The sequence below is a fragment of the Camellia sinensis genome, chromosome 13 (assembly GCF_055761805.1).
Source record: "Camellia sinensis isolate YWXY chromosome 13, ASM5576180v1, whole genome shotgun sequence".
Lineage (NCBI taxonomy): Eukaryota > Viridiplantae > Streptophyta > Magnoliopsida > Ericales > Theaceae > Camellia > Camellia sinensis.
Window position 1 is genome coordinate 96128027 of NC_138973.1, and position 144179 is coordinate 96272205.

Sequence of the window (144179 nt, forward strand, 5' to 3'; positions counted from 1 at the left end):
ACGCAGGTAATGGAATTAAACATGCGGTCTACGCAATCAAAACATGCGGTCTACGCAGGTAATGGAATTAAACATGCGGTCTACGCAATCAAAACATGCGGTCTACGCAGGTAATGGAATTAAACATGCGGTCTACGCAATCAAAACATGCGGTCTACGCAGGTAATGGAATTAAACATGCGGTCTACGCAATCAAAGGAACGTACTATTACACAGCATAATCGAAACAATTTGCGGGGCTCACAAAGCATGAAAAGGATACGGGGCGGGACATTCTTCGCATGCATCGAGCGTCGCTTGCAGAAGTTGTGGCCTGAGGTCAACTCAAAGGTTCACGTTTCAAAGGTGTGATTTCCCGTATTGTGAGGGCGTCCGACAACGCGGCTGACCCGAACAAAGATACGGAAGGTGCGTTAACCGCAAGGGGAGTTTCATCGGTATCAATTCTGATACTTGGCTACCCTGCCATTCTACGTTTTATTTCCCTTTTTACTAGTAGTTTAAGCACATTGCACTGCCTCAGGCAGGTTTATTTTCTTTCTCAAAATTCATACACTTTGCAAAACATGTGATGGGGAATGAAACTAATCGTTTTATTCAAAAGGTGTTGCATTTGTGGATCTTCTGTGCATCGCATCGCAGGGTTTCACACCGCAATGTGAATGAAATTGAACTCATTTTGGAAAGTTGCCATCGTAATAATCAGGTAGTGAACCGACTTACAACTCGATAAGCAAAACAAAGCTATGACACAACCAAACAAGTGTGAATACAACTCGATAAACGAACCGAGAGCTACAAGAGAGCGAAATACAACTCGATAAGCAAATGTTCAAAACTCGGTAAGCAGACGGGCGTGACTTCGCAAGAGTTTATCGCCGGGGGGGATTTGGAGGTGGTGAAGTTCCCCAATTCTTAGCCTAAACAGCTCAGGAAACCAGGGAGGAAGCCCACCGGCAAGGTGTAGGAACCACACCGGCTGCAAGGAGTGGCTACCGGCCGCATGTCTGTTTTGTCAGCAAACTGAAATGGCCGGTCGGCATATTTTTATGCCGGTCGGCATATATTTCTGGCCGGTCGGCACTAAACGAGGGGAACCACCAGAATGTTGACACCTGTCCCCCCACTCAACCTTATCTCCTACAAAAGATCTCAGCTTCGTAGTTTTCCTCATTTTCACACTAATTTGCTCCAATGGAAGAGTTTCTTGCTCAAAATCTCACAGCTTGGATTGCTAGCTTGGATGGCTCGAAAAAGGTGAATTTCCGGGGTTTCGGCATAAATGCACTATTCACTCTGGGTCGTACCCCGTTGCATCTCCCGTTTCTTCACGCCGCGGCAAGATTTTGGAATCCGGTGACACATGTCTTTAGCTTCGCCGGGCAAGAGATGTGTCCTACCTTTGAAGATTTCCGAGCCTTAATGGAGTCCGAGCGCGACGAGGAGCTCCTACCCCAACTTAATTTTGGCCATGTCCAATCCTTAGGGCGCATGTGTGGACTCAGCATGCGCGATGCTCGGTCTTTGACGGGCGATGGGATGTTAGACATTCCAAGTTTGGCCAATCGATTTTCTGATGCTGGTAATCGCAGCAACCATCACTGGCAAGGCTTCCGGCGACATGCCCTCTGCTTGTGCATGCTGTCTCATTTCCTGTTCATTTCGGGCTCTGGAGGGGCTAGTGTCCGGCTGATTGAGGTTGCCCAAGGCTTGAGAGAGGGCAAGAGCTGTATCGCCATGGTTCTGGCCGAGACACTAATGGGCTTAGACGCCTTTTACCGTCATGAGACGACTAGGTTGGCAGGGAGTCCACTACTGCTACAGGTAATATTTCCCACCCAATCTCGCATTTCTGTATTGCTCACATCACTCGGCCCTCGAGCTCAGTCTTTTCTCACAAAACCCCATTCTCACTTTTCTCTCCTCGTACATCTCTCTATTCTTTAAATCTCTCATTTTTCAATCCCTCCCCAGGTGTGGTTGATGGATAAATTGCAGGTTGTGGACTCCTGCCCAGCATATTCAGCTCGCGGCTACTTCTTCCGGCATCGTCTAGTTAATGCCTTGGATGAGGAATGGTGGTTCGCTTGGATGTGCCACTTGTCCGCAGACCGTATTGCTTGGCGGTGCCCTTGGTTGAACCTTCCGGCAATGAGTTACAACATGCCTCGACAGACTGGAATTCAACTGGTTGGTTTCACTCATTGTGTATTCTATTTCCCATTTCAGATTCGACGCCAATTTGGCCATGATCAGACCTGCCCACCAGAGGGGATAGAGTATCCTGCTACATTCCCAGCCCGGGGTGCGCAGCTTGCCTGGCAGGCCACTGCGTGGAGGATGAGAGAACTCCTGGCCCCCACTCCTACTTTCAGTTGCACTTTATCTGACGAGTTCATAGATTGGCTCAATGAAGAAGCACAGATCGGGCCCAGCTTGGCATCAGAGGCTTCGACCAGCTCTGGGAGGGGGCACAGGAACACCTGATTTGACCATGCCCTAGATTTATTGCTTTATTAGTACTTTCAAGTTTTCTTTCCTGAATGTAATAAAAGAAGCAACTTCAATTGTTTGTAAGAGCAGGAGAACTTTGTTTTGAAATCAATGAAATTGAAAGTTCTGGTACTAAGAATTTTCCACTTTGGTCCGAAAATGGTCGAAGTTGTAAAAAGATTATTTGAACGAAGTCAGCTTATATTAAAACTTTTCAAAAACATTTTTGATGTGGATCAGAACTGGACACGCCTGAGATCTGTCGCTTGAGATGCACAACCCCAGATTCCTGCAACTGGAAAGTTGCCCCTAGTCTGAAGAGCCTCGTAGCACTGCATAGCAACGGAAAGTTGCCCCTAGTCTGAGTGGCACTGCACCGGAGATTCCAACGAATGCTGATGGACTAAAGATGGCTGAGATGATCAAATGGACAAAGTTGATTGGGGAAGTGTTATGGCTGAACTTCAGGATGAAGCTGCCTACGTATCCCAAACATGGGAATCAAGCCTTACGTAGTTCCGGTTTAGGTTCGCTCGAGTATTTTCACTCTCCTTTTGCGCTCTAACTTTTGCCAAGGCCGCCCTTTGCGGGTTTTCAACCTTGCGAGCTCAGTTTTTATATTTTCTGATTTTTTGTGCTCTAACTTTTGCCTAGGTCGCCCTTTCGGGTTTTCGGCCTAGCGAGCCTCTCAAGGGTAGTATTTCTTCAACTTGTCCATATTGATCGGTTGAGAGAATTCTAAGCCATCTAAGTCCATCAGAACCACAGCTCCGCCTGACCAGATAGCTTTGATGATGTAGGGACCAGTCCAATTGGGTCTGAACTTGCCCCTCGGGTCGTGGATGGGAGCTCGGTTATCTTTGAGTACCAAATCCCCTTCCTTTAGATTTCTGGACTTAACCTTCTTGTTAAAAGCCCGAGCAATCCTGCGCTGATAACTCTGAACGTGGTACAGTGCTTTCAGTCTTCTTTCATCAAAGAGCATTAGTTCCTCGAACCTGCTCTGCTGCCAATCTGCCTCAGCTATCTGACATTCGGCCAATACCCGTAAAGACGGAACTTCAATTTCAATAGGTAGAACAGCCTCCATTCCATAAACTAACGAATACGGAGTTGCTCCGGTAGAAGTTCTAATCGAAGTTCTGTAGCCCCACAGAGCAAACGGCAACTTATCTGGCCAATCTCGATAGGTCTCCACCATTTTCCGCAATATATGTTTGATGTTCTTGTTGGCGGCCTCAACTGCTCCATTGGTTTGCGGCCGATACGTAGATGACTTATGAAAAGCCACGTTATACTTTTCCAACAAGTCGACCACTTCTTTCTTAAAGTGGGATCCATTATCCGAGATGATCTCATTTGGCACCCCGTAGCGACAAATGATGTTGTTCCTGATGAAATTTGCGACGTGCGACGCCTTCAACACCGCGTATGATTGGGCCTCGACCCACTTTGTGAAATAATCTATTGCTACCAGGATATACTCATGTCCGTTCGATCCCTTCGGGGTAACAGCTCCGATTACATCGATTCCCCACACGGAAAACGGCCATGGGGAAGTCATGTTGTACAACTTGGATGGTGGGATATTCATACGGTTTGCATGGATCTGGCATTTGTGGCATCGCCGAACAAAGCCGATACAATCCTCTTCCATGGTCGACCAGTAATAGCCCTGTCTAAGGATCTTTCTGGCCAACATTACTCCATTCATGTGTGCACCGCACTCTCCTCCATGGATGGCCTCCATTAGGCGCTTCGACTCTTCAGCTTCTACACAGAGCTTATGCATTCCCAGATGACCTCTTTTGTACAGCTTACCTCCGCAGATGATGAACTGAATAGCCATTCTTCTAATGGCCCTTTTATCCTTGGCGCTTGCCCCTATCGGATACGTCTCCTTTTCCAAGAAGTTCCAAATATCGTAATACCAGGGGTTGTCGTCTTGGGCCTCATCTATGGCGGAAACTGACTCGTATGCTGGCGCAAACTTCTGATCAATGATGACTGGACGCATCCGGACTCCCGACGGGATGTCTATCATGGAAGATAGAGTTGCTAACGAATCTGCAAACCTGTTGTTCTCTCTTACGAGGTGGGTGAAATTTAGTTTTTCGAACCGAGGAATTAACAAATCCAAGGTTTGGTGGTAAATTATCATCCTTTCCTCCTTGACCTTCCAGTCTCCTTTTGCTTGAGATACAACAAGATTTGAGTCCCCAATGACGTCCAAATGTCTTTCCCCTAGCTCTAGGGCTGCTTCCAGACCAGCAATACATGCCTCATACTCTGCCTCATTGTTCGAGACTCTGAACTGGAGCTTGAATGCCAAAGGGATACGGGAATCGTCAGGCGCTATCAGCAACACCCCTATCCCATACCCATACTGGTTTGACGCTCCGTCAAAGTACATCGTCCAAGTTTCATCCTCGATATGCAGAATCGCTTCATCTGGGAATAGGTACTCAACCGCTTCATCCCCCTCAACCGGATGGTCGGCAAGGAACTCCGCTACCGCTCTCCCTTTCACCGACTTGCGTGTTACATACTTCAAGTCAAATTCGGAAAGCAATAGCAACCAACGAGCTAGCCTACCTGTAAGTGCTGGTTTCTCGAAAAGATATTTGATGGGATCCAAACGTGAAACCAACATTACAGAGTGAGCTAACAGGTAGTGCCGCAGCTTCCGGGTAGCCCATACCAAGGCCAAACAAGCCTTCTCCAGTGGTGTATAGCGGGTCTCGTAATCCAGCATCTTCTTGCTCAGATAGTAGATAGCCCTTTCCACTTTGTCTTCTGACTCCTGTGCGAGCATGCAGCCCATGGTGGTCTCAGTTACCGAAAGATACAATATCAGCGGTCTCCCCGGTTCTGGCGGTGACAATACAGGCGGGTTCTGTAGATACTCTTTGATCTGCTCAAAAGCTGCTTGACATCGGCCGTCCCATTGGAATTTCTTTCCTTTCTTCAGGAGGCCAAAAAGTGGTTCACAAGTCAAGGTTAGTTTAGAGATAAACCGCCTTATGAATTGCACTTTACCTAGAAAGCCTCGCACCTCCTTTTCAGTCCTTGGTGGTGGCATTTCTAAGATGGCCTTGATTTTGGAAGGGTCGACCTCGATGCCCCTTTGCGTTATCAGAAACCCTAGCATCTTTCCCGCTGTAACACCAAAAGTACACTTCTGGGGATTTAGCCGCAGCCGAAATTCTCTTATCCTTTGAAAAAACTTTTGTAAGGCGGTGTAGTGGCCCTCTCTTTCTTTGGACTTGACAATCATGTCGTCCACATACACCTCGACCTCTTTATGGATCATATCATGCAATATCGTAGTTGCTGCCCGCTGATAGGTAGCTCCCGCGTTTTTCAGCCCAAATGGCATCACTCGATAACAATATGTACCCCACGGGGTAGTGAATGCAGTCTTCTCCCGGTCCTCGGGCGCCATTACTATCTGATTATAGCCTGAGAAACCATCCATAAACGAAAGCAAGGCATGTCCTGCCGTGAAATCTACCAGTTCATCGATGTGGGGCAAGGGAAAGTCGTCCTTCGGACTGGCCCTGTTCAAGTCTCTGAAGTCTACACAGACCCGAATTTTGCCATCTTTCTTTGGCACCGGAACAATGTTGGCCAACCAAGTCGGATACTCAGACACCAACAGGAAGCCTGCGTCAATCTGCTTGGTGACCTCTTCCTTGATCTTAATGGCCCAATCAGGGCGGAGCCTCCTGAGCTTCTGTTTGACAGGTCGGGCCTCGGGATCAAGAGGGATCCGGTGCTGTACAATCTCAGGATCGATTCCAGGCATGTCTTCGTAGGACCACGCGAAAACATCTTTGAAATCTTTTAACAAAGCGACTAAGCGCTCGCGTTCCTCAGAAGACAACGTGGACCCGATCTGGACCAGCCGCGGGTCCTTCTCAGTACCAACATTCACAGTAGTGATTTCATCCATTAAAGGTTTAACAAATCTTTCCTGCTCTTGATCAATTAACCGTTGCAAAACCGGAGGAATTTCTTCCTCGTCGTTTTCATCAAAATTTTGAAAATCCTGATTTAAGCAATAAATCAAAGGCACAGAAAAATACTCCGAAACCACATCCACGTCGTTCTCATTAAATACTTCCGAGCCGTCGGATTCTTCCGTTACAACAGACTCAAAAGAAAATGAAAAAGACGATCTAGACAGGACTGTGGTATCCGGGTTATCACCCCCGAGAATACCGGACTCAGACTCAGTTGAGCTGGAATCTGATTCCGACGTACAAGATTCAGTAGAATCAGATTCCGGCTCACTACCTGACCCAGTGCTGCTTGATAGAAAGCCTTCTTCATATTGCCAGATGAGAGAAGGTGCGATGGATGCATCCAAAATAGCTGATGGTAGGCCCGCAGCCGCTTCATTCCCAATCACACATACCGAGGAGCTATCCCCCAAGCGCCTCTGTTCGATCGGAGGATCTGACAGCAGACACGCCAGCGCTGCCCCCATTTCATTTTCAGCGTCCTCGGACTGTACCTCCTCACTTTGCTCGGCCTCAGCCGATAGATCTGCCTGCCCTTCGGCGATGTCATCCTCAGGTAACTGTAAATCAAAGAAAATTTCAAATCCCGGTACGCGCTTCATCTCCGCATTGAGCCACAGCTCCGGGAAGCCACAAAACGGAAAGTCCTCCCCCTCCCGGACGAAACGTCCGTTCAGGGTCCCCCGAATGGGCTGGTGCATCAAGTCAAAGGGCTTCCCCATCTGTTCGCCCTGGCCCTTCTGGCCATTTCCTTTCCTTTCCTTATCCAATCCTCTTTGGTGGGTAGGTAGCCCAAACCAAAGATATGGGGGTTATGTGGCACTTCGGTCGATGCTGCGGCACCTTTCCTACCGCTCTTGCCTAATCCCATCCCGGGGATGTGCTGGAGTTTGTTCATGAGATAAACTGCTTGGGCACTGACATACACCCCTTCGTTAGCTGCCATGATGTTCTGTACAACCCGAGCCTCGGCCAAGGTAAAACCTGATATGAACACATCTTCTATACCATGCTCAATTTCTAGAACAGGCGTAGACACCTCTGGTGGTGGATGAATTGATGAGTTTCCAAAAACAATGGCTACTCCCTTCCCATAGGGGTATTTCACCACTTGATGTAAGGTAGAGGAGACCGCCTTTACCTGATGCAGCCACGGCCGTCCCAAAAGCAAGTTGAACGTTGCAGGAACCTCCAAGACATGGAAATCTATCTCGTGCTGTCCGGGCCCAACCTTTGTTTGAATCTTAACTGTCCCCATTACCTCCCGGCTTGTGTTATCATACGCCCGAATCACCTGGGCCGTTGGTATAAAATCCGCGACTTTCAAACCAATCGCATAAGCTGTCCTTGCCGGGCAGACATTGATAGCGGATCCCGTGTCGACAAGTACCACAGGTATCCATTTATCTCTGCACTCGACAGAGATGTAGAGCGGCTTGTTATGGTTCGCACCCTCGGGTGGCAGCTCTTTGTCAGAAAAACTCAATGCTCGGGAATTTCCTCCTGAAAAGACTAATCCCACCAGCTGCTCGGGCGTGGTGTCTATGGACAGCTTGGCCTTGTCCATGGCTGTAAGGACAGCTTGTCTATGTACTCGAGAAGCCATAAGCAGTCCCCAGATGGAGATGTCTGCTTGTATCTTTTTCAATTGTCTCAATACGGCCTCATCTTCGAGTTGCTTCTCCTTTTGTTTCTCTGCTTCATTATCTTTCCCAGACGCTTCCGGCTGATCTAGGTGTGGAGGCTTGAAATATCGTCCACTCCTAGTCATGTGATCGACTTCGCCGATATACCAGGTATCATCTGGTTGGTTACCTTTCCAATCCTCGTCCGTGTGGGCAAGACATAGATCGTCGTCTTCCCACCACATACCATCTGCGACTGACAAGCATCTGTCTGGTTCTGGCACAGCCGTCCCGATACTCACAGTACCTTTTATCCCTATGTTCACAGCATCCTCCATTTCCCTACTTGCGGCGGTTTCGACCCCTACGTGGCCTTTTGCTTTTCTGATCCTCTCAGAATCCTCGAATCTTTCTTGTTCTGACTGTGTCAATGCAGTAGATTGCTCACTGATCCCTGTACTTAAAATGCTCCATTCCCGAGCGAAACTCTCGACACCGGCACTCTCCGGCGATGTATTCTGCTTTTCGACACTCCCGGGCGTTGTTGACATTCCTGCCCCTGCCGGGCCTTGTTCTGACTGGAACTCCCCTATTACATCCGGCTGATCGTCTAACCACCCCGTGGCCTCTGCTGATTCTTCATTATCATACCAGTTGATGGCTGAGTCTTGGTCATCATGAAATTGGGACTTGACAACATCCTTTTCCACGGCTGTCAAATCATCGATTCCCTGTCCTGAATTGTCCCCTCGGATTACACACAGCTCTCCCCCGACTGGAAATTCGACATTTGGTCTATTCCGGCCCACCGGTGAAATGTAGTCATTCGGACTGTAAGCATTCCCAACATCATTCTCAGGCTCCACGGACCCTGGTTTGACAACCCCTTTCCTGTTCTCGATGGTCACCACCACTGGCTTGGGTTGGGTTATGGAGATGTCTGTCATGCACAAATTGGTGCAATCGGGGAGGAAAACTTTAGGTTTAGGCAGGTGGGAGGGTGTGATGTAGATACTGGGATCGTAGGATGCGACCCCAGTGTAGATGAAGTTGACTCTTTTGGGTGGTGGAACTTGGTTATGTGCGGGGAGAGGATTTGTGGTAACATTAGGTTTCTCAGGGGGGAGAATCACCCCATTATCAATGAGATCTTGAATCTCATGACGTAAACGAAAGCACAGGTCAGTGTCATGACCATGCTGCTGGTGGAACGCACAATATTTGGCTGGGTTGTGGGTGGCGGGTAGTCTTTCAGGTAAGGGCCGCGGCTCTAGGGGCTTCAGATGCCCTTTTCTGATCAAAACCCCCAAAGCTTTGGACAGGGGCATATAAAGTGGAGCGAAGGTTCTGGTGTTTCTGGGAGGGTATTTGGCTGTTTGCGAATTGCTTCCGGACGCGCCGGAGAATGGTGTGGCTGCTATATTTCTCGGGGAAGGGTTAGTGGTGACCATACTCACTTCGGAGGTCCTGGCAGTCGCAGCGCCACTCGGGCCTGCATTAGTACTACGATTGAAACTTCTGCGGGGTTGATCCCGATCATTATCAATCCAACCTTGTCTCAAGGCGTCCTCGATCTGCACCCCCATTTCATGCAAATCAGCAAAGGTGGGAAAGGGGACTACAATCATCTTTTGCATTAGCTTCGGCTGAAGATTACGCACAATCATCCGAATCTGGTCTTTGTCTGTGGGTCTCAAGGTCATCATTGAAGCCTTAGCCCGCCATCTAGTTACAAACTCTGAGAAGCTTTCCTTGGGTTCTTGCCTCGTTGTCTCGAGATCCCGGGTCGTGATCTCGATTTGTGTGTTATACGAGTACTGTAGGATGAAGGCCTCAGCCATCTCGTCCCAGTTTCTCTTGACGTCGTCCCCCAACTTGGCATACCATGCGGACGCCACACCTGACAAGGTCCGGCCGAATAAAGATAGTTTCTGCAATCTGGTGAGGCCCATTGGCCTTAGGACGTCTGAAAATAGTCGCAGGTGTACCATGGGATCCTCAGACCCGTCAAAACGATCAATTTGGGGCATCTTAAATCAATCTGGCAGCGTCACGGCTGTGTCGATGTACCCATCTCCAATGTCCGGAATGGACTTCGCACCTTGAGATTTCTTGAATAGCTTTTCAAGCTTGTGCATTTTTAACGTCATGGGGTCTATCTCAGACTCAAAGGGAGAATCCGATACATTAATGGGAGTGGTTGCCTTGGATTGTTGAGGCGGAATCGGGGGTGGAGCCGGCCCCGTCGGGATGTCTGTATCTTCTTGGACATTCCGGGCGTTTGGTGTCTCTTCGGGTATCGGAACCCTTAATGGAGGAGGGATTTGCTGCGAAGGTGATGCCCCAGTTTGCTGTTGCAATCTCCCAATTAAATCCGCTTGCTCACTCATAACTGTAGCCTGTTGCCTGGCAAATTCTACCTGTCGGGCAGCATCTTGCTGCATCATTTTCATGCTTTCCTGAAGTTGGCGCACCATCTCCTCTAAGCTAGCCATACTGTTCTGCTCTGGTTGAATTGCTGGTATGCGTTCCCTCTCTGTGGGTGAAACGGGATCCTGATCCCTACTGTACACAGGTGGGGTAGACGAAGCCCTTTGTTCCGACTGCTGAACCGATATCCTCTGCCTAGTTGCTTTCCGTTTAGTAACCGGGGGTAGAGAATGGTACACTGGTTGTCCTTCTATCAGATCCTCAGATCGATGGAGCCGGCGACCTCTGATCCAGAGTGCTTGGGGAATGTCTACTGGGTTAGACGCAATGATGCTAAACTACCTAGCAAAAAGATAAATAAAGCAATAAATAAACCGACAACCGGACAGCACAACAGCATAAAATAAACAAATAATATACAGTTGGATTTTCAAAACACATAGTCGATAAGCCGAGCACACGGTTCCCCGATACCGATCACTGTTCTCAAAATCTCTATTCCCAATACTGAACCCTGATACCCGCAGATAACCGATTCTCTTAAAACTGATACTGATGCCCTCAGGCCTGATGCCCAAACTTACAAACTGATGTGTTCATTTCCCTGCAGAAATACATCTTGAAAGCACATAGCAAGTAAAGAGAGCCAAAACACCCCTATGTTGGGGTAGGGTTTCCCTGTCCTATTTTGTCAGGAGCTAGGGTTTCACTACGCACGCAGCGGTTTCAAACAACTTAGCATCGGGTAAGCAACCTGTCCTAGCTTGGGAATGGTCACTATGGTTCGGAATATGCACTAGGTCGAATGGTCAAAAAGGGTGCCCCGGTAAAACCGGGGTTTGTGTTCCCATACTGTCAGAGCCCATAGCCGGTCAGCCTTATGGACATGCCTTGACAAGACAAGCCTCCGGCAAACCGTTCAGGAATGGCAGATGGCAAACACTGTGTTCCTAGGCGCACCAATGCACATGCAATGCAAAGAAACACATAAGCGAAATCAAAACAGGATATCACGAGTTCGAGTCAAGCTCTCCAAATTCCCCAGCGGAGTCGCCAGAAACTGTAACAGCGCCCGCGTGGGACCTCGTGCTACTACAGTTCGGACTCGATTTTTGTCACGGTTCTTAATCTGAACCAAAGAGTCCAAGTCTGGCAAATCGTTTTGAGAAACAGATTTTTGAAAAAGTAGTGCCAAACATGGACTGCTTTGCCAGATACAGAGTCGCCACCTAAATATTTTTTTATGGAAAATTTAGGAAACCCTGACTCGGTGCCGAAGGCCACATGTCCGTCATCACCGGAGTTGTCTCGGCTCGGGAGCTTGGGTACGATCGGGGAAGGTCAGCTATGAGCGCCCCCTTTCGCCCGGTCCGAAGACCGGCCTCTACTAACCGTGATATCCAATTTTGAAAACGTTATGTGTTCTTAAACCGGTTATTAGCCTAGAATTACTATGTTGTGCGCGCAGCAAACAAGTATAGACCAAATCGCCCAAATTAGAACAAAACATTTCATGTTTGTTTTGAAAATGGTTTGCTACTCGCAAGTAGGCTAAAATGCAGATTTTGCCACCCTCAAGTGGGCTTTTAAAAAAGATGATTTTGCCACTATCTAGTGGGCTTAAAAAATATAGTTTTAACGCATTATCCCAATTTAAGCAGTTTGACCTCCACCCACAGGCATTCAAGCAATTTATCTCATGTAAACACTTAGCCGCATGGCAAGCATACTATTATGGCAACATTCACGCGCATGTTGGATGCTAAAGCATAACCACTTACATTGTACTCCGTGCCAAAACAATAAACTAGTTAGCAAATGTGCGTGTCCTAGTTCATGTTATTTTGCCTAATGCAACACATACAAGGTGCAATTCTAGTTAGGCTCGGTTAACCTAGATATGGCATACGATATGCAACCAACTAATTCATGTATTCAATTTTGGAATTTGAAAATACGAATGCGGTTAGCATGATGTACCGAGCCCGGTGCATGTTAACAGATGCATGAATGCACGCATGCATATCATAAGGTATGCTAATTTCAAAAATGCCCTAATCTACCATCGTAAGCTGGTAAATAAAAGGGAAGAAAGAAATGGGGATTGGAAGACATACACACACTCACCCACACTTATTACATGTTTACCCTCACTCAGAGGGTTCGAATTAATATTACAGTCCCAAAATAATGAACAAATAAAATTATTACAAAATTTCCTAATTAATTAAAAAAAGAAGCAAAAGAATGAAGAGGGTGGCCACAGCCTCTGCCTCGGGGCGCGCGGATGATGCATGCTCGAATCCGTCCTGCCCGGAAAACCCGTACTATACTCTTGTCGCCTCTGTTTGTACTGCCTTGTCTTTCTGAAAATTTCCAAAGTACTGGAACAAGCTCTCTGCATCCTGCAGAGCACCACCGGCCAGACAGAATTGCCACCGGCACTTCAAAATTCTCATCGGCACTTTATCGGATTCATCAGCACTCCAGATAGTGCCGGTCGGCACTAAATTCTGCCGGTCGGCAGAAACTTCCTGCAGAAGACAATCTGGCAGCAAACAGAGAACAGACAGTGCATATCATGGAGTTTTTGGACACATGTAAGCATGGTCCTACTTCTTATCATATTTTGAACTCAAAGAAGCATGACTTTCAATCCTTGAACCCTCAATGGTACATGGTGGGTCAAAGGATCGAATTTGCCATTTGATATGAAAATGCATGCAACAAACAACATGAAAACCGGGGCCTTATCAAGTAGGAGTCAAAGGTCCCGATGACCGGGGATCAAGGCACATTACATCACTTGAAGTATGAATGGTCCTTGACTCCCGCACTTGGTTTGACACCCCAAACCAAGTAAATGCAATGCATGTTATGCTCACAAGCCTCAAATGTAACATGCCACCAAGATGGAAAACACAACAAGCAATATGCAACTATCATGACAAAATGTATGATACCAAGCACACAAGATACAAACATGATGCAAACATGGAGCAAATTGACCATGGAATTGATGTGCTACAAAACTTAATGGAACAAATATGCAACAAACATGGAGCAAGCATGCAAGAGGGCTTGAAGTGGCAAAGGGGCAGGCCCTCACCCTTCTCAAAACAGTGGCCAAAAGCGCTTAAAATGATAGAAAATCAACTCATGTTAACAAGCAAACTTATGGTCCCAAAGCTAAGGCACTAAAGGAGACAACTTACCCCCACCAACATGGCCATTCATGGCATGATTAAAACAAGTAAAAACAGAATTTATGCATGCAAGATAGGACCCCAAAAAAACTCCTAATATGGCAACTAAAATAAACCCCATGAAACAAATACACCAAGGCTCATTCTTAGGCATAGGAAGACACAACCTCAAGATATGGAAAAGACCATGCATGCACCCATGTAGGCATGATTTTCGGACTAAAATGGCATGGCAAACAACCTCCACTCATCAAAGTAGACCAACCAAAGCACTTATGACTCATATACTTGAGGGCTCACAAGCCAAAATACATAGCAACCATAACAAATATGCCAAACATGACCAAGTTGATAACCAACAGATTTTTAGCATGGAAAAACAATGCTAAATGCTTCATATAACCAATCCAACACATACAAAAATCATGGCCTAATCATGGGATGTATTTCTAAGCAAGATGGAGCAATACAAAGCAAGTATTACAAGCATACAAGAGGGCCCAAATCCGACCAAAAACAGAGGTTATGTCAGACCTAAGATGCCTAAAAAAGTACTGAAATGAAGCCAAGAAACAACAAGCACACATGCTATCCTTTTGAGCCCAAAAAGCAAGGAAACAAAACCATAAAGGGAGAGGGGTGTCCCTCCCCTATGCAAGACTTCAAACCAACTTTTTTGACACTAAAATACACTGATTTTTGGTGATCAAAAGATCAAAATGCTGAAGTGAACAAAACCTTATCAAAATGGCACCAAAATAGGCCAAACAAGGCCTATGAGGGTGAGTTTGCAATCTAACCACAAAGTGACCTTAATGAAAGTGTTAGAGCAGGAAAATATGAGCCTTTTTTATGTTATACACAAGAGCCAAAACAATAAACAAAATAGGTAGAAAATCAATGCAAGTTTGGGGAATAAAAGGGAAGATGCTCACCCTTGAAGAACCCTTGAAGAACAAATGGCCTAACCTCCTTCTTTGGATCAAAACCAGTCCAAAACTCAAGAAACAACTCCCCCAAGTCCCTCAATCTCGGACTAAGGTGTAATGGTGTGTGTAATGGTGCAAAACTAAGGTAAAACACACCTTTTGGCCCAAGAAACACACACAAGAAGGGAGAGGGAGAGAGGTATAGAGATAATATGTATCTATATCTCTCAAGACTGATTTTTGCTTCTGTTTTTCTAACCTAGAACCAAGAGGAAAGCCTCTCTCTTATAAGGATCCCTCTTGCAAAGCTTATTCAACAAGCTTGGCTAGAGGGAAATCCCTTCATACACGTGTATGGAGGGGAAAGGAGTTGGTGCCAGCTATCACAGCTGGCACAAAATATCTCCATAAAGTGGAGGAACAGTGGTCGGCTGCCCAAAAAAGCTATTCCGGCAAAAAACAGTGCCGACCGGCAACATATTATGCCGACCGGCAATAAAGTGTGCCGACCGGCAAACAAAATTGCCGATGGAAGAAAAAGACCAGCCGGTGGCCTCCAGCCACTGCCGGTGGTGTATGGGGATGTCTCACAAGGCATTCCCTGCCCCTCTAAGGCAAAACAAAAGTGTTCGGTGCAAAACCAGACACTAAACAGTCAAGTTCGGGGATCCTGAGGTAAGGCGCGCGTGCCGAGACCTCCGGGAACTCCAAACGAACACAATCATGGAAGATCACCGCGTGTTCAAACAGTGACATCCAAGTCTTGAGGACGGTCAAAAATGGGGTGTCTACAACAAGTCAGTTCAGACACTCAGGATAGCTTGTTTACTAAGTTAAGTGAAGTGATTCTTGCATACCTTTCTCAATCCATTGTTCTCGTATTTATACCTGTTCCTTTTGATCCTCGGGGCCAGGGCCTACTTTCTAATCATTGTCCTTTCTCTTATTCGGCTCTAAGGATCTACACTTATTCGGCACATGTATTATATTCGGCTTCCCATTCTCGTAGGATACAGCCAATTAACATCAGTCTTCTAAAGTACGCACCTTCTAATTTTGCCATTATTCGGCTCCCACAATTGCCCCCTGAACTCCCTATTGACGGTAGTTAATCGGCGTATTTGGCCTTGAATTGGAAAAGTCAAAATAGGTCAGGCGGCTTCGCGTACCCCGATACAGATGTCAGAATGCGCACACCTTTTCGGTCATCATTACACTTCCCGCCTTATTCGTGCGTCTCGCATTTATTGCGATTTGAAATTTCAGTCCTTTCGAGTGCACATTTTGTCGAGTATTCGAGACTCTTGGACCGCCAGCGGGTATCCCTTCTCTGACTTGTATTTTCTGTAATTCTGTAATTCTTCTCCGTCTATCCTTGCCCCGTTTACTCCTCGTAAGTCTTTTTCTCTCTTCTTTGCAATCCTATTTTCTGTTTGTCATTTTGATTTCGGTGGAACCTTGAATCCCCGCAAAAATGGCTAAACACTTGAAAGACCTCCTTTCTGAGGGTCGTATTTCTAGATTCCGGCGACACTTTTCCATTCCTGACAATGTCCACTTATCTCTTGTAACGAACAGTACTCTTGATATGGAGAGGGAGGATCAAAATACGATCGTCTTCCCTCTCTTATCCATAGCGGAGGGCAGAGTCCGTTTTCCCCTACATCCATTGCTTAGGGCCGTCCTTCGCTATTGGAGTCTGATTCCTTCTCAACCCAATGTAAATTTCTTTCGAATCATCATGGAGGTGATAGAGTTGAACTGACGCCTTAGGATCAACTTTGGCATTTCGGCGATTCGGCACTGCTACGCTTTGGCCAAATCTTCCGGTTGGTTAGGGCAATACTTTCTCAGGGCCAAGGACACTGACCATCACTTGATAACCATGCTTGCCAGTTCTGGTAAGAGAGTTGACGACGTAATGGTCAATGTCCGAGGTAATTGGCAGTTCAGTGAAGGCGAAGACCGCCTAGACCCTATTCCCAGACGGAAGGGTGATCCAGGTTGCCATGTAACGCCTCGTGTTTGTTGATCTGCCTTTTATTCGGCTTTTTTCCTTTAATCACCCCTTGTTCTTTGCAGGTAACAGATTGAAGAAGATTCTTCCCTCAACCGATGACACAGTCCTTGAGGAAATTAAATCTGTACTCAGATACTTTGGCCGTCCAAACGTACAAAAGCAAGGGAGAGTTGCTCACATACTCCTCCGATACAAACCTACTTATACTACATTCTCGGCTGCGGACGACATTCCAGTTCCATCCGGCGATCAACACCTTTTGGCTCTTCTCTTTCCCAACTTCAAGAGTCTTAGGCAAATTGGCCTCGAAGATTCGGATTCGGGGGAAGACGCGGAGCCGGTGGTAGAGGTAGTTGCCGAACCAACCAGAGACGTCACGGAGGAGGCCGAAGAGGTCGACGAGGCGATACGCTCAGCGCTCGAGGCTGCCAGACTCAACCAGCCTTCACCGTCCACTTCGGGTCGGGCAGAGTTTTCTTCTGGAGATATTTTTACAAATTTGGGAGGCCTACCCGGTAATTTTTCTGAAGGTACAGTTAGGGAAAGCCTTACGCAGATGGCGCGAAAGAAAAATGCTGAGCGAATGGCTGCTCGAAAAAAGGCCGAGGCGGCCCATTCTGAGCCCACCTTGATTAAAATTTTCGTACCCGTTATTGAAGAGACGGCTCAGGTTGCTGCGGCCGAAGTGGGGAAAGAGGTTGAACAACAGGTCATTGACGAATGGCTGATTCCGGAGGAGCGGGGCAAAAAGCGTAGTTCCGAGGGAGAGGCTAGGTTGGAGATTAACCCTGCTTCCAAACGGCCTCGTTTAGAAGAGTCGGGCGTGGTTGCTCCTTTTATTGTTCGGCCGAAGATCAAAGATACGTCGATCTCTTCTGATGCTTCAGCCATTGAGGATCTAGCCGTGGTATTGAGCCTGGCGGCTTCAATTTCCTTGCCGGCTGACAACGCAACCTTTCGCGCCGTGCTGGATGTTATGGCCATAGCCCTATCTGCGCAGTCGGCGCTCCTGGTAAGCGACCATCTCAAATTCTCTTGAATTTGATTTCATTAAGGTAGCTGACGATCCCAACTTGTTTTGCAGACGGTTGGCAGGATCGCGGACCTAGGCCGCCGCCTGCATCATGCCCCTGGCAGGATTGATCATTTGCAAACGAAGGTGGTCGGTCAAAAGAGTAAGGCCGAGTTTGAAGTGATGAGAGCCGCAATGGAGAGTGCGTGGGCTGAAACAGAGGAGGAGAGGGCTCGCTCAGCTGAACAGCTCTGCTCTGACACTGAGAGCAGGGTAAATGCGAGCGAAGAATCGCTCAAGTTAGCCAAGGAGGCGTTTGCCGAGGTGGAGGTTCAGTTAGAGGTGCTCAAGGCGGCCAAGGAAAAAGCCGATTCTGAGGCTTCTGCGGCATTTGAGGCAGGAAAAAGCGCCGCCTACACAGAATATGTAGATGAAGTCCCCAAATTTGAGAATTGGGGGTTCAAACATGGGTGGCTCAAAGCCCTTGCTGCAGATGGGGTTACATTGGCCTTGCCAATTCCCTACGAGCAAGTAGACGTTGAGCCACTTGAATCTGACCCCAATGATTGATCTGGGAGACATTTCAATTTTATTAAGTATTTTTAATTCCAATGTAAGTTATTATTCCGTAGACTTTTGTTGGTTCAAGGTAGTTTTCATGTATAAATTGGTTACTATTTGCGCTCAATTTATTAATGAAAATTTCCTTGTTATTTCCCCACCACTTGTACACAGTTTGTGAAGTTATGTTAATGAAGAATGTTTTGCCTTTAACTACTTTGGATAAAATCATTGCTGTGTTTGAGCTTTCAGAGATTGAATATCTTACGACAATATTGATTTATCACTCTATAGACACCCCATTTTTGACCGCTCTTAAGACTCAGATGTCACCAACTGGGCGCTCGGTGATGTTGCATGTTGTGCTCGTTCTGAAGTTGCGGAGTCTCGGCTGCGAGCCTTGCCTCCGGACTTCGGAGCTCTTTTGTGCTTTGCCTCGGTTTGTGAACCAGGTCCTGTTTTCTCTTTTTTCTCTTCTCGAAGGGAGGGAGAGGTCTCGTAGATCATCTCGCAATGGCCATAGGCTACGTTTCGTGGTCGTAGGCCATTTTTTCCATTTGGAGCCCGGTTTTCGGTTTTCGGAGCCGTCGGCTGTGTGCCTCGGTTCGGGACCGCTTAACTACCTCCGTTTGCTCTAGTTTTTGGCACACATCCTATTTCCTCCCTTTAAAGGAACACTGTGGCCCTGGAGACCACCTTCGTGGTCATACGCCACTTCTGGTGCCTAACAGCCTATTTTCGGGGCCCCGAACCGCGCGTTTTGGCCCCCGAAACTTCGTTTTGCATCCGTTTTGGTCCATTTTTGGTAAAGACCTTATTTTCATTGTTAGGGAGGTGGTAGGATAGTGTCCGGACACCTCTTCCCCTGAAAAGCCAGTTTTCTCATTTCCTCTCTCCAAAAGCCGGTTTTTCTGACAGAAAGTTGGTTTTTCTCACTTTTGAGCCACATTTTCTGGCTTTTCATACCACCATTGTGTTGTGCTCATCTGGGAGGCCACCAATATGGGTAGGCCGGCCGGAAATTCATCTTGACCCTTTTGAACCTTGCTTAAAAGCTAGCTTTTCTCTCTCGTGGGTCACTTTTTCTGGTGTTTCTCCACACAGCTGTATTCTACTCATCTGGGAGGCCACCTTTCTGGGTAGGCCGACCAGCAATTTTTGTTGACCCTTTTGACCCCTGGTTGGCCGACCAGGGGGGGTGGCCAGCCGGCGACTTGAACTGGCCGGCCTGCTTCTTGTTTTTTGCTTTTTCTAAGTGTAATCCAGCTGTGCCAACTGGAAGCCATTTGGTGCATCCTCCATACACGTGTATGGAGGATAGTTAAAGGAGAGGCTTGGCTTCATATCAGCTGGTTGGACAAAATTCCTTAAGGCTTGTAACCTCCCTCCTCCATTGTCACTATTCTAACCTCCAAAACCCTCATTTTCCTGGTCCATTTGCACTACAACCCTTAGCACCACACCTCCATCATCCATTCCAGCACCTTGGAAGTCATTTGCAGAGGTTGAAAGCTCACCAACTTGGTCCAAAAGCTGCTGGAGGTCAGCTCTTCAAGGGTAAGTGTCTATTTCCCTTAAACTTGCATTTTTTTGCTTCATTACTTAGCTTCACTTGAAAGTATTTTTGGGCTTTGTCATAAACTAGAAAGTGCCATATTTTGAGCTCCTCTTCAACTTTGTTTAAGGGCACTTTGCTGTTTGAGGTCATCTACTTCCCCTTACCCTCTATCTCTCTTTTAGGGCTATTTTTGCATCATACTTTAGCCTTACTTGTGAACATTTTTGAGATTTTCTATGAACTAGAAAAAGCCTTTTTTTAACCTCCTCTTTAAGTTTTCTTAAGTTCACTTTTCTGTTTGGAGTCATCTCCTTCCTTGCATGCTTCATTCCTTCATATTTTGGGCTATGCATTAGAGCATTTGCATTGGAATTTCTTTGGCCTCTTAGCCGCTGAAATCTAGGGAATTTTCAATGGATTTGATGAGGTTTTGAGCTTTGAAATCATAGAGGGGTGACCCTCTCACCCCTCATTTTCTTTACTAGCATCATTGGCTTTCCAAAGGGGCTCTATTTTGCATGCATCGAAGTCATGTTTCAGGCCTCATTCTGTGAGTTTTGGGGTCTTCCTTGGCTCTGTCAAAGGCCCTTTTGTCCATATTTTATACCTACAATGCATGTGTAGAGCAATCCCATCCAAGGCTCTTCAAAGGAGCCTTTCTTTGCATGTTTCCTAAACTGATTTCAGGGCCTATTTTGTGAGTTTTAGTATTGTCATATTTAATTTCCAAAGTTGGTTTTGCCATGCTAAGTGTCTATCTTATATGTGCTTAACAACCCCTTACAAGGCCCTCCAAAGAAGCCCCTCATTTTTGCATGCATTGGCTGCATTTCAGTGATTATTTAGGCATATTTTGGCATGTTTTATTCATTGTTTTTGGCTAGTTTGATGAGTTCTCATTTGCTTCATACACATGCCATGTAAACCATGCTTGCTAGCCAATGTTGCATGCTATTTTAGTCCATCATGTTGGCATCTTTTGGCCATGCTCTAAACTAGAAATGTACATGTTTTGGGACTGCCTTGGCTCTGTCTTTTGACTTCATGATCAAATAATGCTTGCTTTGTATACTTGTGGTTCAATACATGTGCCTAGTTTTGAGATTCGGGGCTTATTCCATGCATCGAGTGCCATATTTCCATGTTTTGGGACCATTTAGCATCATGTTTCAGCGTTGGAAATTACATGTTTGTATGCCATCTTTCATCCCTTGCCATGCTTTGGTAGAGTGGTATTTTATGCCTTAGGTTTGGTCCTCGGTATGCGTGCACGCATTTCGGTTGTCTCTTTTCCACCTCATGGCTACTGATGTGAGTGTGGCTGAGGTCCACGCATGATTGGTGTAAGTCCATTATGCATTGCGTATGCCTTTTCAATTCATAGCATTGCGTATGATAGGTTGCGTGTTAGAGCTTTGTGTATGCCTTATTACATCGAGCATTGTGTATGTCATTTCATAGCATTGCGTATGCTAGGTTGTATGTTAGTTGCATTGTGTATGCCATCTCATTTGCATTGTGTTTGGGATAGGAGTTAGCCTGAGCACGGGAAACGAGGGACGTTTCGTACTCCGAGTGACGGAACATGTCTCAATTCCCTGTCGCCGACACTCTGGATTACCCATGATGGAGTTTAGGTCTTGTTGTGTTTTCATGTGCATTCATCTCATATTGAGTCGTGCAATTCGGCTCCTCGACCATCAGGCATCGATATGCGTGATTGGTGGCACGAGGACTGAGGACTACACCCCCTGAAAAGTAGTCATGCATACATATGTGAAATACTTTGCCATGCCCCTTCGTTGCTCTCTGTTGCAGTAAATCAGAAATCAGCGGCCTTCTGGAGCGTTGCGCAATATTCTGAAAACAATTGCAAACAGAGGCAAACCGGGGCATCGCAATGGATTTCTGCGCAAGGTAACTCGAGCATGCATCACTCATCATTTGGAACAGAGTTGAGGCAGTCCATAGGCTTGCATGCTAGTTTACTCGCTTTCCTAGATTAATTTGTTAATTAATTAGGGTTTTGTATTTATTCGGACTGTATTATTTATTTAGACCCTCCGAGTGAGGGCACAATTGTAATAAGTGTGCGTGAGTGTGATGTATATCTTCCAACCCCACGTCTTTCTCCCTTTTATTTACCAACTTATGATGGTTAGATTAGGGCATGTTTCAATTAGCATACAGTAAAATAGCATGTTTGCATTCATTCATCTGTCTTGCATGCACCGAGCTCGGCGCATCATTCTAACTGCATTTGTATTTCAATTCGAATACTTGTTAGTTGTGGCATTTCATATGCCATCTTTAGAATAAACGAGCCTATCTTAGTTGCATTTTGCATGTGTTGCATTAGGCATTTCTGTATAGTTAGGATCATGCATGGATTTCTAACATAGCTTATGTTTTGGCTTGAAGTACACGGTAAGTTTTATGCTTTAGCATCCTTGCATGCGTGTGAGTGACTGCCATGATAGCATGCTTACCATGAGGCTATTTGCTTATATGATATACCTGCCTGAATGCCTGTGAATGAAGGTTGGGTTATTTGGATTGGAACAATTCATCAATTGTGAGTTTTAAGCCCACTAGATAGTGGCAAATCACCTTGTTTTCTAAGCCCACCCGAGGGTGGCAAATCCACATTTTAGCCTACTTGCGAGTAGCAAACCGCTTTAAAAAAAACAAACATGAGATGTTTCGTTCCGATTCAGGCGACCCAGCCTGTACTTGTATGCTGTGTGCATCACATAGTAAATCTAGGCTAATAACCGGAATAAGAACGCATAATGTTTTCAAAACTCGATATCATGGTTAATAGAGGCCGATCTTTGATCGGGCGAGCGGGGGTGCTCACGAAATGACCTTCCCCAATCGTACCCAAGTTCCCGAGCCGAGGCAACTTTGGTGATGACGGACACGTGGCCTTAGGCAATGTGTCAGGGTTTCCTAAATTTCCCAAAATAAAATATTTAGGTGGCGACTCTGTATCTGGCAAAGCAGTCCATGTTTGGTACTTCTTTTAAAAAATCTGTTTTCAAAAACGATTTTCCGGATTTGGACTCTTTGATGATTCATCGGTCTTGCATTGCACTCTACGAGATTAGATACAGGACCGTGACTTCGAGTCCTGAACTGTAGTGAGCCCAATGAACAAAACGGGGGGGACATCCTCCCGTGGCGTTCGGGACGTCTACAGTTTCTGGTGACTCCACTGGGGATTTAGAGAACTTGACTCGAACTCATGATATCTTGTTTTGATTACACTTATGTGTTTCTTTGCATTGCATTTACATTGGTGCGCCTAGGACACTGCATTTGCCGTATGCTATTCCTGAACAGTTTGCCGTGGGCTCGCTTTGCGAAGCGTGCCATAAGGCTGACCGGTTGCGGGCTCTGCCATGACAAGAACACAAACCCCGGTTTTACCGAGGCACCCTTTTTGACCATTCGACCTAGTGCATATCGGAATCCATAGTGACCATTCCAAATTTGGACAGGTTGCTTACCCAATCATAGGTTGTTTGAAACCGCTGTGTGCATAGTGAAACCCTAGCTCTTGACAAAATAGGACAGGGAAACCCTACCCCAACATAGGGGTGTTTTGGCTCTCACTTGCTTGCTATGTGCTTTTACGGTGTGTCCCTACAGGAATGCATGTAATAGTTTGCAAGTCTGGGTATTAGGCCTGCAGGCATCAGTATCTGGGAATCAGTTTTACCTGAGGGTATCAGTTTACAGGCGGACTTTTGGGCAGAATTTGGTAGAGAGCACGGTCATTCAGCTACGCTCATATCTGTTTTGGTAAAACTGGGCTGAGATGCTGCCTGTTTTCTCTTTTGCTAGGTAGTCCTGGAATTATAGCTTTAGATGGTTCCAATATCCCCCAGGTACATTGGACTAGTGCTGATAGACTTTGTCCAGCCAGAGACTAAGTTCAGAGCAGCCAGTGTTTTCCTTCCCTGAGGCAAGGCAGAGAAGGGCCAGTCAAGGCTCACCGGTTCATCTGATCCGTCAGTCACCAGTCACATCATCAGCAGACCGTGATGGCACAGGGTTCGAAAGAATTTGTGGTCGTGATAGCAGCGTTAAATTAGGGAACTGCCATGCAGGCCGAGACTAGTATTGAAACGCAGCGCCCATCTGGGGCATCTGCCTCACATCCAGCTTTGGGACCCCAGCCGAACTTTGACCCACTTCCGCCAGCTGAAGATTTTCAGGGTCCAGATCCTCGAGAAGGGTTGGCTCAAGCCCGAGTTTTCAGACCCCTGGTGCAGCCTAATGAGAGGCTTTATTCCCTTGATGTTAATGAGCTCGATCTGACCGCAGTGAAAATTGCAAACCTTGAGAAGCAATTCAAAAAGGTACATGGCCTTAACTCCATTCCCGACATTGAGGATGGGTACACCGAGGTTGCCGTACGACTCCCAAACAGATTCAAAATGCCACATATTGACCGTTTCGACGGGTCTGGAGATCCTATGGTACATATCCGGCTTTTCTTGGATATCCTAAAGCCGATGGGTCTGACTAAGCCACAAAAACTCTCTCTGTATGGAAGAACCCTATCGGGTGTAGCAGCCACTTGGTATGCCAAATTGGAGGATAAAGTGAAGCAAAACTGGGAAGAACTGGCTGAGGCCTTTGTCGATCAGTATTCCTACAATACCCAAGTTGAAATGACCATCCAAGAGCTTGAAGCAACTCGCCAGAACCCAACAGAGCCTTTTGTGGAATTCGTTGCGAGGTGGAGAGCAAAGGCAGAACAAATGACAGATCGTCGCCCTTCTGAGAGGGATCAAGTGCAGATGATGGTGCGAAACCTCGAGCATGATATGTTGGAAAAGTTGATAGTCGCTCCGCTATTCACTTTCAAAAGTTTGCATGAACTGGGGGTTCAGATCGAGAATGCGTTCAACAGTGGGATCATTCCCAGAACAAGTGAAGCGACAAGGAGGGTGATTTCAGGGAGTGCCAATGCTGGTAGTAGCGCTATTCCCAAACCCGCAGAAATCAATACAGTCGCCACAGCCAACCCTTTTGCCAATCCAAGCCTACAAATCGCCGGCCCAGCCCAAGCTCAGGGCAGAACTTTCATCCCTCTCTATATGAGCTTGACTAGCGCACTAAAAGTCTTGATGGAAAGAGGGTATCTCAAACCCCTCGATCCTCAACCTCTGCCTGACCCACTCCCAGCCAGACATAACCCCTCCAAGTACTGTGTGTACCATCAGCAGCGCGATCATGACACTGACCGTTGCTACCGCCTTCGTCACGAGGTCCAAAATCTCATCGACAACCGGACAATAGCTCCACCTTTAGACCCCAATGAGCAAGTACCTCATCCACATCTCAATCTAATCCATACACTGGCCGTCCCTTACGACCCCAGCATATACATCACCCCAGTCCATCTACCCAAGCCTGAGGTTTTTATCCTAGAAAGCATGGACTTATGCATGATGGGTGCATCTGAACCCCAATCATCTCAAACCTGTGAGCCCACCACTTCTGAGTTGATGAGAATGATCAAAGATCTTCAGAGAACTGTGGCAGACTTAGCCTTTGGAATTTTGGCTCCATCATCGACCACATCACAGGCTAGAAGTTTCAATCCAAAAGGCTCCTTAATCTTGGAGCAAGCTGCAACTGAAAAGGGCTAACCTGAAGCCATCTCAGATCTGGGTGTTGGCGTGTCGACAACAACTGGGCTCCGCTCGGATATAGCGACCCGATCCTTTGATAAAGTGGAGGCCAGTGGTAAGAACAAGGTAGGGGTAGACATTGATCCCCATGAACACCTCATGTGGGCTGTTGAGGCTTTGAAAGCCGAAGGACTGAACAAATAGCAAGTGATTGCAGTTGTTGCAAAGGCTGTGGATGACACTTTCGCCACTCAAGTTGGGGGCAGTCTGAATCAAAGGGAAAACCAGGAGAAGGGCCGTCATACCAGAGACGATCCTGTTAGCTCTAATCCTCCACTCGGAAGAGATCAACAAGCCAGGCCAGCACCTGCCAATCTCTTTTCTGGTGCGCCCAGAAAAAATCCACAAACCTTGAAGTACCAACGCCGAGGTCGGAGGGTCTTCCATGCCCTCTATATGCCTTTGTCCAAAGCTCTCCAAATCCTTGTTGGACAAGGCCATCTCAAACCCCTTGAGCCTCGGCCTCTCCCGAACCCTTTTCCGGCTACACATGATGCTACCCGGTACTGCGCGTACCATCAGCAAACTGGCCATACTACCAACAACTGCTTCCGTCTTAGCCATGAAGTACAGGATCTATTTGATAACGGGGTCATCCTCCCGCCGAGCTTAGCAAAGTCTATCGGCACTGGAACGGTGAACTTGGGGGATAATGTGATGTGATCAGGGGATGAACCAGCTGCGGGTGGCACTCGATTAACTCTAGACGTGGAGATGGCACGCACTGTTCTAAGCAATATACAAACACTAGTTTTTGTGCTTTCTGACTTGGGTATTGAGTCAGTCTTGTTGTTTTGTATAGAGTCAGTCTTTTCTTTCTGAGTCAGTTGGGTCTGTCTTATTGTACCGAGTCAGTCCTATTTTGTTGGAGTCTGGTGATTTTGGGGGTGTTATCTCGGACATCATTTGCTTGTTTTGTGTTTGTCTTTTCATTTTCTTTTGAGTCTGTTTCTGCCTTGGAGCCAGTTGTGCCAACAGATTCTGATTGAAATAGCAGTGATTTTCGCACTCTTGTGTTTGCTTCTGCCGTGTGCTAGTTGTGCCGGGATTTGAATGAAATGACAGTGCATTCCACCTGCTCTCTTTATGCCCTGAAATTATTGCATTGACCTAAGTTTTTCAAAACTTTTTGAACACTGCGGTGAAAATAAAGAGGGAAGAATTTCTTGGGTTTTGCAAAATTTGATCAACTGAGAGGAAGAGAGACATGCTAAGCCCTTAATGAATGAAATCATATTTGTTAATGTAAGTACTGAGAAGGACTCTGGATTGATCCAAATTGGTTCCACACTGTCTTCAGTGCGAGCGACTGGTCGCTTTCTTAAAAGATTTCGAAAAATGTTTTGCTCGGTCTTGTGAAGACCTGTGTAGAATTGCTCTTGAGATTGTGTAGCTTAGGATCGCTCTCAGCCTCGAGACTCGACCCCTCTGCTTTCAAAACCTTGAGCTAAGATTTAGAATGTTCAACGGTCAATCACGATGTGAGGCCTGTGTGGCCAGATTTGAAGTAGCCCTCGAACTAGGGGCACGAAAGTCAGATCAAGAAGATCAGACGTCGTCAACAGAAGCTTGTGAAACTAGATCAGGAGCACCCCTCGAACTAGGGGCAAAAGAATTTCAAATGTGCTCGAAGAGTCAAAGATGAAGATCATCGAGAATGCCAAATCCCAGAAGGGAGAAAAGAATAAAGTATTGGTGAAGGACAACCAAGTTCCTATCCACAACACTATGGGCAAATTCAGCCCCCTATTGGATGGACTCCTCCATAACAACAGCCATTCTCTAGGATTCAGATGGCTTCGAGATCTCAAACCATTCCATATGGACAAAAGCTACACTTTTACCCTTGAGAGGCTTGCTGGGCCGAAAACCCGAAAGGCCGACCCAGGCAAAAATTAGAGCGAGAAAAGAAGGAAAAGAACCAAAAAAAAAAAGAAAAAATGCAAAAAAAAAGAAGAAAATGCAAAAAATGAAGAAAAAATTGAATTGAAAGAAAAAAAAAAAGAAAAGAAAAGAAATAAAAAAATTGGAAAGAAAAGAAAAACAGAGCTCGCAAGGTTGAAAACCCGGAAGGGCGGCCTTGGCAAAAGTTAGAGCGCAAAAGGAGAGGTTAATACCCGAGTGTACCTTAACCTCGAACTACGTAAGGCTTGATTCCCATCTTTGGGATACGTAGGCAACTTCATTCTGAAGTCCAGTTGTAAACACTTCAAATTCGACTGTGTCCATGCGATGGTTCTGGTCATCTTTGTCTTCTCTGTATCTGAGGATTTGGTTGTGTTCTTTACTCTGAGGATTGACTACAATGCACTGCGATGCCATTCAAACAAGGGGCAACTTTCCGTTTCCATGCAGTGTCCTTCAGATGAGGAGCAGTTTGCCATTGTTATGGATCTGAGGCTGTGCATCTCAAGAGTAGGTTCCGTGCTTGTTGAGCAGTGACCATTTGCAAAAACAGTTTTTGAAAATTTTTACGGAGGTTGACTAATTTTCTCGAAAATCATTCCATCTTTTTCTAAAACTTGACCTTTTTCTTGGATCCAAAAAAGAAAAATTTTCAGTGCTCATGACCTAACTTGCATGATTTTCAAAATCAAAAAGTTGAACAAGTGTGTTAATCTAACTCTCATATTGGTCAAATTGTTTTAGTAGAAAACCAAAAACAAGAAATGGTCAAAATGATGAACTAGGGGCACAGCTGAGTCAGGTGGTCTGTCTTTTCCCCATTGTCAGCACACTTGCTAGAAAGGGCACTCTATCTGCCAGAAAGCGCACCATACCTGCCGGAAAAGGGCACCATTGAAGCTAACTGCAAAAGGGCTGAAAGCTCTATCATCCTCCAAGCAACGAGGTATCAAGCCAAGTATGAAGCACGAACTGGAATAGGGCAAGATATTCCACTCCCTCATCTGGACAGATCTTATCACGCCTAAATTCCCCAACAGAGCATCGTCAACCGATGTCAGCTACAGATTTGCTACTCACCCAGTTGTAACGCAATTCCTCTGTGGGAGGAATTCACTAGCTGTGCGCAGAAGAAAGAGAATCTAGCAGAATATTAGAGGCAAGAGCCCGCAATTTCTTGTTTATCCATCAACCACCCAGGGGAGGGATGAAAAAAAATGAGAGATTAAAGAATAGAGAGATGTGCATTGAAAGAAGAAGTGAGGAAAAGGATTTTGTGAGAAACGCCGAGCCTGAGGGCCGAGTGATGTGAGAATCACAAATAAGAAAGGGTGGGAAACAATACCCGGAGAAATTGGCTCCTCGTGCACCGAGAGGTCTCTTGCCTTTGTAACACAGCTGAGTGTTGTGTTTGTGCATTTGTGTTTGTCTCGATTCTTATTTTGAGTCGTTTGAGTGTCAATAGATGTGTTTAGGTCATTTTACCTTGTTTTTCCTTTGTTGAGTTGTGTTTAGGTTGTTCTACCTTTGTTTTCCATTGTTGAGTCATAGTGTGTTGTGTTCAGTTGTAGGCTCAATACCCGGTTGAGAACCCTTTTCTCATTTTCAAAAAAATCATTTTGTACTCAGAGTGCTGTGCCATTCTCCACATTTGTGCAAAACAGGATTGGTTCTTTAACAAAACCGTAGAGTTCAACCTAGGTCATGTGTGAATAGTAGAACAAGGACCTATCTGAAGCTATATAGGTTCTGGACTGCAAAGCAAAAGAAAAGAGGGAAAATTTGGAGCATCTTAGTCTGTTTCAACTTCGGCAAATTCCGAGACTGCACTCCAGGTGTACCTTCTCAGGCCTCGCCATTTCTCTGGAGTATGAGTGTATCTCGACCCCAAGTGTAAGCCTGCTTCAAGTCAGAATGGCAATCCAAGCAGCACCCGAGGGTTTCACATGCAGATGTTATCTCTCGCCAATATAAACAGGGTGTCCCCTTTTGAGCTGAGCGTATTGCCAAGTTCTCCAAAAGGTAAATCGGAGGCACCAGAGTACATGTTTGATGCCCTTCCATTGCATAGAATGTGCACTTTCATATACACTTCTGTTACATGCGTGCCGCGCATCGTTATGATTCATGCATAGAATATGCTTGCTTTCGATTCTGCATAGAATATGCTTTCAATATTGCATAGAATATGCTCCTGTTTCTCGCATAGAAAAATGCTCGTATCTTTTGCATAGAAAATGCACTCTTCCATACTTGCATAGAACATGCATTCACTCGCACTGTCTTGTGCATCTTGTGGTTGTATCTCACTCGCACTATTTTGTGCATTGCATATCAATCGCGCTGTTTAGCATATCGCATTGTTTAGTGCATTTCAAATCAATCGCGCTGTTTAGCGTATCGCACTGTTTAGTGCATTTCAAATCATTCGCGCTATTTTGCGCATTGCACTGTTTTGTGCAGTTTACATTCGCGCTATTTTGCGCACCTCAATCGCACTGTTTTGTGCATTTCAAATCACTCGTGCTATTTTGCGCATTGCACTGTTTTGTGCAGTTTACATTCGCGCTATTTTGCGCACCTCAATCGCACTATTTTGTGCATTTCAAATCACTCGCGTTGTTTAACGTATCGCATTGTTTAGTGCATTTCAAATCATTCGCGCTATTTTGCGCACCTCAATCACATTGTTTTATGCAGTTTATCATTCGCATTATTTTGCGTATCGCACTGTTTTGTGCAGTTTATCATTCACGCTATTTTGCGCACCTCAATCGCACTGTTTTGTGCAGTTTATCATTCGCGCTATTTTGCGCATCGCACTGTCTTGTGCAGTTTACATTCACGCTATTTTACGCACCTTAATTGCACTGTCTTATGCTTTGCATATCGCATCGCGCTATCTTGCGCACCTTACCTGCACTTGTTAGTGCATTGCATCGCGCTACCTTGCACACCATACCTGTACTTGTTAGTGCATTGCATCGCGCTATCTTGCGCACCTTACCTACACTTGTTAGTGCATTGCATCGCGCTATCTTACGCACCTTATCTGTATCGCACTGTTTTGTGCATTCACCATGCTCATACTGTTTTGTACACCTTTAGCATCGCACTATTTTGTGCATCTTCTTAGCACTGTTTTGTGCATTCACTCTGCATCGCACTGTCTTGTGCACATTGTATTTTTGCATCATTCGCACTGTCTTGTGCACTCCTTGGCCTAGGAGACCTTAAATCCTCTAAAGGTGCAATTCCTTTGGTGTTTGTCGTGCCCGAACGACTTCTAATGGTCTGGTATAGCCACCTGCCTGTGTTAGCGGTGAGTTCCTAGGAGACCAACTGAGACGGTGGAAACTAGAGTTCGAATGGCTCTTGCCTAGAACGCAAAGGTTCGGGACTTCCGAGACTAAAGTCTGGTTTAAATACCTAGGGGTATATCCTCGGCTTGAAATCTGTATAGCAGCCCCATAGATTGAGATAGCATATGTATGCGCCTCAATTCTGGATACCGAATCAACCTAGTCTGTCACCCTGTTGGAGAATAGGAAAAGCTGCGACCATAGTCAGGGAGAAAAGTAGTACCTGTAGTTCAACTGAGAAGAAGAGGAAGATTCCCACATCAGCATGAGGTAGGACATTGCCGAGGTAAGTCATTGCCAATTGCCCCTATAAGGTACCTCCTTTTTCCTAGCTATCACATTGCATTTTAGTCATTACAGTGCATAGCGTATAAGTCCAATTTTCAAACCGGCTTTGCGTAGCGTATAAGTCCAATTTTCAAACCAGCTTCGCGTAGCGTATAAGTCCAATTATCAAAATCTTTTTACATATCATTTTGCATCCTACCCCTGAACTATGCTAGTTTGATTCCTTGCAAAGGGATACGTAGGCAGCCTGTGGGCACTACCATTTATTTATCTATATTTTATTTGTTTGTCCAAGTCTTCGGCCTTGTCAAAAATGGGTCGTCTCTGGGCTTTGACACTCACTCCCGTCACTTCTTGACTTCCGAGTTCTGTCAAAGAGGGGCAACTGTAGACACCCCATTTTTGACCGCCCTTAAGACTCAGACGTCACCAACTGGGGGCTCGGTGATGTTGCATGTTGTGCTCGTTCTGAAGTTGCGGAGTCTCAGCTGCGAGCCTTGCCTCCAGACCTTAGAGCACTTTTGTGCTTTGCCTCGGTTTGCGAACCAGGTCCTGTTTTCTCTATTTTCTCTTCCCGAAGGGAGGGAGAGGTCTCATAGATCATCTCTTAGTGGCCGTAGGCTACGTTTCATGGTCGTAGGCCATTTTTCCCATTTGGAGCCTGGTTTCCGGTTTTTAGAGCTGTCGGCCGTGTGCCTGGGTTCGGGACCGCTTAACTACCTCCGTTTGCACCAGTTTTTGGCACACATCTTATTTCCTCCCTTTAGAGGAACACTGTGGCCCTGGAGACCACCTTCGTGGTCATACGCCACTTCTGGTGCCTAACAGCCTATTTTCGGGGCCCCAAACCGCGCGTTTTGGCTGCCGAACCTTCGTTTTGCATCTGTTTTGGTCCATTTTTGGTAGAGACCTTATTTTCATTGTTAGTGAGGTGGTAGGATGGTGTCCGGCCACCTCTTCCCCTGAAAATCCAGTTTTCTCATTTTCTCTCTCCAAAAGCCGATTTTTCTGACAGAAAGCTGGTTTTTCTCACTTTTGAGCCACATTTTCTGGCTTTTCATACCACCATTGTGTTGTGCTCATCTGGAAGGCCACCAATATGGGTAGGCTAGCCATAAATTCATCTTGACCCTTTTGAACCTTGCTTAAAAGCTAGCTTTTCTCTCTCTTGGGTCACTTTTTCTGGTTTTTCTCTACACAGCTGTATTCTACTCATCTGGGAGGCCACCTTTCTGGGTAAGCCAACCAGCAATTTTTGTTGACCCTTTTGACCCCTGGTCGACCGACCAGGGGGGTGGCTGGCCGGCCACTTGAACTGGCCGGCCTGCTTCTTGCTTTTTTCTTTTTCTGAGTGTAATCCAGTTGTGCCAGCTGGAAGCCATTTGGTGCATCCTCCATACACGTGTATGGACGATACTTGGGACCTTTTTTGGATATTTTGGAGCCTCTCCTCTATAAAGGAGAGGCTTGGCTTCAGATCAGCTGGTTGAACAAAATTCCTTAAGGCTTGTAACCTCCCTCCTCCATTGTCACTATTCTAAGCTCCAAAACCCTTATTTTCTTGGTCCATTTGCACTGCAACCCTTAGCACCACACCTCCATCATCCATTCCAGCACCTTAGAAGTCATTTGCAGAGGTTGAAAGCTCACCAACTTGGTCCAAAAGCTGCTGGAGGTCGGCTCTTCAAGGGAAAGTGTCTATTTCCCTTAAACTTGCATTTTTTTGCTTCATTACTTAGCTTCACTTGCAAGTATTTCTAGCTTTGTAATAAACTAGAAAGTGTCATATTTTGAGCTCCTCTTGAACTTTGTTTAAGGGCACTTTGCTGTTTGAGGTCATCTACTTCCCCTTACCCTCTATCTCTCTTTTAGGGCTATTTTTGCATCATACTTTAACCTTACTTGTGAACATTTTCAAGATTTTCTATGAACTGGAAAAAGCCTTTTTTTGACCTCCTCTTTAAGTTTGCTTGAGGTCACTTTTCTGTTTGGAGTCATCTCCTTCCTTGCATGCTTCATTCCTCCATATTTTGGGCTATGCATTAGAGCATTTGCATTGGAATTTCTTTGGCCTCTTAGCCACTGAAATCCAGGGAATTTTCAATGGCTTTGATGAGGTTTTGAGCTTTGAAATCATAGAGAGGTGACCCTCTCACCCCTCATTTTCTTTACTAGCATCATTGGCTTTCCAAAGGGGCTCTATTTTGCATGCATCGAAGTCATGTTTCAGGCCTCATTCTGTGAGTTTTGGAGTCTTCCTTGGCTCTGTCAAAGGCCCTTTTGGCCATATTTTATACCTACAATGCATGTGTAGAGCAATCCCATCCAAGGCTCTTCAAAGGAGCCTTTCTTTTCATGTTTCCTAGACTGATTTTAGGGCCTATTTTGTGAGTTTTAGGGCTGTCATATTTAATTTCCAGAGTTGGTTTTTCCATGCTAAGTGTCTATCTTGTATGTGCTTAACAACCCCTTGCAAGGCCCTCCAAAGAAGCCCCTCATTTTTGCATGCATTGGCTGCATTTCAGTGATTATTTAGGCATATTTTGGCATGTTTTATTCATTGTTTTTGGCTAGTTTGATGAGTTCTCATTTGCTTCATACACATGCCATGTAAACCATGCTTGCTAGCCAATGTTGCATGCTATTTTAGTCCATCATGTTGGCATCTTTTGGCCATTCTCTAAACTAGAAATGTGCATGTTTTGGGACTACCTTGGCTCTGTCTTTTGACTTCATGATCAAATAATGCTTGCTTTGTATACTTGTGGTTCAATACATGTGCCCAGTTTTGAGTTTCGGGGCTTATTCCATGCATCGGGTGCCATATTTCTATGTTTCGGGACCATTTAGCATCATGTTTCAGCGCTGGAAATTACATGTTTATATGCCATCTTTCATGGCTACTGATGTGAGTGTGGCTGAGGTCCACGCATGATTGGTGTAAGTCCATTATGCATTGCATATGCCTTTTCAATTCATAGCATTGCGTATGCTAGGTTGCGTGTTAGAGCTTTGTGTATGCCATGTTACATCGAGCATTGTGTATGCCATCTCATTTACATTGTGTTTGGGATAGGAGTTAGCCCGAGCACGGGAAACGAGGGACGTTTCATACTCCGAGTGACGGAACGTGTCTCAATTCCCTGTCACTGACACTCCGGATTACCCATGATGGAGTTTAGGTCTTGTTGTGTTTTCATGTGCATTCATCTCATATTGAGTCGTGCAATTCAGCTCCTCGGCCATCATGCATCGATATGCATGATTGGTGGCACGAGGACCGAGGACTACACTCCCTGAAGAGTAGTCATGCATACATATGTGAAATACTTTGCCATGCCCCTTCGTTGCTCTCTGTTGCAGTAAATCAGAAATCAGCGGCCTTCTGGAGCGTTGCGCAATATTCCGAAAACAATTGCAAACAGAGGCAAACCGGGGCATCGCAATGGATTTCTGCGTAAGGCAACTCGAGCATGCATCACTCATCATTTGGAACAGAGCTGAGGCAGTCCATAGGCTTGCATGCTAGTTTACTCGCTTTCCTAGATTAATTTGTTAATTAATTAGGGTTTTGTATTTATTCGGACTGTATTATTCATTTCGGACTGTATTATTTATTCGGACCCTCCGAGCGAGGGCACAATTGTAATAAGTGTGCGTGAGTGTGATGTATGTCTTCCAACCCCACGTCTTTCTCCCTTTTATTTACCAACTTATGATGGTTAGATTAGGGCATGTTTCAATTAGCATACAGTATGATAGCATGTTTGCATTCATTCATCTGTCTTGCATGCACCGGGCTCGGCGCATCATTCTAACTGCATTTGTATTTCAATTCGAATACTTGTTAGTTGTGGCATTTCATATGCCATCTTTAGAATAGACGAGCCTATCTTAGTTTCATTTTGCATGTGTTGCATTAGGCATTTCTGTATAGTTAGGATCATGCATGGATTTCTAACATAGCTTCTGTTTTGGCTTGGAGTACTCGGTAAGTTTTATGCTTTAGCATCCTTGCATGCGTGTGAGTGACTGCCATGATAGCATGCTTACCATGAGGCTATTTGCTTATATGATATACCTGCCTGAATGCATGTGGGTGAAGGTTGGGTTATTTGGATTGGAACAATTCATCAATTGTGAGTTTTAAGCCCACTAGATAGTGGCAAATCACCTTGTTTTCTAACCCCACCCAAGGGTGGCAAATCCACATTTTAGCCTACTTGCGAGTAGCAAACCGCTTTAAAAAAAACAAACATGAGATGTTTCGTTCCGATTCAGGCGACCCAGCCTATACTTGTATGCTGTGTGCATCACATAGTAAATCTAGGCTAATAACCGGAATAAGAACGCATAATGTTTTCAAAACTCGATATCATGGTTAATAGAGGCCGATCTTTGATCAGGCGAGCGGAGGTGCTCACGAAGTGACCTTTCCCAATCGTACCCAAGTTCCCGAGCCGAGGCAACTTTGGTGATGACGGACACGTGGCCTTAGGCAACGAGTCAGGGTTTCCTAAATTTTCCAAAATAAAATATTTAGGTGGCGACTCTATATCTGGCAAAGCAGTCCATGTTTGGTACTTCTTTCAAAAAATCTGTTTTCAAAAATGATTTGCCGGATTTGGACTCTTTGATGATTCATCGGTCTTGCATTGCACTCTGCGAGGTTAGATACAGGACCGTGACTTCGAGTCCTGAACTGTAGTGAGCCCAATGAACAAAACGGGGGGGACATCCTCCTGGGGTGTTCAGGGACGTCTACACACTCATATGCCGAGTATTGTGGGCATTTAAGCCGAATAGGTTGGTGAAATTGCCCTAGCCCCAGGTGGTTGATTATCGTTTGGATGTCGGATGAGACGACCTTAAGAATTTTGAAGAATCGATTCGTGAGCCGTCTGGGGCACTTAAGCCGAATGGATTGATGAATCTTAAGAATTTTGAATAATCGATTCATGAGCCGGCTGGGGTAGTTGAGCCGAATGGATTGATGAATCTGCCCTTGCCCCAGGCGGTGCATGATCATTCGGGAGCCGAATGAGACGACCTTAAGAATTTTGAAGAATCGATTCATGAGCTAGCTGGGGTAGTTGAGTCGAATGGATTGATGAATCTGCCCTTGCCCTAGGAGGTACATGATCATTCAGGAGCCGGATAAGACGACCTTAAGAATTTTGAAGAGTCGATTCATGAGCCGGCTGGGGTAGTTGAGCCGAATGGATTGATGAATCTGCCCTTGGCCCAGGCGGTGCATGATCGTTCGGGAGCCGGATGAGACAACCTTATGAATTTTGAAGAGTCGATTTATGAGCCGTCTGGGGCACTTGAGCCGAATAGATTAATGAATCTGCCCTTGCCCCAGGCGGTGCATGATCATTCAAGAGCCGGATGAGACGACCTTAAGAATTTTGAAGAATCGATTCATGAGCCGGCTGAGACGACCTTAAGAATTTTGAAGAGTCGATTCATGAGCCGGCTGGGGTAGTTGAGCCGAATAGACTGATGAATCTGCCCTTACCCTAGGCGGTGCATGATCGTTCGGGAGCCGGATGAGACGACCTTAAGAATTTTGGAGAGTCGATTCATGAGCCGTCTGGGGCACTTGAGCCGAATTGATTGATAAATCTGCCCTTGCCCTAGGCGGTGCATGGTCATTCGGGAGCCGGATGAGATGACCTTAAGAATTTTGAAGAATTGATTCATGAGCTGTCTGGGGCAATTGAGCCGAATAGATTGATGAATCTGCCCTTACCCTAGGCGGTGCATGATCATTCGGGAGCTGGACGATTGAGGTTTTCTCAATTAATGAGATTGCCTCGAGGGCGCTGCCTCTGTAAAGGATAAATGAACAAAGGTACAACCTTTATGAGCTTAGTAAACAACTAACTCCAGCTCTTGGTGGAAGATTTATCGTGTGAATGTCGAACATACTCTTCTTTAACAGTAGAGGGGAATCAAGGACGCTAGCTGAGTTGGGCGGAGACATGAATCGAGGTGGTGAACCTTCGCGCACAGGAAGTAGGAGTTCTAGGGATCGAGAAAGGCGTCAGTCTCCTCGACGTCGAAGCAGGTCACCCAGGCGGGACAAGCAGTCGCAGGGCAGATCTCCGCAACTCCGAGTCGAGAGGGGATCTGACGCGAATCCGTGCCCATTAAGCTTTGCGGTATTTGTGGGGAATAGACCCATGACAGAGGCGGACTCGATCGTTCGAGACCCAAATGTAGCGGTCGAGTTTGCTCGACAAATTTTTCCTCCTGAGGTTCAGCAGTCAATGGTAGGTCGCCAGGACTATGACGTATTTCGCGAAGGCATTCACAGGGCGGTGAAGGGGCTTTACACTGCCTATGAAATTGGCATGCGGCTGCGCGCTGCTCGTCGAGAATTGGAGAAGAATGAGGAACGTATTCAAAGTTTGGAGGCTCGCGCGGAGGCGGCTGAGCGTGAGTTAAGGAAGACCAAGGCGGCTGAGGGACAACCCGCCGGGCAGGGAAACCCAATTGTGGAGGAAAAGGTTACCAGTCGGCTCATTAGTACCGCGCTCGCCGATCGTGAGACGGCGAGTATGTTTGCAATGGAGTCTGCGAAGGGGAGGGCCTATGAAAAAGGTTTTCATGAAGGCTGAAAAGTTGGAATCGAAAAGACCAAGGAGAAGCTTACCGAAGAGGTTTGTCGATGTGAGAATCGTGGATTTAGGCACGGTTGGATCAAGGCATCCCAAGCCGCGGAAACTCTTCGAGCATCAGGCATTGATTCGGCATCGCCAATCTACCACAGTAAACATTTTCCGTTTTTTGCTTTTGAAGTCGAGAAAAGTGAGGATGAGGGTGACGCCGTATAAGAATACGCATTATAAGGTTGAATCACAATAAAAACTTTGTAATTTATTGTTTGATTGAATAGAAGCGTTCTATTATAAATATTTCGTCGTAGTTCGTATTCGGTATATACGTGTTTCGTTTTATTATATGAATGTTTGAATGAATGTACAAACATTGATCGTATAGTGATACGCCGGCTTATAGGCGACGTCGGCCCAATTGTGATGGCCATTTGTTCTCGAATGTGGCCACTGTAATTTCAAGAGGCCAAAAGCCAATACATGGAGTGACTGTGGCAAATTCCAGTCGGCGCGAGGTCTAAATGCTTGGCCGGTTGGATTGATAGCGCTGCCCCTGTCCCAGTCAGTGCATGTGTTCCAAAAAGCCGTTCGGGTACCTAGGCCGTGGTGAATGTCAACCGACATTCGTCTCTTGGGGTTTTGGTGTTAATGAAATTGCCTCGGGGTCACTGCCAGCATTTAAAAGTAAATGGAATGGACTCTTCGTGCCAGTGACCTCATTAATATAACGCCATTTGTTGCGTGGGGTTATATAATATTGTGGATGTTAAACAGAGTTTCTTTAATCAGCCAAACTCGAACTTTGGCCTAGCTTGATGTCGCAATGGATCGCAGCGGAGAATTCTCTGGTGTAGAAGGTAGGTCGTTAAAAAATAAACGGGAGGCGCATTAGCCTCCAAGTCGTCAAAGCAGATCGCCCCGAAAGGAAACACAACGATCATTACCCTTAACCTTCCTTGTCTTGGATCTTGGCCTTGACATTATCGATGGTGTCAGAGGGAGGTCCAGAGATACGCTAATTCGGGCACGATTGGATAGGGCATTTTGAGCTGAGGAGGCCTTCCAAACGACGTGCATTGATTCGGGGCCTCCGTTGTATCAATGTGATTAATTCCCCTTTGCACCTTAGAAGTTAAAGATAGATATTGTAATGTTCGAACGCAGATTGCGTCTATATAACAACTGTTTGACCAAATAAAAAGTTTTATTTCAAACATTTGCGTCTTACTCTGGATTTTTTATATGCTTAGCTAAGAACCTTATTTCGAATGTTGGCATGTTTTGTTTCGTTTTGTTTGTGCCGAAGGGTGCTCCGAATTCGGAGGTATGATCTGCCCTAGGGTGACACGCGTCAGAGGCGCTGCGAATTCGGAGTCTTAATCGGCCCAAAGACATCTTGCGCCGATGGGGATTTGTAACCGGCGTTTCGATGTAGAGACTTTAATTGGCCCTAAGGTGTCATGCACCAAAAGGGGGCTCCAGATCCAGAGACTTAGTTTGGCCAATTGTGATATCCACGAAGGGCGCTCCGAATCCGGAGTCTTAGTCGGCCCTAAGGTGTCATGCACCAAAGGGGGCTCTGAATCCGGAGACTTTAGTCGGCCCTAGGGTGACATGCACCAAATGGCGCTCCGAATCCGGAGATTTAGTTTGGCCAATTGTGATATCCACGAAGGGTGCTCCGAATCCGAAGTCTTAGTCGGCCCTAAGGTGCCATACACCAAAGGGGGCTCCGAATCCGGAGACTTTAGTCGGCCCTAGGGTGTCATGCACCAAAGGGGGCTCCGAATCCAGAGACTTAGTTTGGCCAATCATGATATCCACGAAGGGCGCTCCGAATCTGGAGACTTAGTTTGGCCAATCATGATATCCACGAAGGGCGCTCCGAATCTGGAGACTTAGTCGGCCCTAAGGTGTCATGCACCAAAGGGGGCTCCAAATCCGGAGACTTAGTTTGGCCAATCGTGATATCCACGAAGGGCGCTCCGAATCTGGAGTCTTAGTTGGCCCTAAGGTGTCATGCACCAAAGGGGGCTCCGAATCCGGAGACTTAGTTTGGCCAATCGTGATATCCATGAAGGGCGCTCCGAATCCGGAGTCTTAGTTGGCCCTAAGGTGTCATGCACCAAAGGTGGCTCCGAATTCGGAGACTTTAGTTGGCCCTAGGGTGTCATGCACCAAAGGGGGCTCTGAATCCAGAGACTTTGTTTGGCCAATCATGATATCCACGAAGGGCACTCTGAATCCGGAGACTTAGTTTGGCCAATCGTAATTTCTACGAAGGGCGCTCCGAATCCGGAGTCTTAGTCGGCCCTAAGGTGTCATACACCAAAGAGGGCTCCGAATCCGGAGACTTAGTTTGGCCAATCGTGATATCCACGAAGGCCGCTCCGAATCCAGAGTCTTAGTCGACCCTAAGGTCTCATGCACCAAAGAGGGGACTTTAAGAAATGAATTGAGCGACGAAGAAAAATGGTTTGCATTGGAGAAGTGATATATATATACAAGTATCAAAGCCCACAGGTCGGGTCAGTGATAGGGTTTTCATAAAATCTCTACTTGTGCCGATTGCGGGGAGCCACGGATTTCTTCAATGCCATGGGCTATCAGGAAGCGCACAAGCTGATGATAAGTGCTTGGAACGGCCTTCATAATATGTAACCAGGTTCACCCCATGATGACATTATACGGCGAAGGGAGCTTTACGACCAGGAATTCTACTTCGACCGTTCTGGAGCCCGCTCGAACAGGTAGTATGATATTCCCTAACGGGTACTCAGGATTCGTATTAAAGCCGAACAATGGGTGAGGCGCCGGAGACAGATCTGACTCGTTGAAGCCGAGTTTGATGAAAGTTTTGTAATACATAACCTCTGAAGTACTCCCTGGGTCTATGAGAATGCGTTCGATGGTGAACCGATTTATGCGTAATTTGATGACCAACGGATCGATGTGGAAGGCTGTTGTGCCGCTAAGATCGGAGTCATTGAAAGTAATTGCCGGAGCTTCTCTGGGCCATTCGACTGGAATACGTTGCTTTTGGGGGATTGGATGCGATTGAATTGTGTGCACAGTTGGGGATGCAGGTAGGCTGTAGATTATATGGATCACGCCAAGTGGAGGTGAGTCCTGCCTCAAGGCTAATGCCTTGATTGGCTTTCTCTTTCTCACGTACTGTTGCAGTCGGCCGTCTTGCACCAGTTCTTCCAAGTGATCCTTTAATGCGTAACAGCTCTTGGTTTCATGGCCGTGATCTTTGTGATACTCGCACCGCCTATCCCTTCTTCGCGTGTCGGGTGGCCCCACCATCTTTGACGGCCATTTGAAGAATGGAAGGTGTTGGACTTTGGTCATTATTGCAGTGATTGGTTCAGACAACTCTATGTACTTCTTGTCGGCACGCCTCGAGCGCCTGCTGTCGACTTGCAGTTGTTCATTCGTTCGGTGGGAGCGTTGATCGCTTGAACGGCGAGAGTCCTACCTTTTGTCTTGTTTAGTGTGTTGCCGTGGCTCAGGGCTCGGAGGTGGCACAAAACTTATTGGTTGAGCAATTTCAAGGGGGGCCGTTTTGTTGGACATTTGACCGGCTTTTATTCTCAAGGCATCATCTTCCACTTTGCAATACTCTTCAACTTTCTTCATCAACACCCAGACTGTTTTGGGGGGTCTTCTGGTTAGGGAATTGCAAAGAGCACTGTCGGGATGTAGTCTCATTTTGAAGGCGGTGATAGCCATAGAGTCGTTGCAAGCGTCATCGACGAGGTTGAAGCACTCCCAATAGCGTGCCGAGTATACTCTAAGCGTTTATCCTGACTGGATCTGCATAGTCCAGAAAGAGTCGGCCTGTTTCGGCTGTACCTCGTTGGTGATAAACCTGGCCCTGAAGGATTTCTGTAATTGATGGAAGCTTTTGATCGAAGCCGGCTCCAGCTTGTAATACCACCTGACAGCTAATGGCCCCAGGCTGTTGGGGAATTTTCGGCACATGAGGGCTTCGTTGTCTACATGCAATGTCATGGCCTGCTTGTAGTGACGGATATGATTAGTGGGGTCTGATTTTTCGTCGTAAAGAGTGAATGACGGAGCTTTGAACTTCTTGGGCAGGGCCGCCCTTGTAATCCGTCAGACAAAAGGATCGTGCTGGTCCTCTTCGCCTGAACTGCTTCTTCTGTGCTTGTTCCTTGTATGTAGACTCTTTTCGGAGGAGCTGGAAGTTTCAGATCATCCCTTCTTGTTGAGCTCCATGGGTAATGACTTTGAGTCGCTATCGGTATCCTTTGGTCGGGCTCGAGGTCGTTGTCCACCTGCCCTCGAAGGTCGTTTGGGATCTTGGTGCACGGCTTCTCTGGATTTTGCTACTTCCAGGACCAAATCTTGACGGAGACGTTCATTTTTAGCGATCATGTTTTCCAGCCTTTGTTCATTCTGCTTTGCTTGTTCCATGATCGCTTGCATTGTCTCTTGCGCTGAAGTCATTAGTGAGTCGAAGTTCAAGGCGCGTCTTGCAACGATGGTTTCCTTTCCAAGCATATTTGTTGGAGTGAGGTCATCTCCCTGTGCGGTCTCGTCAGTGGCTATCGGAGGATCTTCAGTCACGCCTATCATGGATATATTTGAGTATTCCCACAGACGGCGCCAATTGCGGAGAAGTGGTTTGGAAATACTCTTCAGATCCTAGGAAACGCTAGTGATCCTCAGCTAGTCACTTGAAAAGATACAAACACTCGGTCGGGGATGCCGGAATTAGCACTTTGACAGACAAGTCAGTTCAGACACTCAGGATAGCTTGTTTACTAAGTTAAGTGAAGTGATTCTTACATACCTTTCTCAATCCATTGTTCCCGTATTTATACCTGTTCTTTTTGATCCTCGGGGCTAGAGCCTACTTTCTAATCATTGCCCTTTCTCTTATTCGACTCTAAGGATCTACACTTATTCGGCACATGTATTATATTCGGCTTCCCATTCTCGTAGGATACAGCCGATTAATATCAGTCTTCTAATGTACGCACCTTCTGATTTTGCCATTATTCGGCTCCCACAAAGATAATGAAATGGTTTAGGTTCAATCGGACGTTAATTGAACCCATTGAGACTCTTAAGTCGTTTCATACTTGTAAGTGATGAAAACGGTTCTAGAGTTGATATCAACCGCTTCCCCTGATTAGTATCATGATAGGGAGGAGGTTCTTAAGTCTTTAATTGTTCATTTATTGAAATTGTATCCCTTGGTTCATAGGCAATTATGCAATGAATTTGCATCGATTGATGGTTTACGAATCGGGGCCTATCCCTGCTTTGAGCTGTTTGATGATAAGGAGTGGCAGGGTGGACAAACATCCCCTGACAATGCTCTATTTGTGTTGTTTTCTATTGCAGCACCAACATTAGTGACCGGCAAGCCATCTTTTCTGTACGGCAGGCCACTATTAGTGGGTGGCCGCCCACCACTTCTGGCCTACCGACACCTTTTTCAATCAGGTAGAACCACTTTTTTTACAAAGCAGAGCAGAGGTTGAGGTGCAAAAAACAACGCAGAGGCACTCTCGAGGGAAGAAATTCATGTGCATGCATAAGTCGCTTCCTTGCTCCTCAGGGCCTGTTAGACTTGTTTTTGTTAATAGTAGTATGTTGTTCGTGAACTTGTAATTAATTATTTAATTAATTAATTCCCTAATGTAATTAATTAGTTAGTTTAATCAGTTAATTTGTTTTCATTAGTTAAAGTAGCTAGTTGATCTTTTTGTGTTGTAGTTGTTTAATTAGCTAGAATAGTTAGTTAAATTCGGTGTTGTAATAATTAGTTAGCTAGTTTAGCTAATTCATTCATTTGAACCCTCCCCGTGTGAGGGCCAATATGTAATATTTGTGTATGTCTTCCTACCCCACGTCTTTCTCCCTTTTATTTACTTGCTTATGATGGATAGTGTAGAACATCATGTTTCTTTTCCCATATACCAAGCATCCATTAGTCTTGCATGCATGAAGTTCGGTTCATCATTCTAACAAGCATTGTCGTTTAAATACTTCTTTGAAAACGTGTTTAAAACTGTATGCTATCAAATTGAATTGTATGCCATGCTAGTAGCCGGACTTCTAATTACATATTGCATGTGTTGCATTAGGCATATTTCATTAGTTAGGATCATGCATTTTTCTAACTAGTTTCTCTCTTTTGGCTCGGCTCAGGAATTGGGGTAAGCTTTCATTGTTTTAGCATATCGCATGCATGTGATTGTTGCCATGTCAAGCATAAATACCATGAGGCTAAGTGCTCAAGTGATGAATTGTTTGAATGCCTGTGGATGAAGACTAATTGCTTAAACTGGAATTGTTTGATCAAAGTACATATGAGTTCACTTTTTCAGGTGGTACATATTCAAAACATTTTCGAACAAACGCAAATCAAAGTGTTCTAATTTTTGCAAATTAGTCTATACTTGTGTGCGTGTCACATAATAAGTTAACCTAATAATCGGAATAAGAGCATATAATATAAATAAGAATCACATCATGATTAGTAGAGACCGATCTTTGATCAGGCGAGCGAGGGTGCTAAACTCATGACCTTCCCCTCTCGAACCTATGTTCCTGAGCTGAGACACTTTAGTGATGATGCATAAGTGGCCTTTGGCATGAGTCTCGAGTTTCCTAAATTTTCTAAAAATATTTAGGTGCTGACTTTGTATCTGGCAAAACAGTCCATTTTTTGCATTTTGATTCAAAATAAATTTTTTAAAAGATTTGCAGGAATTGGACTCATTTGTGTTTATCTATTTCACATTGCACTTGTGGAATCAGATTCAAAATCACGGGAGTCCAAATTGTAGGGCTATCACATCCTAAAGGAGCGCGAAAAATCAAGCTACATGAACCACTTTTTGAGGCCGGCTGGCCACTCCACTTTAGACAAACAATTTATCTATTTCACATTGTACTTGTGGAATCATATTCAGAATTACGGGAGTCCAAACTGTAGGGCTATCGTATCCTAAAGGAGCACGAAAAATCAAGCTACACGGACCACTTTTTGAGGCCGGCCGGCCACTCCATTTTAGACAAACAATGCCATTTTCATGGCAGAACAGAGCAAAAGCTGGGGTGAAAGCAATTTACTTGTTTGATTGCAAAACAGAACAGTTATGGCAACAAAATAGGGGCGTTTCCAAGAGGATGCTCTCGTTTATGCATGTGGTTCTTCGGCTCCCGTTGTAATTAATTAGCTTACATAGCTGTTAGATTAATTAGTGTGTTGCAATTAATTAGTTAAATTCCTTTGAGTTTGTAATAGCTAGTTAACTTAGTTAATTAATTTGGTATTGTAATAATTAGTTAATTAGGACATTTATTCGGACCCTCTTGTGCGAGGGCCAATTCGTAACACTTGTAAATATTGTGTATGTCTTCCAACCCCCATTCTCTCCCTTTTATGAACTTGCTTATAATGGTAGCATCATGTTTTAAATTTTCCATGTCATTACCATGCTTAATTATCCATTTTTCATACATTTGGTTTCGATGCATCATTCTAACTTTATGGCCATTCCTTATTTATTTGAATACGTGTCTTACTGCATGCTATCAAATTGATTCATATGTCATGTTAAAAACCTAGCCTTATAGTTGCATTTTGTATGTGTTGCATTTAGTCACTTGCATATTTAGAGCATGCATTTTTCTGTCACGCCCCACTTTTTATTACTCGAAATCATTACCAATTCATTACTTTAATTCAAGTTCAGAGATCACATGCGGAAATAAACTCAAATGTTCGAATAGTAGAAATGAATACCCATTCTCTCATTCGTATGCAAACTAAATACAACATGAACATACGAAATAAATTGCCCTTGGGCTTACATCATTAAAGAAGAAGGGTATAACCCTTTTTCATAAATGGCATTCTGCCAACACAAAAGAGGCCCCATGGCCAACAAATATGAAGATCCAAAATCTTGTAGCACATCTTAATTATCACCTGAAAAAGATTCAACAACGTGGGATGAACATATAGTCCAGTAGGGATCTCAACATGGTCCTCAACAATAACAACTTACAGATAGCTATGATCATGAATGCTCAATCTCATACTAGAATAGTGATGTGTCAGTTTATACAAAATATACATAAGTTTGAACTTTTCTCGAAAACAGCCATTTCATTCAACGCTATAAGTGGTTCATCTTTCTTTCCTTTTCATTACCCCTTTTTCCACAAACTTTCATGACAATAACAATTCTAGAAAACAATTTCGCCAAGCCCATTACTTTCCTCTCATTTTCCATATTTACAACAGGTTTGCCCTTTCTAAACATGTTCACAAAAACCAAATTTCCTTCACACTTTCCAAAATCTCAAAATAGCATTTAGGTTTGTTTCCAACATATTCATATCTATCCATGCATACCTTTAGTAAAAAGGGGAATAATAAATCATCAACATGTATATAATCAACAATTGAGGCAACTCGGCCTTTTCAAAACTGTAACCATTGTAACCCATAACATACTCAGATACACTCAGACAGTGATGATAAAAGCTCTACTCTACCTGCCATAAGCACGATAAGTTAAGGATACGTCATACAACAAATGACTAGCCAAATTCTTCAGACACAAGCTGAAAGATAATGGTACCTAGTCCACATTCTCCAGACACAGGTTGGAAGGTAATGGTACCTAGTCCAAGTTCTCCGGGCGCTAGATAGAAGGCACTGGTACCCCTCATTCTAAGCACGGTATATAACACCAACCATCTCAATATAACAAAGCACAACCAATAAGTGTAGTACATACACAATGATTCAACACAACAATGTCATCCTCCACCGATGACCAAGGACAAAACCTCTAGATGCATGAATTCAGTACACCTATTAAAAGGGACTCAACTTTCAAGCAATCTTAAGCCCAACAATGACACTAGTGCGATAGTTAAAGATAAAACCCCCAAATGTGTGTATTCAACACTCATGATACAATAGTTTAATACTCATATTCATTTTCTGTGACTCACATAGAGTTAACATTTCACTTCCCATTTTCAAGATCAACCCTCATAATTTCCCAAGTAGACATGTTCACCACTTATTCCCAAAACACTTTTCTCATTTCACAAAACCAAATCCATTCTTTTCATTTCATAAAACCAATTTCATGGATAATAAAGCCATAACCCATCTTACTTCAATACGTTCATTTCAAAATAACCCTGATGCCATAGTTAATCCCTTAGTCATCAATACTTTTACACAACTCATATTAACAATAGTGATATACAAATATTGTTCAATCATCCTCCCTCGTTAATTTACCAAATCAAAATATAATTTAGGGCTTTCTCTTCTTTCAACAATATCATGCTAGATTACCTCCCAAATAGCCCAAATAACAATCAATGATAACAAATTCATTCTCAAACAACTAACCCTAGGTTTCCCCTTCATGATTTTCAAACAAATCCAACATGGATATGATTTTCATGCAATACAAAACTACCACATGTCTATCTATAAACGAGGCACTGAAAAAGAGCAAGGAAATCCTACTTCAAATGGAGAACTCAAGGAGAAGAAGAGAGAAACTCGAAAGTGCTCCAAACCCAACCTTTCTTGCATCAAAACGAAGGCCACGCCAAACTCCACCTTTCTTACAAAGGAACTAGGCTAGAAACACACTAGAGCTAGATGGATTTTATAGAGAAGTTGTAGTCTAGAGTGAGAAGCTCTCAAGTTATTCATTCAATGAACTCCATTAAATAGATTAGTGTATCTCATACATTCATGATGCATAATGCATCTTCTATATTAATGAATTCATTAGATAGATTAATGTATCTTGCATATTCATAATAGATACATATTGCATCTCTAAGATTCATTCATAATGAATCCATTACATTCAATGTATTAGCATTAGTCTTCTATACATTGTATATATAGGTGCATTCATCAATAATTAGTCACCTTCTAATTGATGTACATGTATCTTACTTAATGAGATGAATCTAGTATAATCATGCATAAGCTTTGAAAAGTTAGAGAGAGAGATTGGCCCGAAAAAGTGATCCAAAAGCTATTTTTCGGACTGATATACAAACAGGTCCGCTTGAGCGTCAAAAGCCCCGCTTGAGCGTGAAGCCCAAAATCTGGACATCAACCCTTAGTTTCCAAACACAACCAACCTATTTTAAGCCTGCCCAACACGACCCAAGACTCATATACAAAGAGTAAAGGACGGAAACAGGAATAAGACAACAACACATCCACGGAATCGAGTCCGGAATACAATCAAACAATGAAGGGAAAACCGGAATCGCTATATTTTCTAACTATTTTCTTCTATATTGGCTTGCCTCAATTGAGTACTAGGTAAGTGTTTTTGCTTTAGCATATTGCATGTATGTTTGTGTTGCCATATCAAGCATGTTTACCATAAGGCGAAGTGCTTAGTTGATATATCTCTTGAATGCTGGTGGATGAAGGCTTTTTGGTTTAAATTGAGACAATTTGATTCATGTACGTATGAGCTCACTTTTTCAAGTGGCATATATTGTATATATTCAAGACACTTTTTAAAAAAACATGAAACCAAAGCATTCCAAAGTGGGTGAATTAGTCTATACTTGTGTGCCTCACATAGTAATGTTAGCATAATAATCGGAACAAGAGCTTATAATGTATATAAAAATCACATCATAATTAGTAAAGGCCGATCTTTGATCGGGTGAGTGGGGTGCTCAATTCGTGACCTTCCCCTCTCATACCTAAGTTCCGGAACCAAGATAACTTTGGTGATGACGGACAAGTGGCCTTTGGCATGAGTCATGGGTTTCCTAAATTTCACAAAAATATTTTAGTGGCGACTCTAAAATTTGGCAATGTAGTCCATATTTGGCATTTCTTGCGAATAATGGATCTTTCTAAGATTTGACAAAATTGGACTCTCATTTTCGAGATTCAAAACCACGGGAGTCCGAACTATACGGAGATTGCATCCAAGAAGCAAGCTACAGGGTGTGGTTGTGGTTTATATTGTTAACCTATGTGTCCTTGGTGAAAGTACAGAAACCCACGCAATTAGGTGCCGATCTTTCTGGTTAATACCAGTAAAATGGCTTTGGTTATGCTTGTATAGCCTACTAACATACACGTATCTAAAGATTTCCAGTATTTGTATCCACTGCCCTGTTTTCTAACTTGAAAGTATTGTTTATTAAATTGAATCACATATAATTGAGACATGGCATAGTTTTGAAAGAGAAAGCATAATGTTTTGGAAAATGGCATTGCATTGCATTCACCATATCACTTTGTTAAGCTTCATACGTTGTGTTTGAGTATTTCCACTGGGCTTTAGCTCCCCCTATGTGGAAAACAACTTTCAAGTATTGGTGATATGCCTCTACCAAGAACTTAGTTTGGGAGGACACTAGAGCTAAAAGCTCATTTTTGTTTCTTTTATTATAATTATCTTTTGTATAAGCCTCAGGCTTTTTAATTGTTTTTGGACTTTGATCCACCTTGTTGTAACCGAGCAATGACTTGAAAAGTTGTAGTCATTAGTGTATAAACTTATTTGTATTCCCTTTTATTTTCAGTTCACTCTTACATGGTATATGTTATAGATTTAGGATGTAAGATTTATAAATTTATATATACATATGTCATCTTTTGTACATTAAAAGAACATAAATGAAAAGTTAATATTTTACATATTTATGTTTTTCTATTGAAAGGGTTGCTGTAACTATTTCGGGGAATTACACCGCCCCACACCCCCAGTCCCAGCGACCATCTTTGATCGCCGCCGTCTCTCGCAGTGCACAACTTCAAATCTGAGTGAATCTCTCTCTCTCTCTCTCTCTCTCTCTCTCTCAGCTCAGATCGTGGTTGTACGCCTCTTCCACCTTATGGCATCAACAATCACGAACAACTTTAATCCACACCGGCGAGACTCGACCTTCTCTGACTCCTAGATCTATGTAGTTTCTTCAAAAACCCCCAGATCTATGTTGACTCGACCTTCTCTAACTCCTTGATCTATGTAGTTTCTTCAAAAAACCCCAGATCTATGTTGCTTCTTAACCAAATCAATTTTTCAACTTCGCAACTTGAACTTCATCAAGATCTCACTTCATTCTTTCAGATCTGTGTGGCTTCTCAATGCTTTCCACAAATTCAAGAATCAATGGCCATTCTCTCTCTCTCTCTCTCTTCCCCTTTCGAAGTCCACCACCATATGCCTGGTCGATTTGTTGATGCACTGTTACTCACCTTCCATTGTTCAATTCAATCAAATCTTTTACTCTTTTTGATCGAATCCATTCATTTCTGATATATGTAAGGTGATTTATGTTCATTTCTCTCCGTCCTTTCGATATCCTGGATTTGATTTGATTTTTTTTTTTTTATTTCACATAATTCTTGGAACTCTTAATCCCCTTGTTGTATCTTTATCTTTCATAATTTTGTACAATTCTTTTAGATGTTAAATTGCTTATATATATGTATGAAATCGTTTTGCAAAAATTCATCTACTTGGAAGCACATGATTTGGATTAGGATCTGTACATGTATATTCTTTGGGAGGGGGGGGGTTGTTTGGTGTAGATTATAGGAGGTGGTTATAGTTTATTTTAATTTGGGAATTTGTGTCAAACTATTTGGTATAGTTTCTGTTTACAGTTTTTTTTGGCAGAAATAGCTTAAATAAGCTGAAAAAAACTGATTATTTAAAACTTGGGAAATGAATACTTTTGATTTCTGCTTTCTTTCTGATTATTAACTTTTAGCTTACAAAAAGCTGCACCAAATAGCACCTTTATCAGTAGCTTATGCCTCAATTTAGCAGTTGATTATGCCCCTGTTCTATTTGGTGCCTGCTTATAATTTATTTATTTAGGAAATTTGTATAGTATTTGTTGTAATTTTTTTGTTTGTTATAGTTTTTGAGAGAAAAATAACTTAAATAAGTTAAAAAAACGAATAATTTGGTAGCTATATGTCTTTAACTTCTGAGTTTTTATTATCAATTTTCAGTTTTAAAAAAACCTTCACAAAAGTGGGCCAGTGTCTAATAATTTATGCATCAGACATCAATTGCTAGTCACTATGTCGACACAATTAATAGTTTTGTATTTATATATATCGGCATATACCTCAGCACCTCACTGGTTAATTTTTTAGTGCTTAAAGTTTTATATTTAAATGGTATTTTCTAGTGGTTTGGTTTTTCTATTTCAAGTTTTCACTTTTGTTTACTATTGATTCCCATCACATAACAAATCTGGTCCAGTATTCTTTTTGTTCTTTATTATTTTTTTGCTCGAAGATCCAACATCGACGCAATCACTCAAAGACCAAGCTTCCAAAATCATCTTCAAATCGCATTACCATAATCAATTATATTCTCAATTCTCGCTATATACACAAAATAGATTGAAATCTAGTTTTAATGCTTGTTTTAACCATAGAAATCAAGCTTTTAGAGTATAAACCATCAATAATCGCTGCATCAGCGCTTCCCTGTGCTTCTCAAGAGTTGTTTCCTATGCAATTTCCATGTTTCAGTGCTACGATTGCTTCTTGTGAATATGTAAATAAAGTAAGAAGCATATACACACATACATACATGTTTGTTTTTATATATCTTTGATGTGATTACAAATTGAGTATTGATTTTGTAGAAGCTGTGGAATTGCTTGATTGTAATGGAGGAGACGATGACAGATGGTTGATTTGGGGGTGGGGATGGAGGTAAGTGGGGATTACTGCTATTGTTGATTAGTTATTTAGAGTACCTTTGCTCTGTTTCGTTTAGTTTCATATGTTTTTCAATTTTTTAACCCCTGAAGATGGTGTTGAAGTTGACAGATAGCACCCCTCTTTCTCTCTCTGTCTCTCTCTCTCTCTCTCTCTCTCTATATATATATATATATCTATGTCATATTTGAGTATTGGTGGTAGAAAATTTCAACAAATAGCAAAAACAAGTTTGTGAATTTCAACAGTATCTGTTACATTTCACCAAGTATGCATTTCATGTTTGTTAATGTAAATTGTAAATTGTGTAAATTACCACACCACCAACTCCACCTACCATCTCCACTACCACCCACCACCTCCACTACCATCCACTACCACCACTCACTTACCTCACCTACTCCCAAATCCTCTCCTATATAATAGCTTGTAATATACAAAATATATACAACAATCTTGTAATACATCAATCAATAATATACATCAATTTATTTTACATGGTATCAGAGCTAGGTTAAGAACCTAGTATTTTCGCTTCACCGGCGGGCGGCAGCCTCGCCTTGGCCGCCCGCCGGACCTCTCATCTTCCAACTATTTCTGCATGCCGGATTTTCATCCATCAAAACCAACACCACCTCGCTGCCGTCATCCACTTCTCCACCACCACCTGCAGCTTCATCTCCGCCGCTGACATCTCTCTCTCTCTCTCTCCTCCAATCTCTTCAAACACCCAGTCATGTGTTTCACAGAGATTGCTTGGATAGATGGGTGGATGAAGGTAGGGTCACTTGCCCTTTGTGCAGATCTATGCTTCTTCCTCCTAACACCAATCCATGGATGGTACTCAGTCTTGTCTTTGATCTTGAACATGATGTTTCCATTGACATCGATGACTACGAAGTTGCCCTCTGTTATGGTCAGGAGCGCTTCCTCACGATGGTTAGATTAACTGGGTACGGTGCGCAATATTGTGGGCTTATCACGGCCACTGGGTTTGCTACGCTCACTGTAGCGATGCCGGCACTATGATACCAGGTGAACTTCGCCTGTCGGAGACCCACCTAGACAACCAAAAAAAAAAAAAAAAAAAAAAAAAAACACACAACACTCAGACAACACAAACACGAGGCCCACGGCTCTCTCCCTCAACCTGATCTCTCTCTCTCTCTCTCTGAGGGGGGCTGGGTTGGTGAAGTTGGTGGACACATGCAACACAACTTCTTCTTCCATACACACAGCGCACGGGCTGGTTACACCAGCAGCTGAATCACGGAGAACCCATAACTGAAGGAGCAAGAAAGCACCGCCACCAACACTTGCCATGCTAGACGGTGGCTCCGCCGACCCCCCGAGAACTCAGATCTTCTGTGTTTATGTTGGGACAGGTGTTCAATTTTTCGGGATGATACTCGTCACTATGATGTTTGCTGTCCTCAGGTTTCTATCTCCTTCAAATAGAGGTGGGTTGATGACGGCCATGCTTCTTCTGTGGGTCTTCATGGGCTTTTTTTTTTTTGCTGGATACGCTTCTACCCGCCTCTACAAGATGTTTCAAGGATCAAAATGGAAGCAAATCACCCATGCACTCGAGCTCCAACGCCGAAACCACGCTACCATTGTTGAAGCTTGCGGCTACCAATCAACACCAACACCACCGGCGGCACAAGACCACCAGCGGCACAAAACATACTGCGTATACCGAGCCCACCAGCCCTGGCGCCACCCTCAGTCGGAGCCCATCAAACCCAATATACACACACTGCTACAGACAGCCATCACACACCACACCACCGACTGTCATCACACACACACGGCCTCACTTTTCCCAGTCTCTCTCACTTTACACCCACTCTCTCTCTCAAACAGATTTTCTCTCTCTCTTTACTTTTTCCCACCCCCCAACACCTAATCATCCTGCTGGCATGTATTTTCTTCTTTCCACCACATACCACCCTACCTGTCTCCACTCTTATTTTCCTCTTTTTTTTTTTTTTTTTTCTTTCTTTTGCCTTTTCTTATCATGACACTCAGATGGCATGTCCCTCAGCCATTTGACAAGTTATTTTTCTTTTTCTTATCCCCATATTTATCCTTTTCGTTTTTCATATCTATATATATATATCTATATATTAAAAAAAAAAAAACAAACAAAAACAAAAAAAAAAAACAAAACAAAAGCACAAAAAAAAAAAAAAACAAAAAAAACAAAAAACAAAAAAAAAAAAAACATTCCATTCACAACCACCTCGGTTTTCATTCCCCAATCCATTCACCACCTCGGTTTTCAACCCGATCACCATTTTACACTAGGATCCACCCCGATCCCAATTTTACAGCAAAAAAAAAAAAAAAAAAAAAACCAAACAAACAAACAAACCAAAACAAAACCACCACACCCCCAGGAGGGATTTTTTCTTTTCCCTTCTCTACTCTACTGCAGGTCTCTTCTTCTTGCCTCCGTCCTGGACGGCCCTTGACGGTGTTGCCTCCGTGTTTCCCACTCCACTGGGCATGATCATTACTCCCTGCTCCTCCACTGCTGCATATGGCGGACCTCCAAATCGGAACATCACGGTGGCCTTCCGCTTCAGCTCCTTATTTTCCGCCTTTAGCACACTTATCTCTGCTCGCGCATCCTTATACATGCGTTGGAGCAGAGCCAGCTGGGAGTTTAACTGCTGCACCTCATTTGCCCTACTCTGCAGCCGGTTCGACAAATTTGTAACCGCCGTCATGGACTCCACACATGCCTTCAAAGTATACTGATTCGCCTCCACATCCGTTTGCCCTGCCATTTTTTGCTCCACCGACTGCATCGGAAAGCTCAACGGAGCAAACCCAGTGGTGTTTGGTTGAGGTTCACGGGACACCGCACCCGTTATCTCTATTGTTGACTCGTTGAGGTCGGGAAAGAGAGTCAGCAGACCACGGGACGACGAAGCCATCTCTCGCAACAGAGTGTTACAAACTATCTCTCTCAGCACAACGAAGAGTTTTTCAGAGGATTTCGCAGGTTTTTTGCTTCTGCCTCGGCCTCAGGCTCTGTCTTGGTTAAATAGCCGAGGCAGCCACGCGCATCGCGCGCCTCTTGACGCCAGACAAACGGGCACGCCAGCCAAGGCACTCACGTGCCTCGCCATCATATCTGGCACGCCTTTTGATGCATCGGGCACGCCTTTTGATGGCACGCCTTTTGAAAGATTGGGCACACCTTTTGAGGGCACGACTTTTGAGGGCTCGATATCTACATCCATGTATATTTTTTTTTGGGCAGCCTATATACACACTCATATAGTGTCTTCTACACCGGTCAGCTTTATCAATCCCTTTGTTTCAACCTCAAATAGGTTTCTATCTTCACACCTATTTGAGTTTGAGGGGGGGTTATACACAGTATCATGTATAAGTCGCTCATGGCGCACTCCCTAAGTCACCCCCTTGGTGCACCACCACAATTTTCTACAACGGTCTGACACGACCACACAGTGTCTGCTACAACGGTCCGATATGACCTCGTAAACTGTCCCGACATTTGATTCCGGTCAGCTTCTACAACGGTCCGACATGACCCCGTAAACTGTCTTCTACAACGGTCCGACATGACCCCGTAAACTGTCCTGCTACAACGGTCCGACATGACCCCATAAACTGTCTTCTACATCGGTCTGACACGACCACACAGTGTCTGCTACAACGGTCCGACATGACCCCGTAAACTGTCTGCTACATCGGTCCGACATGACCCCGTAAACTGTCCTGCTACATCGGTCCGACATGACCCCGTAAACTGTCTTCTACAACGGTCCGACATGACCCCGTAAACTGTCCTGCTACATCGGTCCAACATAACCCCATAAACTGTCTTCTACAACGGTCTGACACGACCACACAGTGTCTGCTACATCGGTCCGACATGACCCCGTAAACTGTTTGCTACAACGGTCCGACACGACCATACCGTGTCTCCTATCCTGTTTTATTTTATTTATCAGTTTATTTTTCTGTTTTGTTACTCTCTTCAAACTCAAGTTGGTTAGTTCCTATCCTCCTTGAGTTTGAGGGGGGCTGTTAATGTAAATTGTAAATTGTGTAAATTACCACACCACCAACTCCACCTACCATCTCCACTACCACCCACCACCTCCACTACCATCCACTACCACCACTCACTTACCTCACCTACTCCCAAATCCTCTCCTATATAATAGCTTGTAATATACAAAATATATACAACAATCTTGTAATACATCAATCAATAATATACATCAATTTATTTTACAATGTTGTTTGGTTCCTGGGAAAGAAAATTCCAGGGATGTGTGTTTAGTTTTGCTATTTTGAACAGATAGGGGCTTTGCTGTATTTCAATAACAAAGATTTGAATAGAGAAATAGAATTCCATGAAAAAATTGAACATATAAGAATAGTTGGACATATAGATTTGAACAAATAAGCAGAAAAAATTGAATTGCTAGAAAAAAAAAATTTGAACTGATAGTCAACGAAAGTCAACAGATAAATTAAGGGGTAAAATTGAAAACAAAATATTTTGAAAAACTATCAAAAGGAATTTTCACCAAATTATTTCACAAAGGATGAACCTTTCACAAAAAAAAAAAAAAAATACATAAATAAACTTATACCTTTCTTACGTTGGACTTTTCAACAATTTCTGAATGTAGGCTGAAATATTGAATGAACCACTCCACCACTTGAGCGCACAAATGACCGCTTGAGTGGTCAAACAACGTTGGTAATTATAGTTAGCGAAGTGGCAAACAAGGAATACTGAATGTCAACACAAACTCTTCTATATGGGCACAACTCGAGTTGGATTGGTATTTAAGCACTCACAGCCATATTAAAACAAAAGAGCGAATAAATTACAGCTGAAAGAAGTTTTGTCAAATTTGCCAATTACAAAAACCTAACAATCTCTAAAATAAATCTTAAATTTTTTATTTTGTCAATTTAAATTCTAATCTTCTGATTTATTTTCAATTTAAATCATTTGCATACTTTCATTAAATAAAAGTGACAGAAAAATAATATTTTAGTCATTATATTCAATATGGGTATATGGAAAATGTCTTGAATACTGTTTTTCATTAAGTTTAATAACTAAAAATGTCATTTTTAATCGCTTTTACTTAACAAAAACATGCAAATTATTTAGACGGAAAAAAATTACTATATTAAGGTTTAAATTGACAAAATAAAAAATTCTGAATTTATTTTGTTGTAAGGCTCCAATTTTAAAATTCTTTTATAATTTCTTCAAAAATTTATAGGTATTAATAGAAGTCGTATTTGTACTCTTTTGGGAGATGAGAGTTTTGATTTTTTTTGTGGAGATGCTATTGACTTAATAGTTTCAAGCATCATTATATATAAAATAAAATAAAAAATTATAACTCTCATCTCTCATTTGACATGTGTGTATGCCTTCCTTTCGCAAGAAAAATATGCAAGTGTAGTTTTATTTATATATTTATTTATTTTGATAATCGGTTGTCTGGATTAATTTACGTGTACTTCGATTAATTTGGGCTTCAAGTTCCGGTAATGAAGCAAAAGATACCACCCAAGTTACAGTTCATGATGATTAGCCACATAGCTTGCTATATGCTTTATGAGAAATCTAACTTATTACTATTTCTCATCAATTACCATGTTAAATAGTTACTTATGTAAGGTGTAAATGAGTCGAATAATAGATTATTTAAGTTTAATTACAAACTTAACAAATGCTATATTTGTTCAAGCCAATCTCAAATGAGTTTTGATTGAACTAATAATGAATCAAGCTTTAAAAGTTTGATTTTTATAAACATATAAGCTTAGAGTCAGTAGTAGATTGATCAATCTTCAGATACAAACTTAGCAACACTTTAAAATGAGTTCGAGTTTAGCTTATTTACATAGTGAGTTGATATTGAAATAGTTTTTCACAAGCCTAGTGTCACGACCCAAACCCGCCCCTATGGGTTTAGCGCTGCAACCGGCCAGTAATCCGAGATTACCGAAGGCCTGCTTAACAGTCAAACAATAATACAGAGTACATGGGCCTGGCAGAAGCCAAAACAGTAAATAGACAATGTCCAATGAGCTGTGACAGTCTGTATGCAAAAAGACTTTTCATATATATATATACAATTAGTACCAAGACAGTATGTACAATGTATACAATCATTCAGGACAGGGACTTAATCCCTATTAAACAGTACAGTACAAAAACATTCAGTCTAAACAGTAGTTACATAACAGATACAAAAAGGGGAGAACTAAAACATCCCCAAAGCCCTGGCTTGATAGGCTCGGAACCTCGCAGTGAGGCACAGTGGTTGGCTTTGACAAAAGGGAGTCTAACCCACGCTCCTAGCTCCGGTCTAGTGCCTGTACACCTACATATATATATGAGCAGTGAGCTAAAGCTCAGTGAATAGCATAATGCGTAAAGAGGTTAAGAATGAATGTCCTTTCAGTATTGAAAGCATTCAATTGATTCAGTATAACAGTCATTCAGTCATAACAGTCATATGTGGTACATCCAATAGTAGAACAGTATAGTAAACAGTAGGTCCTGGAAGACCAAATAGTCAATGATGGCCATCAGTAATGGTTCCAAACATGGGAATCGACAGAGATCTCAGTAACAGTAACAGTAACGGTAGTTGCTAAGGATGCCACAGTATAGTTCAGAATAGAGGACAAACATTCATTCAGTTAACAGTAAACAGTTCAGAAAATAGTTCAATTGATCATTCAGAAAATATTCATTTTCGAACATATCTTTACAACATTGTTACTCACAGAGTTCTGGGCTACAGATAAGCTAAAGCGCGTCTCCGAAAGCCAATCCTACATAGTTGCAGAACGAACACACACTAAGCTACACAGTTGGGAAAATAATAACTTAATCCCTATCTTAACTCGGTGTGGTTCTACCTCAATATCCTCATTAAGATGCCTTAAACTAGGCCTAAGAATGCCTAGAATGGAATGAGGATGCAAAGATGCACTTTAAAAATATTTTCAGAAAACAGACGTCTCGCTCGAGCGCCACTTACCCCGCTCGAGCGGACATGCAAACAAAAGTCTCCCCTCGAGCGTAAGATTTCCCACTCGAGCGGACTACAAAAGTATTGGATGTATGAAAATCACGCTCGATTGGGCGCTCGATACCCGCTCGAGCGTGTGACACAAGTCCTCGCTCGAGCGTCCAATACCCCGCTCGAGTAGACTGTAAAATAGATGAAAGTGCTGGGAACCCGAATTTCACGCTCGAGCGCCAGTCACTCCGCTCGAGCGTGAGTCCAAAATCTGGAATTTCCAGATTTGAACCTCAAGCTCAAAACCAAGTTTCAATGTACCAAATTCGATCCTTTTGGGCTAATTTTCTAAAAAATACTTCAAAACTCATAACATAACATGTTTCAAAGGTCAATTTGAGAAATCAAATCCCAAAGGTAGTTCAATTAAATCCAATTTCAAACCAAACTTTCAAGAACATGATAAACATGTACATGCATGAATTTAAATACTTTAAAGCTTCAAATGCTAGCTCAACTGAGCCAATTCTTTCCAAAACATGCTAAACTCATGGTCCTTAACTTTAACATGAACATGCATGTGACAATTTTCCATGAAAACAATTTTAAACTCATCAATATAGGCATGCATACATGAAATGAGCTTCAATTCAACATATAGAATCAATTCTAGACTTTAACTCACTAAATTTCCATGATTCATGAAGATACAACTTAAATACATAAACCAAGGGATAGAATCTCTACCTTAGGTTTCCAATCACAAGTCTAGAGGCTCAATTTGGCAAATTCTCTAACAATTCTTCCAATTTCCAAGCAAATCAACAAGATGAAAACCAAGTCTCTTAGTTCTCTCTCTCTCTCTATGGTCGATTGTGCTTAGAAATGAGCTGATGAAATGTGTATGGATGAGTGTAATAAGGCTCAAATATGGTCTAAGGTAGTGGCCCACTCACAATGGCATTTTGGTAGATAAAACCAACTTATATGTTTTACATTATCTAATCTAATTTAATCACACTAAATCACATTTTGGATAAACATGCCATAAATTCACATAAATTCTAATGATCATAAAATACTAATCGATTTCGGATTCGGCCGCCGATAAGGTCTTCAATTTGCAGTTTAAAGCATAAAACATAGACAGATAATTTATCAATCAAACAGATAGAAATGCATTTAAACTAGTACATTCAATCAATCAGTTCAGTTTTTTAGTCAGTTCAATTACTTATCATGATCAGTCTCAGTTTAGCAGTAATCAGTAGCTTAATCAGTAATCAGTGGTGAGGGTTATTACAGTCTCCCCTCCTTAAAAAGAGTTTAGTCCTCCAAACTCGAATTACCTTCATTCTGGAAGAAAATCGGATTCAGTGGAAACAAGTCAGGATATCTCTTGGCCATGTCATCTTCCCTTTCCCAAGTGACATACACGCCACCATGGTTCTGCCAGTCAACTTTCACTAACGGAATCTCTTTGTTTCTCAACTTCTTGATCCGTCTGTTTATAATCTATATAGGTCGTTCTTCATAAGTGTAGTCATCGCTTAGCACTACATGGGTAGGCTCAATCACATGGAAGGGATCCCAAAGGTATTCCCTCAACATTGAAATATGGAACACGTTGTGCATATGCTCCATTTCAGGAGAAAGCGCTACTTGATACGCCACCGGATTGATTTTTTCAATAATCTCATACGGTCCGACATATCTCGGCACTAACTTACCCATGACTCCAAAACGAGTCTGGCCTTTCATTGGTGTCACTTTCACAAAAACGTGATCACCTACTTCATACTCTCTGTCTCACCTTCTGACATCCGCATAACTTTTCTGTCTGCTCTGTGCGGTTTTCAGTCTTTGTTGTATCAGTTTCACTTTTTCTGTAGTTTCATAGACAATCTCGGGCCAAGCAAAGGCCCATCTCCAACTTCTGCTCAGCAAATCGGAGATCGACATTTTCTGCCATACAATGCCTCGAAAGGCGCCATACCAATACTTGAATGAAAGATGTCATTGTAGGCAAATTCAGCTAACGGTAAATGGCTCTCCCAATTTCCTTGAAAGTCAAGGACACATATTCTCAACAAATCCTCCAGAGTCTGGATGGTCCTTTCTGACTGGCCATCTATCTGAGGATGGTATGCACTACTCAATCTCAGTTCAGTACCCAATGTCGTTTGCAGACTTTGCCAGAATCTCGATGTAAACTTCGAATCCCTATCAAAAACAATGGACACAGGCACTCCATGCAATCACAAAATTTCCTCAATGTAGAGTATAGCCAATTTGTCCGCATTATAAATTGTTTTGACAGATGAGAAGTGAGTACGTTCAGTCAGTCTATCAACAATAACCCAAATTGAGTCCATACCTTTACTGGAGCGAGGTAAACCAACGATAAAATCCATGGTAATATGTTCCCATTTCCACTCTGGTATCGGTAAAGGTTGCAGTAAGCCTGCAGGTCGTTGATGTTCGGCTTTAACTTGTTGGCAATGAAGACATTTTAATACAAAATCAGCAATTTCTTTCTTCATTCTCAGCCACCAGAAATTCAATTTCAAGTCTTAGTACATTTTCGTATTCCCTAGATGGATAGACAATTTTGAATTGTAGCCCTCTTGCAAAACTCTTCTTTTCAGTTCAGAATCACTCAGTGTACACAGTCTTCCTTGGAATTTGAACACATTATTCTCAAATTTGAAATCTGGCCTCGGTTTAGATTCTCGTTCTTCGATGATTTTCTTCAGGAAGTCATCCTGTTGCTGTTTTTCTTTAATTTCTTCAATCAATGCCGGTTGAGCAGAAATAGCAGCTATTGTTCCACCTTGTTCTCGCAAAACAATCTCAATGTTAGATTTCTCAAGGTCACAAAGCAACTCTTTCTGTCCGGTGAGTAAACATGCTAAGTTTCCAATCGATTTCCGACTCAGTGCATCAGCAACAGTGTTAGCTTTCCCCGGATGATACAAAATTTGCAGGACATAGTCTTTTATTAGTTCTAACCATCTCCGTTGCCTCATGTTCAGTTCTTTCAGTGTGAAGAAATACTTTAAACTTTTGTGGTCTGTGTATACCTCAGATGTCGCCCCATAAAGGTAGTGACGCCAAATTTTCAGTGCAAGCACTACTGCGGCAAGTTCTAAGTCATGGGTCGGGTAGTTCTTTTCATGCAGTCTCAGTTGTCGGGAAGCATAGGCAATAAATCTCCCATTCTGCATTAAAACACATCCCAAACCCTTATGAGAAGCATCACTAACAATGGTAAAACCATCCGTACCTGAGGATAGGGTAAGAACCGGTGCAGTCACAAGTCCAGTTTTTAACTCTTGGAATGCTGATTCTCTTCGGTCAGTCCAGTCAAATGATATCCCTTTCTGAGTCAACTGTGTCAGTGGTAAGGCAATTTTGGAGAAGCCTTTGACAAATCTTCTATAATACTCGGCTAATCCCAAAAAGCTTCGGACTTCTGTAACATTTGTTGGTCTAGGCCAATTTACCACAGCTTCAACTTTTTGTGGGTCAATGGAAATGCCATCTCTACTAATAACATGTCCCAAAAACATAATATGATCAAGCCAAAATTCGCATTTAATCAATTTCGCATACAGTTTCTGTTCTCTTAGGGTCTGTAAGGCAAGTCTCAGATGATGTTCATGTTCTTCTCTACTCTTAGAATAAATCAGAATGTCGTCTATAAATACAACAATAAAGTCATCGAGGAATGGTTTTAAAATTCTGTTCATAAGGTCCATAAATGCAGCAGGTGCATTGGTAACTCCGAAAGGCATAACTAGGAATTCGTAATGTCCATACCTCGTTCGAAAAGCAGTTTTGTCAATGTCCTCTGGTTTATCTTTCAGCTGGTGATATCCGGATCTGAGATCAATCTTAGAGAACACTTGAGCACCCTATAACTGATCAAATAAGTCATCAATACGTGGCAATGGACATTTATTTTTCACAGTTACCTTGTTCAATTCACGGTAGTCGATACAAAGTCTCAGTGAGCTGTCTTTCTTTTTCACAAAGAAGACAGGTGCGCTCCATGGCGAAGTACTGGGCCTGATGAACTTCTTATCTAACAGTTCTTGCAGTTGCACTTTCAATTCTTTCAGTTCAGTCGGAGCCATTCGGTAAGGAGCTTTAGATACTGGTTGTGTACCCGAAATTACATCAACGGTGAACTCAATCTCCCTATCAATCAAATCCTCTGGCAGATCATCTGGAAAAACATCTGGGAATTCTCTGACTATAGGAACATTGTTCACATCAGTATTATCATCAATAGGTACAGTCAATATAGAACAGAAATACCCTTTACACCCCTTTCTAATCAGTTTATAAGCTTCCATAGATGAAATCAGATATGGAGGAGGTACTACTCCTACTCCGTTAAACACAAATTCAGGCAAACCAGGTGGACGGAAAATAACTTGTTTTGTTACACAGTCTATGGTAACATGATACTTCGTTAACCAGTCCATCCCCAATATTACATCAAAATGGTCATTGTTTAGAGGCAGTAAATCAATATACAAATGCATATCCCCAACAATAATTTCACATGCAAGGTACATATAAGCACAAGTCATAGATCCCCCAACAGGTGAAGATACAGCTAACAGATAGTTCATGGGTTCTAATGGTCTATTCAACTTTCGCGAAAAAGCATGCGATACATATGAATGTGTAGACCCCGAATTAATCAAAACATATACATTTTGAGCACAAATTGAGAGTATACCTGACACGACGGTCTCGGAATTTTGTACGTCTCCCGGTACGAGTGCGAACACTTGGCCTTGCCTTATGTGCTCTTTCCCAGTAGCTTTGGGGTTGGGTTTTGGTGGAGCAGTTGATGCTGCGCCGCTGGCTGCAGCTTTACTATTGCCCTAAGGAGCAGAGGGGCAATCTTTTACCATGTGGCCCACCTTGCCACACCTGTAACAAGCACCAGATAATTTATAACAAACCCCCTTGTGTTTCTTACCACATTCAGAACAGGGCGGTATAGAACCAATTCCCTGTCCGGAATTGGTTGTTGACCCCGAGTTTTGTTTTTTGTTCAGTGGGTTGTTTCTACCTTTCTTGAATTTAAAACCCCGTTTCTTCCCGCGCCACTCTGTTGCGGGTGTTTCAGTCTGTTTCAAAGCTTCGATATTTGCTTCGGCCATAATGGCTCGGTCAAGGACATCCACATACTTCAATAGTTTCAAAACATTGATCCTATCAAGGATTACAACATTAAGGTCGCCTTCAAACTTCCTGGCCTTTTTGTAATCTGTATCAACCATGTGTGGTGCATAACGGGCAAGTTCTGTAAATTTAGATTCATACTCAGCTACTGACATGGTACCCTGTTTCAGTTGTTCAAACTTAGTCACTTTTCTGTCCCTAACACACTGAGGGAAGTATTTCTCAAAGAAGGCTCCCTTAAACTGAGCCCAATCCATAGCAGTATTGGTGTCACGGACTAGCATCCACCACCTTCTAACTTCTTCTTGTAAGGTAAAGGTAGCTAGCAACACTTTATGTGCTTCAGAGCACGGAAACACTTCAAATAATTTTTCTATTTCAAGAACCTAAGCATCAGCCTTTAAGGGTTCAAGGCCTCCCTGAAAAGATGGCGGTTTCATATTGCTAAATTTCTGTGTCAGAGCTATGATATCATCATTAACAGGTGGCTCTGGTTGTACTGGAGGAGGTGGGGGCTGTGGGTTCTGTTGTTGCTCTAGTCTTTGAGTTAGTAATTCCACCATTCTATCCAACCTCGCCATTCTAGCCTCAGAGGATTCAGCTTCATCAATATTTCTTGCGTTGTCCATTTCACTATAGACAGTAATAACAATTATAAACATAGGCAGTTGCATGCTAAGACAAATTATCACATTAACAGTCATATTCATATCTTAGCCACACACACTTATCATGCTCATGTAATGCCCTAATCACTTTTCTAGGACATCCTATAGCTCATTTGGACACGTGTGTGCGGTATAACTCATGGTTAAGTATCGCTTTGATACCACTCTGTCACGACCCAAACCCGCCCCTATGGGTTTAGCACCATAACCGGCCAGTAATTCAAGATTACCAAAGGCCTGCTCAACAGTCAAACAATAATACAGAGTACAGGGGCATGGCGGAAGCCAAAACAGTAAATAGACAATGTCCAATGAGCTGTTATAGTCTGTATGCAAAAAGACTTTTCATATATATATATACAATCAGTACCAAGACAGTATGTACAATGTATACAATCATTCAGGACGGACTTAATCACTATTAAACAGTACAGTACAAAAACATTCAGTCTAAACAGTAGTTACATAACAGATACAAAAAGGGGAGAGCTAAAACATCCCCAAAGCCCTGGCTTGACAGGCTCGGAACCACGCAGTGAGGCATAGTGGTTGGCTTTGACAAAAGGGAGTCTAACCCACGCTCCTAGCTCCGGTCTAGTGCCTGTACACCTACATATATATATGAGCAGTGAGCTAAAGCCCAGTGAATAACATAATGCGTAAATAGGTTAAGAATGAATGTCCTTTCAGTATTGAAAGTAGTCAATTGATTCAGTATAACAGTCATTCAGTCATAACAGTCATATGTGGTACATCCAATAGCAAAACAGTACAGTAAACAGTAGGTCTTGGAAGATCGAACAGTCAATGATGGCCATCAGTAATGGTTCCAAACATGGGAACCGACAGAGATCTCTGTAACAGTAGCAGTAACAATAACGGTAGTTGCTAAGGTTGCCACAGTATAGTTCAGAATAGAGGACAAACATTCATTCAGTTAACAGTAAACAGTTCAGAAAACAGTTCAATTGATCATTCAGAAAATATTCATTTTCGAACATATCTTTACAACATTGTTACTCACAGAGTTCTGGGCTACAGATAAGCTAGAGCGCATCTCCAAAAGCCAATCCTACACAGTTGCAGAATGAACACACACTAAGCTACATAGTTGGGAAAATAATAACTTAATCCCTATCTTGACTCGGTGTGGTTCTACCTCAATATCCTCATTAAGATGCCTTAAACTAGGCCTAAGAATGCCTAGAATGGAATGAGGATGCAAAGATGCACTTTAAATTTTTTTTCAGAAAACAGAGGTCCCGCTCGAGCGTCATTTACCCCGTTCGAGCAGACATGCAAACAAAAGTCTCCCCTCGAGCGTAAGATTTCCCGCTCAAGCGGACTGCAAAAGTACTGGATGTGTGAAAATCACGCTCGATTGGGCGCTCGATACCCGCTCGAGCATGTGACACAAGTTCTCACTCGAGCGTCCAATACCCCGCTCGAGCAGACTGTAAAATAGATGAAAGTGCTGGGAACCCGAATTTCACGCTTGAGTGCCAGTCACTCCGCTCGAGCGTGAGTCCAAAATCTGGAATTTCCAGATTTGAACATCAAGCTCAAAACCAAGTTTCAATGTACCAAATTCGATCCTTTTGGGCTAATTTTCTGAAAAACACTTCAAAACTCATAACATAACATGTTTCAAAGGTCAATTTGAGAAATCAATGCCCAAAGGTAGTTCAATTAAATCCAATTTCAAACCAAACTTTCAAGAACATGATAAACATGTACATGCATGAATTTAAATACTTCAAAGCTTCAAATGCTAGCTCAACTGAGCCAATTCTTTCCAAAACATGCTGAACTCATGGTCCTTAACATTAACATGAACATGCATGTGACAATTTTCCATGAAAACAACTTTAAACTCATCAATATAGGCATGCATACATGAAATGAGCTTCAATTCAACATATAGAATCAATTCTAAACTTTAACTCACTAAATTTCCATGATTCCTGAAGATACAACTTAAATACATAAACCAAGGGAAAGAATCTCTACCTTGGGTTTCCAATCACAAGTCTAGAGGCTCAATTTGGCAAATTCTCTAACAATTCTTCTAATTTCCAAGCAAATCAACAAGATGAAAACCAACTCTCTTAGTTCTCTCTCTCTTTATGGTCGGTTGTGCTTAGAAATGAGCTGATGAAATGTGCATGAATGAGTGTAATAAGGCTCAAATATGGTCTAAGGTAGTGGCCCACTCACAATGGCATTTTGGTAGATAAAACCAACTTATATGTTTTACATTATCTAATCTAATTTAATCACACTAAATCACATTTTGGATAAACATGCCATAAATTCACATAAATTTTAATGATCATAAAATACTAATCGATTTCGGATTCGGCCGCCGATAAGGCCTTCAATTTGCAGTTTAAAGCATAAAACATGGACAGATAATTTATCAGTCACACAGATAGAAATGCATTTAAATCAATCAGTTCAGTTTTTCAGTTAATTCAATTATTTATCATAATCAATCTAAGTTTAGTAGTAATCAGTAGCTTAATCAGTAATCAATAGTAAGGGTTATTACACCTAGCATGAGCAACTTGATTTGTTTTACAAGGGCAGTCCTGCCACATTGCTGCTCTACTCGAGGTAGGAATAACCTGGTGAAGGGCACCAAGCAAGTTAAGTTCACAAAAGGAATCACTAAGGTCAACTGCAGTCTACAGATGAACGAAGTGACAAGCCCCTTTAGAGATAGGGGGCGACTTTCTTGTGGTAGTAATTACGAATGCTTATGTAATAGTCAAGAATGAAAAGAGTAGCTAAACAATGGAAAACAAACTACCATCCTCACCTTCAAAATTGCTCCCCTGCCTAAAATCATCTGAGAAGTCAGAACTGCAGTCATTCTCACTCCCAACATTACCCCCTCCAAATCCCGATTGATGGCTGCAATTGAGCAAGATTTGTAAAACCTGACTCATGCTAGGCCTATTCGAGGGAAGTGGGCCAGTGCAAATGATCCCAAGCTTGAAAACACAAGTCATTTCATACACGTAATGAGGTTCTTTAATCTTCCCATCCAGGGCATCAACTAAGTGGTTTCCTTCTTCATTGTAATATTGAAATGCCCAATCGGCAAGGCACATATCTTCATTTTCATCGTTGGCTTTCTTACCAGTAACTAGTTCAAGAAGGACAACGCCAAAGCTATAGACATCAATCTTCTCATTCACTCTGCTTGTCCTAGCACACTCTGAAAGTCATATATAATTTAAAATATGAATGTCAAAAAATTTAATGTAAAATAAATTTTAGGATTCTTTTAGTTACAGCTTATAAGTTGACTTATTTTTTTGTCTTATATTTTTTATTTTTAGCGAACTTTTTACGACTTTGAGGTAATTTTTTTTAATACACTTTACATCAATCTAGACTAGACAAATCTAAAAAAAATTTAAATTTAAAAAAAAAATCTCATTAAAGACAAAATTAAACTTTTTAGGAGTTTTTCAACATAATTTAACTTATTTTCGTCTATAGTAGATTGTTTCAAAATTTTTGCACATTTCCTTAATTTTTAACTCAGCTCCTAGCTAACTCTTACAGTGATTTGGAACAAAGATTTTAAATTTTGGGGGGGAAAAAAAAATTGGAGTTTGAATTTTGTAGCAACATAAACTAAGTTTTTAATTTTGTCAATTTAAATCATAATCTTTTAATTGTTTCAATCTAATTTATTTACCTATTTTGGTTAAGAAAAATTGATGAAGGGAAAATAAATACTTTAGTCATTAAACTCAGTGAAAAAATATATTTTAGATATTTTATATACACTTACATTGAATTTAATGACTAAAATACAAATTACTGTAGGTCTTGCTTAACGGAAATAGGTTGTTAGTTTACATTGACAATAAATCAGAAGATTATGTTTAAATTGACAAAATTAAAAATCCAGGACATTTTTTGTTACAAAGATCAAACTCTGGAATTTTTATTTTTTCTAAATTTTCTTAGAAAAATTTCCGTCCATCTCGACTCGACAATCTTTAAAATTTTGAAAATTTTCCAAACATCTATTTAAAGAAAAAAGCAAACCTTTTCATTTTTTTTTTTGCACAAGATTTAACATATTTTCGTCTTTAGTAAACTGATTTCAAAACTACTTTTACATTTAAAAATTTTTGAACTTAGCCGCTGCCAGCGCCGACCGCAATTTGCAACCAAGAGGTTTGTTTTTTTAGTTATTTGAAAAAAGTTATTAATGACAAAAATAAATCATTTTAAAAATAAATTTAAGAAAACGTAAAAAAAAAAGTATAAATTTTAATTTTTTTAAAAATAATTCATTAAAGATGAAAATAAGTTAAAAATAAATCAATTTATATGTTAATTACCAGGAGCAATGTACCCAAAAGAGCCAACCACAGTTGACATCGTATTAGGCTCTCCATGCTTTACCAATATCTTGGCTAGGCCGAAATCTGCAACTTTTGCATTGAACTGATAATCCAACAGAATATTGCTCGATTTCACATCTCGGTGAATTACTGAAGGTTTGCAATCATGGTGCATGTAGCATAGCCCTCGCGCAGCTCCCACGGCAATTTTCAACCGCTTAGGCCAATCCAAGACAAAACTGTGGTCTGAATCCGACATGCTTTGCCTCTTTTTTCCATGAAGCCAATTATCCAAGCTATGGTTTCCCAAATACTCATAAACAATAAGTTTTGTAGTCTCACTAGAAATGCAACTCAACAATTTCACTATGTTGGAATGGCGAATCGTGCCCAATATCTCAACTTCTGCTAGGAATTGCTTCTCGACATTTTGATCCAACTTCTTGATAGTCTGAATCCTCTTAACTGCTACAATTTCACTTGAACAGTTCAACTCAACACGATATACTTTTCCCGACCCATCACTTCCGATCACATTATTTTCAGTCAAATTTGACAAAATGTCTGACTCTTTGAAACTCGAATTCAACTTCTGATAGTAAGTGAGCTCAAACTTGGAATCCGATTCATGTTCCTTTTTCCAGCAAGTTTTAATTAGGAAGAATGTGAGTAGTGTAGCTGATGCGAGTAAGACTGTTGCTATAACTATGATTATAGCGAGAAGCCTGGAGGATATTTTGCTTGAGTTTTCAAATCTAGAAGAGCAGATCTCAAGGCCGAGTGATGGATTGCTTGCACAAAGACCGGTGTTGTTCCAGAAGCTGCCATTGAAAAAAGTATTTTCAAACTCAGCTGGGATTCTTCCAGTGAGACAGTTGGAAGAGAAATTGAGGGAAGTTAGCTTTAAATGGCCAATCTGAGTTGGAATTTGACCTGAGAACTCATTCCTTGACAAGTCCAAAACAGTGAGGCTTGGTAAAGAACCAAGTTTGGCAGAAATTGAACCCGAGAGTTGGTTTCGACTGAGATTCAGAGTGGTCAGCGACTTCCATGAGACAATATCTGATGGAAGATGACCGGAAAATAGATTCCCATCAAGTTGCAGAGTTGTCAATTGAGAAAGTGTTGTCAATTCTTGGGGAATTGAACCAACAAAGAGGTTGTTACTTGCACTGAACACTGTTAAATGCTTCCAAGAAGACAACCCAGTTGAGATTTCACCGGAAAACTTGTTATTACTGATCTCAAGTCGTAATAAACTTGGTGCAAGTGTTCTTGGAAGCTGACCGGTAAAGGAGTTATCGCTAAGCATCAACAATGTCAGATTGGTTGATGTCCAGAGACCAGCTGAAATACTGCCAGAAAGGCGATTACCATTAACCCGAACAATCAACAAACTAGAACAATTGCCAAGTGAGTTAGGCAATTCACCACTCAAATTGTTATCATATGCCGCAATTCCTATTAGTCCACCATTAGCGCACAAGTACTCCGGCACCTTACCGGTGAAATGGTTCTGGGCGACTTCAAACCTCTGAAGAATGGAATATTGCCCCAAGTCCGGTGACAATGTTCCAGAGAGATTGTTGCTGGACAATGTTAAATATCTCAGTGACGGAAGGCGACTAATGCTTTCCGGTATCTCCCCCGAGAGTTGATTGGAAAATAGAGACAAAACTGACAACTCTGTTAGTGTACCAAAATCATCCGGAATTGTTCCTGTCAAGTTGTTTTCGGATAAATCGAATTCCTTCATCTTCAAAGCTTCAATGGGCTGAGGAATTGGCCCGGACAAGTGATTTTTGTAGAGATATACTATTGTTAAATTCTTCAGCAGAAACAAACCACTCGGAATTGTACCAGTCAAGTTATTGTTTGACAAGTCCAATTCCTCGAGCTCTGCTAAATTCCCAATTGTTTCCGGGATTTCACCGATCAAACTTGAATCTTTGATCAATAGTTGTTTAAGTTTCGTCAACTGGGTAAAGGTGGATGGTATCGCCATTGGCGCAAATTCATTGTCCGACAGCTCCAGCCATTCGAGCCTTGACAGGTTACCAATTTCTGGCGGGAAAGAGCCGTTAAACAAATTTAGAAAAAGCCGAAGGGTTGTGAGCTCAGGGAACCGCCCGATGGTTGCTGGGATATCGCAGGTGAAGTTGTTGCCGCTGAGGTTGAAGGTCCGGAGATGAGTGGACAACCGGTCGACATCGCCTGGAATGCAGCCCACGAACAAGTTTTGGGAGAGGTCTAAATGTTCAAGCTTGGTACAGTTGTAGAGAGCCGTAGGGAAGGGTCCGGGGATGTCATTGTACTGGAGATCAATGGCGGTGAGCTTTTTGAGGTCACAAATGAACAGTGGGATTGGCCCGGTGATCGTTTTGTCGATGAGGGAAAGTCCGGTGACGGAGCCATTGGAGCAGGTGATCTCAGGCCAATTACAGTGGTTGGAGGAGTTGGAGTTTGGTGGTGATGGTGTCCAGTGGTTGATGGAGGGTGGATTGGACCAGTGTCGCTTGAGTCTGAGTAGGATTGTTTGTTCTGAATCAGTAGATTGGGAGTTTCCTTGCAAGGGCACGATGAGTAGTGGTACGGAGAATATGGAGAGAAGGATTTGAAAAGTTGTTGTTGGGGTTATTTTGGACATTTTATAGGTGGGTTTCGCGGGTATTTTTTTGGGTGGAACGTTGCTTGGGAAGTGCTGGTGGTAGGTGTTTCATAACTTGAGGCTGCTAGTTGGTTTTATAATGTGATCGGGTCAACCAGAGTCAAGTCAATGGCTAAAGAGACAAAACTTGACTGACTGGTGTTTGTCAAGTTGGTTTGTGGCTAAAATAATCACAAAAGATAAATAGGCTATTTTAAGCACAACAAACAAAACATTACATCTAATCCATAATCATTACACTCTTCTCTCACAAAAAAATAAAAAATAAAAAACAAAAAGCAAAAAAGTCTTTCTCAAACCAAGTTTTTTAACTCAGGCTAAAATAGTCAAAAAAACTAAAAAATCAAAAAGCCAACACACTTTCCAAATGGAGGCTAAAAAGAATGTGGTGAATAAGTTATAATATGCAAGTATAATTTGTAATTTTTCATTTAAAAATACGAGTAGAGTAATATTTATGTGATATTTTACTGCAATATGTTTATTTTTTATTTGGTATTATAAATCTAAATTTTGTTTGATATATATTGCTTTTCTAAATTATAAAGTAACAAGAACAAATTTTTAGTAACTTTTTCAATCATTGTAATGAAAAAAAATTGCAGGTACTTACGATTTTGCCCATAAACTCTTTTTGTTATCGTTATGTATAAAGAATCTTATTTTGAGAGTTTGCCTAGGACTCCCAAAGAACTCAAGATTGCACTTGGACACAACACAACTGCAAATAATGTTTTTTTTTTTTTTTTGCTTTTTTACTAAATCTTTGTCGATTTTTATGTTTTTATTTTTTTTGTCAACAGATAGCAGAATAATTATAATCATTGACAAATATTTCAATAATTGAGCAGACGACTAGCTTATAATAATTAAAAGTTTAACAACCAATAATTGAAAACCCACCAAGCCCAACACAACTAACTCACCAAGATGAAACCCAACAACTACATACAATCAACCCCCATTATGGGGATAAAAAAACCATAACACCATCAAACTTTTCTCCATAAGAGCTGAATCCAATATTGCACACAACAAACGGGTGCTACATAACCACTAGATTAAATATTTGAATTTGTATCAACTTTTATGTTGCCAGATAGAGTTTTTGTTTTCTTATTGGCTAGTGTGGAGACAAAATTTTGACTAATCCACATGGCTTAGGTGGCTAGCCGAAGTACCACGTGGGTGATTCTGATATGCCGAGGTATGATTAAATCACATCTGAATCCGTGATATTTAAATGAGGGATTAGACTCCTAGATGATGACAGACTCTTTATTTGGATAAGGTTGGACTCTTGAGAGAATTGATCTTAGGAGAAATAGGATGAGTCTTCGTTAAGTGATATCCTTGTAAAGGATAGTCCTATAAAGTGATACTTTTAGGAGACGAGGGTACTGTTGAATATAAAAGTAAGATCCCTGTGGGTCTAAGGTATGCTTTTACTTGTGCACTGTTATTTGAGTTGATATCTTTGTGAGATAAGTTGGCTAACTTGATTGTCGGAGTGCCCTCGGCTGGATGAGTTACCATGATATTTCTTACTCTCTTATGTCCAGGTGTTGGCTTAATCTAATATACCGCATGCTCTCCGGCTAAGTTCTTTAGATGAAGTCTATTTGGTTGGGAGGTCAGAAATCAACACCCACAATTTGGCGCCGTCTGTAAGAACTTAGTAGGAATAGATAGCCAACATCTGACAAGGAGGATAAGAAGGATAATCTTGATTCTTGGTTCTTTGTTTTTGATGAGTGGACGTTTGAGTTCTTGTTTCATGAAGCTGACGAGTCATGATCTCGATCGGAGGACTATCTCTAGCATGTTGTTTAGCCGACATATTGAAAAATTTGACGATATAGGTTCTATCATCTTAGGTTGTCGAAGTAATAGAACCTAAGGGGTAATTGTGGAAACATAATTTTGAGTTGTCCACGTGGCCTAGGTGGTTAGCCCAAATGTCACGTGGTTGATTCTGATTGCTTGAGGTGTGGTTAAACCACATTTGCATCCGAGATGTTCAAATGATGGACTACAGTCCTAGATGATGCCCAGACTCTCTGTTTAGGTAAGGTTGAACATTTGAGAGAGCTGATCATAAGCTAAATAGGAGGAGTCTTAGATAAGTGATATCTTTGTAAATGATAGAGTCCTATGAAGTGATACTTCTAGGAGACGAGGGCACTGTTGACTATAAAAGTAAGGCATCCCCGTGAGTCTAAGGTATGCTTTTACCTGTGCACTGATACTGGAGTTGATATCTTTGTGAGATAAGTTGACTAACTTAATCATCGAAATGCTCCCGATGGTATTTCTTACTCTCTTGTGCGTAGGTATTGGCTTAATCTATTTTGCTGCGTGCTCTTTAGCTAAATTCCCTAAATCTCTGTAAAAAGGTCTGTTTGGTTATGAGGTCAGAAATTAACATCCACAGCTAGCATATGGTCACAAAAATTTTTGCGATTAGTTTTTTGACCAAAATTACACCTTAAATGTATTTTTTTTTAGCCCAATTGTTTCCATGAGCATCTTCAATGTCAAAAATATTATTAATTTTTGTATGTGGATAGATAGGATATATGTTATGTGATATTTTCTATTATTGTGATTAGTTTTGACAGTAACGTCTACTACATTTATATTGGGTCCTTGCAGAACAATAAGGAACATATATTTTTATAATTGATAGAAAATAATATTATATGATATTCTATTGACATACAAAAACTTTTACAGAAACAATAATTTTTGCGTTCAGTATTCAATGGCCTCGTTTGGGAAGTGGCTATTTTAGAGGCTTTTTGGCTTTTTAACTATTTTAGTAGGCTATTTTAGTTTTTGTGTTTGGGAAGATGGGATAGATTTTTATTTGAGTTGGTGTATTGAAAAATGTGTTGAAATGATGTTTAAAGTTAAAATGACAAATTTATCCTTAATCTCACACTTTTCAAAATAAATATAAAGAGGCGAAATGGTAATTTCCCTACCTGTCACTGTGACATTGGTAGGCTCTGTCACAGTGACAGCACTGCTGGCCTATATATATATATATTTTTTTTTTGAGTTTTGCACCTCCGCCCTATTGTTCATGTTTTTTGGCTTAAAATTGAAATGAGGCTATAATAGCCTGAACCTGCCTTTCCCAAACAGCGCCAATATTTTTCTATGACCATTGATCCCACCAGGAAAAAAAAAGTATTATTTACATCGGAAAAAGAGAATATGTTGAAATGTTGAAAGGAAGATGTCCTTTCTTTCTTCTAGTAGTGATTGATTCTTATTCTCAGATTTATTGATCAAAAACTAGTGGATGGCTTGCAAAGATGACTCCCAATGACCACGTTTGGTTGGTTCACAATAATGGTTCTATCCTTAGAACATGGGTTTGCTTGTGTTGTCCGAAAGGAACCTTTAAGAAAATTGTGTCCATTGCTCATGGAATTCCTCGAGAATTGACCAATGCGCTGAATGTGTTGCTACTTTAGGAATCTGAGAAAAAGAAATTTTGTAATTGAAAAAATTACACTATGTGGCTTTTATGGTTGGTCATTTTTTTATTTTAATTTTTAAAATTTATTTTTTATTATTTTGATCTTTTAAATTTTAAATTTTTCTTAGTTTACGTCTAAAACAAATTTTTTATTAAAAATAGACAGAAAATAATAGATTAACAATTACGTGACATATAAATATTTTATTATATATAACTCATAAACTAAACTTAAATTTCAATATAATAATATAATTTTTTATAATATATGATAATTATTATGACATTTTATGTCTAATTCTAAATAGAAATTAAATTTAAAAGTAAATTAAAAAAATTAAAATGCAAAGGGTCAAATAAAAATAAATAAATTTTAAGAAGTAAAATAACAAATAATAATAATAATTTACCTTTCGCAATTTCATGAAAGGTATTCAAATTAACTCGTCAAACTCTTAAAACATCTGACGTCATCTAATGATGACAACAATGAAGTAATTGACAAAGATGGCAATCTAACACGTGCAATAAGCCTACATGCAAACAGAAATATATGAAGAAAATTGCACATAAAAATCAATTGCAATTGGTTTACATCATTTTTTCTTTTTTTGGAATCCAGCTCCTCTCAGTTCACAGTAGATTAGACGATTCAGTCTAGTTTGTTATAAATCTCATTTCAATAATTTATTCCGATTATTTTTAAGTCTTGATATATTAGTCATTTATAAAAAAAATTTAAATAGATCTAAAATGTAATTATGAAATGTAACATTTTCTCAACAAGAAAAACGAAATAGCGTGTCCATTTCTTCACTCTATCAAGATAGACCAAAACGTCAATAATCATCCCCCGAATCCCATCAAGATAGGTCGGAAGGACCATTCGATAGTCATGTTAGTTAACTGTTTGGCCATAATAATCTACATTTAAAAGAGAGTTCTTAAGTTACCTCTAGTCTGTCCTCTATACTTCTCCTGCTTGGCCTTTTATAATTACCTAACTTGAATCTCGTTCGTTGGATCACTGTTCAATCCGAGGATTCTACTTTTACTCAACCCTATTCGGGCAAGTGGCCAGGTTGTTTTTATCTTTAATCGTCGGATTATCATCTTAGAGACGGCTCAGATTATGTCAAATGCTAGTAGCCAACTTGTCAAGTGTTGTATCCGTCGGATCAAGTTGATTGGATAATCTTGTTGTTTATTAGGCCTGACCTATATCCGTGTATTTTCTGTTAGGTGTTTCTGCCGTTAGATGAAGCTTAATCCAGCGTCCTTTTTTCATTCTGTAGATTTCTCTTCTAGAAGGATATCTTTATGCTTGATTGCTCTTCATGCTTTTAGGCACACGCCAGCTTACTGCCAATTGTTCCTAATGGACTCCTAAAAGGCTCATCTGAGCCTTTTTTTTTCTTCTAGGCTGATGTTTAATTGATTTGGGCTTGAGCTATTATTTTATCCATCCATGGTATTCATATACTTTAATCATATATCTTCAAAAAAATAAAATTAAATAAATAAACGATAAATATGATTTTTAAAATAAATTGTTCTTTAGTTAGAAATAAAATATTAAAATGATATGATACAATTGTTAATATTTTATTTTATTTTTTTATTTTATGTAATCTATGCACTAGGACATAAAATATAAAGTGAAAAGATTATTCTGAACTCCACAGCACTTGAGACAAGCTAGATTCTTTTTTGTGAATTATTGCATTCGCAAATGCACACCCCACTCAAAAGTAGCAATAGCAGATCTTGAATAATGATGTTCTATTTCCGAAAAACTAAATAATATCAAATACATGGAGAATTAAAAATGAATTAAAATAAGGATGAAAAGGTCAAAATAACTGCCAAAAAAAAAAAGAAAAAAAGAAAAACGAAAGTGGTGATTTTTACTCTTTTGCCTCTTAGCCTCTCTCATCTCCTCGTTTTCCTTGCCTTAACTGCCTTTCCTGTTGGCCACCCCTCCTCATCCTCCTCAGTCACAAACCACCCCTTTGTCACTCAATATTGCCACTACCAACTCCACCCTTAACTCCCTCCTCCATGCCAATTTTCCAGTGCAAGGAAGATTGCGACAAGAGTAAAGAGGAAAAGAAAGAGAGAAGAGGGCATTTTTCTGATTTTATATGGCATTGCTATTAAATTGGTTTTCCAGATGTTCACAAACTTTGGATAGAGCTAATCAAGCTAATGCCAGGGTCCAAACTGTAGTCAATGCACCATGAACACACACAACCCATGCAACATTTTTTAGTTGAAAAGGGCAAGAAATCATCTTCCAATAAACTGCACAAAATTCAATACTTTTGGACAGAATTATTTGTCTCACTTGTAAATTAGTACCAATCTGGATAAAAAATTCAGGTTGTAATCCCCAATCTGGATAAATAATTACTTCTAATAACATGTTCAGTTGTTGAAAATAGATTTAAACAGAGACCGGAGGATAAGATTCAATATCTTAAGTTCAAGTTTCTCAAAAGATCACTGGAGGTTTGTCTAGGTGTTAACTTTAGGTTCCCGGCTGTCCTGATATGAGGTAACTCGGGGCCCATTAGGCTAAACTAGGCAGTTGATACCTTGGATTATCAAAATAATAAAAAATAAAATATAGACAAATAACAAAAAACAAAGAGTAGATTGAAAAACATAGCCAAACCCGACAACTTTGTTTAGACTTCCAAAGTCGTGCAGTATTGTTCAAGTTGTTTTCGGATAAATTTATTACCTCCATCTTTCAAAGCTTCAATGGGCCGATGAGTTGCCCCACTCAAGTGACTTTTGTAGAGGTAAAACAGTTTGGTTAAATTCATCAGTAGAAACAAGTCACTTGGAATGATACAGTCAAGTTCTTGTTTGTCCAAGTCAGATTCCTGGAGCTCTCTTAAATTCTTGATAGTTTTTGGGATTTCTCGATCTTTGATGAAGAGTTGAAGAGTGGTCTTAGAGTATTTTTTGGACAGTTGAGATTAATTCTATAAAAGTTAAGGGTGGAATAATTATTTCACCTTCTAACTTATAAACCTTAACCCTATCACTTTAAGATTCGAGAAAAATTACTCTAGAAAAGATTCTGACTATTTTTAGGTGGTCCATAGCTAGCAAAGTTGAGGTTTGGAGTAATGATGGAGGAGAGAAGGTTGTTTTGGTGTGGCAAAGCCAGATGTTTCAAAACTTCTGATAGTTGGGTTTTATATTGTGAAAAGTTTTGTCAATGGTAAAAGTGAGAAAAAACTTACGGTGCCAACCACCAACTTTCAAAAACGTATCAAGAAAAATAATATGCAATTAAAATTTAATTTGAGTGTGGATCTGACAATGTAACAATTGAATTTGCATCATGAGCTTGGGTTTCCTATAGTTTATTCTCTGTAATGCACACTATAAAATGACATTGTAGTGTATTTTTTATTTGTTTATTTATTTATTTATTTTTCCAGTTTATGAAACCCACGATGACTATGGCGTCCTCTCCTAGCTTCCTCCACCAACGTCGATCTTTGCAACACCACCTCTCTCCAAAGAGTCGTTAACTTCCTCTTCAACAAATCCCCCAATTACTGTTGTTGTTGAGCCATTGTTCAGGCCCAAAAGTGTTGGAAATGGTTATGTTATAGAATTCTGGATAAAATCAGATATTTTTTTTTAAAGTTTGGTCTATTTTTTAGGTGGGCCCTGTGCGTCGATTTTCACGGGTCAAAGTGGTAACGCGTTCTATGCTGCGTTGTGATTCATGTGGTATATTTGGTTGCTCAAAACCATTACCGAGTGAATGAGAAATTGAAGTCAAAGTGTGCTCTATGGAAATGGAGTTTTGGTGGAAATTCTTTAAGGTTGTAAAATGGCTTGTTCCACATTGATTTGGTGGGAAGTTTTGAATGGGTTTATAAGGTTTGGGTTTGGTACTTGGGGTGTGCCCCAAGGGGTACCCAAGTGTTTTAGAGGGAGAGGTTATAGGCAAAATGGGCTAGACCCATTGGACCCAAAAATCACCACACACGCGCGCCGCAGCCGTCTGTCTGGGCTGGGCTTGGGTGCGTGGTGTGAGGTTGGGTTGGGCTTGTTCGGCCAAAAATATTTGAATTTAATTTTATTTTGTATAAAATAAAATCCAGAATTCAAATAAAACCGAAAATAAACTAGTTTGGTTTTACTGTACATCCAAACAGGGCCCTTCCCGTTTTTGTATCTGTTTAAATTATGAACTCGACAGGTTTCATACCTGTTCAATTCAAAACCAGCAGCCACCTTTACATCTATAAATAGACTTCCATTTGGATTTTACTCCAATTTTCGTACTCCATCATCTGCTATAAATCTCTGCATTTTGCTGCATTTAATTTCTAAAAGAAAGAGTGTAAACGCTTAGTGTGTTCGTAAGGCAAATAATTTGTAGTGCTGCTATTGTTTGTAGTAGATTATTTCATCTTGGGAGATAGACGTCCAAATTCTGAAAGCACCGTGGAGAGGACGAATCTGTCTTAAGGACACAGTGTTAAACACTGGACTTGATCAGATTATAATTCGAACAAATTAAATCAAGTAAGTTATTTAATTTATTTTCAGTGTTATTGTTATTTATTTAAATCAGATTTTAATTTTATTTTTGTAACAAAATAAAATCTGTTATTTATTTATTTATTTTTATTTTGAGTTTGATTTTTGTAATCAAATAATTTCTCTCCTTTCCTTTATTCTTTATATTATGGTTGTTGTTTAGTACACCACAGAATTTAATTTATTTAAATATAGTGAAGATTGTCCTACAATCTTAAGACAGATTTTATTTTTGGTATCTTCATTGTATTTAATTTTCTGTGATTTCATAAGACATATTCTGGTTGGAAAAACAAATAGTGGTTTATGCTATTTGACAGATAGTAGTAATATACTGTCTTTTTTCTTTGACAACTAGTAGTAATATACTGGTGTCATTAACAATTGCAGAATATTAATTTGTGTTACAGAAAATTATTGTGATATTTTATTTTTCTAGTTTTAGTACGAAGGAAAATAAAATTATTTTGTGTTATAATTTATTTTCTGGTTTTAGTAACTAGAAAATTAATTTGTGTTTTAATTTTTTCTGATTTTTGTAATCAGAGATTATGGCTACTGCAACTGAAACTGCATCTGGTAGTGGTACTCCTATTGTTACACCAACACTGGTCTAGAACCATGTTCATGTACCAATCAATCATGGAGAAAAACCGAAAAAATTTAACGGTACCAAGTTTAAGAGATGGCAGCAGAAGATGCTGTTCTATCTTACAACTCTTAATTTGGCCCAGTTTCTCCATGAAGAGGCTCCAGCACTTAAAGAGGGTGAAAGTGATCGGCAAGTTATTGCCGCTGTAGATGCTTGGAAACATTCAGATTTTCTGTGCAGAAACTACATCCTCAATGGCCTTGACAACATGTTGTATAATGTATACAGTCCTTTGAAGTCAGCAAAAGAATTATGGGATTCTTTGGAGAAGAAATACAAGACAGAGGATGCTGGCACGAAGAAATTTGTCGTCGGTAAATTTCTGTATTTTGTTATGGTAGATTCCCAAACAGGAATATCTCAAGTTCAAAGTTTTCAGATAATTTTGCATGATATTCATTCAGAAGGTATGTCTCTTAGTTAGTCTTTCTAAGTCGCTGCTTTAGTGGAAAAGTTACCACCGGCTTGGAAAGATTTCAAAATTTTTTTAAAACATAAACGCAAAGAGATGACCATGGATGAACTTATTGTAAGACTGAGAATTGAGGAAGATAACCGCAAGGCTGAAAAGAGGAATGGGAAAAATCCCATTGAGTCCAAGGCTAATGTGGTTGAACAAGTTCATAAGCCACATAACAAAAAGAGAAAGTTTACTGGAGATAGTCCTAAACAAGGCGACAACAATGGCAACAAGAAGTTTAAAGAAAAATGCTATAACTGTGGCAAGACTGGACATCAAGCTTCTGACTGCCGCCGCCCTAAGAAGAATCATGGAAGTAAGAGTAAGAAGACTCCAATCAGGCCAATGTAACAGAATTGGATTACATCTCTGACGGAGTGAATGACATCAACCTCTCTGCTGTGGTGTCTGAGGCTAACTTGGTTGGAAATCCCAAGGAGTGGTGGGTTGACACTGGAGCAACTCGTCACATTTGTGCGGACAAGAAGATGTTCACTACCTACAATGAGGCCGCAATTGGTGAACAACTTTTCATGAGAAATTCTTCTACTTCTACTGTGGCTGGACAAGGAAAAGTTATCTTGAAGATGACATCAGGAAAAGACTTGACCCTCAACAACGTACTGCATGTACTTGACATCCGGAAGAATTTAGTTTCTGGTTCTTTGTTAAGTAAAAATGGTTTTAGGCTTGTCTTTGAGTCTGATAAATTTGTATTAACAAAGAGTGGTATGTATGTTGGTAAGGGATACATGAGTGATGGTCTCTTTAAGTTGAATGTAATGACAATTGTACCGAAAGTTGCTATGAATAAGAATAACGCATCTTTTGCTTATATTCTTGAGTCGAATTTATGGCATGGTAGATTAGGACATGTAAATTATGATGCTTTGCGTAGATTAATTAGTTTGGATTATATTCCAAAGTTTGAAATTAATCCTAATCATAAATGTGAAGTTTGTGTAAAAGCAAAAGTAACTAAGGCTCCATTTATATCGGTTGAAAGGAAAACCGAACCTCTAGAATTAATTCATACTGATGTATGTGATTTAAAATTTATTCAAACTAGAGGAGGCAAAAAGTATTTCATAACTTTTATCGATGATTGCACAAGATATTGTTATGTTTATTTACTTAGAAGTACAGATGAAGCCTTAGAAATGTTTAAACTATACAAAACAGAAGTTGAAAATCAACTTGGTAAAACCATTAAAATGGTTAGAAGTGATAGGGGTGGTGAATATGATGCACCATTAAATGAATTTTGTGCACAACATGGCATTATTCACCAAACTACAGCACCTTATTCTCCACAGCAAAATGGAATTGCTGAAAGGAAGAATAGAACCCTAAAAGAAATAATGAATGTCATGTTACTAAGTTCAGGCTTACCACAGAGCTTGTGGGGGGAAGCAATATTGTCTACTAATTATGTTCTTAATAGAATACCCCACAAGAAAACCAAAAGCATTCCTTATGAATTGTGGAAAGGTCGACCACCTTCCTACAAATACTTAAAAGTGTGGGGGTGTTTGGCAAAAGTTGAAGTTCATGTTCCTAAAAAGACTAAGATTGGACCAAAAACAGTAGACTGTGTGTTTATTGGTTATGCTCAGAATAGTAGTGCATATCGGTTTCTGACTTATAAATCAGAAATACCTGATATAAATGTGAACACTATTATAGAGTCAAGGAATGTTGTGTTTTTTGAACATGTCTTTCCTTACAAGAAAGGACGGGAATTAAGTTCACAGAAAAGAACTTATGATTGTACACAAAGTCAAGAGACTAATGACAATCAAACACAAGAGACTAGTAATAGTCTCGACCAACAGGATTTAACTGATGATGAACCAAGACGAAGTAAGAGAGCAAGAACATCAAAATCCTTTGGTCCAGATTTTCTGACATACCTGTTAGAAAATGAACCTCAAAGCTTTAAAGCAGCAATGACTGGTCCTGAAGCACCTTTGTGGAAAGAGGCTGTTAATAATGAAATTGAATCCATTATGCAAAATCATACTTGGGAATTGGTGGATCTTCCACCAAGTTCTAAACCTCTTGGATATAAATAGATATTCAAGAGAAAAATGAAAGCAGATGGTTTAATTGACAAGTATAAAACAAGACTTGTAGTTAAAGGTTACAGACAAAAGGAAGGTCTGGACTATTTTGACACATATTCCCCTGTGACAAGAATAACATCCATTCGCATGCTTATTTCTATAGCAGCGTTGTTTAATTTAGAAATACATCAAATGGATGTTAAGACAACTTTCTTAAACAGTGATCTAAACGAAGAGATCTATATGGAGCAACCCGAAGGGTTTGTAGTATCAGGGCAAGAAAAGAAAGTTTGTCGACTTGTAAAATCCCTTTATGGATTAAAACAAGCACCTAAGCAATGGTATGAAAAATTTGATCATGCAATGCTTACTAATGGGTTTAAGATAAACGAATGTGACAAATGCGTCTATGTTAAAAGTACTGACCAAAGATATGTCATAGTTTGTCTTTATGTGGATGACATGCTTATCATTGGAAGCAGTCAAAACATGATCAAATCAACTAAACAGATGCTTAACAAAAGATTTGATATGAAAGATATGGGGGTCGCAGATGTTATATTAGGAATGAAAATTACTAAAACATCTGACGGATATGCATTATCTCAATCACATTATATTGAGAAAATTCTTGATAAATTTATCAAGGATGATATGAATTTAGCTAGAACACCTGTAGACGTCAATCTTTATTTATCAAAAAATAAAGGTGATGCAGTGTCTCAGTTAAAACACTCCCAAATTATTGGAAGCCTAATGTACCTAATGAATTGTACTCGTACTGATATAGCTTATGCTATCAGTAAATTGAGTAAGTACACTAGTAACCCCGGAGAAGACCATTGGAAAGCGATCATTCGGGTTCTTAGATATCTGAGATTCACCCGTGATCATGGTTTGAACTTTACTCGATATCCAGCAGTACTGGAAGGTTATTGTGATGCAAATTGGATATCGGATACTAAAGATTCAAAATCCACAAGTGGATATGTCTTTACTCTGGAAGGTGCTGCTGTTTCTTGAAAATCCACGAAACAAACATGCATCGCACGATCCACAATGGAATTCGAGTTCATTGCTTTAGACAAAGCAGGGGAGGAAGCCGAATGGCTTCGTCACTTCTTAGAAGACATTCCAATGTAGCCAAAACCTGTGCCAGCTATTTGCATTCATTGTGATAGTCAATCTGCAATAGGCAGGACACAAAATCATGTGTATAACGGTAAGTCACGACATATTCGTCGTCGACATAATACCGTTAGACAGTTGTTGTCAAATGGAATAATCTCTATAGATTATATAAAATCTAAAGAGAATATTGCGGATCCGTTAACAAAAGGTTTGACAAAAGAGCTAGTGTATAGTTCATCGAAGGGGATGAGATTAAAGCCTATTACATAAGAGTCGTCATAATGGTAACCCTACTTAAATGACTGGAGATCCCAAGAACTAAGTTCAAAGGGACAACTAAGTTATGTATGGCTCGCCAGAAATCACCAAGGGATTAAAAATTCCCTACCCATTCCTATGGTGAGAGTGATATCTGCAACATATGTTGTATGCAGGGGTGTAAGGATAAGCTTTGCTTTTAATGATTACTTATATCTTGATTGAGGCATAAATCAAGACGAGTATAAGGAGATACTCACAATAAGAATCACCTATATGAGTGTCGAACTGAGGCCGGTTCTATGAGAATGAAGAGGCTAAATTCTCGAGAAACACTTATGAAAACTAGGCACGTTCAAGGCCAAAATGAACACAATAGTGAGAACCACAATGTGTTAGAAGATATTTTGTGTGAAATCTATTGTCTTGGCTTACACAAATAGCTGAACAATTCAAGGCATCGCGTCCATTGGTTAGCCAGTAAGTTCGATAGGTTATCACTAGGGAAGGTTCAAGGCCGAAATGCAAGATATTTTCGACTTATACTCTTTCGACAAAGCCTGCATATTGTTGCATTTTTGTTGTCATCAAATTCCATTCATGTGGGGGATTGTTGGAAATGGTTATGGTTATAAAATTCTGGATAAAACCAGAATTTTTTTCCTAAGTTTGGTCTATTTTTTAGGTGGGCCCCATGCGTCGATTTTCACGGGTCAAAGTGGTAACGCGTTCTATGCCGCGTTGTGATTCACGTGGTATATTTGGTTGCTCAAAACCATTACCGAGTGAATGTGAAATTGAAGCCAAAGTGTGCTCCATGGAAATGGAGTTTTGGTGGAAATTCCTTAAGGTTGTAAAATGGCTTCTCTCACATTGATTTGGTGGGAAGTTTTGAATGGGTTTATAAGGCTTGGGTTTGGTACTTGGGGTGTGCCCCAAGGGGTACCCAAGTGTTTTAGAGGGAGAGGTTATGGGCAAAATGGGCTAGACCCATTGGACCAAAAAATCACCACACACGCGTGCGCCGCCGCTGCTGTTCGTCTGGTCGGGCGAGCTGGGCTGGGCCTGGGCTTGGGCGCGGGTGTGTGGTGTGAGGTTGGGTTGGGCTTGTTCGGCCCAATACTAATCTTTTTGGGCTAAAAATATTTGAATTTAATTTTATTTTGTATAAAATAAAATCCAGAATTCAAATTAAACCGGAAATAAAACTGGTTTAGTTTTACTGTACATCCAAACAGGGCCCTTCCCGAAATAAACTAGTCTAGTTTTTAACGTACATCCAAACAGAACCCTTCCCATTTTGTATCTGCTTAAATTATGAACCCAACAGATTCAAATCTATTTGAATTCAAAACCAACATGTCATACCTGTTCAACTCAAAACCAACAGCCACCTTTACATCTATAAATAGACTAGCCTCCCATTTGGATTTTACTCCAATTTTCGTACTCCATCCTCTGCTATAAATCTCTGCATTTTGCTGCATTTAATTTCTAAAAGAAAGAGTGTAAACACTTAGTGTGTTCGTAAGGCAAACAATTTGTGGTGGTGCTATTGTTTGTAGTAGATCATTTCATCCTGGGAGATAGGCGTCCAAATTCTGAAAGCACCGTGGAGAGAACCAATCTATCTTAAGGACACAGTGTCAAACACTGGACTTGATCAGATTATAATTCGAACAAATTAAATCAAGTAAGTTATTTAATTTATTTTCAGTGTTATTGTTATTTATTTAAATCAGATTTTAATTTTGTTTTTGTAACAAAATAAAATATGTTTTTATTTATTTATTTTTTATTTCGAGTTTGATTTTTGTAATCAAACAATTTCTCTCCTCTCCTTTATTCTTTATATTTTGGTTGTTGTTTAGTACACAATAGAATTTAATTTATTTAAATACAGTGAAGATTGTCCTACAAAAAGTTCCCTTCTGTTCTGCCTACATCTGATCCCAGATGCATTGCACAGTGACTGCAAATAAACGGACACAACCTAGATCACACAAGCAAAATCGAATTTATTGGGATAAATTGATTACCTCCATCTTTCAAGTTGTTCAAGTTGTTTTCGGATAAATTGATTACCTCCATCTTTCAAAGCTTCAACGGGCCAATGAGTTGCCCCACTCAAGTGACTTTTGTAGAGGTAAAACAGTTTTGTTGAATTCATCAGTAGAAACAAGTCACTTGGAATGATACAGTCAAGTTCTTGTTTGTCAAGTCAGATTCCTGGAGCTCTCTTAAATTCTTGATTGTTTTTTGGGATTTCTCAATCTTTGATGAAGAGTTGAAGAGTGGTCTTAGAGTATTTTTTGGACAGTTGAGATTAATTCTATAAAAGTTAAGGGTGGAATAATTATTTCACCTTCTAACTGATAAACCTTAACCCTATCACTTTAAGATTCGAGAAAAATTACTCTAGAAAAGATTCTGACTATTTTTAGGTGGTCCATAGCTAGCAAAGTTGAGGTTTGGAGTAATGATGGAGGAGAGAAGGTTGTTTTGGTGTGGCAAAGGCAGATGTTTCAAAACTTCTGATAGTTAGGTTTTATATTGTGAAAAGTTTTGTCAATGGTAAAAGTGAGGAAAAACTTACGGTGCCAACCACCAACTTTCAAAAACGTATCAAGAAAAATAATATGTAATTAAAATTTAATTTAAGTGTGGATCTGACAATGTAACAATTGAATTTGCATCATGAGCTTGGATTTCCTATAGTTTATTCTCTGTAATGCACACTATAAAATGACATTGTAGTGTATTTTTTATTTATTTATTTATTTATTTTTCCAGTTTATGAAACCCACGACGACTATGGCGTCCTCTCCTAGCTTCCTCTACCAATGTCAATCTTTGGAACACCACCTCTCTCCCAAGCGTCGTTAACTTTCTCTTCAACAAATCCCCCAATTACTGTTGTTGTTTCCATGGTTGGTTCTCTTGGATTTATTGTCCTCTGTTGAGCCATTGTTCAGGCCCAAAAGTTCCCTTCTGTTCTGCCTGCATCTGATCCCAGATGCATTGCACAGTGACTGCAATAAACGAACACAACCTAGATCACACAAGCAAAATCAAATTTAAACCCAGAACCCCAAAACACTAATCAAAACACAACCATTGAAATAATCAGACTCTGTTAGGGATAATAGCCAACCTTCCAAATCTAAAATCAGAGCATATATGGCATAAAAGATATACGCTTGTGTTCCCAAGTTTTCACACCCCAATTTGTTTTCTTCTCTCCCTATATTCTTAATTCTAATTGTCCAATTTTTGAGATGGGTTTGTGATGTGTAACAAGTAGATGATGAACTCTTTGAACAATTGGATCAACAAAGGGCAAGGAAGAGTCAAATTGAGGATAATAGTGACACTTTTGCGACGAATTTGGAATTATCTCGAGTTTGGGATTCTAATTGGAAATAGCTTTTAAATCAAAGTAATCACCATTTTGGGGATAATGTGTGGTGGATTTTAGCCAAATTCCTTCACTTAAAGCTCTCAAATTAGTGATTTTGCTGTTTTAGGAAAGCTTCGTTTTAGTAATAACTTTATTTTGAGAAGTCCACTTTTAGCGTCGTCTATTTTGGTGCATTTCTATTGTTTCTTGGTATTCAGATTTGGGTTTAACTCAATTTTTTTTTTGGTGGTAATTTTCTGTTTATTTTTGTGTATAACAAGGAATTAACCTAATTCCTTGTTTTCTTGTCTAGTTAGGGTTTCGTTCATTTTATATAAGGATGATTTAGGGCAAATCAACTTCTATTCAATATAATTCAAATTATCTTTGAGAATTCTTTATTTTTTGTGGATTCAAGGTGTTCTTCGTCTGCTATAACGATATCTAACCCTGTGTGATATATTTTGATGTGTCAGTTTGTGTGTATTGTGATGATTGTTGCAGGACAATATCTCTGGTGAAATGTTGCTGGATCTCGGCTCTCTTCTGAATCTTCAGACCCTGGATCTGTTCAATAATCGGTTCTTTGGTTACATCGCGCATCACCGCTAGCAGCAGTCACCACCTACCCATCCACCCTCCTTTCCCTTTTCTCTCTCGATCTCGTCGGTCTTCACGGTAGAGCGATCACCAGAGCTGGTGGGTTGAGGGTGGGGTGGAGAGAGGAGGCGGCTTTGGCAGGGTTCAGGGTGGGGTGGATGGTTGTTGGAGAAAGCTACTCTGTCTTAAATAATAAACAAAGTGATGTCATTTTGATGTAGTACAAAATATACTATACAGTGTGTCCTATAGAGAACCTAAATTCTTAGATCATACAATGATTTTTGTTAATATTCTTTTTTTTATCTAAATTCTTGGTCCCTATCATTATTCAACGTGGCAAATTTTATTTCTTTTTGTGTGTTCCTTTTTCTTTGGACTGTGGAATCAATAATGTTGTAATGCTTTCATTTTTTTTTTTAACTATGTTTTTGTTTATGATCTCAATTTATTGATAATAGAAAAGAAAAAAAAAGAAAAAAGAAAAAAAAAGTAGTGGGATTCATTAAACTATTATAATGCCCAAACAGAACACAATATACAGAATATTATTAAAAAAAGATTAAACATCCCTTAAGTTTAAATTTTTGAATAAAATATTTAGGCCTATCGGTTTATTGTGCATCCCATTCAATGATTTAAATTATTCATCTTATAGGATCCTCCGTATATATTATCCATGAAAAATATTAGATCAATATGATAATTGTAACATTTTTATTTTATTGCATGAAAAAAATAGATGCGAAATATGCTTTTAAAAATAAACCATTATCTTCTTTTTTTTTGGCAAACATTTTTTTACATTTACAGTTATGAGAAATTTTGTTTTATTTTATTATTTAGGATTTATAATAAATTAAAGTTTTAGTGATAAAAACTTAGAAAAAAAAATCACATTTTAAGAACGAAGTATCGTAATTATTAAAAATGCCTTTTTACTGTATTTTTATCAATGACATTGAACACTTAGGAACGAATATCCTTTTAGTGACATTTTCATAATTTTATTGTTAAAAGTCCCTTTATTTGACTTTTCGAGATGGGTTTATAGTGACAACATGAAATAACCTCTTAATATGTTTTGTAATAAAATTTATACTTTTAGAGAGTTTGATCCCTAAAATTCTTAAATATTGTAGTATCCCAACATTTTCCTCACAAGCGCCTAAATACTGCTTGCATATACATCACTAGGGCATGGCTATGAGACTCGTTTGAAAGTAGTGTTTTTAAAAAGTTAAGGACACTGTGCATATTCTAATAGGCAGATTTATTATCTAATAAGTTCTGTAATAATTAGCGATGTTTTTATAAAAGAAAAGTCTAATTATCAATTTTTATCAATAATTTGAAAAATTCGTCATAAAAAAGTTGTTAATTGTTAATTTTTAGCGACATCTTTAGAAAAACATCACAAAAAATGACTCTAATTATCAGTTTTTAGTGACATTTAGAAAAATGTTGTTAATTGTTGGTTTTAGCGACGTATCGAAAAAAGTCACAACAAGCATCATTAATTGTCAATTTTAAGTAATGATTTTAATAGGATCAAATTTCTGCATTGAATTGATTAGATTTAATAGGAATTAAGTCTAACTATTAACACTTGTCTAACTTATTTTTGTCCTATGCTTTTAGACCCACTGTGAGACTAGCTAGGTAAAAACTCACCCCTGATTGCATGATACTTAACTGACTTGGACTATATGACAAACAGCGGGGAGAAGAAAGTGCCATCTATGGGCACCCACCACACCAGATGTTTGACTATGTAGTAGGGATATTCTAAAAAATATATGGTATGAGTGTTTGATATGTATCGGATATGTATACTCATTTGATATGACAAGATATGTATTGAATATGGTAAATAAGTATTCACCTTTTTTTTGTTGTTGTAAATTTCAAAAATGGGAGGGATACGCGAAAAATACTTGAAAGATACGACAGGATACATGAGGGATATGCCAATTAAGTATTCAATTTTTTTTTTTATTTTTCATTTTTTATATTTTAATATGCCAAATAAGTATATAAATTTTTTTTTTTAAATTTTTTTCTTATTTCAAATTTATATTTTTTCAATGGTCAATACCCTTTACTTTTGTTCTCCCCCCCCTTCACTTTTATCTATTAGGCCTATTTATTTATTCATTTTTCTACTTTTTTGTTTTTTTCTACTCTATTTTAATGTGAGTATTTCTTTACTAAATTTTTAATTTTAGGAACTTTAATGTTAGTATTTCTTTGGAGGAATTACGTGTAAGTCCTAATATGTGGACTTATTGTCCAATAAGTCCTGTCAGAATTAATAGTGATTTTCATCAAATACTATTAAAAAGCGTCACTAATTATTAATTTTCAGTTACAGTTAAAAAAAGCCTCACAAAAAAGTCACTAATTTCAATTTTCAGCGATAGTTTGAAAGATTTGTCATATAAAAACATCACAAATTGTAAGTTTTAGTGACAATTTATAAAAATTATGACAAAAAAAGTCACTAATTGTTAAATTTTAGCAACATATACAAAAAATCATCACAAAAAATTATATTTAGTGACGATTTTACTAGAACTTATTTTCAATAAGACTTGATAAAAATTAAGTCTAACTATTAGAACCTATTGATAGTTTACCAGATTTCTTTATTTAATTGGAATCCCTCTTTTTATTTATTAATTTGCTTTAGGTTTTATTTTCATGCACATTACATTACTAAAATTATAAAAAATAATTTTTTTTACGAATGTACGCCTGCCTTATCCATATCTTGCTTCTTCAGATTTTAACATATTATCATATCCATATCACCGTATCTCATACCGTATTAGATGTTTGATAATTTAACCCACTAAAGAAAAGGTTTTGAGTATTAGTAAAGGCTAGCATGAGAGTCACCCAATCTGTTCAGACAAGTGGTTTGTGAAACGATCTTTGATCTGAACACATTTGGGTGTATATTTTGTGAAACGATCTTTGATCTGAACACATTTGGGTGTATATTTTGGTCTGAACATATTTTGTTAATAACAAAATGTGAATGTCAAATATGAATGATAACAAAATGTGATTGACAAATATGATCAAAGATCATATCACAAACTATGAAGTTTAAAGATTTGTCAAGAAACAAAATTAATCAGAAAAATAAATATCATTCATAAACATGAAACAATAGCGTTTGCTGTTAAACAGACTGTTTCACTCAAATTACTCTAGATGCATTTTCTGTAATTGAGCCTGGTCGACATCCGATCGATGTCGCCGGAAATGTGGCCGACGAAGAAGTTTTGAGAAAGGTTTAAATGTTCCAGCTTGGAACAATTGTAGAGAGCAGTAGGTAACAGTCGAGGAATAATATTGTACTGAAGGTTGATGGCGGCAAGGTTTTTCAAATCACAAATGAACGGTGGGATTACTCTGGTGATGGTTTTTAGTAGGATTATGTGTTCAAAATCAGTAGCTTGTGGGCGGAGCTATTCATTGTTTAGTTCCACTGAACTTTCAAATTTTGTTCAAATATACATGGAATTATGTCCGACACTTTTGAGTTTCAGCAAAATGACCCCAGTGAATCTAGAAACAAAATATTAAATTTTGGAATATAACAAATTGCCTCAAGAAGTTAAAAATATATATATACAAAATTTTAATATTTTAGAAAGAAAATGTCATACAATTTTTTAACTTTACTTTTTTTACTAACGAATGCGTCATGGAATTACACTGCTAGAAATTAAAACATAACTCACTTCAATGATATAATAGGTGTCATATCAGGGAGTAAAATTTTGGTACTTTGTATAACATTATTCCTTTATGAAACAAGCTCACTGTTTGACAGAAAAAGGCTCCTTAGCAGCAGCCAATTAGTTTGACAAAATCTGATTTGGCTAAGACACTCCACCAATTCGTGTACTGAATAAGGCACTTCCGGTAGATTAGACTTTGCCCAAATTGCCACCCTTACCTTCACAATATCACCTAACTCCACCGAATTAGGTTCACGGGCTTTAAATATACATTCATTTCTTAATTTCCATACTGACCAGGGCATAGCCATAGGTACAAGCTTCCAGATTTTCAGCAATAGCTTTTTAAACTTAGCACCCAACCACCACTGAAGTACTCCCTCCACAGTTGCAGGTGTCACTCATTGGACCTCCTACCACTGCAATAGACTTGACCAGACTTTCCGGATCACAGGGCATAGCAGAAAAAACATGGTTTACATTTTCTGGTTTATTCCTACAAAAGGGACACATTCTCCACACTGCTACTCAGTACCCCAATGTTCTAAAGATACCTGTAGCGATCCCAATTTTGCCACTTCGCTTAGTATGTCGGGGATCGAGCTGCCCGGTCAGCTCGCAGGGTTCCAGGGGGTAGCACCCCTTGGCAGGTCCTAGGACAGCGCCCTGGCGAGGTTGAGTGGCAGCGCCCCCGAAGCAAAAATGCAAAATGCATTAGAAGTTGCTTGTCCGCTCGAATAGTCGTTTATACGCTTGAGCGGAGAATGTTTGGTTCTAGAAGTTTGACCTGTCGGCAAAAGTACTCGGAAAGTGTATTTGATGCTTGAGCGGAGCTTTCCACGCTCGAGCGGTCCATGTTACATCAGTTCGTGAATCTGATATTTCAGATCACTTTTCTATATCTCTCTCTAAAAACCCTTTCCTCTCCCTTCTCTCTACATTTCCCTATGCCAAATTGGATCAAAACCTTGATTTCTTAAGATCCGTTAGAGTTCTGCCATAAGTTCTTCATCAAAGTTGGTTAACTTCTCGAGGGCTTCGGTGTGTGTGGTGAAAATCGAGTTTCGACACCGTTGATTTTGGGGGTTTCATCTCATTTCTTCTTCAAAACTTGAGGTAGAGACTTTCTTAGAGTTATGTATATATTTTTGCAAGATCTATATGATTTTCGAAATCATCTTTCGATAGCTTTGAAAATTGATTGTTGATTCAAGAAGTTGAGCGATTTTGAAATTGGGTTTGTCTCTTGTTCTTTTAAAATGATCTTATGGGTTTTGATCTTCATTGATTGAAGAAAAGATGATTTCAGAAAGTTTTCTTTCAAAGGATTTGAGTTGTATAGTTTTGGTGAGAAAATCTTGAATTTGGGGATTTTTTTAAAAGAGACTGAAAATCCATGAATGATAATGTTGTATTTATATTGTGTGTCAAAATAAATGGATGTTTGGAAAGTTTCTTATTTATATTTATATAAATAATGAATTTTAGGGAATATGAGAATTGTTGTTTATTTTGGAAGTTATTGTTCAAAACATTGAAATAGTCTTAAAATAACTAATTGTTGAGGATATTTGAGAAGAGGGAATTGCGTTATTTCTTAGATGATGAATTGGAATAAAAGTATTTATATTCATCTTGTGAAATTGGCATATCAATTCATTTGACTACATTAACTTTGAAAGTTGATTTGAAAACTTGCATTGAGAAAAGAATGTTGAGAAACAAGTTTTCATGAAATGGTTTTTGGGTAAATACGTTGGTAAGTCTTGATAGGTGGTGTAGATGATATTGAATAAGTTGGCCTAAGAGTCCGGGGTGAAAGACCGAAAACCCAGCGCGGATAGGTGTCGAGCCTTCTGATTAATACCAGTAAAAATGACAATTTGGTAGTACTTGTATAGTCTACTTGTAGACACCGACCTAGGGATTACCAGAGTCATATTTACAGCCCTTGAAATAAATTGTTAAGTTTTGAACAATTGAAATTGCATGACATCATTGAGCATGATGGTTTTCAGAAGATGAAAATGTGATTTATCTTCAAAAAGGGGCATAGCATGGCATGTGCATTTCATCTCTTGAGAATTGTATAAAATGTATATGCTTTGTTAAGGATTTCCTACTGGGCTTTATGCTCACCCTACGGGATTTTTGTGCAGGAAAAGATGTGGTGATGTTGCCTAACTAAAGGTGAGGAAATATGTGTTGAGAATATAAGATTATCATTTTGCTATGACTCTGTGTGTAAGCCAAGGGTTGTATGTGTGTGGGTTTGAATAACCGTTTTGTGTAACCAAGCTCAAGCCTTGGAAACTTGTAAACCCTTGGCGGTATTTATTTGTTTATTTACTTGTTGTTGGATTAATGTATTGTTGCATGAAGAACTATTGTATCATGAAATGTAAGTTTGGAGATTTATATTCGGTTTTCCTTAAAAGAGCCATGATTGTTGTATTATCATTTACGCTAGAAATTTGGGGCGTTACAACTTTGTATCAGAGCTACCGGGTTTGAATACTTGGAGCTCGTGGGAAGTGGTTGTTTAACTACAATGGGTTCATTTAACATGTTTAGGAAGTGTTATGCATTTTGTGACTATGTGATAACATGCTTATGTGACTAAATGGATATGTGTAGACACTCCATTTTTGGCCGTCCTTAAAACTTGGGCGTCACTGATGGTTTACTTGTTGGTGAAAGATGTGCAGAGCAAAAGTTCGATTTCTTCAGCAAGAGGAGAGTCAAATCCCAACCTCACACCCCATTTTGGACCAAAGCTATTTTGAATGGTTTTTAGACCATAAAACCCTCTCTTTCAAAATATTTTTGAAATAAAGTTTCTACAATGTTCCGAGGCTTGCATTTTGTCAAATGTTGCGTTTTTCTGTAAACTGAGCAAGGACAAAGTGGAAATGAATGAAAGAGAGATGAAATCTTTGAATTTTTTTTCAAAGATTTCATCTCTCTTTCATTCCACTTTTTCAAAGACTTGGGCGTTGCTGATGGTTTACTTGTCGGTGAAAGATGTGCAGAGCAAAAGTTCGATTTCTTCGGCAAAAGGAGAGTCAAATCCCAACCTTTTGGGGCTTCAATTTGGATACAAGAATGACCTGAAAAGGAGTCCAGATGAAGGAGTTATGCCCATTTGAAGTTGGACCTGGAGAGCAGAATTTTCCTGCCGACTAGAAAAAGTAGCTGGCCGACCAGAAAAGTGGTCGGCCGATCAGAAAAAGTGGTCGGCCGACCAAAAAAGTGGCTGGCAGGTCCCAAACTCAAATTTTTTGAAGATATTTTCTCTACAGCTGTTCTCCACAACCTCCAGCTGTCCCAAAAACAGATATTTTGAACCAACTCTTGCTTTTTGATATATATGAGCCATATCTCCCATTTTGCAAAGGGGAACTTCTTGGGCAAGTTTGAGAGCCTCTCTCTCTAAAAACTCCTCTCTCTCTAGAATTTTCAGACCAAAATCTATGCCTCTCTCTCTTAAGCCTCTCCCTCTTGCCTTTTGTGCATGGAAGTAGAGAAATACCTCTCTTTTGCCTAGACATCCTTGGTGAAAGTGGTCCATCTTTGGGAGGAGGTTGCTTGAAGCTTACTTGGGACTTTGTTGGAGCTCCAAAAGGTGTTTTGGCTCAGATTTTGGGCTGGTTTTGCAGCTGTGCATCAAGGGTAACATCTCTCTCCCTTTAAGCTTGTTTTACACATTTGCTTGGCCATCTTTTCACACTACTTTGGGGCTTTTTTTGGGGGTAGAGTTGAACTACAAAAACCTTTTCTTTTCCTCTGTTTTTCATTCATAAAAGCCTTGGTTTGTGCTTTGATTGGCTAGGTGGTTGTCCTCCATTTTGCTTCTTGGCTTCTAAGGCCTTGTGAGCTAACTTTTAAACTTTTCAAACAACTTCTTTTTGGCCCTAGAACCACTGAAATCCAAAGGATTTTCAGTGGCAAAAACCCTATTTTGAGGGCTCAAATAGGAGAGGGTGGTCTCCTCTCCTCTTGTGTTGGTTGCTAGTGTTGATGGCCAACCAAATGAGCATGTATTTTTACTTATTTGTGGCTTTATTTGGGCTCATTTTTGTGACTTTTGGGACCTTCCATAACTCTGTTTTAGGCTGGTTTACTCACCTCTTGCATGCTTTATACACTTGTAGTGTAAACTTGTACACTAGCCCAACATGCATCATGCTTTAGACCATCATTCTAATGTGATTTTGGCTTAACTCCAAGAAGATTTTGGCTATGTTTTAGCATTCTTAAGGTTTGATTTATGTTTTTTTGGTCATGCATGCCATGCTTTGTATAGCCATAGTGCATTTTAACTCACTAGCCTTGAGTTTCCAAGCCACTAGCATGCATTGCTTGGGCTATTTGCATGATTTAGCATCATTTGGAATGATATTTTAGAGCATGTTTCATTTCCATGCACTCACATGTTTCACTCCTTCAATGCTTTGAAGGGTTCATGCTTTGTGTCTTAAAAAAGAGCCCATGTGTATGCCATCTTGCCTAGGCTTTTGGACCACCATTTTAGTGTGCTTTGGGTCTTATTTTTCCATGATATAACTCTGTTTTTGGTTGGTTAGGGCATTCCTCATTTTCTTCTTACACTTGCAGTGTAAGTCCTCTTTACTAGTCTTGTATGCCTAATGAGTGAGCTTGTTATTCTAGCATGTGTTGACTTGGTATTAGCCCATTTTTGGTGTTAGTTTGACATGCCATAACTCTAATTTTTGTTGGTTAAGTCATCACATGCTTGGGTTTGGTAGGTGTAGTGTAAACCTCCTTATTGGCCTTACAAACTCCATGTTTTGACCCTTCATGCTAGCTTGTTTTGGCTTTGCTCCATGCATGTTTTGTCATTATTTTGGCATGCTCTAGGACTATTTTGGGTTGTATTGGCCATATGCTTCATGCATTGCATAGCTATAGTGCAAATGCCTTGACTAGTCTTGAGTTTTGAGGCCTCTACCATGCTATACTTGTGATGTTTGCATGCCTTGGCCTCATTTTAAATGATATTTCAGAGCTTATATCTTTGCCATACTCTCATGTTTATCACTCCTTCAATGTGTTTGAGAGTTGCACCTTTATGCCTTGTTTGTGAGCCATTGCGTGAGCCTCATTTTCTTGCCTTTCAAGCCATCATCTCAGTCCATTTTGGCTACTGTTTTGGCATGCATAAGGTCTGTTTGGGGCTGGTTTGGCCATTTGAGCATTGTCTTGCATGCCTCTAGTGTAATGCACTTCACTAGCTTTGATGCTTAAGCCTTGCAACATGCATCACATGAGTTGTTTGCATGATTTTAAGTCATTTAGCATGACATTTCAGTGCTGGAACATATGTCATTGTACTCCATGTTTCATCCTTTCAATGCCTTTGGAGAGTTGTGTCTTTTGCCTTAATCTTGCATTAACATGTATGCATGCTTGGCTAGTCCTTGGAGTCTTCATTTCAGCATGTTTGGCCACTTATTTGGGCATGACTGAGGTCAGTCCATTTTGGTTTAAGTCCATCGAGCATTGTGTATGCCATATGGTTCATTGCGTTGTGTAGGCCATGTCCATTTGCATTGTGTATGCTAGTTGTTGTTCATATTGTTGCATGCTTATGTTGTCTTGCATTGAGTATGCATGCATTAGCATAATTTGCATGTCATTAGCTTTGTTAAGTTAATCGTGTCACATTGCATTGAGTGGGCCATGTGGTTCTTAGCATTGTGCATTGTGCATGCCATTAGCATTGAGTATGCTAAGTTACATTGCATTGCATGTTTGCATGCTTGTCCCTTGCATGTTGTCTGCATCCTTGTTTAGTTGTATTGCATCGAGTTGCATGCTTGAGTCGCATTGGATATGCCATGCTTGCTTTGCATCTGTGTTTGGAATAGATGTTAGTTCAAACACGGGAAACGAGGGACGTTTCATACTTGAAGTGATGAAACGCGCCTCAATTCTCAGTCGCCGACGCTCTTGATCATACATGATAGAGTTTTAGGCTTTATGTGTTTACTTGTGCATTCATTTCCATATTGAATTGTGCAAATTCACTTCTCAGCCATCATGCATTGAAATGCGTGATTGATGGCCCGAGGGTCGAGAACCACACTCCCTTGAGCTTATGAAATGATAGGGAGGGTGGTTGTGCACACATATCTTGCAAATACATTGCCATGCCCTTTCTTGCTCTCTGCTGCAGCAAATTGAAGTCTAGCTGCAGAAACTGGTCGGCCGACCACTTTTTCTGGTTTTCAGCACAAAAAGTGGTCGGCAGGTGGTCTCCAATGCCAACAACTGGTCGGTAGCATCCCTACAGGTTCCCATGGTGGAGTTTCAGCTTTCTGAAGCTTTGTGCAGTGTTCTAGGACCAGTTGCAAAAAGAGGCAAATCGGGGCATCGCGGCGGATTTCCGAGCTAGGCAATTCGAGCATGCATGCATCCCTTGTCACGAGGCCATTTTAGTACTTTTGTTAGCTTAGAATGTGTATTTTTTCCAATTTGGTTGTGTAATAATTAGATTAGCTTAGATTAGCTAGTTAGTTCTGTATTGTTCATTCGGACCCTCCGTCGAGAGGGCACAACTATTGTAATTAAGTGTGCGTGTGTGTGATGCATGTCTTCCAACCCCCATTTGTTTCTCCCTTTTAATTACCAGCTTACAATGGTTAGTTTTAGGGCATGTTTCAATTAGCATCATTATGCTTGCATGTTTACATCCATTCATTTGTCTTGCATGCACCAGGCTGGCGCATCATACTAACTGCATTGTATTTCAATTCCTTTTTGAATACATGGATCAAATTGCATTTCACATGGCATTTTAGAATAGCTGAGCCTATCTTAGTTGCATTTTGTATGTGTTGCATTAGGCATTCTTGACATAGCTAGGATCATGCATTGATTTCTAACATAGCTTTTGTTTTGGCTCGGAGTACTCGATAAGTGTTTATGCTTTAGCATCCTTGCATGTGTGTGAGTGACTGCCATAATAGCATGCTTTCCATGAGGCTAACTGCTTATGTGATATAACTGCCTGAATGCTTGTGGGTGAAGGTTGGATTACTTAAATTGGAACAATTCATTGATTGCGAGTTTTAAGCCCACTTGAGAGTGGCAAATGACCATGTTTTCTAAGCCCACTTGAGGGTGGAAAAATCTGCATTCTAGCCTACTTGCGAGTAGCAAACCGTTTTCAAAAACACACATGAGATGTTTTGTTCCAACTTAGGCGATCCAGTCTATTCTTGTATGCTGTGCGCATCACATAGTAATTCTAGGTTAATAACCAGAATAAGAGCACTTGGGTTTTCAAAAACAAGATACCATGTTAGTAAAGGCTGATCTTTGATCAGGCGAGCGAGGGTGTTCATTGTATGACCTTCCCCTCTCGTACCCAAGTTCATGAGCCGAGGCAACTTTGGTGATGACGGACACGTGGCCTTAGGCAACTAAATATTTAGGTGGCGACTCTGTATCTGGCGAACCAGTCCATGTTTGGCACTTCTTTCTAAAAATCAGTTTTTCAAAACGATATGCCGGATTTGGACTATTTGGTGATTTATCAATCTCGCATTGCACGATCAGATTAAGAACCGTGACATTGAGTCCGAACTGTAGTGAGCCCAATGAACAAAACGGGATTTTCCCGGGACGTTCGGGCGCGTCTACAGTTTCTGGCGACTCCGCTGGGGATTTAGAAAACTTGACTCGAACTCATGATATCTTGTTTTGATTACACTTATGTGTCTCTTTGCATTGCATTTGCATTGGTGCGCCTAGGACACCGTGTTTGCCATCTGCTATTCCTGAACGGTTTGCCGGAGGCTCGCTTTGAGAAGCGTGCCATAAGACTGACTGGTTACGGGTTCTGACATGATAGGAACACAAACCTCGATTTTTACCGGGGCACCCATTTTGACCATTTGGCCTAGTGCATGTCGAAATCCATAGTGACTATTCCAAACTAGGACAGGTTGCTTATCTGGTTATAGGTTGTTTGAAACCGCTGCGTGCTTAGTGAAACCCTAGCTCCTGACAAAATAGGATAGGGAAACCCTATCCCACCATAGGGGTGTTTTGGCTCTCATTTGCCTGCTATGTGCTGTTAGAGTGTGCCTCTACAGGTTGCATATATCAGTTTGCAAGTTGGGTTATCAGGCCTGCAGGCATCAGTATGCGAAGAATCAGTTTTACCTGAGGGTATCAGTTTACAGGTAGAATTTGGAGCAGAATTCAGTAAAGAGCACGGTCATGCAACTATGCTTATATCTGTTCTGGTGAAATTGGGCTGAGATACTGCCTGCTTTCTCTTTTACTAGGGGGTAGTCTTGGAACCGTAGCTTCAGAAGGCTCCAATATCCCCCGGGTACATTGGACTTGTGTTGATAGACTTTGTCAGGTCAGAGATTTAGTTTAGAGCAGCTAGTGTTTTCCTTCGCTGAGGCAAGTTAAAGAAAGGCCAGTCAAGGCTTACTGGTTCATCTGATTCGTCAGTCACCAGTCGCATCACCTTCGTTCAAACTTAGCAGACCATGATGGCACAGAGTTCGGAAGAAGTTGTGGCCATGGTAGCAGCGTTAAACCAGGGAATCGCCATGCAGGGTGAGACTGATGTCGAAATGCAACACCCATCTGGGGCACCTACCACACATCCAGTCTCGAAATCCCAATCATCTCAAACCCGTGAACCCACCACTTCTGAGCTGATGAGGATGATTGAAGATCTTCAGAGAACAGTGGCAGATTTAGCTTGTGGAGTTTTGGCTCCATCATCAACCACATCGCCTACTAGGGATTTCACACCAAAGGCTCCCCAATCTTGGGACTAGCTGCATTGGAAGAAGGCTAGTCTCCTGGCAAAGTGGAGGCTAGTGGTAAGAACAAGGTTGGGGTGGACATTGGTCCCCATGAACACCTTCGGTGGGCTATTGGGGCTTTGAAAGCTGAGGGGCTGAACAAACAGCAAGCGATCGCAGTTATTGCACAGATTGTGGATGACACTTTTGCCACTCGGAATGAGAGCAGTCTGAGTCAAGGGGCAAACCGAGAGAAGGGCCGTCGTACCAGAAATGATCCTTTGAGCTCTAATCCTGTACTCGGAAGAGATCGGCAAACCAAGCCAGCACCTGCTGACCCTTTTGTTAGTGCGCCCAGCAAAAATCCACAAACCTCGAAGTACCAACCCCGAGGTCGCAGGGTCTTCCATGCCCTCTATATGCCCTTGTCCAAGGCTCTTCAAATCCTTGTTGAAAAAGGAGCCTCGACCTCTCCCTGGTCGTCTTCCACTCGATCATGATACTACCCAGTACTGTGCGTACCATCAACAAACCAGTCACAGCACCGACAATTGCTTTCGTCTTTGCCATGAAGTACAGGATTTGTTTGGCAACGAGGTCAACATCCCACCAAGCTCAGCAAAGTCTATCATCTTTGGATCAGTGAACTTAGGGGATAGTACGAGTATGTGATCAGGAGGTGAACCACCTGCGGGCGACAGTCAGTTTACTTCAGATGTGGCGTATGTCACGCACTGTTTTGAGCATTTGCGAATGCTATTTTTTGTAATTTCTGACTTGGGTATTGGGTCAGTCTTGTTTTATTATTATTATTGAGTCAGTCTTTTTAAACTGAGTCAGTTGGGTTTGTCTTGTTGTATCGAGTCAGTCCTGTTTTGTTAGAGTTAGGTGATTTCGGGAGTGTTACCTCGGACATCACCTGCTTGTTTTGGTGTTTGTCTTTTACACTCTTTTGAGTCTGTTTCTGCCGTGGAGCTAGTTACGCCAGAAGTTATGAATGAAACAACGGTGATTTTCTTGCTTTTGTGTTTATTTCTTCCTTGCGTCAGTTGTGCTAGAAATTCTAAAAGAGATGGCAATATTTGACTAGAAGCTGTGTCTTTTCTATGCCTTGAATTCATTGCATCGACCTAAGTTTTTCAAAACTTTTTTTTGAACATTGTGATAAAAACGAAGAGGAAAGAATTCCTCGGGAGTTGCAAAATTTGATCAATTGAGGGAAAGAGAGGTGTGCTAAGCTCTTAATGAATGAGATCATGTTTGTTAATGTGAGTACTGAGAAGGATCCTGGCTTGATCCAGATTGGTTCTGCACTGTCTTCAGCGCGAGCGACTAGTCACTTTCTTAAAAGATTTCAAAAAATGTTTTGCGTGGTCCTGCGAAGACCTATGTGGAATCGCTCTTGAGATTGTGCAGCTTAGGATCGCTCTCAGCCCCGAGACTCGACCCCTCACTTTCAAACCTTGAACTTGAAATTAGAATGTTCAACGGTTAACTACAATGTGAGGCCTGTGTGGCCAGATTCGAAGCAGCCCTCGAACTAGGGACAGGGAAGTCAGAACAAGAAGATCAGATGCCATCAAAAGAAGCTTGCAAAGCTAGATTAGAAGCACCCCTCGAACTAGGGGCAAAAATGTCAAAGGTGCTCGAAGAGTCAAAAAAATTGGGATGTTTCTCAAGCTAACAAAGATCAGCAAGAATGCCAAATCCCAGAAGGGAGGAAAGAAGAAAGTATTGCAGAAGGATAACCGAGTTCCTATCCACAACACTAGGGGCAAATTCAGCCCCCCATTGGATGGACTCCTGCATCATCAGCGAATAGTAGCCATTCTCCTAGATTCAAATGGCTTCAGGATCTCAAAACCATTTTACATGGACAAAGCTACACTTTTACCCTTGAGAGGCTCGCTGGGCCAAAAACCCGAAAGGGCGACCCAGGCAAAAATTAGAACAAGAAAAAGAAGAAAAAGAACAAAAAAGAAAAAGAAAAATGCAAAGAATGAAAAAAGAAAAAGAAAAAGAAGAAAAATGAAGAAAATGAAAGGAAAAGACAAAAAAGAAAAAAGTAGAAAAGAAATAAAAAGAAAAGAAGAACATAGCTCGCAAGGTTGAAAACCCGAAAGGCCGGCCTTGGCAAAAGTTAGAGCGCAAAAGGAGAGGTTAATACCCGAGTGTACCTTAATCCCGAACTACGTAAGGCTTGATTCCCATATTTGGGATACGTAGGCAACTTCATTTTTAAGTCCAGCCACAAGCACTTCCAAATCGACTGTGTCCATGTAATGGTTCTGATCATCGTTGTCTTCTCTGTATCTGAGAGTTCGGTTGTGATCGTCACCTTGAAAACTGGTTACAGTGTGCTGCGGTACTATTCAAACAAGGGACAACTTTTTGTTGCCATACGATGCACTGCGGTGCCATTCAAACAAGGGGCAACTTTCCGTTGCCATGTAGTGCCGTTCAGACAAGGGGCAATTCTCCTTCGGATCTGAGGTTGTGCATCTCAAGAGTAGGCTCCGTGCTCGTTGAGCAGTGGTTGTTTGCAAAAATAGTTTTTGAGAATTTTTACTGAGGTTGACTAATTTCGTCAAAAATTATTCCACTTTTCCAAAACTTGACCATTTCTTGGACCCAGAAAAGAAAATTTTCAGTGATCATAACCTAACTTGCATGATTTCAAATCAGAAAATCGAACAAGTGTGTTAATCTAACTCTCATACTGGTCAAAATTGTTTTATTAGAAAGCAAAAATAAAAAAAAAATGGTTAAAATGATGAACTAGGGGCACAGTGGAGTCAGATGTTCTGTCTTTTCCCCATTGATACCATACTTGCCGGAAAGGGCACCCTATTCTCCAAGAAGGGCACAGCGGAAGCTAACAGAAAATGGCTGAAAGCTCTCATATCCTTTGAGCAGCGAGGTATCAAGCCAAGTGCGAAGCACGAACTGGAATGGAGCAAGGTATTCCACTTCCTCATCTAGACAGATCTGATCACGTCCAAACTCCCCAGCAGAGCATTGTTAACTGATGTCAGTTGTAGATCTGTTGCACGTCTGCTCGCATTGCAACCCCTCTGTGAGAGAAACTCACTATTGTGAACAAGAATGAGAATCTGGCAGAATACTAGGGGCAATAACCCACAACTTCCTGCTTATCCATCAACCACCCAGGGGAGGGATAAAAAAATGAGAGATTGAAGAATAGAGAGATGTGCGCTGAGAGAAAAAAGTGAGGAAAAGGGCATTTTCAGAAAAACAGAGCCTGAGGGCCGAGTGATGTGAGAATCACAAATGAGAAAGGTTGGGAAACAATACCCGGAGAAACTGGCTCCTCGTGCACTGAGAGGTCTCTTGCCATTGGAACACGTCTCTGCGTCGTGTCAGTCGTTTTGTTTGTCTCGATTCTTGTTTTGAGTTATTTCGGGTGTCTATAGATGTGTTTAGGTTGCCTTACCTTGTCTTTCTCTTTGTTGTTGAGTCGTGGTGTGCTGTGTTCAGTCGTAGGCTCAATACCCAGTTGAGAACTTATACTCACTCTTAATTTCAAAAAAATCATTTTGTGCTTAGAGTGCCGTGCCGTTCTCCACATTTGTGCAAAACAAGATTTTGTTCTTTCAAAAACCGCAGGGTTCAACCCGGGTCATGTGGGAATAGTAAAACCAGGACCTATCTGAAGCTATATAGGTTCCAGACTTTGAAGCAAAAGAAAAAAGGGAAAATATCGAGCATCTGAGTTTGTTTCAACTTCTGCAAGTTCCGTCATCGCATCCTGTATGTTCAGAATGAGCTGTGTTCAAAATTAAAAGAATACTGTGTTATGAGTTGTGTGTTCAGATCGAGCAGTGTTGTGTTATGAGCTGCGTGTTCAAAATTGAAATGTGTGAGTTGTGTGTTCAAAATGAAGTGAATGAGCTGTGTGTTCAGAAATGAAAATTTATGAGCTGCGTGTTCAGAATTAAGAATGAGCTGTGTGTAAATGAAAATGTATAAGTTGCGTGTTCAGAATTGAAATGTGTGAGCTGCGTGTTCAAAATGAAGTGAATGAGTTGTGTGTTCAGAAATGAAAATTTATGAGCAGCGTGTTCAGAATTAAGAATGAGCTGCGTGCAAATGAAAATGTACGAGCTGCGTGTTCAGAATTGAAATGTGTGAGCTGCGTGTTCAAAGTGAAGTGAATGAGCTGTGTGTTCAAAATGAAAAAACGCTGAGCTGGGTGTTCAAAATTGGAAAAATGAGCTGTGCGCCCGAAAAATGAGCTGTGCGCTCGAAAATGAGCTGTGTGCCCGAAGAATGAGCTGGGTGCCCGAAAATGAGCTGTGCGCTAGAAGAATGAGCTGGGTGCTCCAAAATGAGCTGTGTGCCCGAACAATGAGCTGCTTGCCCAAAGAATGAGCCGTGTGCCCGAAAATGAGCTGCGTGCCCGAAGAATGAGCTACGTGCCCAAAAATGAGCTGCGTGCCCGAAGAATGAGTTGTGTGCCCAAAAATGAGCTGTGTGCCCGAAGAATGAGCTGTGTGCCCAAAAATAAGCTGTGTGCCTGAAGAATGAGTTGCGTTCTCGAAGAATGAGCTGTGTGCTCGAAGAATGAGCTGCGTGCCCGAAAATGAGCCGTGTGCCCGAAGAATGCGCCGAGTGCCCGAAAATGAGTTGCGTGCCCAAAAATGAGTTGTGTGCCTGAAGAATGAGCTGCGTGCCCAAAAATGAGTTGTGTGCCCAAATGTGCTGTGTGCCCCAAATGTGCTATGTGCCCAAATGAGCTATGTGCCCAAATGTGTCGTGTGCCCAAGTGAGCTGTGTGCCAAATTAACAGAATATTGTGCTGTGAGCTGTGTGCCATGTCAACATCGTATTCTAAATAAGCTGCGTGCCAAATCAGTATTGCGCTATGTGCGGGCCGTATGCCAGAATAAGTAGAAGTACTGTGCATATGAATGTGTTCAGAACGAGCAGATATAATACATAGCAAAAGCATGAAGTGTGCAAGAAATGCAAAATGCATCGTTATGCACACCTTTCTCGCACTGTTATGCACATTTTAAGCGCATTGTTATGCACACTACTCGTCGCACTATCACGCACGTCTACTTTGCATTGTTATGCATCTTACTTGCATTGTGCATGCATTTTATCACGTTATTTTGCGCAGTGCACTATTTTGTGCACCTTACTTGCATTGTGCATGCATTTTATTACGCTATTTTGTGCATCGCACTATTCTGTGCACCTTACTTGCATTGTGCATGCATTTTATCACGTTATTTCGCGCATCGCACTGTTTTGTGCAGTTTACACTCGCGTTTTCTCGCGCATCATACTATTTTGTGCAGTTCATACTCGCGCTTTCTTTCGCATTGCACTATCTTTTGCATTTCATTACATGCTCTCATCTTGCCTAGAAAATGCTTATATCTTTTGCATTGAACTTGTATCGTGCTATCTTGCGCACCTTGCCTACACTTGTTAGTAAATTGCATCGCGCTGTCTTGTGCACTCACCTGGTCTGGGAGACCTTAAATCCTTTGGTCTAGGAGACCTTAAATCCTGCATCCCCCCCCCCCGGCATTGTTTTGTGTACCCTCCAATCTAGGAGACTTTAAATCCTCTAAAGGTGCAATTCCTTTGGTGTTTGTCATGCCCGAACGACTTCCAGTGGTCTGGTATAGCCACCTACCTGTGTTAGCGGTGAGTTCCTAGGAGACCAACTGAGACGGTGGAAACTAGAGTTCGAATGGCTCATGCCTAGAACGCAAAGGTTCGGGATTTCCGAGACTAAAGTCTGGTTTAAATACCCAGGGATAATATCCTCGGCTTGAAATCTGTATGGCAGCCCCATAGATTGAGATAGCATGTGTATACGCCTCAATTCTGGATACTGAACCAACCTAGTCTGTCACCCTGTTGGAGAATAGGGAAAGCTGCGACCATAGTCAGGGAGAAAAGTAGTACCTGCGGCTCAACCGAGAAGGGGAAGGTCCCCAGCAGCATGAGGTAGGTCATTGCCAATTGCCCCTGTAAGGTACCTTCACTTCCTAACTACTACATCATCTAGTATGTCCATTGCAGTACATATAGAATATATCGCATGCATCTACTGCATATCCATTGTATCGCTTGTGCCTTTCCATGTTAAGCTTAGTCTGGTATATGTCCATACTTTTCGTGTTAAAGCATGGTTATGTGATTATGTGTACGCACCCACACCACTTAGGGAATTGTGATTTGAGGGTGCTGACACCATTTCTGTGTTAGACGTGGTTTGTTTTGTGTCTATGTCTTTTCTAGGAAAAATATGGTTTGGCCGCATGCTTTATTCACTTCATCCATCGCATCCATTGCATCATATTTTAGTTTGTTGTATTCAGCATGTAGGATCACGATCTTTCCTCAGCAAATCATTCCTCACTTGTATCATACCGCCCAATGACTTGTACTTTGTGGTCTTTCTGCGAAACACATAGTTTTGCATGTGCTCGCACCCCTTTCACGTTGAAACACGGTTCTGTTATGTGTAAGCATCCATGCTGGGCTGGTCCAGCACTGAGGATGTAGGCATTTAGCCTGTGTTAGGCGTCGTTCGGCTCATGCCCACTGCCTCTTCTATGTTACACGTAGTTTGATTTTTCATCTACATCCCTTTATGATATTTGTGTGGTTTTGCACTGCTTGTGGTTTGATTATTTCGATATATTGCATATCATTTGCATTGTTTCATTACATTGCATTGCATAAATCCTGAATTTTCAAACCGGCTTCGCGTAGCGTATAAGTCCAATTATCAAACCGGCTTCGCGTAGTGTATAAGTCCAATTTTCAAACCGGCTTCGCGTAGCATATAAGTCCAGTTATCAAAATCGGTTAACAACAGCTGGTGCGCCTGTCTGTTCACACCACCCAAATCGGCTTCGCGTAGCGTATAAGTTCAATTATCAAAATCTTCTTACATAACATTTTGCATCCTGCCCCTGAACTACGCTGGTTTGATTCCTTGCAAAGGGATACGCAGGCAGCCTGCAGGCTTATCTGTATCTTCGGCCTTGTCAAAAATGGGTCGTCTTTGAGCTTTGACATTCACTCACGTCACTTCATGACTGTGAGCTCTGTCAAAGAGGGGCAATTGTAGACACTCCATTTTTGGCCGTCCTTAAGACTTGGGCGTTACTGATGGTTTACTTGTTGGTGAAAGATGTGCAGAGCAAAAGTTCAATTTCTTCGGCAAGAGGAGAGTCAAATCCCAACCTCACACCCCATTTTGGACCAAAGCAATTTTGAATGGTTTTTAGACCTTAAAACCCTCTCTTTAAAATATTTTTCAAATAAAGTTTCTACGATGTTCTGAGGCTCGCATTTTGTCAAATGTTGCGCTTTTCGGTAAACCGAGCAAGGACAAAGTGGAAATGAATGAAAGAGATATGAAATCTTTGAAAAATCTTTCAAAACACCTTGCTTAGGGGTTTGGAGTTGAAGAAAATGAGAAAAGAGAGAAGAAAACTAGTTTGGGAGAAGTTCGACATGAATCCGAGAAGGATCGAAACTGAGCGGCTTCACCAAAACAGGCATAACTTTTTGTACGGTTGGAATTTTGATGTAAGGCTGCCACCATTGGAAAGCTTACTTCCGGGGTTTCAATTTGGACATAAGAATGACCTGAAAAGGAGTCTAAATGAAGGAGTTATGCCCATTTGAAGTTGGACTTGGAGAGCAGAATTTTCCTACTGACCAGAAAAAGTAACTGGCCGACCACAAAAAGTGGTCGGCTGACCAGAAAAAGTGGCTAGTAGGTCCCAAACTCAGATTTTTTGAAGATATTTTCTCTCTAGCTATTCTCCACAACCTCCAGCTGTCCCAAAAACAGATATTTCGAACCAACTCTTGCTTTTTGATATATATGAGCCATATCTCCCATTTTGCAAAGGGGAACTTCTTGGGCAAGTTTGAGAGCCTCCCTCTCTAAAAAATCCTCTCTCTCTAGAATTTTCAGACCAAAATCTATGCCTCTCTCTCTTAAGCCTCTCCCTCTTGCCTTTTGTGCATGGAAGTAGAGAAATACCTCTATTTTGCCTAGACATCCTTGGTGAAAGTGGTCCATCTTTCGGAAGAGGTTGCTTGAAGCTTACTTGGGACTTTGTTGGAGCTCCAAAAGGTGTTTTGGCTTAGATTTTGGGCTGGTTTTGCAGCTGTGCATCAAGGGTGACATCTCTCTCCCTTTAAGCTTGTTTTACACATTTGGTTGGCCATCTTTTCACACTACTTTGGGGATTTTTTTGGGGTAGAGTTGAACTACAAAAACCTTTGCTTTTCCTCTGTTTTTCAGTCATAAAAGCCTTGGTTTGTGCCTTGGTTGGCTAGGGGGTTGTCCTCCCTTTTGCTCCTTAGCTTGTAAGGCCTTGTGAGCTAACTTTTAAGCTTTTCAAACAACTTCTTTTTGGCCTTAGAACCACTGAAATCCAAAGGATTTTTAGTGGTAAAAACCCCATTTTGAGGGCCCAAATAGGAGAGGGTGGTCCCCTCTTCTCTTGTGTTGCTTGCTAGTGTTGATAGCCAACCAAATGAGCATGTGTTTTTAGTTCTTTGTGGCTTTCTTTGGGCTCATTTTTGTGACTTTTGGGACCTTCCATAACTCTATTTTAGGCTGGTTTACTCACCTCTTGCATGCTTTATACACTTGTAGTGTAAACTTGTACACTAGCCCAACATGCATCATGCTTTAGAACATCATTCTAATGTGATTTTGGCTTAACTCCAAGAAGCTTTTGGCTATGTTTTAGCATTCTTAAGGTCTGATTTATGTTGTTTTGGTCATGCATGCCATGCTTTGTATAGCCATAGTGCATTTTAGCTCACTAGCCTTGAGTTTCCAAGCCACTAGCATGCATTGCTTGGGCTATTTGCATGATTTAGCATCATTTTGAAAGATATTTCAGAGCATGTTTCATTTCCATGCACTCACATGTTTCACTCCTTCAATGCTTTGAAGGGTTCATGCTTTGTGTCTTAAAAAAGAGCCCATGTGTATGCCATCTTGCCTAGGCTTTTGGACCACCATTTTAGTGTGCTTTGGGTCTTATTTTTCCATGATATAACTCTGTTTTTGGTTGGTTAGGGCATTCCTCATTTTCTTCTTACACTTGCAGTGTAAGTCCTCTTTACTAGTCTTGCATGCCTAATGAGTGAGCTTGTTATTCTAGCATGTGTTGACTTGGTATTAGCCCATTTTTGGTGTTAGTTTGACATGCCATAACTCTAATTTTTGTTGGTTAAGTCATCACATGCTTGGGTTTGGTAGGTGTAGTGTAAACCTCCTTATTGGCCTTACAAACTCCATGTTTTGACCCTTCATGCTAGCTTGTTTTGGCTTTGCTCCATGCATGTTTTGTCATTATTTTGGCATGCTCTAGGACTGTTTTGGGTTGTATTGGCCATATGCTTCATGCATTGCATAGCTATAGTGCAAATGCCTTGACTAGTCTTGAGTTTTGAGGCCTCTACCATGCTATACTTGTGATGTTTGCATGCCTTGGCCTCATTTTAAATGATATTTCAGAGCTTATATCTTTGCCATACTCTCATGTTTTTCACTCCTTCAATGTGTTTGAGAGTTGCACCTTTATGCCTTGTTTGTGAGCCATTGCGTGAGCCTCATTTTCTTGCCTTTCAAGCCATCATCTCAGTCCATTTTGGCTACTGTTTTGCATGCATAAGGTCTGTTTGGGGCTGGTTTGGCCATTTGAGCATTGTCTTGCATGCCTCTAGTGTAATACACTTCACTAGCTTTGATGCTTAAGCCTTGCAACATGCATCACATGAGTTGTTTGCATGATTTTAAGTCATTTAGCATGACGTTTCAGTGCTAGAACATATGTCATTGTACTCCATGTTTCATCCTTTCAATGCCTTTGGAGAGTTGTGTCTTGTGCCTTAATCTTGCATTAACATGTACGCATGCTTGGCTAGTCCTTGGAGTCTTCATTTCAGCATGTTTGGTCGCTTATTTGGGCATGACTGAGGTCAGTCCATTTTGGTTTTAAGTCTATCGAGCATTGTGTATGCCATATGGTTCATTGCGTTGTGTATGCCATGTCCATTCGCATTGTGTATGCTAGTTGTTGTTCATATTGTTGCATGCTTATGTTGTCTTGCATTGAGTATGCATGCATTAGCATAATTTGCATGTCATTAGCTTTGTTAAGTTAATCATGTCACATTGCATTGATGGGCCATGTGGTTTTTAGCACTGTGCAATGTGCATGCCATTAGCATTGAATATGCTGAGTTACATTGCATTGCATGTTTGCGTGCTTGTCCCTTGCATGTTGTCTGTATCCTTGTTTAGTTGTATTGCATCGAGTTGCATGCTTGAGTCGCATTGGGTATGCCATGCTTGCTTTGCATTTGTGTTTGGAATAGGTGTTAGTCCAAACACGGGAAACGAGGGACGTTTCATACTTGAAGTGATGAAACGCGCCTCAATTCTCGGTCGCCGACGCTCTTGATCATACATGAAGTGCATTCATTTCCGTATTGAATTGTGCAGCTTCACTTCTTGGCCATCGTGCATTGAAATGCGTGATTGATGGCTCGAGGGTCGAGAACCACACTCCCTTGAGCTTATGAATTGATAGGGAGGGTGGTTGTGCACACATATCTTGCAAATACATTGCCGTGCCCTTTCTTGCTCTCTGTTGCAGCAAATTGAAGTCTGGCAGTAGAAACTGGTCGGCCGACTAGGTAGAGTGGCTGGCCGACCACTTTTTCTGGTTTTCAGCACAAAAAGTGGTCGGCAGGTGGTCTCCAATGCCAACAACTGGTCGGCAGCATCCCTACAGGTTCCCATGGTGGAGTTTCTGCTTTCTGAAGCTTTGGGCAGTGTTCTAGGACCAGTTGCAAACAGAGGCAAATCGGGGCATCGCGACGGATTTCAGAGCGAGGCAATTAGAGCATGCATGCATCCCTCGTCACGAGGCCATTTCAGTACTTTTGTTAGCTTAGAATGTGTATTTGTTCCAACTTGGTAGATTAGTTTAGATTAGCTAGTTGGTTCTGTATTATTCATTCGGACCCTCCGTCGAGAGGGCACAACTGTTGTAAATAAGTGTGCGTGTGTGTGATGCATGTCTTCCAACCTCCATTTTTTTCTCCCTTTTATTTACCAGCTTACGGTGGTTAGCTTTAGGGCATGTTTCAATTAGCATCCTTATGCTTGCATGTTTGCATCCATTCATCTGTCTTGTATGCGCCAGGCTCGGCGCATCATACTAACTGCATTTTATTTCAATTCCTGTTTGAATACATGGATCAAATTGCATTTCACATGACATTTTAGAATAGCCGAGCCTATCTTAGTTGCATTTTGTATGTGTTGCATTAGGCATTCTTGACATAGCTAGGATCATGCACTGATTTCTAACATAGCTTTTGTTTTGGCTCGGAGTACTTGGTAAGTGTTTATGCTTTAGCATCCTTGCATGTGTGTGAGTGACTGCCATAATAGCATGCTGGCCATGAGGCTAACTGCTTATGTGATATAACTGCCTGAATGCCTGTGGGTGAAGGTTGGATTACTTGAGTTGGAACAATTCATTGATTGCGAGTTTTAAGCCCATTTGAGAGTGGCAAATCACCATGTTTTCTAAGCCCACTTGAGGGTGGAAAAATCCGCATTTTAGCCTACTTGCGAGTAGCAAACCGCTTTCAAAAACGAACATGAGATGTTTTGTTCCAACTTAGGTGATCCAGTCTATACTTGTATGCTGTGCGCATCACATAGTAATTCTAGGTTAATAACCGAAATAAGAGCACATGTGTTTTCAAAAACAAGATATCATGTTAGTAAAGGCCGATTTTTGATCGGGCGAGCGGGGGTGCTCATTGCATGACCTTCCCCTCTCGTACCAAAGTTCTCGAGCCGAGGAAACTTTGGTGATGACGGACACGTGGCCTTAGGCACGAGTCAGGGTTTCCTAAATTTTCCAAAAATAAAATATTTAGGTGGCGACTCTGTATCTGGCGAACCAGTCCATGTGTGGCACTTCTTTCTAAAAATCATTTTTTCAAAACAATATGCCGGATTTGGACTCTTTGATGATTTATTAATCTCACATTGCACTTTGCAAGATCAGATTAAGAACCGTGACATTGAGTCCGAACTGTAGTGAGTCCAATGAACAAAGTGGGATTTTCCCGGGACATTCGGGTGCGTCTACAATATGCGATTAGACTTTTGGGATGTTGTTTGTGCCTTTTAAATTCCTTGAGGTCTCATTAGAAGGGTACTTGATCAATACTCGTTCTACTAAGAATTCTTGGTTTTTCGTGGGATGGATTTCATCGTAAAAGAATAGTCTGTATGTGTTTACATGACTAAGTGCTTATGTGGAGTGAAATTGAATTGTGCATATGGTAGAGAAATATATAGAATTGTTGTAGTCGAACGTGTGAGTCAAGTTACGAGCACATATGAGTTATTGTGCTAAATTATTTCTCTTGTGTCCTTTATTAGGATGTCAGGAAGGGGTCAAGTCCGTGGTGGTAGAGACGGGAGGTGTGGTAGGGCTCATCGAGGTGTGCATGAGGTACCGGTCCATAGGGTTCCGATGCAAGAAGAAGGGTTCAGCTAAGCTAATATGGCCGAGTGTAGACACCCCATTTTTGACCGTCCTCAAGACTTGGACGTCACCATTTGAACACTCGGCGATTATCCATGTTTGTGTTCGTTTGGAGTTCCCGGAGGTCTCGGCTCGCGCGCCTTGTCTCAGAATCTCCGAACTCGACTGTTTAGTGTCTGGTTTCACACCAAACACTTGTGTTTTGCCTTGGAGAGGCAGGGTAGGGCTTGTGGACCATCCCCACCTATCACCGGCAGTGGCTAGAGGCCACCGGCTGGTTTTTGCTGCCACCGGCAATGTATATTGCCGGCCGGCACTATTTTTTGCCGGTCAGCACTATTTAGTGCCGGCCGGCACTCTTTTTGGCCAAGATGGCATTTTTGGCCGGCCGATTACTGTGCATCTGCTTTTGCAGATATTTTAAGACAGCTGTCCTGCTTTTGCTCCCCTCCATACACGTGTATGGAGGGATCTCCCTCTTATGAAGCTTGTCTTGTAAGCTTTACAAGACAAGAAGTGCCATATAGAGAGAGGTGGCTCTCTTGGCTTGAGAGGAGAGACTTGAAACACTTGAGAGATATTTAGACAGCCATTTTTAGGGTTTTGAGTTCTAGGGTTAGAATCCATACACCTTCCATCTCTATATCTCCCTCTTGTGTGTGTTTTAGTGTGTTTGTGTCTTACTATTGCACACAAACACATAGTGTTTCACCTTCCTTTAGCTACTGAGGTTCTAAAGGGTTTTTCTTGGTGTTCTTGAGTGGTTTTGAGCTTGAAGAACCAGCTGGTCCACCATTTGTGAAGAAAGTCTTCAAGGGTAACAATTTTGACTTTATATTCCCCATTTTTGCATTGATTTTGTACCTATCTTAGAGCTGTTTTTGTGCTTATTGTATAACATAAAAAAGTTCTGTTTTTTAGTCCTCTTGATTGTTTATTAAGAGTGTTTTGTGGTTTGGGTAAGTTTGAACGCTCTTAGGCCTTAAAAGGCCTCATTTTGTGCCCTTTTGTGCTAGCTCCGGGATTTTGGTGTTGGGGTCTCTTAACCACTGAAATCTTGAGGGATTTCAGTGGTGAAGATGATGCCTTGAAGTCCCAAGAAGGAGAGGGCCACCCCCTCTCCTTGTTGTCCTTGAAAAGGGCATGTTTTGGCCTCTTGAGAGAGCATTATGCTTGAGTGTGTGTTGAGCATGTTTAGGCTGTTTTTCATGCTTATATATCCATAATATAACATGATTTTAAATTGGTTTTGGTACTCCATGCATGCTTAGCATAGTTGCCTTGTAATGCCTTGTTATGCCTTAACATGTCTTAGGTTGTTAGCCTTTGTTGGAGCATGTTTTAGACTTAGTCTTGTGAAGATTTTGTGCATGTTTTGCCATGTCCTAGGTCTGTCCTAGGTTGTTTGGGTCGAATTCGGCATGCATCATATAGCCCCTTTGCATTCCGGCTTGTTGGCCTTAAGTATGTGAATGTATAGCATGCTATCCTTGCATTGTTTTGGTGATTTGGGACCATCCACCATGCCATTTCAGACCTTATTGTATGCTTGAGAGCTCGCATTTGATGTCCCTTTAATGCCTTGTAAGGTTGTCATCTCATGCTCCATGTTTTGGTGTTTATGCATGCCTTTGTTTTTGAATCATTTAGATGCCATCTAAGTGGTCCTTAGGCCTTGTATTAATGTCCTAAAACTCTGTTTTTGGTCAATGATTTCATGCCATGTTTGGTCTTGCTAAGTGTAGTCCAATGCTCCATTGGTTTGTTTTGAGCACTTAGGCCATTTGATGCATGCTTGGCTTGATTTATTGCTTGGTTTGGCACCATGTTTTAGCATGATTTCAATGCTTATGTTGCATGCTAATTAGTCCATGATTCCCCCTTTCAAATGTGTTTGAGGGTTGTTCAATTTGTGCCTAAGTGTTGGCCTTCAACATGTGTATGTGTGCATGTGTATTTGGTCCCTCATATTATAGCATTATGGCTATTGTTTTAGGCCTATTTAGAGCTGCCTAATTCATGTTTAAGTCCATCTTTCCATCTATTTGCATTGCCATATGTATGCTTGTATGCTTGTATAAGCTTGTCCCCATGCCATGTTGCATCCTTAGCTTGTATGCTTAGGTTGCATTGCATTTTGCATGCATGCCTTGTTCCTTGACTTGATGATAGGAATTGGCTCTTGTTTGGTTTGATTGGTTTGCATTGCATTTGAAATCAAAGTTGCATACTTGGTTCTTTGGGCCATCATGCATGGAAATGCGTGATTGGTGGTCCGAGAATCGGGGCACATCCTCCTTTGAGTCATTAACATGATAAGGAATGTGATAGGTGCATAAATTGCTTGAATTGCATTGCCATGCAAGATTTTGCCCTCTGCTGCTGTGAGTTGCAGGTTCTGCAGGAATTTATTGCCGGCCGGCAGTATTTAGTGCCGACCGGCAGTCAATCGATGGCCGGTGGATCTATTTTGTGCCGGTGACTAAATGCTACTGCCGGTGGAAATTCTGCTCAGCCGATGATATCCCCCAGTGTCCTGAGAGGCATTCCTGAGACTTTGGCAGTTTTCAGAGGAGCAGAGCAGGGAAAACAGAGGCAAACTATGCATGGCAGTGCGATTCTGAGCCAGTCCCGAGCATGTGTTGCATCTGGCCCTCGCCCCGAGGCGGTTTACTATTTTTCTTTAGTTTAGTTAATTTGTTAATTAATTAAGCAATTTGTAATATTTAATTAGCTTGTGTAGTTAATTAATTTGTATTATTATTTTGGTCCCTCCGAGTGAGGGCAAATCTATAATAAGTGTGTGTGGGTGGTGTGTATGTCTTCCAACCCCACTTCTTTCTTCCCTTTTATTTACCTGCTTATGATGGTAGATTAGGGCACGTTTAATTTAGCATACCTTATGCTATGCATGTGTGCATCCATTTGTATTACATGCATTAGGCTCGGTACATCACGCTAACTGCATTTGTACTTCAATTCAAAAATTGAATATGTGATAGTTGATCGCATTTCATATGCCATGCTTAGGTTAGCCGAGCCTATCTAATTGCATCCTGTATGTGTTGCATTAGGCAATTTAACATGAACTAGGACACGCATGTTTGCTAACTAGTTTACTGTTTTGGCGCGGAGTACGATGTAAGTATTTATGCTTTAGCATCCCGCATGCGTGTGAATGTTGCTATGACAGTATGCTTGCCATGCGGCTAAATGCTTATGTGTTAAACTGTTTGAATGCCTGTGGGTGAAGGTTGGATTGTTTGAGTTGGAAAAACTCATTGAAATCCGGGTTTTAGCCTACTTGCGAGTAGCAAATTTCAAAGCATTTTCAGAACAAACGGATATGCAATGTTTCTTTCCAAATTAGGCAATCTAGTCTATACTTGTTTGCTGCGCGCATAACATAGTAATTCTAGGCTAATAAATGGAATAAGAACACATAACGTTTTCAAAATCGGATATCATGGTTAGTAGAGGCCGGTCTTCGGACCGGGCGAAAGGGGGTGCTCATAGCTGACCTTCCCCGATCGTACCCAAGCTCCCGAGCCGAGACAACTCCGGTGATGACGGACATGTGGCCTTCGGCACCGAGTCAGGGTTTCCTAAATTTCCCCATTTTAAAAATATTTAGGTGGCGACTCTGTATCTGGCAAAGCAGTCCATGTTTGGCACTACTTTTTCAAAAAATCTGTTTCTCAAAACGATTTGCCAGATTTGGACTCTTTGGTTCAGATTAAGAACCGCGAGTCCGAACTGTAGCAGCGGAGGTCCCCCTCCGTGGAACTATTACACCGAGCAAGCAGGCCAAGCTAATATGGCCGAGCAAGCAGGCCAAGCAAATTTGGCCGAGCAGGTGGGACAAGCGGGTCAAACCGCAATGGGGGGCCCTAGCTCGAGAAATGGCAGGAGCTTTAAAAGAGTCTATGAACTTGTTGAGGATGGAGAATCAAGCCCGAGAGAACACTGTGGAGTCAAGGGCGAGTTTCCTTACTAGAGAGTTCTTGTGGGCCAAACCGGATGAGTTCCATGGTGGCCCCGAGCCCAAGAAAGCGGATGAGTGGCTCGAACAAACTGTGAAGACATTTGAGATGCTTCACATTGAAGATAGTGAACTAAGAGTGACTCTAGCGAGTTACTACCTTAAGGGAGACGCAGGTCAATGGTGGAAATATGCCAAGGGCAGAGTGGAGCCGACATGGGAAGCATTTGCGGTTGCTTTCCAATATAAGTACATACCTCCGACTGCTAGGAAGAGATTGAGGCAAGAGTTTAAAGACCTCAAACAACTCGACATGCCCGTCGCTGAGTTTGAGGCGGTCTTCTCTAGTTTGTCTAGATTTGCACTAGAGTTGGTGGCAATGGAAGAGCGCCGTTGCATTGAATTTGAAAAGGCATTGAAAACAAAAATTATGTTCAAGCTTGTCGGAAATATGATTCAAGAATATGACCGTCTCGTGGAGACAGTGACACACATAGAAATTTCCATACAAGCCGAGGAGGAGAGGCTTCGGAGTTCGAGGTCTAGGGGCCAAGAGTCTCAAGGAGACTATAGGTAGAACAAGAAGAGCAGGAACACCTATCCATTCCAGTCCCAACCACAGCAGTCTAGATCCACTTTTCCTTTGCCTAGTGCGGGTCTGGGAAAAAGTGCATCGAGTAGCTTCTCGTGTTTCAAGTGTGGCCAACCCGGTCACAAAGTTTTCTCATGCCCACAGAAGGGAGGAAGGCAGTTAATAGCACCACCACATAACCGATCTCAAAGTCAGTCTCAGTCTCAAAATAAAGGTTAAGGGTTTAATTGTTATCAGTGTGGTCAGCCGAGGCATATGAAGAGAACTTGCCCACAGTTGGGAGGCACATCTGGCGCATTAGGGTCGAGGTAGACTTAGAGCCACCAGCAGGCTCAATTAGTCCAAGCTTTGCGAGTTAATCAGGGAGCCCCTTCGGCTCAATCAGTATAACAGGCCTATGCTCCAAGAGGGGAGAAAGTCAATCAGGGGCCACAGGGACGCGTGTGTGCTGTTACCGTGCCGGAGCAGTTGCCAGAATCCTCAGTTGTGAGAAGTATTTTTGTTGTGTGTAATTCTTTGGCTAATGTATTGATAGACACGGGTGCATCTCATTCATTTATATCTACTGCATTTGCTTCTGCATTAGGGTTAGAGGTAGCACAGTTAGTTCCTCCACTCAGAGTAGAGTCACATGTTGGGGGTACAGTTGATTTAGACCGGGGTTGTCGTGATTGTGAAATAGGAGTTGTCGGGCGTCAACTTTCGTTTTCTTTTGTGTTACTAGATATGTCAAGTTTTGATGTCATTTTAGGCATGGACTGGTTGTGTTCTTATCAAGCTGTGATTGATTGTTACCATCAGAGAGTTATAGTGTGCACTTTGGGTGGTGATCGTTTCTATTTTCAAGGTAATTGAGTTGATAGAGCCTTGTTGCTAGTTTTTGACCCTCGTAGTAGGAGCAAGCTTAGTGGCCTTTTTGCAACTCTCTTGGATAGTGAGAGTGACGGGGCTCGTGTTGAGTTACCAAGGGTAGTTTGTGAATACCTGGATGTCTTTCCAAAAGATCCTACTAGTTTACCACCTCACTGGGAGATCGAGTTCTCCATGGATTTAGTGTCTGGCACGGCACCGATTTCCATATCACCGTATAGATTTACACCCGCCGAATTGCATGAGTTGAAGATTTAACTCCAAGAACTTTCAGACAAGGGCTTCATTCACCCTAGTACATTGCCTTGGGGAGCACCGACTCTCTTTGCGAAGAAGAAGGATGGGTCATTGCGGTTGTGTAATGATTACCGCAAGTTGAATAGAGTTATAGTTAAGAACAAGTAACCTTTACCGAGAATAGATGATTTGTTTGACCAACTTAGAGGGTCTCGTTGCTTCTGAAAAATAGATTTGAGGTCGGGGTACTATCAGTTGAGAGTCCGGGAGGAGGACATTTAGAAGACGGCCTTTCGTACTTGTTATGGCCACTATGAATTCCTTGTAATGCCTATTGGGTTGACCAATGCACCGGCTTCCTTTATGGATTTGATGAACATAATTTTTCGGGAATACTTGGACCGTTTTGTGGTCGTCTTTGTGGACGACATCTTGATTTATTCAATCTCTGAAGAGGAACACGAGACTCACTTTCGGGTAGTGCTGGGTTTACTTAGTGAGCAACAATTGTATGCCAAATTTGAAAAATGCGAGTTTTGGTTAACAGAGGTGAAGTTTTTGGGGCATGTAGTGTCTAGAGAGGGAGTGACTGTGGACTCCTCAAAGATAGATGCTGTATAGGATTGGGAACAACCCAAGAATGTTTTTGAAATCTGGATTTTCTTGGGATTAGCGGGGTGTTATCGACGTTTTATAAGGGACTTCTCGAGACTAGCTGCACCTTTGACTAGGTTGACTAGAAAGGATATCAAATTTGTGTGGAGTGAGGCTTGTGAAAAGTCATTCCAAGAACTTAAGAGTAGATTGACTACCGCACCGGTTTTGATAATTCTGGAAAGGTGTTTGAATTACATTGTCTATTGTGATGCGTCCGAGGATGGACTTGGTTGTGTCTTGATGCAAGAGGGAAAAGTTGTGGCATGCGGTTCACGACAACTGAAAACTCATGAGAAAAATTACCCCACCCATGATCTAGAATTAGCAGCGGTGATTTTTGCTTTGAAAATTTGGAGGCATTACTTGTATGGTGAGAAGTTTGAAGTCTTCTCCGATTATAAGAGTCTAAAGTATTTGTTTTCTCAAAAAGACTTGAATTTACGACAACGGAGGTGGATGAAATTTATGGAGGATTATGACTTTGAGTTACACTATCATCCAGGGAAGGCAAATGTGGTGGCCGATGCTTTGAGTAGAAAATCTGTGAGTAGTTTGGCAAGTGTGGCCATTCGGGAATGGGATATGCTAGATGTCATTGGCAAGTTTGATTTGCACTTGGGTGAGTCTAGAGAGAGTGCTACCTTATTTACTTTGAATGCTCAACCTATGTTGGTTATTAAGGTCATAGAGGCACAACGAGGAGATTGTGATGTGGAATCAATCCGTGTTAAGATTTCCAATAGAAAGGAAGAGAAAGGTTAGAACGTTCACTCGGATCTGAGTGTATGTTACCGAGACCGTTTGTTTGTACCAGAATCTTGTAGAGAAAAAGTACTTTGGGAGTTCTATCACTCACGCCTTGCGGTACACTCAGGAGGCACTAAAATGTATCATGATTTTAGTTGTCAATTTTGGTGGAGGGATATGAAACGGGATGTTGCTTTATTTGTATCGAATTGCCTTACTTGTCAACAAGTGAAGGCCAAAAACCAAAGACCAGCGGGTTTGTTACAACACTTACCGATAGCCGAGTGGAAATGAGAGCATGTTACCATGGATTTTGTAGTTGGGCTTCCTAGAACACAACGAGGCAATGACACCGTTTGGGTGATTGTTGATAGGTTGACTAAGTCTACCCATTTCATTCCGATATGCACAAGCAACTTAGTTGAACGCTTGGCAGAGTTGTACATTAGAGAGATAGTTCTACTTTATGGAGTCCCTGTAACTATTGTGTCGGATAGGGATCCTCGCTTTACTGTCCGGTTATGGCAAAGCCTCCAAGAAGCGCTGGGAATTAAGTTGACTCTTAGCACCACTTATCATCCTCAAACCGATGGACAGTCGGAACGTACCATTCATATTTTGGAGGACATGGTTAGAGCTTGTGTCCTTGATTTTAAAGGGCCTTGGGAAATGAACTTAACATTGATTGAGTTTGCTTACAACAATAGTTACCAAGCTAGTATTGGGATGGCACCATTTGAGGCCTTGTATGGCCGACCTTGTAGATCACCGACTTGTTAGGCCGAAGTGGGTGATGCATCGTTACTGGGTCCGGAAATTGTTAGAGACACAGCCGAGAAAGTTGTTCTCATTCGGAAGAGGTTAGCTACGGCCCAAAGCTGACAAAAGAGTTATGCTGATAAGAGGAGACGACCTTTATCTTTTGAAGTTGGTGACCATGTATTTCTAAACATCTCACCAAGGCGAGGTTTAATGAGATTTGGTAAGAGTGGTAAATTATCTCCAATGTTCATTGGGCCTTTTGAGATCTTAGAGCGAATTGGGGAAATGGCATACCGGTTAGCTTTACCGCCACAACTTTCGAGAGTTCACAACGTATTTCATGTAGTTATGCTTAGGAAGTATGAACTCGACCCTTCTCATGTGCTTGGTTGGGCTGACTTGGAGGTAGATGATGATGCCTCTTACAAAGAACGGCCGGTTCAAATATTAGATACCTAGGAGCAAGTGCTGCAAAACTATATCGTTGGCAAAGGTGTTGTGAAGTCACCATGGGATTGAAGAATCGACGTGGAAACAGGAGGCGGAAGTCTGCTCCAAATATCTGGATTTATTTGAAAATGCTTAAGTTGCTTTTCTTTGTAATATTCCCTACTGTTGAGGGAAACATATTTAAAGTTGTTAACCACATGTTGATATGTGCGTTGTTGTTTTAAGCATAAGGTTGTTTAGAGTTGCCATTACTTTTTGAGAAATTTCACATTTATGCATATTTTGGAGGTTGTTGTTAATGAGATAACCATGGTAGAAATGGTGGAATTTGGTTAACAGTTAGTATTGCGATTTGCAAATGAAATAGCGTGGTTTTGATCGCTAGAAACCCTTTTTTTGGGTAGTTTGATTTGAAATTTTGGGGACGAAATTCTTTAATGGGGGAAGGTTGTAGCGATCCTAGTTTTGCCACTTCGCTGAGTATGTCGGGGATCGAGCTGCCCGGTCAGCTCGTGGGGGTCCAGGGGGCAGCGCCCCTTGGCGGGTCCTAAGGCAGCACCCTGGCGGGGTTGAGGGGTAGTGCCCCGGAAGCAAAAATGCAGAATGCATTAGAAGTTGCTTATCCGCTCGAGCGGCTGTTTATGCGCTTGAGCAGAGAATGTTTGGTTTCAGAAGTTTGACCTCTCCGCAAAAGTGCTAGGAAAGTGTATTTGATGCTCAAGCGGGGCTTTCTACGCTTGAACGGACCATGTTATATTAGTTCGTGAATCTGATATTTCAGATCACTTTTGTATATCTCTCTAAAAACCCTTTCCTCTCCATTCTCTCTACATTTCCCTATGCCAAATTGGATCAAAACCTTGGTTTCTCAAGATCCATTAGAGTTCTGCCGTAAGTTTTTCATCAAAGTTGGTCAACTTCTCGAGGATTTCGTTGTGTGTGGTGAAGATCGAGTTTCGACACTGTTGATTTTAGGGGTTTCATCTCATTTCTTCTTCAAAACTTGAGGTAGGGATTTTCTTAGAGTTATAAATATATTTTTGCAAGATCTGTATGATTTTCGAAGTCATCTTTCGACAGCTTTGAAAATTGATTGTTGATTCAAGAAGTTGAGTAATTTTGAAAGTGGGTTTGTCTCTTGTTCTTTTAAAATGATCTTATGGGTTTTGATCTTTGTTGATTGAAGAAAAGATGATTTTAGAAAGTTTTCTTTCAAAGGATTTGAGTTGTATAGTTTTGGTGAGAAAACCTAGAATTTGGGGATTTTTTAAAAGAGACTGAAAATCCATGAATGATATTGTTGTATTTATTTTGTGTGTCAAAATAAATGAATATTTGGAAAGTTTCTTATTTATATTTATATAAATGATGAATTTCAGGGAATATGAGAATTGTTGTTCATTTTGAAAATTATTGTTCAAAATGTTGAAATTAGGGGTGAGCAGCGGATATACCGATCAGCCAAAACTGACCGAACCGAACCGATCCGCCGCATTTAGGACGAATGCGTGATGATGAGCGGACAGTTACTGATTGATTTTCTCCAATCCGCCAATCTGGCGGACGGATGGCGGATTCGAGATTTCTTTGGCCGCAACCAAACCGCCAAACTGCGATCACCCCTAATAGTTTATAAGACTTTGTGTTTTTTAGTTTCATTAAATATTCTGTTTGTGTTTTCAATTAAAAAAAAGTTTAAATATTATGTTGAAAAAAAGTTTTCAACTTGAATATCTTTTTTGAATTGAAAAAAATAAACGTATTATTTATCTATATTTTTTGGTTTTTAAATATATCTCTAAAAATAATAAATAGAAAATATGATATATGCTAGTTGATTTTTATTTTCAAAAACAGATATAGATGTAACAAGACAGAGACATACAATCTCTACTACTGCTTTGTTTATGGTTTTGGTGGTTTGAATTGTTTTTTATATTTTAAGAACCACAGATTGTAATACTTTATGTGGATGAGGCATGCTGTGATTGTATTATGTAGATGAGGCATGCAATGATTGTGATATTCTAAAGTTTCAAACTTTCTTGCTTTGGATGAGGCATGCTGTAGACACCCCATTTTTGACCGACGTTAAGACTCAGACATCATCGATTGAGCGCTCGGTGATTGTACATGTTGTGCTCGTTTCGAGGTTTAGGGGTTTTGGCTGAGAGCCTTGCCTCCGAGCCTCTGAACACTTAGTGCTTTGGCTCGGTTTGTGGACCAAGCCTTGTTTCTCTTCCTTGGAGGGAGGGGGTGGTCTGTAGACCACCTCTTTGTGGTCGTAGACCACTTTTCTCATTTGGAGACCAGTTTCTGATTTTCAGAGCCTTCAGCCACGCGCCTTGACTCGGGACCACTTAATGTTCTCTGTTTGGCGTGATTTTTGAACCACACCTTGTTGCCTTTGCCTAGAGGGACACTGTGGTCCGAGAGACCACTTTTGTGGTCGCAGACCACTTGTGATGCCCGTAGACCAGTTTTCGGGGCTCTTGGTTGCGCACTTTGCCTCCCGAACTTTTGTCTTGCATCCGTTTTGGTTTGTTTTTGGTACAAACCTTGTTTTCCTTGTTTGGAATGTGGTATAAGGGTGGGTGACCAGTTCTTCCCCTTGGAGACCACTTTCCTCTCTGCTAGCCAGTTTTCTGGTCGGCCAACTGGTTTTCTTGGTCTTTGGGCCACCTTTTATGGTCGGCCACCACACCACTGCATTGTTTTCATGCTGTAGACTCTCTTCCACCATGGCCGACCAGTTTTCTTCTTGGGAGACCACTTATGGTGGTCGGCCGACCACTCGGCTGTTTTTGATCACGTTTTTGGAGATATTTTCATCTAGTTGGCACAGCTGGAAGGCACTAAAGCCATCCTCCATACACGTGTATGAAGGGATGGCCTTGGACCTCAAGCTTGTCCAACAAGCTTGATCTTTGGTTCTCTATAAAAGAGAACCTCCCCCCTCCTTCCTTAGGTTCAGATTTTGTGCCTTGAGCTATAGATATGCACTTTTGTCTCTATCTTGCTCTTGCTCTTCATTTTTGTGCCTTAAAGTGCAGTTTTATCATACTTTAACACACAAACACACACTCAAACACCATCCTTTTGTTGCTGAGGTGCTTAGGAGCTGGTTTTGGTGTTGTTGGATTGGTTTGAGCTTGGAAAATCTGCTGGAGTTGTGGTTTTGAAGGTGTTCATCAAGGGTGAGCTTCTAACCCTTAAATCCCTTGATTTTGCTTAAGCTTTTGGACCTATTTGCATGCTGATTTAAGCTTAACTTTCTACTACAAAAAGTTCTGTTTTTGCATGCTTAAAATATTTGTTTAAGGTCACTTTTTTGTTGGGGGTGGTCTACCCCCTCTTAGGCCTTGTTAGGACTTGTTTTGAGCCATCCCTTTTGGCTCTTGTTCTAGCCTTTGTATGACCTTTCTACCACTAAAATCCAGAGGATTTTTAGTGGTAGAAAGGTGGTTTTGGGGTCCCAAATAGCAGAGGGTCATCCCCTCTCTTTGTGTCTTCAATACTTGCTTCATTTGCTTCATGTTTGAGCATGTTTGTTAAGCTTGTGTTGGTTTGTTCTTAGCATGTATTTGGTGTTATTTTAGCATGCCTCAGATCTTTTTTGACTTGGTTTGGTCATTCCATGCACGCCTTATACACTTGTAGTGTATTCCTCATAAACTAGTCTTGTATGCTTAATGAAGTAGCATGTTATTCTAGCTTATTTTAAGTCTATTTCAGCATGTTTTTAGTGTTGTTTTGCCATGCCTCAGATCTGTTTTGACTTGGTTTGATGGCCCTATGCATGCTCGATGCACTTGCAGTGCAATTCCATGAACTAGCCTAATGTGTGCCATGCTTTAACATGTCATTCTAGCATGCTTTTGGCTTAACTTCAAGAGGCTTTTGTCCATGTTTTAGCATTCTTAAGCTCTAATTTGTGTTTTTTTGGTCATGCATGCCATGCTTTGTTTAGCTATAGTGCATTCTAGCCTGTTAGCTTTGTGTATCAAGTCCACTAGCATGCATTGCTTGGCCTATTTGAATGATTTGGCACCATTTGTTGTCTGATTTCAGTTCATGTTTCATGTTCATGCATCACATTTGTCACTTATTCAATGCGTTGGAGGGTTGGCCCTTTATGCCTTAACATGAGCCATTGCGTATGCCTTCATGCCTAAGCTTGCGAGCTACCATTTCAGTGTGTATTTTGGGTTATTTTGCCATGATATAACTCTGATTTTTGTTGGTAAAGCCATCTCATGCTTGGTCTTGGTAGGTGTAGTGTAATCCACCTTATTTGCCTTCCATATTCCATGCCTTATGCCCTTCATGCTAGCTTGTTTTGGCTTCCTTCCGTACATGTTTTAGTATCATTTTGACATGTTCTAGGACTGTTTTGGGTTGCCTTGGCCATATGCTTCGTGTTTTGCATAGTTGTAGTGCAAGTGCATATGCTAGTTTCAAGTTTTGAGCTTCATAGCATGCTTCATTTGTGTTGTGTACATGATATGGCATCATTTAATACTTGATTTCGGAGCGTGTAGCATTGTTATATTCTCATGCATATCACTCTTTAAGTGCCTTTGAGTGTTGTGCATTGTCACCTTGTTTATGGCCTAGCATGTATGCCATCTTGCCTAGGTCCTTGAGCCCTCATCTCAGCATGTTTTGGTCTTTGTTTAGGCCTAATTAAGCTCTGTCCATGATTGGTTCAATCATTTGTGCCATGTATTGCATGTCCCTTGTGTAGTCCCTTTAATGGCTTTGTGCCTTAGGCCCTCTTGCATGCTTTACTTGTGTTGCTTGAATGATTTGGCATCATTTCACACTTGATTTTAGAGCCTTTGGTGTTGTTACACTTCCATGTTTATCGCTTCTTCATCATGCTCGAGAGTCGTGTTCTTAGGCCTAGTTGATGGGCCAATGCATGTGCATGTGCATGCTTTGCCTTTTTGTGCCTTTGTTTCATCATTATGGCCTCTGTTTTGGGTATGACTAAGGTCTGTCCATTTTGGTTTAAGTCCATTGAGCATTGTGTATGCCATGTTACATCGCATTGTGCATGTCATGTTGTTCATCGCATTGTGTATGCTATGTTCTTGTTCGCATTATATATGCCATAATCACATTGCATTGTGCATGCCATTAGCATTGAGTATGCTATGTTACATTGCATTGCATGTTTGCATGCTTGAGTCGTATTGCATGTATGCATGTTCGATGTTGCATTGCATTGTGTATGCCATATTATTTGTTGCATTTGTTTGGATTAAGTGTTAGTCCAAACACGAGAAACGAGGGACGTTTCATACTTGAAGTGATGAAACGTGCCTCAGTTCTCGGTCGCCGACCCTCTTGATCATACATGATAGAGGTCTAGGCATTTATGTGTTTATTTGTGCATTCATTTCACATTGAATTGTGCAATTTGGCTTCTTGGCCATCATGCATCGAGATGCGTGATTAGTGGCCCGAGGGTCGAGAACCGCACTCCCTTGAGCTTATGAAATGACTGGGAGGGTGGTTGTGCACACATATCTTGCAAATACATTGCCATGCCTTTTCTTGCTCTCTGTTGCAGCAAACTGGAGAAGTGTAGCAACAAGTGGTCGGCCGACCAGAAAAACTAGCTGGCCGACCACTTTTTCTAATCTGCAGCAAAGAAAAATGGTCGGCAGGTGGTCTCCCCCTTCAACAACTGGTCGGCCATGTTCCTACAGGTCCCCAAGGTGAGTTGCAAGCTTTCTGGAGCTTGGTGCAAGGTTCTGAGGACAGTTGCAAATAGAGGCAAATCAAGGCATCGCGACGGATTTCCGAACGAGGCGACCGGGCATGCATGCACTCCTCATCCCGAGGACCTCTTTTTACTACTTTCCTTAGCTAGGTTATGCTTTGGTTCTGTACCTAATTAGTTAAATGTGTTTAACTATTCAATTTGGGTTGTAATAACTAGTTAGTTAACTTGTTAGTTAATTAGCTTTGTTTTGTAATAATTAGTTTAATTAGCTTAGATTAGCTAGTTAGCTTCTTATTCGGACCCTCCATCGAGAGGGCCAACTGTTGTAATAAGCGTGCGTGTGTGTGATGCATGTCCTCCAACCCCCATTTCTTTCTCCTTTTTACTTAACCGCTTACCATGGTTAGTTTTAGTGCATATTTCGATTAGCATCCTTATGCTTTGCATGTGTGCATCATTAATCTGTTTTGCATGCACTGGGCTCGGCGAATCATACTAACTACATTGTATTTCAATTCCAAGTTGAATACATGTATCGAATTGTCGCATTCATATGCCATTCTAGAGTAGTCGAGCCTGTTTTAGCTACATTTTTGCATGTGTTGCATTAGCCATCTTAACATGAACAAGGATCATGCATGATTTCTAACTGGTTCCTTGTTTTAGCTCGGAGTACACTATGAGTGTTTATGCTTTAGCATACTGCATGCGTGTTAAGTGTTGCCATGTTAACATGCTTACCATGAGGCTAACTGCTTATTTGATATAACTGGATGAATGCCTGTGGGTGAAGGTTGGATTACTTGAATTGGAACAATTCATTGAAATCCGTGATTTAGCCTACTTGCGAGTAGCACCTCTAAACCGTTTTCAAACAAACGAACACGCAATGTTTTGTTCCAACTTAGGCGATCTAGTCTATACTTGTATGCTGTGCGCATCACATAGTAATTCCAGGTTAATAACCGGAATAAGAACACATGTGTTTTTAAAAACAAAATATCATGCTTAGTACAGGCCCATCTTTGATCGGGCGAGGGGGTGCTCATTGCATGACCTTCCCCTCTCGTACCCAAGTTCCCGAGCCGAGGCAACTTTGGTGATGACAGACACGTGGCCTCAGGCACGAGTCAAGGTTTCCTAAATTTCCCCCAAAATAAAATATTTAGGTGCCGACTCTGTATCTGGCAAAGCAGTCCATATTTTGCACTTATTTATAAAAATCAGTTTTCCAATACGATATGTCGGATTTAGACTCTTGGTGATTTATCGGTCTTGCATTGCACTTTGCGAGATTAGATCCAGAACCGTGACATTGAGTCTGAACTATACTAGCTCAGAACAAAATAGGATTCGCGCCCTCGCAGGCGCGGAGCCCAGAGAGCTCTCGGGGGCGGTCTACAGTTTCTGGCGACTCTACTGGGGATTTAGAGAACTTGACTCAAACTCTTGATATCCTGTTTTGATTACACTTATGTGTCTCTTTACATTGCATTTGCATTGGTGCGCCTAGGATACCGTGTTTGCCGTACGCTATTCCTGAACGGTTTGCCAGAGGCTCGCTTTGAGGAGCGTGCCATAAGGTTGACCAGTTGCGGGCTCTGCCACGATGGGAACACGAACCCCGATTTTTACCGGGGCACCCTTTTTGACCATTCGACCTAGTGCATATCGGGAACCATAGTGACTATTCCAAACTAGGACAGGTTGCTTACCCAATGATAGGTTGTTTGAAACCGCTGCGTGCGTAGTGAAACCCTAGCCCCTGACAAAATACGACAGGGAAACCCTACCCCAACATAGGGGTGTTTTGGCTCTCATTTGCTTGCTACGTGCTGTCAGGAGTGTATCTCTACAGGAATGCATGTATCGGTTTGCAAGTCTGGGTATTAGGCCAGAGGGCATCAGTATACAGAGAATCAGTTTTACCGGAGGGTATCAGATTTGGGGCAGCAATTTGGCGCACAGTAAACAGTGGTTGAGAACAGTGTATTTGGCTTGCAAGTGCCAACTGTGTGTTGTCTTTATTTAAGTCGTTATGCTGTCCGTTTACTGGTTATATGTTTCCTTATTATGCTTTATTTATCTTTTTGTAAGGTAGTTTAGCACAATTGCATCCGACCAAGCAGATATTCCCCAAGCACTCTGGCTTAGAGGTCGCAGACTTCATCGATCCTAGGATCTGATAGACGGACAACTAGTGTACCACTCATTACCCCAGGTTATTAGACAGAGATCAGCTAGGCGCAGTGCATCAGTACAGTGGTTGTCAGATCAGAGGTCCTTGAATAGTCGGGTTGAGATTTCCGAGTCTACTGCAGAGACAAATATACCAGTTATTCAGTTAGACCAGTACCCTATGGCAGGTATGGAAGAGATGATGCGTCAGTTCTAGGAAAGTATGCAAGCTATGCAGCATGATGCTGCCCGTTAGGCAGAAGTGGCTGCACGTCAAGCAGAAGTAGTGGCCCAACAGGCAGAGTTAATTGCCAGGCTACAGCAGCAAACCGGAGCATCTGCTTCACAACAAGCTCCTTCACCACCAAGAGTTCCAATACTCGGGGAGACCGCCAACGTCCAGGAAAATATGGACATACCAACGGGGCCAGCTCCGTCCCCAATCCTACCCTAGCTATCCATAGCGCCAACCAATCTAGTGAATTCACCGTTTGAATTTGAGGTGGATCCAACGGCGCTAAAAGTAAGCAAGCTAGAAAAGCTATTCAAGAAGTCTCGAGGCGTGAAATCCATTCCGGACATAGAGGATGGATATATAGTTCGGCCGTGACTCTGCCAGACCGGTTTAAAATGTCGCACATCGACCATTTTGATGGCTCTGGGGATCCTATGGTGCACCTGCGGCTGTTTTCAGACATCCTAAGGCCGATGGGCCTCTCCAGATTGCAGAAGCTTTCCCTGTTTGGCCGGACCCTGTTGGGTGTAGCGGCTATTTGGTATGCAAAACTGGAGGACTCTGTTAAGAGAAGCTGGGAAGAGATGGCTGGGGCCTTCATAGCTCAATACTCCTACAACACTCAGATCGAGGTCACAACTCATGATCTCGAGACAACCAGGCAAGAGCCAAATGAGAGTTTCTCCGATTTTGTAACCCGCTGGAGGGCTAAAGCCTCAATAATGACCATCAGGCCCGTTAACAAGGATCAGATTCAGATGGTTGTGCGCAACCTCCAGCCCAAGCTCATGCAAAAGATGATCGTCCTTTCCCTACCCACCTTTGCAGATTTACATGAGATCAGGGTACAGATCGAGGACGCGATGAAACAAGGTCTGATTGACCATGAAAGAGAGCATTCAACCGCAGTACGAATGCAGGCACAAGCAGTGCTGTAGCTGGCAGAACTTCAGATGTAGGAATGGTCACCACCACCACTCCAAAAACCCTTGCAGCTACACCCTTTACCGGTGCGTCCGGAAGTAGCTCGTAAATAGCCAGATACGCACCCCGAGGCCAAAGAACTTTCACCCCACTATACATGCCTTTGTCCAAAGCTTTGGGGGTTTTGATCAAGAAAGGGCACTTGAAGCCCCTAGAGCCGTGGCCCTTACCGGAAAAGCTTCCTCCCTCCCATAACCCGGCGAAAAACTGTGCCTTTCACCAACAGCATGGTCATGAAACCGACCAGTGCTTTCGATTGCGTCATGAGATTCAGGATCTCATTGACAACAGGGTGATCGTGCCTCTGGAGAAGCCGAATGTCACAACCAACCCACTCCCACCACATAACCAAGCTCTACCTCCCAAACACATTAACCTCATCCAAACCTCGGTCATTCCTCATGACCCGAGCATATATATCACACCTTCCCACCTACCCAAGCCAGAGGTGTTCATTCCTGACAGCACTGATTTGTGCATGTTGGACATCTCCCAAACCCAACCTGAACTGGAAGTGGTGACTATCAACGATAGAATTGGGACGACTCCTGAGGCAGATGGTAATGAGGATTCAAAGCCTGAGGGGTCTTCAAACTTTGAGTACAACCCGAGTGGTTATATCATAGCAATAGATCAGTTTAAACTGAGAGTAGAGCTGCCGGTTGGGGTGGAGGTCTGTGTAGTTCGAGAGGATAGACCTAATCAGGGGCTAGATGACCTAGCGGAATTGGAGGAGGACATAGCCAACCTTTAGTTCTTCAATGAACAGGATCCGGGGGATGTGACTGTCAACTGGTTCAACTTGGAAGGGTCAGGAAAAGCTACTGGGTGGCTCAGCGACGAGCCAGATGTTGTTGAGAAGCCTTAGCTAGAATAGGGTCCATCAGAAACGGCGACATCAGTAGTGGCCGAAATGGCCAGGAATCAGAATGGACCGCCAGAGAGCACCGGTGTTAAGAATTTTGCTCAGGATCAGAGCATCTTGAGTATAGAAGATACTGAGCAGCAGGTTGCACTGAAGTAGTTCGAGTAGGAAAAGATCAAAGATCTGGAGAGGGCTAGAAACGCCAAAGCCCCTATGGGGACAGAATGTGCTGTAAGCGCAAGAACGGAATGTGCCGTGTGCACAAGAACAATTGTAACGGAACCGGATAGCTGCTTGTCGATGGCTGACGATATGTGGTGGGAAGATGACAACCTATGTCTTGCCCACACAGACGAAGATTGGGGACAAAACCAACCGAATGATACCTGGTATGTGGGAGAGGTGGACCACATGACCAGCAGTGGGCGGTATTTCAAGCCCCCACACCTGGATCAACCAGAGGCATCCGAGAAGGGCAAGGAAGCAGAGAAACAGAAAGAAAAACTGCTTGAAGAGGAGGCTGTATTGAAATAGCTCAAGAAGACACAAGCAGACATCTCCATCTGGGGACTGCTTATGGCCTCAAGAGTTCATAGAATGGACAAGGCCAAACTTTCAATCGACACCACGCCTGAGCAGCTAGTAGGGTTGGTCTTTCCGGGAGGAGCTTCCGCAACGTTGACCTTCGCTGACAAGGAACTGCCGCCTGAGGGCTCAGATCACAACAAACCGCTCTATATCTCTGTGGAATCCAAAGATAAATGAATACCAGTAGTTCTTGTTGACACAAGATCTACTACCAACGTGTGTCCGTCGAGGACGACATATGCAATCGGGTTGAAGCCTGCAGACTTTTTGCCTACTGCCCAGGTGATAAGGGCATATGACAATACCAGTAGAGAAGTGATGGGGACCGTGCAGATTCAGACTCAGGTTGGTCCAGGACAACACGATATTGACTTTCATGTCTTGGACGTTCCCGCAACCTTTAATCTACTCCTAGGGCGGCCGTGGCTGCACCAGGTGAAGGTAGTCTCTTCCACCCTGCACCAGATGCTTAAATACCCCCACGGGAAGGGGGTGGCTATAGTTTTTGGGAATTCTTCAATTCATCCGCCGCCAGAGGTATCTACACTGGTTCTGGAAATCAAGCATGGCGCGGAGGATGTGTTCCTGTTAGGATTTACCCTAGCCGAGGCCCGGGTTGTACAGAACATATTGGCTACTGATGAGGGGTTGTATGTCAGCGCACAATCAGTCTACCTTATGAACAAGCTCCAACACATTCCCAGGTTGGGATTAGGGAGAAGTGGCCAGAAAGGTGTAGCAGCATCGGCCGAGGTGCCGCACAACCCACATACCTTTGGTTTAGGTTATCTGCCTACCAAAGAGGATTAGGTGAGGAAAGGTAATGAGATGGCCGGAAGAGACAGGGCAAAGCAAACCGGGCAGCATTGTGAATTAATGCACCGGCCCATCCAGGGTACCCTGAACGGACGCTTTGTCTGAGAGGGGGAAGACTTCCCGTTCTGCGGCTTCCCAGAGCCATGGCTAAATGCAGAGAGGCGGCGGTTGCCGGGATTCGAGATTTTCTTTGACTTGCAATTGATTGGGGATGATGTTGCTGAGGATCAGATAGACCCACCAGCTGAGGTTGAACAGTGCAAGGGGGAGGATTCCGAGAGCGGGGAGTTTGCAATAGGGGTAGCACTGGCTTGTCTACTTTCAGATCCTCCGATCGTACATGAGTGCTTGGGGTATAACATCTCGGTGTCCATGATTGGGAATGGAACGGCTGTGAGCCCATCTTCAAACATTCTGGAAAGCATCCATCACACCCTCCCTCGTCTAGCAATACGAGGAGGGATTCTTATCGAGCAGCACTGGGTCGGGTAGTGAGCCAGAATCTGATCCCACTGAGTTTGTGGAGTCGGAATCAGGTTCCAGCTCGTTTGAGTCTGAGTCCGGTATTCTTGGGGGTGACAACCCGGATGCCATAGTCCTATCTAAGTCGTCTTTTTCTTTTTGCTTTGAGTCTGTTGTAACAGAGGAATCAGGCAATTTGGAAGTCATTAATGAGAATTGTGTAGTTATGGCTTCTGAGTACTTTTCTATGCCCTTAATTTATTGGTTTAATCAAGACTTTCAAAATTTTGATGAAAACGATGAGGAAGAAATTCCTCTAGTTTTGAAATATTTGCTTGATCAAGAGCAGGAGAGGTTTGTAAAACCTTTTGTCGATGAAATCACCCAAATTAATGTTGGTACTGAGAAGGACCCGCGGCTGGTCCAGATCGGGTCCACGTTGTCTTCGGAGGAGCGCGAGCGCTTAGTCGCTTTGTTAAAAGATTTCAAAGACGTTTTCGCATGGTCCTACGAAGACATACGTGGAATCGATCCTGAGATTGTACAGCATCGGATCCTTCTTGACCCAGAGGCCCGACCTGTTAAGCAGAAGCTCCGAAGGATCCGCCTGGACTGGGCTCTAAAGATCAAAGAAAAGGTCACCAAGCAAATTGACGCAGGGTTCCTGCTAGTATCTGAATACCCAACTTGGTTGGCCAATATAGTTCTGGTGCCGAAGAAGGATGGTAGAATTCGATTATGTGTGGACTTCAGGGATTTGAACAAAGCCAGTCCGAAGGACGACTTTCCTCGGCCGCATATCGACGAGTTAGTAGATTTTATTGCTGGGCATGCGTTGCTCTTATTCATGGATGGGTTTTCTAGCTACAATCAGATATTAATGGCACCCGAGGACTAGGAGAATACCTCTTTTGCCACCCCGTGGGGAACCTATTGTTATAGGGTGATGCCGTTTGGGCTGAAGAATGCTGGGGCTACGTATCAACGGGCCGCGACCACAATTTTGCATGACATGATCCATAAAGAGGTTGAGGTGTACGTGGACGACATGATTGTCAAGTCCGAAGAAAGAGAGGGCCACCACATCACCTTGCAGAAATTCTTCCAACGGATCAGAGAGTATCAGTTGCTGCTGAATCCTCAGAAATGTACGTTTGGTGTTACAGCAGGGAAAATGCTGGGGTTCTTGATCACATAGAGAGGTTTCGAGGCCGATCCTTCCAAAATGAAGGCCATCTTAGAAATACCACCACCAAGGACTCAAAATGAGGTGCGAGGCTTTCTGGGTGAAGTGCAATTCATAAGACGATTTATTTCAAAATTAACCTTGACTTGTGAACCACTGTTTGGTCTCCTGAAGAAAGGAATGAAGTTCCAATGGGATGGTCGATGCCAAGCTGCTTTCGAACAGATTAAGCAATATTTACAGAACCCACCTGTGTTATCACTGCTTGAGCCAAGGAAACCATTGATTCTATATCTTTCAGTGACTGAAACTACAATGGGCTGCCTGCTCGCACAGGAGTTTGAGGACAAAGTGGAGAAAGCTATCTACTATCTGAGCAAGAAAATGATGGATTACGAGACTCGCTACACTCCGCTGGAGAAGGCTTGTCTGGCCTTGGTATGGGCTACCAGGAAGCTGCAGCACTACTTGTTAGCTCACTCCGTAATACTGGTTTCGAGATTAGATCCCATCAAATATCTCTTCGAGAAACCGGCACTTACGGGTAGGCTAGTCCGTTGTAGACGCGCCCTCGGGCCTCATGCTACAGTTCGGACTCAATTTGTCACGGTTGTGCAATGTGAGATTGATAAATCACCAAAGAGTCCAAATCCGGCAAATCGTTTTGGAAAACAGATTTTCGTAAAGAAGTGCCTAACATGGACTGCTTTGCCAGATACAGAGTCGCCACCTAAATATTTATTTTGGGGGAATTTAGGAAACCCTGACTCGTTGCCTAAGGCCACGTGTCCGTCATCACCAGAGTTGCCTCGGCTCGGGAACTTGGGTACGATTGGGGAAGGTCAGCTATGAGCACCCCCTATCGCCCGACCCGAAGATCGGCCTCTACTAACCATGATATCTTGTTTTGAAAACATTATGCGTTCTTATTCCAGTTATTAGCCTAGACTTACTATGTGATGCGAACAGCATAACAAGTATAGACTGAGTCGCTTGAATTGGGACAAAGCATTTCATGTTTATTTTGAAAACGGTTTGCTACTCGCAAGTAGGCTAAAATACAGGTTTTGCCACCCTCAAGTGGGCTTAGAAAAGATGGTTTTGGCACTGTCTAGTGGGCTTAAAACTCATAGTCAATGCATTATTCCAATTCAGATAACCCAACCTTCACCCACAGGCATTCAGGCAGATATATCACATAAGCATATAGCCTCATGGTAAGCATGCTAATATGGCAACACTCACACGCATGCAAGATGCTAAAGCATAAGAGCTTACCTAGTACTCCAAGCTAAAACAGAAACTAGTTAGTAATCAAATGCATGATCCCAGTTCATGTTAAGATGGCTAATGCAACACATACAGAATGCAACTAGAATAAGCTCGGCTAATCTAAGAATGGCATGTGAAATGCGACAACTCGATACACGTATTCAAGTTGGAATGGAAATACTATGCAGCTACTATGATGCGCTGAGCCCGGTGCGTGCAAGACTGATGAATGATGCACGCATGCATAGCATAAGGTATGCTAAATTAAACATGCCCTAAACTAACCATCGAAAGCTAGTAAATAAAAGGGAAGAAAGACGTGGGGTTGGAAGACATACTCACACTCACGCACACTTAATACACAATTGCCCTCACTCGGAGGGTCCGAATAAATAATACAAATTTAACTAACTAGCTGACTAACTAATTAATTAATTACAAAACTTCTAATTAATCAACAAATTAATTACAAAAAGAAGGTGGCCGCAGCCCCGCCTCGGAATGATGGGATGATGCATGCTCGATTTGCCACACCCAGAAACCCGGTACCATGCCACTGTTGCTTCTGTTTACATTGCCTTGCTCCTCTGAAAGATATGAAAGTTTCCAGATCTGCTTTGAACTTCCTCCTGAGTGTTTTTCATTTCCACTGGCCCGAACAAAATTCCATCGGCCATGGGAATGGGATTATCAGCCAAATCTTGTGTCATTGGCTGGACAATGATGGCCGATCAGCACAAAAAGTGGTCGACCGGCCATTTCTATCTGCAGAGCCCTGTTTTGACAGCAGCAGAGGACAGACAGTGCATGGTATGGAATTTTCAAAGCAATGTGTGCATGGCCACTCTCCCAATCATGCTATAGACTCAAGGGAGTATGGCCCTCGGTACTCGGGCCACCAATCACGTACTTCGATGCATGGTGGCCAAAGGCACCAAGTTTGCAACTCAATGTAAATGCATGCAACAAAACAAATGAGTGCTAACGCCCTATCATGTTGAGATCAAGGGGATCGACGACCGAAGAGTGAGACGTGTTTCGTCACTTTAAGTACGAACACGCCTCATTCCTCATGCTTGGTTTGACACCCCAAACCAAGCAAAAATGCAATGCATGTGTGAGATGTGACTCAAGTATGCACATAAGGCTAAAGTACCAAACATGCCAAATGTAATGTGACCTATAATGCAAGTATGCAATGTGCCAAACATGCGATGCAAACATGATGTGCAACTAGCTAAGCAACAATGCAAACATGCAAAGATGATATAATGCAAACATGAGACCAAAGTAATGCAACATGTCAAAACATGCAATAGTGGACTTAAACAAAAATGGGAGGCCTCAGGCATGCCCCAAAACAGTGGCCATAGATGATGCATAAGGACGCAAATCATGCATGGAAGCATGCACATACCAAGGCCTATCACCTAAGCATGGAAGGGGTAACTTTCAAGGACACTTAAAGGTGATAAATATGGACATTAAACACTCATGTTAAACTCTGAAAAGCATACGAAGGATGATGCCAAAACATGCTAGGAAATGGATGCGAGATGGAAGGCATTCAAGGCCACAAAAGAGGGCATTACTCAACACCTACCCTAAGCAAACATGGCATGGATTTTTCAAGGCAAAACAGAGTTTTATCATGCACAAATGAGGCCCAAAACCCACTGATATGGCAACCCAAAGCCTCAAACACATAGGCATGCACAATGCTTCATTTCAAGGCACAAAAGGACACCTCTTCAAGGCATGGAAGGAATGATGAATGCAAGCATACAAGCATGGATTATGGACTAAAATATGATCTCCAATGATGCCAAATCATGAGAATATGCTAAGCCAAGCATGCTAGTGACCCACACACTCAAGGCTTACAAGCCAAAATGCAAAGAGGCTATACCAAACATGGAAAACATGATCAAATCAGTACCTAACAGACCTCAAGCATGATGAAATATGACCAAAAGCTTCATGAAGCCAAGCTAGAACATACAAGCATGGAGGCCTAAATGCATGGTACCCTTCTAGGCAAAATGGAGGAATGCAAGGCAAGTACATTGTGCATGCAAGAGGCCATAAATCCTACCAAAGACAGAGGTATAATATGACCATATAACACCCAAAAACCTCTGAAATGGAGCCAAAAACAACTAAGCATGCATGCTACCCTTGTGAGCCAAAAACATGAACAAATGAGACACAAAGGGAGAGGGGTGTCCCTCCCCTATGCAAGACCTCAAAACCTCTTCTTCACCACTGAAAATCCTCTGGATTTCAGTGGTGAGAAGGCCAATGCACAAAGGTATTCAAAGCTTAACAAGGAGAGCACAAAATGGGCCAAACAAGGCCTAAGAGGGGGAGGTCGACCCCCAACACCAAAATGACCTTAATGAAGTGTCTTAAACACACAAAAAAAAAAAGAACTTTTATATGTTATACACAAAGCTCAAAACAGCATGCAAAGGGGGTTAAAAGCTAGTGCAAGATTGGGGAAAATAAAGCAATAGTGTTGCCCTTGAAGAACACTTCAAGAATAGCAAGTCCAGCCGCCTTCTTCTGATCAAAACCAGCTCAAAACTTCAAGAACAAACCCTCAACACCTCCAAAGTCGAAGTATGGTGTAATGCTAGGTGACTTAGTGCAAAACTAAGAACAAAACACACTTTTTGGCTCTCTAACACACACAAATGAAGAGAGAGAGGGAGATATAGAGAGAGAAGGTATATATATTAGATATATATGTATTAGATCTAGTTTTGTTGAACCTCCTCAAAGGAGAGAGAAGGTCTCCTTATATAGAGCAAGATGGAGGCTTAAGCTTCCAAGAGAAGCTAACAAAAGGGGTCAAGGCTTCTTAAAGAAGCTAAGGCAAAGGGGCCAAGGCTTCCTTAGAAAGCTGAGACAGGTGTCTAAGCTTCTTGAGGAAGCTAAGACAAAGGTCCAAGCTTCCCTAAGAAGCTAGACCAAAAGGGTGCAAAGGGTGCAATTCCTCCATACACGTGTACAGAGGACAGGTCCGTGCACTCCAGCTGGCACAGCTGGCATGCACAATGCCTGAAAAAGGCAAAAAGGTGGTACCAGCCAAAAAATGAGTCCATCGGCCAAATAAATAGTCGGCCGACCTCACAAAGTGCCGACCGGCCATCACCAATGGCCGGTGGCAAGAAGACACGGCCGGTGGCCTCCAGACATGGCCGGTGAGGCGTGGGGATGGCCAACAAGCCATTCTCTACCTCCCAAAGCAAAAACCAACAAGTGTTTGGTCCAACCAAGCACAAGACAACCGAGTTGAGAGATCCAGAGGCAAGGCGCGTAGCCGAGACCTCCGGGAACTCAAAACGAACACGAACATGGATGATCACCGAGTGTTCAAACGGTGACGTCCAAGTCTTGAGGACGGTCAAAAATGGGGTGTCTACACCCGTTGGTTGCTTCTGCTTTCTGAATTTGATCTGAAGTACATGACGCGCAAGTCAGTGAAAGGGAGAGTGGTGACAGAGTTCCTAGCCAATCACCCAGTGGACGGGGATGAAGCAGTTGAGTATTTGTTCCCGGACGAGGCCATTCTGCATGTCGAAGAAGAAACTTGGACAATGTACTTTGATGGAGCATCAAACCAATATGGGTATGGGATAGGGGTGTTGCTGATAGCACCCGACAATTCTCGTATACCTCTAGCATTCAAACTCCAGTTCAGAGTGTCGAACAATGAGGCAGAGTTTGAGGCATGTATTGCTGGTTTAGAAGCCGCCCTAGAGCTAGGGGCAAAATGGTTGGATGTCATTGGGGACTCGAACCTTGTTGTATCTCAAGCTAAAGGAGATTGGAAAGTTAAAGAAGAAAAGATGAGAATCTATCACCAGACCTTGGACGTGCTGATTCCTCAGTTTGAGAAGCTAAATTTTGCTTATCTGTTAAGAGAGAACAATAGGTTCGCAGATTCATTAACAACTCTATCTTCTATGATAGACATCCCTTTCGGACTCCGGATGCGTCCGATCATCATTGAATGGAAATTTGTGCCGGTCTACGAGCTGATTGCTGCCATAGATGAAGTACAAGATGAGAATCCCTGGTATTACGACATCTGGAACTTCTTGGAAAAGGAGATGTATCCACCAGGGGCAAATGCCAAAGATAAGAGGGCAATTCGAAGAATGGCTGCTCAGTTCATTGTCTATGGGGGTAAACTGTACAAGAGAGGTCATCTAGGGATGCATAAACTGTGTGTTAATGCTGAAGAATCCAAGCGCCTAATGGAGGCCATCCATGGAGGAGAGTGCAGATCGTACATGAACGGGGTGATGCTAGCCCGGAAGATCCTTAGACAGGGTTACTACTGGTCCACCATGGAGGAGGATTATATTGGCTTTGTTCGGCGATGCCACAAGTGTCAGATCGATGCGAATCGCATGAACGTTCCGCCGTTGAAGCTGTACAATATGACTTCGCCATGGCCGTTTTCAGTCTGGGAGATTGATGTGGTTGGGGCTGTCACTCCGAAGGGATCCAATGGGCATGAGTACATTTTGGTAGCGACAGACTATTTCATGAAGTTGGTTGAAGCCCAATCTTACGCGGTGTTGAAGGCATCGCATGTCGCTAAGTTCATCAAGAACAACATCATCTGTCGCTACGGGGTCCTGAATGAGATTATTTCAGATAATGGCTCTCACTTCAAGAAGGAGGTGATTGACTTGTTGGAGCAGCATAACGTGGCTTTTCATAAGTCATCTACATATCGGTCACAGACCAACGGAGCAGTTGAGGCGGCCAACAAGAACATCAAGCATATTCTGCAGAAGATGGTGGAAACCTACTGAGACTGGCCAGATAAGGTGCCTTTTGCTCTATGGGGCTACCGGACTTCAATTCGAACTTCTACTGGAGTAACTCCATATTCCTTGTTTATGGGATGGAGGTTGTTCTCCCTATCGAAGTTGAGCTTCCGTCATTATGGGTATTGGCTCAGTGTCAAATAGCTGAGGCAAATTGGTAGCAAAGCAGGTTCAAAGAACTCATGCTCTTTGATGAAAGAAGGCTGAAAGCACTATATCACGTTCAGGGTTATCAACGAAGAATTGCCAGGGCTTTCAACAAGAAGGTTAAGTCCAGGAATTTGAAAGAAGGAGATCTTGTGCTCAAAGACAACCGAGCTCCCATCCACAACCCTAGAGGCAAGTTCAGACCCAATTAGACTGGCCCTTACATCATCAAGTCTATCTGGTCGGGTGGAGCTGTCGTTCTGATGGACCTAGACGGCCTAGAGTTCTCCCAGCCGATAAACATGGACAAGTTAAAAAAATACTATCCTTGAGTGGCTCGCTAGGCCGAAAACCCAAAAGGGCGACCTAGGCAAAAGTTAGAGCATGAAAAATTTGAAATAATAAAAACTGAGCTCGCAAGGTTGAAAACCCAGAAAGGGCAGCCTTAGCAAAAGTTAGAGCGTAAAAGGAGAGTGTCAATACACGAGTGAACCTGAGCCGAACTACATAAGGCTTGATTCCCATGTTTGGGATACGTAGGCAACTTCATTCTGAAGTCCAGCCACAAACACTTCCCCGATCAACTTTGTCTGTGTGATCATGTTGGCCATCTTTGTCTATTCTACATTCAAGTGCTCGGTTGTCATCTCCAATGCAGTGTTATTCAGACTAGGGGCAACTTTCCAGTTGATAGGATCCAGGGTTGTATATCTCAGTGATAGATCTCGGGTGTGCCCAGTTGTGATCCATATCGAAAATGGTTTTGAAAAGTTTTAATAAAAGTTGATTTTGCTCAAATTAATCTTTTTACAACTTAGACCATTTTTGGACCAAATGGAAAATTTTCAGTACCCACAACCTTTAATTATATTGATTTCAGTACAGAGTTCTCCTACTCTTGAATGCAAATTGAAGTTGCTTTTTATCACATTCATAAAGAAAACTTGAAAGTACTGATTAAAGTAAATAATTCGGGGCATAGTCAGGTGTTCCTGCGTCCCCTCCCAGAGCTGGTCGAAGCCTTTGATGCAAAAGTAGGCCCAACCTGCGCCTCTTCATCAAGCCAAGCTATGCACTTATCAGATAGAGTGCAGCTGAAAGTGGGAGTGGGGGCCAAACGCTCTCTCATCCTCCATGCTGTGGCATACTGAGCTAGCTGTGCACCTTAGATTGGAAATGCAGCAGGGTACTTTATCCCTTCCTCTGGGCAAGTCTGATCATGTCCGAACTAGCGCCGGAATCAAAATGGATAATAAAGGACACAGTGTGTCAGGCTGACCAACAAAATCCCGGGCTGGCGAGTCATGTTATAGATCATCGCCGGTAGATTAAGCCAGGGACAGCGCCAAGCAATGTCAAGAGCACACAAACTGCGCATCCATTCGTACCACCATTCCTCATCAGGGGCATCGACTAGACGTCACCGGAAGAAATAGCTGTGAGTAGAATATGTTGGGCATGAGTCCACAACCTTCAACTTATCCATCAACCATGTCTGGGGAGGGATGAAAAATGAGAGATTAAATAATAGAGAGGCATACGTTGAGAGAAAAGTGAGAAAAGGGTTTTGAGAGAAAAATCGAGCATGAGGGCCCAGTGATGTGAGAAATATACGTGAGATAGGGTGGGAAACATTACTTGCAGCAGTAGTGGACTCCCTGCGAATCTAGTCACCTCTCGGCGATGGAAAGTATCCAAACCCATCAACGTCTCAGCTAGTGTCATAGCGATACAGCTCTTGCCCTTTTCCAAGCCCTCGGTAACCTTAATCAAACGGGTGCTAAACCCACCAGAGCTTGGGGCAAGCAAGAAATGGGACAGCATGCACAAGCAAAGCGCATGTCGTCGAAAACCCTGCTAGTGATGGTCGCTGCGGTCATCGGCATTAGAAAACCGACGAACCAAGCTCGGAATGTCTAGCTCCCCATCGCGGATCAATGACCCAGCATCATGCAAAGTGAGCTCGCACATCCATCCCAAGGCTTGAACGTGGCTGAAGCGGAGCTGAGGCAAGATTTCTTCGTTGCGCTCGGATTCCATCAAAACTTGGAAGTCTTCGAAAGTGGGGCACATCTCTTATCTGCCAAAGCTAAAGACGTGGGTGATCGGATTCCAAAACCTTGCCGCGGCATGAAGGAAAGGAAAACGTAGCGGGGTGCGGCCCAATGTAAATAGTGCATTTATGCCAAAGCCCCGGAAGTTTAGTTTTTCCAAGCCATCCAAGTTGGCGATCCAATTTGTGAGATTTTGGACAAGAAATGCCTCCATTTTGGTGCAAAACTGAGTTAAAATGAGGGAACCACGAAGTTGGAACCTTTATGGAGGATAAGGCACTGTTTGGATGACAAGTGTCAGAAAACTGGAGGTCCCCAGGCCAAGTGGTCGGCCGACCACTTTTTCTGGTCGGCCAGCTAGTTTTTCTGGTCGGCTAACTACTTTTCTGGTCTGCAGAACAAAAAACTGTTCGGCAGCCCTCTTTACTAGTCGACCATGTGCAAAAAGTGGTCTTCAGCTCTTTCTTGTCTCCAGAAGGGAGTCTCTACCTTCTCTTGTGTGCTGAGAGCGCTGAAGGTCTGAGTCTACCTCTGTTTCGGATGTGTTCTGTCGCTTTGTTTGTCCAAAATGCATTTTCTTATCGAGTTGTTAAGTTTTGTTTTATCGAGTTGTTGCTCTTTGATTATTGAGTTGTTGCTCTTTGTTTATCGAGCTGTTGCTCGTTGCTTATCGAGTTGTAAACTTGCTAAGGTTTTGTTGTTTCTTGGTCAGTTGAGCTGTTTAGTTTGTTGCGTTGGTTCACTACCTGACTTGGTAATACACGGTGTTCAATTTCCATTCAATCTCATTTTTGTGCAAAATGGTGCGATGCGGTGCATAGAATACAAATACAACACTTTTGAACAAAAAGTCGTTTTCATTCCATCATAGTTTCTTTTTTTACATCAATTTACAAAAAAGGTACAAGTTTTAAGAAAAATAAAAAAAAAAACTGCCTAATGATGTACAATGTGCTACAACTACATGTAAAAAGAAAAATAAAGCAGGAACATCTGCATCAATGCTATCATGCTCAAGACCGAGAGGCCCTCTTCACCCTCTTCGGCTGAGCAGCCTCTGCACCACCACCGCTAGCACCCCTATCTGAATCGGAGTCACCGTCCTCAGAATCCTCCTCGGCGTCACCTCCGTCCTCAAAACCAGAACCAGAGTCGTCCTCTCTGCCTGTGGATGTCTCCGACTGAGGATGCGCTGACTCCTCCTCATATCTGACAGGCGCTCTACGTCTACCTCGGCTGCGAGTCAAGTCCCCTCTCCTA

The 144179-nt window shown here is 41.8% G+C and overlaps 1 protein-coding gene and 1 long non-coding RNA gene across 4 annotated transcripts; one reads left to right on the forward strand and one right to left on the reverse strand.

The window, feature by feature from the left end:
* The first annotated feature begins 49444 nt into the window (after positions 1 to 49444).
* On the forward strand, positions 49445 to 88455 carry LOC145806323 (uncharacterized). Its single transcript, XR_014349283.1, has 3 exons — positions 49445 to 51349; positions 51432 to 51501; positions 88007 to 88455. It is a non-coding gene; the product is annotated as an uncharacterized LOC145806323 (long non-coding RNA).
* LOC145806322 (uncharacterized) lies at positions 53693 to 71803 on the reverse strand. 3 transcript variants are annotated; one of them, XM_082902964.1, is made up of 3 exons: positions 68800 to 71795; positions 67254 to 67655; positions 53693 to 65041 (listed from the first exon to the last, which is right to left on the reverse strand). In XM_082902964.1, the coding sequence occupies exons 1-3, from the start codon at positions 71447 to 71449 to the stop codon at positions 65016 to 65018; spliced, it is 3078 nt and encodes a 1025-aa protein (XP_082759090.1). In that variant the 5' UTR covers positions 71450 to 71795; the 3' UTR covers positions 53693 to 65015. The 3 variants fall into 3 exon arrangements, with proteins under 3 accessions (XP_082759090.1, XP_082759089.1, XP_082759091.1); XM_082902963.1 differs by lacking the exon at positions 53693 to 65041 and having other exon boundaries at positions 65054 to 67655; positions 68800 to 71794; XM_082902965.1 differs by lacking the exon at positions 53693 to 65041 and having other exon boundaries at positions 67480 to 67655; positions 68864 to 71803.
* Positions 88456 to 144179: the final 55724 nt, after the last annotated feature.

Bases quoted from the DNA above. Each gene is read 5' to 3' on its own strand.
- LOC145806322 (XM_082902963.1), bottom strand. From the start codon at position 71,449: ATGTCCAAAATAACCCCAACAACAACTTTTCAAATCCTTCTCTCCATA. The intron at 67,656-68,799 runs GTAATTAACATA...TATGACTTTCAG, and splicing joins TTTTGGGTACATTGCTCCTG to AGTGTGCTAGGACAAGCAGA.